At 42.9% G+C, this 144,179-nt stretch overlaps 1 protein-coding gene and 1 pseudogene across 1 annotated transcript; both read left to right on the top strand.

Moving 5' to 3' along the window:
* The first annotated feature begins 34,696 nt into the window (after positions 1-34,696).
* Positions 34,697-57,611, top strand: LOC149444129 (proton channel OTOP2-like; annotated as a pseudogene).
* LOC149444128 (proton channel OTOP2-like) lies at positions 57,430-113,108 on the top strand. Its single transcript, XM_089654885.1, has 8 exons — positions 57,430-57,735; positions 71,718-71,788; positions 83,861-84,230; positions 98,984-99,120; positions 102,073-102,131; positions 103,990-104,111; positions 108,945-109,795; positions 112,593-113,108. The coding sequence occupies exons 2-8, from the start codon at positions 71,741-71,743 to the stop codon at positions 112,761-112,763; spliced, it is 1,758 nt and encodes a 585-aa protein (XP_089511011.1). The 5' UTR covers positions 57,430-57,735; positions 71,718-71,740; the 3' UTR covers positions 112,764-113,108.
* Positions 113,109-144,179: the final 31,071 nt, after the last annotated feature.

The raw sequence follows: 144,179 nt of genomic DNA, 5'->3' as shown, positions 1-144,179 counted from the left end.
ACAGATGCATTTTAAATAAAAGGTTGGGGTATCTGCCGTCTTTTCCTCCGTTCACACACATGTAAGACATACAAACAAATAGAAAAAGGAAAATGACACCCCTCATTCTCTGGTGTAGCTGAAAAGCTTCTTGCAGTGGCTTGTGTGCACCCAGTTGTCTCGTCCCTCGAGCTTGAGTGAGGTAGGTGTCGTCAGCTGGACTTGGTATGGTCCGGTGAACCGTGGCTCGAGTCCAGTTCTTTGATGTTTCTTTAGGACGACCCAATCACCTGGCTCAATAGAAAGAACACCCGTTATTGCATTTGGATCCGGGAGCGATTTGCGAACCGTTGCAGAGATTGCACATAACCTGTAAGCTGTGAATGCAAAGTCGACAACTGTTGAGGAAAGTACAACCTTGTTTTGGGAGGTCCTCCAAACAACACCTTGTAGGGTGGCAGCCCATGTGGTTGCCGAGGGCAATGGGGAGACACTCAGGCCAAGGTTTTTGGGTATCAGCCATGATTTTGGAGATCCTGTTTTTAAGGATTCCGTTGAGACGTTCAACCTTACCGCTACTCTCGGGGTGATACGGGGTGTGTAGCCCTTGGTTGATGTGAAGGGCTTTACATACCTCTACAAAGATCTGTCCAGTGAAGTGTGACCCCCTATCGGACTCGATGGTTTCAGGTAGACCCCAGTGGCACGCAACCTCAGACAGGATTTTCTTTGCCGTGTTACTAGCGTTGGCACACTTCATGCAACTCACATGCCCTGGCCAGTGCCCACAGCTCAGCTTCCGGAGCTGACATATGTGCGTTCAAAGAGCAACCAGTGTGTGGCTTACCGTCTTGGGTGTAGTACCTGGACCCATCGACAAAAAGATTTTTCGCTTCCGGTAGTGGCGTTTCCTTCACTTGGCTGATCGCCGCTGACTCCAGTTCCATCAGAGAAATGCAGTCGTGTCCTTTGGAAGAGAGGTTAGTAGTGGAAAAAGAAGACATGTTAGCAGAAGAGGTGTTAGTATTGTTAGTCAGGTTGCAAGATTCAGCACTGTCATTGCTGTCCTCCCCCCCCTTCTCATCTTCCAACACAGGAAGAAGAGAAGCTGGGTTAAGAATAGTGCATCGTTTGATAGTGAGGTTAGTAGGGGTTAGGAGGGCTTTCCCCTGAGAGGGGAAACCTTGCCTTGGATGTCCTGTTTTCGCGAGACCGTTCTTGCTGCACTGGTGTTGGTGAGGCAAGGGAGGGAATATTTTAATTCCTCAAGAAAAAGATGGACCTGGGCCAACACCGATTTGTCAACTTCCTATGAGGATTCATAGGAGATACTTACCATGGTGGTGACAGGGGCGGAGGACTCATCAGGAATGAACTGCCACCGACCTTTAGGTAATTGGGGACAGCTCCTCCTCATGTGCCCCGTTTGGTGGCACTGGAAGCACCTGGGAGGGGGCCTATCCTTCCTGTGACCCAGATCCCTTGGTTTTTCGTGTGGGGTCTGGGACATAAGAACTTTGGCCTTGTCCTGTTTTCTCCTATCCATTTCCCTCTCTATTGCCGCAAGAGTGGAAAGGATAGCAGGGATAGACATCTCATTATATTCGGGTCAGGCCAGAACCAGCCTTTCCCAAATTTTAGTATCGATGCCTTCCAAAAATTTGGCCCGCAACAGAATGTGCGTCGCGGTTACCTTTACCCCTTCAGTTGGAGCATCAGGTCCAACTTCCAGATCCGCATCCAGTGCCGTCTGCTTGAGACGGTGCCAGAAGCAGGCACTTTCCTCATTAGAACCCTGGGTGAGCTTCATCATGTCCGTAGTAGAGGTAGCACCATACATTTCTGGAAGTTTTGCCTTTAGCTGTGCACAAAACTCTTTGCCCCCTGAAGTCATCTCCTCATGAGTGGTTATAGAGCACCCTGCAATCACTGCACTGGCCACTTCCATGCCCACCTTTGCCCGCAGGATCCGACCCGCTCATACCATAGCTGAACTGGTTTTGTCCAAACATTCGAGCAAATCCTCTCGGATTGACCTGATAGTCCGGGAGCTCAGCCAGAATAGTGCAGATCTCTGCTGGGGTGAAGGGGACATGCCAAACTACATGTTCCCCTAAAGTCCGTTCCCCCTGTGCATTGGGAGGACCTTCAAATTGCTGCACCCTGACTGGATAGGCCTCGGTCCGGGAGGAGTGCAACTGCTGACCCAGCTTCATGGGTGGGCTTAGATTAACCACCTCGCTTATTGCACCTTCAGGTTTGAGGTCCCTCAGATCAGGGTATAGCTGGGGGGCAGGGGTCTGATCAGTGGCTCGTAGCGCTTTGATGCAATCCGCCCTGTTTCTTAACCGGGTGTCTATTCCCCTTGATTTGCAGATAGTCTGCAAATCGGTTGTTGAGAAGACTTCGTAGTTGGAAACAGAAGGAGCTGGGGTGAAGCAGGCAGGAGGGAGAGGTAGAGGTAGAGGCTGAGGCATAGATATAGAAGACACGAAAGGTACGTCAAGAGTGACGTCACTAGCAGAAGAGACAGGTGCAGTTATACTTATCTCAGCCACTGTTGGTTGTTCGGGAACCCCAGCAGACCCTGATCCTGCCTGCCTTAGTAGAGTCAGCCCTGAAAGAGCTTCCTCCACCTCTGACACTGGATCCTCCTGTTTTATTCCCTCTGGAGGCCAGGTATACATCACCTGGTTCTTCCGGACAGACACCAGTTTATGTATGCCCTGCTTCCCTAATTGGATTGACCTGTGAAGCCATAGCTGTGCGATCTCTAGTTCTGACGCCTGCATCCGTGGTTCAAATTCAGAGATGAATTTTTCCCACCTCCATGCGTCAAATGTACCTTCCCGGGGAATTTCCCATCTGGTACCCTTCGACCATTTATTCCATCTTTTGAGGGGTTCTGTAGACTTCCCCCCCAAACTCACCTTCATCAGTTGTGCAGCTGTCCTTACCCTGAAGAGGGTTGGTTCCCCCTCTCTCTTCATGGACTGACTACTGCCCATCGTGACTAGTCACTGGTATATATCCCGTGTCCGGGTACCTGTTTACCCCCTGGAGCACTCGGTGGGATCCTACCAAGAGACCTGATTCCACCACCTTCCCAGCACAGTGTAATTTATGTGATTCTTATCGATCGCCCGAAGCGCATCAAGTGGCGGTCAGACTGAGAGCACACCTCCCACTCCCACAGCGCAATTTATGTGATCCTGACCACCCGAAGTGTTTGTGGTAACCAGGCTAAGTGTTACACTTCCCTGGACCACCCACTCGCACAGCACAATTTATGTGGTTCTCATCACCCACTGTGTTTGGCAGGCCACACCGCACAATGATGAAAGTGGCTTTTCTCTCCCTGCACACAGTAGCTAACACAAGTCAAAACAAAAAGAGGGGTTCTTGGATGTTACTTATGGGTCACTGGTTGCCCGAAAACCTGCTAACTGACCTTTAGGAAAAATCGTGTAAAGAAAAAACTTTCCTAATACACACAGAAAAACCCCTTTTCAACTAGAAAAAACGTTAAAAAGGACAAAGTGGAGCCTTATGGAAAACACGGGACGTTTCGCAATAAAACAATTACACAGAGGTGAACCGAAAAACTGCGCCAAAAATAACCCCTGTTGCTGACGCGAAAATCACTCCTACCACCGCCGCTAAACGATCCGCATTACACACGCGATCTTCGCTGCAACCACCTAAAACCATTTACACAAAAAGTCTGCTGGACGCGAAACACGCAACGCAGCAGCTTTAAAACAAACCCGCTTTACAATAAGGAACTACTTTTAACAAGAAAAACACAAGAAAAACATAATCACTATACAAGAAATCTATGTGCAAAAACCCAAACTTCACCGCGCTCACTAAATGTGGAACATGTGAGGGAAAAACTCAGTTAACACACTTTAAATTGGCTGGCAATACGCAAATTTAAAGCTAAAAGCAAACAACTGTAAAAATTTGGATTAAAACACAATGTGGGTCAAATGCATATAGAAAACTGCATACACATTGCATAGAGATTACTGCACATGTGGTAGTCAACAAAATGGCCACCACCAGAGAAAGCACATGGCAGACACTAAAATGGCCACCACCAGAGAAAGCACATGGCAGTCAGTAAAATGGCCACCACCAGAGAAAACACATGGCAGACAATAAAATGGCCACCACCAGAGAAAACACATGGCAGACACTAGCCTCAAAATTGCCTCTAACCTCTTACATAAAACAGACTTTTGGACAAAACATACACTGGACAATTACACAACAATATACAGTACACATACAACACAAATTTGGCACAATCACAGAAAATACATAGAAAAACCAACATATCACACTAACATGCCCATGTAACAGAAAGGACCCACTGCTGCATGCTTGCTGGAAGCAGTAGTACCGACAAAACACTGCACAGACTATATACACACAAAGGTCTTACAACAGTTAACAATTAACCTAAACCTTTCAGCACTGTAATAATTACCTCACGTGGAGGGGGGTAAAGCAATCACCACAGTACCTACAACCCGCAAATACCTAAACTATGCAAAAATTTTTAACGTGCTAAAACATATACCCGTTTAATTTTTGCTTGAAAGATTTTTAAACTTGACCAAATCCAGCCAACCAAACCCACCCCTCTGCTGCTCTTAGCAGAGAAAAACCCTTGTCTTTCACCCACAAATCAAGATTTCAGGACAACTAGGTCCTTGCTAAGCGGAATTCACGTTAGCTAACAGAGAGCGAAATTAGCCACACGAACGCGCAAAAAGCGATCCTCTTAACGGTAGAGAGACCTGAAATGTGCCGGCATACTTTTTGCTAGTTCATGATAGCTCATTCCCCCCTCGTACTCGGTTAGCTATCCCAGAATTCGCGTTAGGATCCACTGGCTCGCCAAACTGTCTTGGAAATTCGCTTTTAACGAATTTCTCCTTACCGTGAGTACTTGCAGTTGGATGCGCAGAAATCCCCCATAAAGCTCTGTGAATCTCGCTTACCGCGACTGCAGCTAAACTCCACGATTCCTGTGCCTCCAACTGGTTTAGCTATCTCGAGATGTGGGGAAAATGGAGCTCCAGTTACCTAGGAATGATCACACGACACTCTCAGGTTGCTGTTGGAATTCACATAGAGACTGTCTCTGTCCCCAGCCTTTTGTTTTATTCCAAGTACACACACGCCGGGGGGGGGGGTCAGGTCAATCCCCTCCCACAGAACAATGCAATGCGGAGTGTCTATACACAGAATGTACATCCTGATTTCCTTTTATCTATACTGGAAACCAGTTCTCCCCTCCCCCTTTCCCATGGTGAGCTCTCTGTGGAGAGCAGGCTTCCCATCCTATCAGCTCCTAGTAGTATGTCCACTATCTGTACAAGCATCCCCTAGATTAAACAGTGTCAGTCTGTATCTGAATGGGCCGGATACGATCTTTATTAAAACACATCCATCCAGATACAGTTCAGGTTGGTAATGGCTTGTAAGATATACATGAGCCTACACGCGGAGTTCGCACCGCTTGGCGCCTGGCGATACAAAGTCCATGTGGTACTATGCTGCTGATATGTGGATACAGGCCCGCGGCCTACCGCCGGCGGCATTCGCATCGAATGCCGTGGTGGTATACACGCCGGTCTATAAGCGCAGATCTGCCATCTCATCCATTACCGAGCTGAGTACTGTAATACATACATTGTACATGCGCATAGCCCAATTGCAGCCTTCAGAGCTTTAATTAAGCCACACGAGAGACATATGAATAACACTAATATATGACACATTTAAAGTTCAACCTGTAAATACAAAATTTCCATGACAGGGGGTCCTGTGTAATGATGGGGGTATTATAGGGGAGGAGTCCTGTGTAATGAAAGGGGTAGAATGAGGGAAGAGGGTCCTGTGTAATGGTGGTAGTATGGAGGAGGAGTCCTATGTAATGATGGAGTAGTATGAGGGAAGGGGTCCTGTGTATTGATGGTGGTAGTATGAGAGAGGAGTCCTGTGTAATTATGGGGCTAGTATGAGGGAAGAGGGTCCTGTGTAATGATGGGGGTAGAATGAGGGAAGGGGGTCCTGTATAATGATGGTGGTAGTATGAGGGAGGAGTTCTGTGTAATGAAAGAGGTAGTATGAAGGAAGAGGGTCCTGTGTAATGATGGTGGTAGTATGGGGGAGGAGTGTTCTGTAATGATGGGGGTAGTATGAGGGAAGTGGTCCTGTGTAATGTTGGTGGTAGTATGGGGGAGGAGTCCTGTGTGATGATGGGGTAGTATAGGGGAGGGGGGTCCTGTGTGACGAAGGGGGTAGTATAGGGGAGGGGAGGTCCTGTGTAATGATGGTGGTAGTATGGGAAAGAGGTCCTGTGTAATGATGGTGGTAGTATGGGGTAGGAGTCCTGTGTGATGATGGGGTAGTATAAGGGAGGGGGTCCTGTGTAATGATGGGGGTAGTATAGGAGAGGGGGGTCCTGTGTAATGATGGTGGTAGTATGGGGGAGGAGTCCTGTGTAATGATGGAGGTAGTATGAGGGAAGAGGGTCCTGTGTAGTGATGGTGGTAGTATGGGGTAGGAGTCCTGTGTAATGATGAGGGTAGTATGAGGGAAGGTGTCCTGTGTAATGATGGTGGTAGTATGGAGGAGAGGTCCTGAGTAATGATGGGGGTAGTATGAGGGAAGGGGGTCCTGTGTAATTATGGGGGTAGTATAGGAGAGGGGGGTCCTGCGTCTCGGATCACCATGCTCCCAGCAGTCCAGAATGTTTTAACAGGAGAAGCCCTTATGTGACATGTGCGCTAAAGACCTCTTTTGTGAGTTGCCCTATGTTTTAATAATAATTTTGGTTTTACAAACTACTGCACTCAGAAAGCGCTGCTGTTTTTCCACGTTTATACTCTTTGCAGAGGAGCTTCATCTCTAACAGCCGGCTGCTTCATTCTTAGTGACATTTTGTGATCTTAGCCTACATTAACTTTTTGGCATGCTAAGGACTATGGACAACATCTCTACTATCTAAACATTTCATGTTCCTTTTGTGATATTGCCCCTTCAGTCGCATGCCCCTGCCTTTCTGACTTTCCCAGCACCACTATCCACTATGCCAAGAAAATGTTTGGCCAGGGCCCAATCAATATTAAAGATGGCCCTGCCTCAGGGTAGTCACTTGTAATGCTGAGTAGGTGTGAAGTTAAACTGCAGGTCTCATTAATATTCAAATAGTTGATAATTGTATATCAGAACTACCCTGACAACGCAGAGCAATGGTGTATAGTAAAATATTACTTAGTGACCCATCTGCTATTACAAGCAAAAACTACCCACTTGGGTGCTTAAAGTGGTGTTGAAGCATGGTATAGGCATGGCAGAGTCCTCTTCTGAAACATCCAGAAAGAAAACTAGTATAGTAAAAGGTCCATTAGAATCTTCCATTGTTAAAGTCTATAAAACCCATTTAAAATAAGTGTCATGCCGCACCAGTATGAATATTGCTCTAGAGAACCCAATATCCCCTGTAGGAAGACCATGTGGAGCTCTGGGGATCCCCTTATATTCCTCAGACTTCTGATTGGGGTTAGCTCTGGAACAATACTCTTACAGAGAGGACACTTATTTTATGCGGGCTTCGTAGACTTTAAATTAAAAGCTCTATTGGAATCGCCCATTGTTAAAGCACCGGAGTGGAAATTTTGCTTATAATAGCAGTTGGGTCATCAGGTAGCATTTGTGTATAAACCGTATAATTTATCAAGCATATTTTTGTAACAGAATATCATACTTAAGAGTTGCTGAATTATTTTTGGGCTCCCTGTGGCTCTGGACCCCTCTCTGAAAGCCCAACCCCTGCTGACACCACAGTACACTCTTAGCTGGAAAAAATCACCATAAGAACATAAACTCATACACTGATTTAGGTAAACTAATAAGAGGTTTATAGCAGACTTCAGTATAGCTTGGTTACACAGCATAAACAGAATTGGCATGTGTAAATGGTTACTTGTGTCAGTATGAACTAAGATAACACTTATCACAGAATCTCAGTTAGTGTTGGCAGGCCTGCTTTTCAGAAACTAACCCAGCACCTTCAACCTGAGGCAGTCTTACAGTCCCCAGTGAGCAGCGAGAACTATAAAATGGGTAGACTAGCTCACTGTGGGCCCTCAGGACCTGATGGCAAGGAGATAGCCTGAAATAATGAAAAGAGCCCTTTACCCCAAAACAACCAATGTTCTTTAAAGGCAGTAAAGAGTCTTCTGCATGCGTGATGGGGCCCAGTTGGTGCACAGTGGGAAGAAATGTGGATTATAATTCTCTGAGGAACAATACAATAGAGGGAAGAACAGCAATTTACTGGTGTAATGTTCCTTTAAGGCACTAGTCACTAATGAATCTAAGGCAACAAGTGGATAAGCTCGTATAAGGAAAGTATAGATATGACTTTGAATATTTATAATTAGCTGAGCAGTAGTTTAATTCAGGGTGGATTTAAAGGTATTGTGAAATCTCTGCTAAATTTAAGTCAAGAAAATTGGATTAAACCATATTATTGCTCTTATGGGATTTGGACATTTAAAGAGATAAATTATTTTTGTTTGGCACCCTAAAATTCCATCTAATTGGTTCGCTACATAAATGTTCTAAGAGGGGATGTGGTGCCTTGATTAGAGATGAGCGAATCGAAGTAGGCGAAGAGGAATTCGTTTCGAATATTAGGAAAATTTCGATTCGCGCCGAATCCGAAAATTAGCAGAATCGAAATTTTTCCTAAAATGGCGGCGACATGTGCGGCGACGGAGCGGGGATGTCTGGGAAGGCGCGCAGACAAGGCGCGCTGACCCATAATGCATTCATTCATGACATGTGATCGCATTAGCCAATCAGCAGCCAGCCAGCCAGCACTGTGTAATGGTCGAGCTATAAATGGCGGCCATTTTAGAATTCTCCATTTGCCTCCAGTCATTCAACAGAGGCAGAGCTGTCTGTATTGAGGGAGAGAGTTAGGGACACAGAAACGTTACTTAGGGACACAGAAACGTTAGTTAGGGACACAGAAACGTTACTTAGGGCCTCAGAAACGTTACTTAGGGCCACAGAAACTTTACTTAGGGACACAGAAACTTTACTTAGGGCCACAGAATCGTTACTTAGGGCCACAGAAACGTTACTTAGGGCCACAGAATCGTTACTTAGGGCCACAGAAACGTTACTTAGGGCCACAGAAACGTTACTTAGGGCCACAGAATTGTTACTCAGGGACAGACACAGAATTGTTACTGAGGGACACAGAATTGTTACTGAGGGCCACAGAACCGTTACTTAGGGCCACAGAAACGTTACTTAGGGACACAGAATTGTTACTCAGGGACAGACACAGAATTGTTACTGAGGGATACAGAATTGTTACTGAGGGACACAGAACCGTTACTTAGGGCCACAGAAACGTTACTAGGGCCACAGAAACGTTACTTAGGGCTACAGAAACGTTACTTAGGGCCACAGAAACGTTACTTAGGGCAACAGAAACGTTACTTAGTGCCACAGAATTGTTACTTAGGGACAGACACAGAATTGTTACTGAGGGACACAGATTTGTTACTGAGGGCCACAGAACCGTTACTTAGGGCCACAGAAACGTTACTTAGGGACACAGAATTGTTACTCAGGGACAGACACAGAATTGTTACTGAGGGACACAGAATTGTTACTGAGGGCCACAGAACTGTTACTTAGGGCCACAGAAACGTTACTTAGGGCCACAGAATCGTTACTTAGGGCCACAGAAACGTTACTTAGGGCCACAGAATTGTTACTTAGGGACAGACACAGAATTGTTACTGAGGGACACAGATTTGTTACTGAGGGCCACAGAACCGTTACTTAGGGCCACAGAAACGTTACTTAGGGACACAGAATTGTTACTCAGGGACAGACACAGAATTGTTACTGAGGGACACAGAATTGTTACTGAGGGCCACAGAACTGTTACTGAGGGCCACAGAACTGTTACTTAGGGCCACAGAAACGTTACTTAGGGCCACAGAAACGTTACTTAGGGCTACAGAAACGTTACTTAGGGCCACAGAATCGTTACTTAGGGCCACAGAATCGTTACTTAGGGCCACAGAAACGTTACTTAGGGCCACAGAATTGTTACTTAGGGACAGACACAGAATTGTTACTGAGGGACACAGATTTGTTACTTAGGGCCACAGAACCGTTACTTAGGGCCACAGAAACGTTACTTAGGGCCACAGAAACGTTACTTAGGGCCACAGAATTGTTACTTAGGGACAGACACAGAATTGTTACTGAGGGACACAGATTTGTTACTGAGGGCCACAGAACCGTTACTTAGGGCCACAGAAACGTTACTTAGGGACACAGAATTGTTACTCAGGGACAGACACAGAATTGTTACTTAGGGACACAGAATTGTTACTCAGGGACAGACACAGAATTGTTACTGAGGGATACAGAATTGTTACTGAGGGACACAGAACCGTTACTTAGGGCCACAGAAACGTTACTTAGGGCCAGAGAAACGTTACTTAGGGCTACAGAAACGTTACTTAGGGCCACAGAATCGTTACTTAGGGCCACAGAAACGTTACTTAGTGCCACAGAATTGTTACTTAGGGACAGACACAGAATTGTTACTGAGGGACACAGATTTGTTATTGAGGGCCACAGAATTGTTACTTAGGGCCACAGAAACGTTACTTAGGGCCACAGAATTGTTACTTAGGGACAGACACAGAATTGTTACTGAGGGACACAGATGTGTTACTGAGGGCCACAGAACCGTTACTTAGGGCCACAGAAACATTACTTAGGGACACAGAATTGTTACTCAGGGACAGACACAGAATTGTTACTTAGGGACACAGAATTGTTACTCAGGGACAGACACAGAATTGTTACTGAGGGATACAGAATTGTTACTGAGGGACACAGAACCGTTACTTAGGGCCACAGAAACGTTACTTAGGGCCACAGAAACGTTACTTAGGGCCAGAGAAACGTTACTTAGGGCTACAGAAACGTTACTTAGGGCCACAGAATCGTTACTTAGGGCCACAGAAACGTTACTTAGGGCCACAGAATTGTTACTTAGGGACAGACACAGAATTGTTACTGAGGGACACAGATTTGTTACTGAGGGCCACAGAACCGTTACTTAGGGCCACAGAAATGTTACTTAGGGACACAGAATTGTTACTCAGGGACAGACACAGAATTGTTACTGAGGGACACAGAATTGTTACTCAGGGACACAGAATTGTTACTGAGGGACACAGAATTGTTACTGAGGGACACAGAATTGTTACTCAGGGACAGACACAGAATTGTTACTCAGGGACAGACACAGAATTGTTACTGAGGGACACAGAATTGTTACTGAGGGACACAGAATTGTTACTCAGCGACAGACACAGAATTGTTACTCAGGGACAGACACAGAATTGTTACTGAGGGATACAGAATTGTTACTGAGGGACACAGAACCGTTACTTAGGGCCACAGAAACGTTACTTAGGGCCACAGAAACGTTACTTAGGGCCACAGAAACGTTACTTAGGGCCACAGAATCGTTACTTAGGGCCACAGAAACGTTACTTAGGGCCACAGGAACGTTACTTAGTGCCACAGAATTGTTACTTAGGGACAGACACAGAATTGTTACTGAGGGACACAGATTTGTTACTGAGGGCCACAGAACCGTTACTTAGGGCCACAGAAACGTTACTTAGGGACACAGAATTGTTACTCAGGGACAGACACAGAATTGTTACTCAGGGACAGACACAGAATTGTTACTGAGGGACACAGAATTGTTACTGAGGGACACAGAATTGTTACTCAAGGACACAGAATTGTTACTGAGGGACACAGAATTGTTACTGAGGGACACAGAATTGTTACTCAGGGACAGACACAGAATTGTTACTCAGGGACAGACACAGAATTGTTACTGAGGGACACAGAATTGTTATTGAGGGACACATAATTGTTACTCAGCGACAGACACAGAATTGTTACTCAGGGACAGACACAGAATTGTTACTGAGGGATACAGAATTGTTACTGAGGGACACAGAACCGTTACTTAGGGCCACAGAAACGTTACTTAGGGCCACAGAAACGTTACTTAGGGACACAGAAACGTTACTTAGGGCCACAGAACCGTTACTTAGGGCTACAGAAACGTTACTTAGGGCCACAGAATCGTTACTTAGGGCCACAGAAACGTTACTTAGGGCCACAGAAACGTTACTTAGTGCCACAGAATTGTTACTTAGGGACAGACACAGAATTGTTACTGAGGGACACAGATTTGTTACTGAGGGCCACAGAACCGTTACTTAGGGCCACAGAAACGTTACTTAGGGACACAGAATTGTTACTCAGGGACAGACACAGAATTGTTACTCAGGGACAGACACAGAATTGTTACTGAGGGACACAGAATTGTTACTGAGGGACACAGAATTGTTACTGAGGGACACAGAATTGTTACTCAGGGACACAGAATTGTTACTGAGGGACACAGAATTGTTACTGAGGGACACAGAATATTTACTCAGGGACAGACACAGAATTGTTACTCAGGGAAAGACACAGAATTGTTACTGAGGGACACAGAATTGTTACTGAGGGACACAGAATTGTTACTCAGGGACACAGAATTGTTACTGAGGGACACAGAATTGTTACTGAGGGACACAGAATTGTTACTCAGGGACACAGAATTGTTACTGAGGGACACAGAATTGTTACTCAGGGACAGACACAGAATTGTTACTCAGGGACATAAACAGAATTGTTACTCAGGGACAGACACAGAATTGTTACTGAGGGACACAGAATTGTTACTGAGGGACACAGAATTGTTACTCAGCGACAGACACAGAATTGTTACTTAGGGACAGACACAGAATTGTTACTGAGGGACACAGAATTGTTACTGAGGGACACAGAATTGTTACTCAGGGACACAGAATTGTTACTCAGGGACACAGAATTGTTACTGAGGGACACAGAATTGTTACTGAGGGACACAGAATTGTTACTCAGGGACACAGAATTGTTACTCAGGGACAGACACAGAATTGTTACTCAGGGACACAGAATCGTTTAATTAAAGAGTATGTCAGACAACATGCAGAGGAGTGGCAGAGGAGGCAATGTTTTAGGAGCGAGCAGACGTGGCAGCAGAGAAAGGGGTGGAGGCAGCACTAGTCGCAGCCAGAGGCCAGTGCTCCCGGTGTCATCCAGCGGTCGTGTCTCCACCGACAACCCTGCCGTCATCGATTGGTTGGCTCGGTCGTCTTCCTCTTCCCAGGTCACCTCTGACACCTACAGCCAACGGTCGGTGGGTACGTCAGACACAACCGTTAGTTGGCATGGCCCGGGAGCAAGCCCACTGAAATCACGTGTCCTCTACCTGCCCCTGTCCTTTGGTGTTCCCTCACCAAGCGAAGTATCGCATGCTGTGGGCTCAGCCCCACTGTACAGTGAGGAAGAGCTAACAGAGGGCGGTCAGGAACGGGGGGAGACATCCGCCTCTTCAGCAGCCAGGCGAAGAAGTAGTGGCGAGGAGAGTGGCTCGGTAGCCGGTCTAGAGACAGGTCTGTCTCCTGACCCACACGCAGCCGAGGGGGCTAGTAGTGAGGCGGAGACCCTAATTGATGATGATGAGGCTGATCGCACTTGGCAGCCTCGTCGTCATCAGGCTATTGCTTCCGCATCATCAGGAGAAGAGGGTGGCAGCTTGGCAGCGAGCAAAACAGTCGGTGGGTTGCCCAGGAGGCAGCAGGGTCGCAGCAGTGTCAGTGGAGGCAAACGGCCACGGAGTACAGCACCAGCTCCACTGCAGCCTACCACCACGGCCAGTAGTGGTGCCGGTGTGCACGGAGGAAGCAGCAGTCAGCCAGTGAGGAGTATCGGGGACAAAGTTTCCTACTCGGTGGTGTGGCAATTTTTTGTCAAGCCGCCCGAGGAAGTAAACGTATCCGTATGTCGACTATGTGGCCAGAAAGTCAAGCGTGGCCAGGGGGCCCATGTTGGGACCACAGCGTTGCGTCAGCATATGCAGCGTCGCCATTTGGTGGCCTGGGAAAACCGTGATAAAGATACGGCGGTTCTGCCTGCCCCAGCCCCCGCTCCATCACCCGCTCCGTTACTTGCTCCGTCACCCGACGTCAATCGCCCTCTATCAGCCAGTCAAGGCTCCAACACCTCTGCTGAGGGGAGTTGTCGCTCGTTGGCATCTTCCGCTCGTTCAGATGCTCCTTCTCCTGCTACTCCTCTTCACGGATTCCGTCAGCAGTCTTTCTTGGAATCCGTTTCCAAGAGACAACAGTTTGCGAGCACGCACCCGACGGTGCAAAAGCTGAACGTCCTCCTGTCCAAGTTGCTGGTGCTGCAGTCCCTCCCTTTCCAAGTGGTGGACTCAGCACCTTTCCGAGAAATGATGGCTTGTGCCGCGCCGCGGTGGAGAGTGCCAAGCCGTCATTTCTTCGCCAAAAAGGCAGTGCCAGCCCTGCATTCACATGTAGAAGAGATGGTGGGCCAGTCTTTGAGCATGTCGGTCTCTGCCAAAGTGCACGGCAGCGCCGACGTGTGGAGCTGTAACTACGGTCAGGGACAGTACATGTCATTTACGGCCCACTGGGTGAATGTGGTGCCGTCACAGCCGCACCAGCAACTTGGACAGGTCACGCTGCTTTTGCCTCCACGTTTGCACATCCTTGGTCCGGCAAAGATGTCCGCCTCTACCACCTCTTCTTCCGCCGTGTCCTCAGCCGCCACCCCTGTGCCAAGTCCCATTACCCGACCGGCATATCACATGTGCAGGGCGCAACGGTGTCACGCTGTGCTGCACCTGGTATGCCTTGGCGAACATAGTCACACGGGGAGGAACTTCTCAGTGTAATGAACAGAGAAATCGACAGATGGCTGTCTCCGCGCAAACTGAAAATCGGAACCATGTTGACCGACAACGGAAAGAACATGGTGTCTGCTCTGCGTCAAGGAAGGTTGTGCCATGCGCCATGCATGGCTCACGTGTTCAATCTGGTTGTCAAGCGGTTCCTAAAATCCACCATCCCACTGCAAGACATCCTTAAAATGTCACGTAAACTTTGCATGCATTTCAGCCATTCCTACACCGCAAAGCACACCCTCCTTGAGCTGCAGCGGCAGAACGGAATTCCACAGCATCGCCTGATCTGCGACATTGCAACAAGGTGGAATTCAACCCTACACATGTTAGACCGCCTTTACGAACAGCGAAAGGCCATCACCGATTTCCTGATGTTACAAGCGGATAAAGGTACTCCCCTGTGTAACTTAGATGTCAGCCATTGGCAGCTCATGCGTGACACCTGCCGCTTGCTCAGGCCCTTTGAGGAGGCCACGCTATTCGTGAGTCGGCAGGACTATGGGATGAACGACGTCATTCCTCTGTTGCACGTCCTGGAACAAATGCTGTTAACAATGGCTGGTCAGGGTGCGGTAGACGTGGCGCACACATCTCAACGCCACATGACCCCTGTGGGGGCAGGACAGGAAGAAGAGGAGGAGGTAGAGGAGGACATTTGTGCTCAGGAATTATTGAGTGAAATGGGTGGTTTTTCCACTCAGCGGACAGGAGTGGAGGAGCAGGAGCATCTGGTAGAGGAGGAGGAGGAGACAGAGGACCCAGACGCACCGTGGCAGTATGCTGTGGAGATGGAGGCAGGGAGTCCCTCGCATTCCTTGGCACAAATGGCCAATAGCATGCTCGGTTGCTTGCGTAGCGACAGCCGAATAATAACCATCAGACAGAGGGATGACTTTTGGCTGTCCACCTTGTTGGACCCTCGCTACCGTTCAAAAATGGTGGCCTTTTTCACACCTGCTGAGAGGGAGGCCAAAATAACGTACTATAAAAACCACCTATGTAGTCAGTTGGTCTCTGCCTTTGTGCGCCAACGTCCATCCTCAGACACTGTGGGCCCTGTGCGCTCGCGTTCCCCTGCCATGGCAGCAGGGGAGGGGTGGGGTGGTAGGAGCAGTGGCAGCTCCACCAGCAGCGGCTGCCTCAGTCTGCAGTCAATGATGAGTAGCTTTCTTCACCAGCGCAGTGAGGAAACTACTAACCAGCCGCAGCAGCATCAGGTGGACCTGGAGCAGGACCTCAAACAACAGGCTTGGGCCTACTTGGACAGCACCCTGCCAACCGAGGTAGACAATCCCCTTGACTACTGGGCAACGAAACTTGACCTTTGGCCCCAACTAGCTGAATTTCCCCTTGAAAGGCTGTCATGCCCGGCCAGTAGCGTGGCATCGGAGCGCGTGTTTAGTGCGGCAGGAGGTATTGTAACTCCGCGGAGGACACGACTGTCCACCCAAAGTGTGGAGAGACTGACGTTTGTGAAAATGAATCAGGCATGGATTAGTCTGGATTTCAAACCACCAGTTCCTGACACAACTGACTAAATCCACCATGAATCATGCCCCAAACATGTGCCACTTTCAGGTCTCCTCACACTGCTGGTGTGTTCCATTTTTTGTCATAGGGTGCTGGCAGATTACGGGCCTCCCATAGCTGCTGCCAGGCCCCTAATCTGCCATGGGCCCCTGTACCGCCTCCTCATGCTGCTGCCAGGTCCACAGTGTCTCATGCCATGTGCCACTTTCAGGTCTCCTCACACTGCTGGTGTGTTCCATTTTTTGTCATAGGGTGCTGGCAGATTACGGGCCTGCCATTGCTGCTGCCAGGCCCCTAATCTGCCATGGGCCCCTATACTGCCTCCTCATGCTGCTGCCAGGTCCAGAGTGTCTCATGGGTCCCTGTACGGCCTCCCATTGCTGCTGTCTCCATCGCCACACTCTGCCATGTGCCACTTTCAGGTCTCCTCACACACTGCTGGTGTGTTCCATTTTTTGTCATAGGGTGCTGGCAGATTACGGGCCTCCCATAGCTGCTGCCAGGCCCCTAATCTGCCATGGGCCCCTGTACCGCCTCCTCATGCTGCTGCCAGGTCCACAGTGTCTCATGCCATGTGCCACTTTCAGGTCTCCTCACACTGCTGTTGTGTTCCATTTTTTGTCATAGGGTGCTGGCAGATTACGGGCCTCCCATTGCTGCTGCCAGGCCCGTAATCTGCCATGGGCCCCTGTACCGCCTCCTCATGCTGCTGCCAGGTCCAGAGTCTCTCATGGGTCCCTGTACGGCCTCCCATTGCTGCTGTCTCCATCGCCACACTCTGCCATGTGCCACTTTCAGGTCTCCTCACACACTGCTGGTGTGTTCCATTTTTTGTCATAGGGTGCTGGCAGATTACGGGCCTCCCATAGCTGCTGCCAGGCCCCTAATCTGCCATGGGCCCCTGTACCGCCTCCTCATGCTGCTGCCAGGTCCACAGTGTCTCATGCCATGTGCCACTTTCAGGTCTCCTCACACTGCTGGTGTGTTCAATTTTTTGTCATAGGGTGCTGGCAGATTACGGGCCTCCCATTGCTGCTGCCAGGCCCGTAATCTGCCATGGGCCCCTTTACCGCCTCCTCATGCTGCTGCCAGGTCCAGAGTCTCTCATGGGTCCCTGTACGGCCTCCCATTGCTGCTGTCTCCATCGCCACACTCTGCCATGTGCCACTTTCAGGTCTCCTCACACACTGCTGGTGTGTTCCATTTTTTGTCATAGGGTGCTGGCAGATTACGGGCCTCCCATAGCTGCTGCCAGGCTCCTAATCTGCCATGGGCCCCCCGTACCGACTCCTCATGCTGCTGCCAGGCCCGTAATCTGTCATGGGCCCCTGTTGTCGCTTGTTGGCATATTCCGCTCGTTCAGATGCTCCTTCTCCTGCTACTCCTCTTCACGGATTCCGTCAGCAGTCTTTTTTGGAATCCGTTTCCAAGAGACAACAGTTTGCGAGCACGCACCCGACGGTGCAGAAGCTGAACGTCCTCCTGTCCAAGTTGCTGCTGCCAGGCTCGTAATCTGTCATGCGCCCCTGTACCGCCTCCTCATGCTGCTGCCAGGTCCAGAGTGTGTCATGGGCCCCCGTACCGACTCCTCATGCTGCTGCCAGGCCCGTAATCTGTCATGGGCCCCTGTACCACCTCCTCATGCTGCTGCCAGGTCCAGAGTGTGTCATGGGTCCCTGTACGGCCTCCCATTGCTGCTGCCAGGCCCGTAATCTGCCATGGGCCCCCGTACCTACTCCTCATGCTGCTGCCAGGCCCGTAATCTGTCATGGGCCCCTGTACCGCCTCCTCATGCTGCTGCCAGGTCCAGAGTGTGTCATGGGTCCCTGTACGGCCTCCCATTGCTGCTGTCTCCATCGCCACACTCTGCCATGTGCCACTTTCAGGTCTCCTCACACTGCTGGTGGTTTCCATTTTTGTCATAGGGTGCTGTATGGCCTCCCATTGCTGCTGCCTCCACCGCCACACTGTGGCTCCACACTCTGGTTTTGGCCCCGTGACTGCCCAAATGAGTGAAGTGTGCGGTGATTCTAAGATCGACGGCACTCATCTGCATGTCATACTGTCAGTATTATTTCTCTTCCCCAGCAGACTCCAAGGGCATTTAAATTAAAGGTACAGTGTTATGCACTAATATAAAGGCTCTCTGAAGCCTAGAAACACCCTTTTATAAGTTAAATTCGCAGCGAATATATTCGACTCGAATCAAAATTTTTTCACGAATTCGCCGAATCAGTTGAATCGAATTTTTGAATAATTCGCTCATCTCTAGCCTTGATTGTCCACCAGTCCAACAATTTGGGGATTTGCTTTTAGAGTGTGCAGGAATCATCTCCAGTGATAACACAATCCTTTCTCCCAGGCATCGGTCTGCAGATAAGACCACTGCTCTATGTGAGATCAGAGGTCTCTCTTTGGCGGTCTGACATACCACCCAACTGAGTCACATTTGGAGCTCTGCAATCTGCAAAGCTCACACTCCCTTCTTATTGATGAGGGATTTTAAATTTTAGCAGAGTGGAGTGGAGTGTATTTAAATTTGTAGAGCAGGTAGCTTGAATTCGGTTGGCCCAACACAGGTATTAATCCCCCTTTCCAACTGCCCCAGCCATATACCTTGCCCTCCACTGTCCCACCTGCAGACCCAGGACTGGCTTGACAAGTGTCAGTGGGTGGAATGGAGGAAGACCAGTGAAAGTCCAGTGTACCTAGTTGGCAGAAGAAAGCATATGTATTTCAGCTCCAAGTTTAGTTCCTTCTATACCCACAACAAGCAGTCACAGGACAAGGCTGTAAAGTCCTTGTCCTCAAGAGATTTAAGAAAGTTGTCCCACTGTTTTACTCCCCATTTTTAATTTCCATTGTTTGCATATCAATTCTGGGTTGGTATTTTAAGCAGGGATGAGCTTACCTGCCCTGAGTTCAGTCCCAGCAAGGTTCAGCAAACTTCAAAGAATCTGTCAAATAAAAAATTCCCATTTTTTGGGCTAATAGGTAAAGAGTTGTCAAAAAGTAGCATCTTTGGAGGGGTCTGTGTTTTTAAAAACAAAGGCAACAATGAAATGTCATTTGCTGCCAATTTAATCTGTATAATTTTGTTTTTCTTCTAAATGTTGCAGCACATTTTAAAAAAAATTTGTAGCATCCCCTGAAAATTCATGCCAGACTTTTTGAGTCTGGAGTGGATTTTAAATGGGTCCTCTAAAAATCCATACCTGATCCCTAATCCCAGCATGCAGCCTGGCTGGCCAGGAAACAGGAACAAGCACTTGGGCCCTCCTTCTGAATCATACCAAGCCACATGCCCTCAATATGCGGGGGATGAATACCTTGCCAGGGATAACCCCTCTGGCAAAGCACCTTGATCCCATGTTGATGAGGACAAGAGCCTCTTCCCCACAATCCTCACAGGTGATTGTGGGGGTCTGCAGGCAGGGGACTTATCGGAATCTGCAAACCCTCTGGAAAAGCACTTACCTGATTGGAGGGGCAGAGGCTCAGGTAAGGGGTGGTCCTTGTTGAAGAGAGGGGCGGATCTTGTTGGAGGATCAGCCAGAACTTTTCCATCACTAATACAGGTTCCTGCTTGTTTATTTTATATATCTCCCGGCTTCATTCTTTACAGTTCATTTTATATCCCCTGTTCCACACAGGCTCATTCTGTATGATGTACTGTACATTTTATGCTCCTTTCTAAACACTGTGCTGTACCCACAACTGTGCATGAAAAAAATGCCCTTTCTTGCATTGATGTCAGCGAGACTCCCAACAAAACCAATGCAGCTTATTTTCTTAGTGCTACTGACACCAATGCAGGAAGAGGATTTGTTCTCAGGAATGAAAGCCTACACCCCCAAAGCAACCCTGGGCTAGCTTCTTATGATGGCTCTGTATCATCCTCCTACTTACACTAGGTGGAGCTAGACCATGATGGCTACAGAGGAGCTGATTAGCAGCTTAGGTGAGATAGTCAGAGGGGTTGGGCTACAGGTCAGCCAATCCCCAACATGGGGCTTGGAAAGGGGCTGGACTCCCTTAAAAGTGTTAGAGTCTGTTTTGTACAGGAGGAGAGGAGGGGAGTTGGAGAGGAGTGAGTCAGGAAAATGTGAGGCTGGAGGAATAAGGCTGTCAGGAAGCTTGCTGGGATGGGTCCTACCTGCGACCCTAGAGTCAGAGAGGTGGAAATATCAGGACTCACTGGTCCACTGAGAGAGTACCACCAGTGTGGCAAGAAAGGAGCCACTCAGCTGATAAGCATGGTAGCAGCAGCCATTCCACAAGCTGTGCAGGAGAGGATCTGAGTGAGTACACCTACACCCCCTGAGTGGATAGGGGAATGAGCACTCTGGTGAGAAACCAGATTAGCCCCCTGCTAGTTACTCTATACCTTATTTAAAGGAACAGGAGCCAGATCCCCTGCTCAGTAAGGAAAACCTACAGATTGCAAGGTGAAGAGGAGTTTATCTAGGGTCTGGGGTACTACAACTGGAGCTGCTGGCTAGCACTCCAGCAGAGACTGTGTGTCAGAGAGAATAAGCTGTGAATAGTTCAGGAAGTTTGTCATCAGATTTCAGTTCTCTTGGGCATCCTATACACCCCTTTCCCCATCTAAGTTTAATCCCCTCAATAAAAAGATGAAAAATGCAGATTGACTGGCTGTGTAGGACTATATGGGGACCCAAATTTAACAGCAACCCCCAAGGAGGTAGTTCCACAACTCTAAGGCATCCTTGGCAAAAAGATAGGAGGCCTGGAACATTGCTTTATTGAAGCTCTCCAGCTGCCGCTGACATCTAACATTTCTGGTTGTCCCACACCTGACCCCATCAGAAGCATTAATTGTTGCCTTTTTTGCTCCTTAACCTTCCTCATCTTGCCCAGACATGAGACATTGTTCAAATGTGTTGCCTTCCATTAAGACTGCATGACAAACACAAACAGCTGTTTGGGTCCCTGTCTCCTCTGACAGATGACTCCTGGAAAGATTATTGGACCATGCAGTCTCAATTTGAGATGACTTGTTTGGATATGTGAAAACTTGCAAACATCATTTGAATTGTTCTGACACATCACTTAAGTGTAACCAAAAACTGCCCTTGCAACCACCAGTGTTTGGATCAGAAGGAGATAGAGCTTTGGATCAGGTTTGTGGGGACCCTGGGTCTGTGGGGCATGCCCATTCCTCTCTTCCAGTCACTCACCTCTTTCTCTTTTGGTCCTCATTTCTCCACTGACCATTCAAAGGACTCAGTTACTTGGAAATTAACAAACTGAACTTATCAAGAGTTGAGAAAGCTTCCTTGAAATGTGTCCTAAGTAATTAAAATGAGTGAGTGCATCACTTTTGAACCCTTCACATAAAGTTTTACTACACTATACCAGGGCACTGCTTTGTATATTTTATGTTTTTTTCTTTACAGAGAGCTCCTATGGTGGACACTTGCAATATACAGGTAACAGTTCTATTAAAAAAAAGTGATTTAGTTGCACTTTAGCCAACATATATGTGATACAAATAAATAAAATACAAAAACCAACACAATTCTAATTAAAGTCCATGTGTATGTGTTAAATTACAGTCTAATCTTCCATTATCCAAATGCTCTGTGGTGAAAAGAAATGCCTTGTGCTGTGTATCCCTTCACCACTAGCAGCCCACCTCAAATTTTTTTACCTATGTACAACAAGTCATGTACGCAGGGATAAGTTGGATATGTCAAAACTAATTGGAAACTTCTCTTCATGTAATCCACTCAAGGATAAACTCCAGGAAGCACAGAAACGATGCCCATAAATCCAAGCATAAAAGAAATCATAGTGTTTTCCATAAAATGTTACTATTTATTAAATAAAAAGCTAAAAATACACTCACATTAATAAGTGCATTACCACTGGTACACTACAGATAAACCGCATAAATACACTTAAGACCGCCACTGGGGGCAATATACTGTATATGAAGGCTGCAGCTTGTGGAACAATTGCAGTATATAAAATGATCTCTAACAGTATCCCCTTAACCTCTTGCCGACCGCGCATAGCCGAATGACGGTTTCACCGCGGCCGGCCAGTTCTGAGTGGACGTCATATGACGTCCTCCCAGAACGCGCTCTCCTGCGCGCCCCAGGGGGCGCGCACCCGGCGATCTCCGTGATCGCTGTGTCCTACGGACACAGCTGATCACGTGATGTGGTGAAAGGCCGATCCCACCGGCCTTTTACCACGTGATCAGCGGTGTCCAATGACACGCTGATCACAGGGAAAGGCAAGTGCCGGTTCTCGGCTGCACTTTCCTCACGCTGTCAGATCGTGAGGAAAGTACTGCCGAGAACCGGCAGTTGTCAGAGCGGGGATCGGCACCGATCATCAGGGCACTGATGATCAGTGCCCTGATGATCGGTGCCCAGCAGTGACACCCGCAAGTTCCGCCCAGCAGTGCGCCCACTAGCCCCGCCCACCCGTTCCCAGCAGTGCCCCCACCTGTGCCCAGCAGTGCCCCCACCTGTGCCCAGCAGTGCACCCACCTGTGCCACTCTGCAGTGCCACCTACCTGTGCCCAGAAGTGCCACCTACATGTGCCCAGCAGTGCCACCCACCTGTGCCCACCCATCTGTGCCCACCAGTGCCACCCACCTGTGCCCACCAGTGCCACCCACCTGTGCCCATCCACCAGTGCTGCCCACCAGTGCCACCCACCAGTGCAGCCCAGCAGTGCTGCCAGTCAGTGCCACCAGTCAGTGCCCAGGGGTTGTGCCAGTCAGTGCCGCCAGTCAGTGCCCAGAAGTGATGCCAGTCAGTGCCGTCTATCAGTACCCATCATCAGTGTCACCTATCAGTGCCGCCTATCAGTGCTGCATATTAGTGCCGCCTATCCGTGACACCTCATTAGTGCTGTCTATCAGTGCCGCCTATCCGTGACCCCTAATTAGTGCTGTCTATCAGTGCCGCCTATCCGTGCCACCTCATTAGTACTGCCTATCAGTGCCCTTTAGTGCTGCCTATCAGTGCCCATCAGTGCCGCCTATCAGTGCCCATCAGTGCCGCCTCATCAACGCAAATCAGTGAAGGAGAAAAAATACCTGTTTGAAAAATTTTATAAAAGAAACAAACTTTTTTTTTTTTCAAATTTTTTGCACTTTTTTAATTTATAGCGCAAAAAGTAAAGCGCCCAGTGGCGATTAAATACCACCAAAAGAAATCTCTATTTGTGAGAAAAAAATGATCAAAATTTCATATGGGTACAATGTTGCATGACCGCGCAATTGTCAATCAAAGTGCGGCAGCGCTGAAAGCTGAAAATTGGCTTGGTAAGGAAGGGGGTATAAGTGCCTGGTAGGCAAGTGGTTAAAGGGTAAGTTCACCTGCTGCCCCCCCTTCCCTCTGACAGATAATATGGGTAAAAGTCTCCCCGTACTATCTGTCAAATTTGAAAACAGCGCAGCCGTGCAGGGCTCCACCCACGCAGCCACGTCATTTATTCACAGACTTCCGTAAATGAATGAACTGCAAGTCCCGATAGCCTTTGCGGCTGTAGGCTTGTAGTTATTGAAGCTTCCTGTCAGTATATTAGCTTGACCGTACATCCGCTATGGCAAGCAGATATTCTGACAGGTCGCTGGTGCAATGCTTTCCAGGCTCCTTTGGACAAAAATAATAAATGTAAATTTTTTTACCTGGAAAAAAATGTGCATTTATTATTTTTGTTCAAAAGGTGAACTTATCCTTAAAGTGCTGAGTTCACTTACACAACTACTTGGCATTTTCTTCTGCCCTACTCCCCAGAGATAATGTCCTATGTCATCGGCTCCATTTTTTCCGCGCTATGCCACAGGGCATAGCTTCATCAGAGGGATCAATTTTTTTGATTGGATTTTCGAGTAGTCAGAAATAACATTGTAAATATAAACAAAGTCTCTCAGATATTCAAAATACTAAGGAACATGAGTCATCCATAACAAGTATAGTGGAGATCAAGCATTAGATAAAAGTTAAATAACATGTACACCAATAATGTGAGAATGTTTGAGCAATGATCATGAAACAGTGAATGAATTTGTTGTAGTAGTGGTAGATGAACTAAGAGCACAACAAGCCATAACATCTATACTGGTGGCACAAACAATAAAGATTACAAGGGGAAAAAAGGGGGAAGGTAGGGGGGGATAGAAGCCAAACAGGCCCAGTCTGGACGCACTTGAGAGCACAACCTAATCACCCCAGGACTCCCTAGTCAATGGACAAATACTTGATCCATGGATCTCATATCTTTTCAAACTTCGTGGTCTTGTTTTGGAGAGTGCAGGTGAACCTATCATTACCATGATCCAATTCAGTTTGCGCTTAACATAAACGAGAAGTATCATAGGCTACTTCCAATGTTTTGCAATGGTGATCTTAGATGCTAAAGTCATATGCAGAATCAATCTTGTGGATTTCTTTGGGACCTCTGGAGGTCGTTTCTGAAATAAAGCTTGTTCAGGAGTTCTACGAATATTCACTTCTGTCACCGAATGTATGAGATTAAACATTCTAATCCAGAATATGGATAATTTAGGACATTGCCACATGATACATGGTCCCCAGTTCATCAAAAGATGCAGAGGAATGTATTTTCTTAATCCTTGTGTGTACCAGGTACCATCTCATTAGTGTTTTAGAATTAGATTCTATCAATATTGTATTGTTAGATATTTTGGATAACGCATGAGCAGTGTCCTGACATTCATTTAATCTAAGAGAGATAGTCATATCTTTTCCCCAAAGAGTCCTATAGGGGAGATTGCAATTCGGGTCGGTAAGTGAAGCATAGTCTCTAGATTGACAGTCTAGATAGATTGGATAACTCAAAGGTTGTAAGGGTTAGCAGTCCCACAACTGATTTAAGTTTAGTTTGCACAAAGGATATGATTTGGTTACACAAAAAGGTTTCAGTGGAAGGCAATTGCAATTTCTCACAATAGTGTTGCAGCATGTATGGTTTATCATTATTAAAGATGTCTCCTGTTTGTAGAAGGACTTTATTAATCTACCACCTGCACTATTTCAGTAAAAGTCTGGCAGTAAACTCCGGGTTGCAAAAGACTAGGGCTAGAGGGGTGTGGGGTGAGGAAAGAGGTTTGTAGGCCCATTGATTGGGAAGACTTATTAGAAATAAAATTGCATAGAGATGGCAGGAAAGGAATTTAATAGATAACCACAGGGATGTGGAGCCTCTGGCCGTAGTATAAACTAGATGGATTATTTAAGCAGCATGAAAATAGGCCTGACCCTGCACTGTCACAAGGCTGCTAAAGTCTTTTCATTCATCTACTCCAAGAGAGTAAAAAGAAAATGTCAAGTTGTTCAGTTTCTAACTATCAAAAGGGATACATGTGAAAGAGGCAGTGAGTGCACGCAAAATTCCCCAGGGCCCAGCCCTTCCGTCTTGGAAAGGGGACCATGGCTACAGATTTTGTAGAGGCCGCACAGGTACTTCATCCAAGCATAGACAAGAATGTTGTTGGGGTTGTAGATATAAAATTGTATCTGATCTTTACTGACATTGTTACATTTAGAGAAGTCTCTCTGTGTATAACTGTGCTATATATCTTCTCAGGTGTTTTCTGATGGTGCTGCTGGCAGTAAATCTGACTATCTGATTTATCACTGACTGAAGAATCCAGACATCACACAAACTACAGGACTACTTGTACAGAAACAATTCCAAAACAAATATTTAAGGTTTTAAATTACATTTTTTTCATTTTAATTTTAAGCATTTTAAAAAATGCACTGTACATTATTTTCTTTCTTCTACCGCAATGCTAAAATCATGAAAATTCTATTTCCACATGAGCACTTTCACCAGAGCAGGAATAAAGAGGGAAGTCTTCCAGTAAGGACAACTTTTTCAAAGATAACTGTCTATCAGACAACTTTTTTAGAGATTTTCTTTCACTTTCCGTTGTTTGTGTGTGGTACCAAGTGAAACAAAATCTCTGCAATGGTATACAGATAGCAACATAAAAAATAAAAGAAGGAACCATTACTTACTCAGTCCAAAACTAAAAAAAAGATTTGGCTTTAGATAAACAGTACTTTAGATGAGGCTTTGATTTTTGGCTAAATTACTGATTTATGTGTTCTGGGAATTTAATTGAGTATTTTAACCATGCAGTTTTGCTGTTTGCCATGACAATGCTGATATGTTGGCCACATGACTTTGTGTATAAGCAAATGTTAGGGTTTTGGTTATCAGTAGGATTAGGATCAGTATTAGTGTTATTCCAAAGTTTAGGGGTGCCATTATAGTTACCATTAGTTTACAGTTAGTATTTTTTGGTATGAGACAACCTTAAAAACCCACCAAAATATAAATCATATTGACTGGGGTATTTCATCTAATGGTGAAATGTTCAATAAAACAGTCCTGATTTTGCTAAAAATTTTGTAAAATGAACGTTCACAATGTTGGCCATCCCTTTCATTCACCTATCTTTCACATCAACAGTAGAAATAGTTATTTTCTAATAAAGTTACTTACATGTTATCACAATATGCTAAGCCAGGTGAGGAGCAGGAAAAAAATTAAATGTTCTGTATGAAGCATTTATAATTTTGACATCAAAGGCCAACTATCTTGTGGGCTCCCTTTTTTCACCCAGGTCAACTGACTAGTAGGAATGGACAAATCTGCCTGGGTTAGATTTCTAGAGGGTTGGATATCAGAGATTCTGATTAGAAATCTCAAAACCCAGTGAATCCCATTGACGTTGAAAAGGACTTGAATCTTGATACTAAACAAGAATAAGTTATGAAGTGCTCTGTAGAGACAAGGAGGGGGTTTTAGAGACGCCGGATTTTAAGAGATATTATCACTCAGTATTATTATCACGTATTTTTGATTGGACACATAATGCACTTGGGAAAAGTTGGGAAAATATAGAAAATACACTAAGAAGGACACAATTGAATAGGATGGTGTGGTTACCACATCAATATCGTAGATTAGCAGAGAGCACGAGCACTTATACACAAAATGTATTAAGAATTTGGGATGTACTTCACAAGCAAATGGGATGGGAGTTCAATTCCATGTTGATGCTGTTGGTGGGTACAGATTTTTCCCCACCAGGGAAAGAAAATATTTTGGGTAATTGGATAAGAAGAGGGGATGCACAGTTAAAAGATATAATGAGTGGTGAAGAAATCTGCTCCCTTCAGGAGCTGAAAAACAAGAAGGAGTTGTTTTCTAGATTAGATGAATGGTGATATTTTCAAATAAGACACTTTGTGGCAATGCTTCCTAAGCCCTTAAGGACAACAGAGGAATTGAACCCATTTGAACAGTAGTTTAGCACATGCAGGGAAAGGAAGCACAGTATTTCTCGAATTCATAAAATTCTTCCTGTAATAACAGAAGTCACTCCCCTCCTGTATATGGAGAAATAGGAAAGGGAACTAGGAATATCACTTGATGAGCAACAAAAAAAAGAAAATCTTAAGATTAGCACATGGGGCTGTAGATATGAAGGTGGTGGAAACTAGGTGGCAGAAACTAATTAAAAATGCTTAGCTAGTAGAAAAATATAAAAATTCGGTAATATTTCACCTTATAAGCGCAGCAAATGAATTGATACCCAAATTTTGGCAGGAACAAGAGGTACCGAAAATAAGAGACTGGATAAGTAAGGTACACTATATATATAAAATGGAGGAAGATAAAATGGAGAGATTTCGAGGAAGGTGGGAAAAATGGGATGAGTTTAAGAGATCAAATAAATATTCTGAAATGGGAAAATTAGAGTAAGAGGAGACGAGAGGATATGTGTAGTTAAAAAGGGAAAAGTAAGATAGGAAGAAGGAGAAGGATATCCTGAGGAGACTCAGGTGTGATGAGGAACGGGGAGCTAAGGGAAAAGAAAAGGGTGGTAGGTGGTGGTAAAGGGGAGATGGGGGAGATGTCACTGCAAATTAATTTCAGATATTTCAGTCTCAACTAATGACCTATAAAAAGGTGTCTCATTACCAAGGCATCACACAAGAAACATCTCATGATGGGTAAAAACAGAGAGCTCTCTCAAGACCCTCGCAACCTTATTGTTGCAAAACAAACTGATGTCATTGGTTTCAGAAGGACTTCTAAACTTCTGAATGTTCCAGTGAGCACTGGAAGGGCCATAATCTTGAAGTGGAAAGAACAGCATTTCACCATAAACCAGCCACGACCAGGTGCTCCTCACAAAGTTTCGGACAGAGGAGTAAAAAGAGTTGTCCAAGAGTCAAGGACAACTTGTGGAGAGCTTCAGAAAGACCTGGAATTAGCAGGTACAATTGTTTCAAAGAAAACTAAGTAATGCACTCAACCACCATAAGCTGTATGCGCGCTCACCAGCAAGATCCATGCTGAAGATAAAGCATGTCAAAGCTTGTTTAAAGTTCGCTGCACAAAATTTAGACAAGCCTTTGAAATACTGAGAGAATATAGTCTGGTCAGATGAGACCAAAATTGAACTCTTTTGATGCCATAAAACACAGCATGTTTGGAAGTAAAAAATCTAAAAATCTAAATAATGTCGCGCTCCACAATTATCTACGTGTATATCCCAAAATATTTTCTCATAATTTTCTACTAAATATTTATAAAAAAAATAATCTGCGCTTGGTGCCAAAATATAAAATAATAATACACATTAATATTTCAATCTATATAAAATTCACACATAATATTTATCTGTGCCTTCTATTGCCACTCAAAATGTGATACTGATAAAAATTATATTGTAAAATAATAAATTAGAAATGTAACATAAGTCTATATTTGTGAGATAAAGGTCCCTAATATAAATCCTTAATGTGATCCAAATCAATATTTGTGAATTCCTGTGTGTTCTTATTGCAATTTTGCTATGCGCTCACCTCCTTATAAGCCTAATGATTAGTTACTTGGCCCCAATTAGTTACTTGGCCCCAAAAAAGATGGCCGCGACCAGGAATACCACAAGAAAATGGCGGAAAGCACATATATAAATCAGTATGGGTGAAGTGAACGTCCAATCGCATCACCCTGATGAAGCCACGTGGACCTGTGGCGTAATGCGTACAGGAGGAGCTCTGACGTCACCACACACCCGGGACGGCGAGTATAGGCTGTGTGCGGTGCACACAGAGAGGAATTATCTGTATATACAAAGCGCATGTTGTTTTTAAATTATGTGAGTGCAATATTGGGCACATATTAAAGTGTTTTAAAAGGATAAGGCACTATGTCTTTTTTTCTTTACACACTGACACGGAGGAGAATCCAGGACAGATCGGGGAGATGGAGGAGAAAGTCAGCAGCAGGAAAGGGGGGAGAGATCCCAACAGGGATTCCTACACAGGAGGAGAGGATTACCAAGGAGCTCCCAGGGGATATCCACTATCCATTAAACAGCATACTAAGAAATTACACCAGGTTCCAATTGTGAACACAAAGTGAAGTAAGCCTAATCATTAGGCTTATAAGGAGGTGAGCGCATAGCAAAATTGCAATAAGAACACACAGGAATTCACAAATATTGATTTGGATCACATTAAGTATTTATATTTGGGACTTATATCTCATGAATATAGACTTATGTTACATTTCTAATTTTATAATTTTTATCAGTATCACATTTTGAGTGGCAATAGAAGGCACAGATAAATATTATGTGTGAATTTTATATAGAATGAAATATTAATATGTATTATTATTTTATATTTTGGCACCAAGCACAGATTATGTTTTATAAATATTTAGTAGAAAATTATGAGAAAATATTTTGGGATATACACGTAGATAATTGTGGAGCACGACATAATTTTGATTTTTGAATACGTTTAAATACACATATAATTGAGGATGTGATTTATGTCAGCGAACCATAGCATCAATTTTTTTAAATTTAGTGACTCACAAGTATTAAATAGCACATTTTATGTTTGGAAGTCAAATGGTGCTGCACATCACCCCAAAAACACCCTACCAACAGTAAAGCTTGGAGGTGGGAACATCATGGTGCGGGGCTGGTTTTCAGCATACAGTACTGGCAAACTTCATATCATTGAAGGAAGGATGAATGGAAAAATGTACCAAGACATTCTAGATAAAAATCTGCTTTCATGTACTAGGATGTTGAAGATGAAATGGGGGTGGACATTTCAGCAAGACAATGATCCCAAACACAAAGCCAAGGAAACTCTCAATTGGTTTCAAAGAAAGAAAATTAAGCTGCTATAATGGCCCAGCCAATCACCTGACTTGAATCCAATAGAAAATCTATGGAAAGAATTAAAGATCAGTGTTCATAGGAGAGGCCCAAGGAACCTTCAAGACTGTTTGCGTGGAAGAATGGGCCAAAATGACACCTGAGCAATGCATGCAACTAGTTTTTCCATACAGGAGGTATCTTGAAGCTGACATTACCAACAAAGGATTTTGTACGAAGCATTAAATACATTTCAGTTAGAGCGTTCGATACTTTTCCTCTGTGTCATTCCATTTTATTACACATTTACACATAACTTAATTTCTGAACTTATTTGTTTTGGCTTTTTTGTATGTATGGATTGCATAGGTTGTTACTGACATGTGGTGAACATTTCATTACAATAGCACCTTTAGAAATATATTTACTGGGGGGGGGGGTGCTAGCCATGGATGCCTGTGACCGAGCTCCTGGATACCTGGGCTCTCTCGACAACTCTTTCAGGCTCCCACCAGATGCCCACTAGGAGGAAGTCCTGCAGCCTCCCATGGTGCAATCCAGCAGGAGATTTGCCCCGATTCTTCACTGCACAGCCTCCTACATCCCCCAGCAGCTCTGAGGATCATTCCGCTCCCTGCCGCTCTGCAGAGCAACATCTACCATCCTCCAGCGGTGGCTCTCCTGGCTCTTCTGAACACCTAGCCAAGGTAAGAGACCTATCACCAATCCCTATGCAAGCAATATGCTGGTTTCCTTCCCCCGCCAGATCTGAGGACTTGGTGGCGACTTCGCAGATGGGGCAAATCCTGCTGGCAGCCCTCACCCAGATACAAAAAAGCCTTGCCTCATTGCCCACTAACCTAGAGCTAAATATTTTGGCCCAAAGGATAGAATCTTTCTTGAAAAGCTCAGTGGATGATTTGAGAGAGCGCCTAGCAGCTACTGACAACTGGGTTTCTACTATAGCCTCTGCCCACTCACCCTTAGACACCAGGGTCACTGCACTAGAGTCCATGGTGTCACAACACCAGTCTCAACTTATCCAATTGCACCTCAGCACAGAGGACATAGAAAACAGGAGCAGGAAGGGATCCCTGAGGCTACCGTGCCAGCGGATTTGCAGGCCACAGGTTTGTCAATCTTCAATAAGTACCTGGATCGTGCCCCCGAGACAGAAATCGAACTTGACAGGGTGCATAGGGTTCCTTACAATAGAACCCCTAATCATGAACAACCAAGGGATGTACTGTGCAGAGTTTACTATTTCAGAGAAAAGGAACTTATCCTCAGGAAGGCCTGGCAACTTGGCCCGTGGAATTTGATGGCGCCTCCATCCATCTTCTACCTGATCTATCCCGGGCTACCCTAAGTATGTGCAGGGTGGTGCACCCACTATTATCGGCCATAGAACCTGCAGGTGCCCATTAGAAATGGGGCTTCCCGTTTCATGTTTTTATAACTAAGGAGAATTATCAATTTACTTTGCACTCTCCTGACCAACTTCCAGATCTTTTCGCTTTCTTGGGAATTGAGCCGGCTGAGGTTCTGAACTGGTTGGAGATCCTGTTGAACGGAAATGCACTGGCCCTTGCTGCACCACCCCTACCACAGCAATGTAGGTGACTCCGCTCTAGAAAGTTGGCCACCTCAGCCTCCCATTCTAGGCCATTGGATCCTGAATCATGACTGATGCCGCTATGCTTCTATACCACAGTCCCTGGTTCTCCTTAGGAGTCGTCATGAACTCCATATATTTTCCTGTTACAACAACTATATTAAGCCTAGGTTACTTTGAATTTTTCTATATGGTAACAACCTTCTATATGGTTTGGTAGGCTGATTTTATGCTGGCATATGGTTGCTGTTTCTGGGCAGGCGCCTGGGGTGTTTCTTACAGGTGGCATGGAAGCAAAGTTATGTTCATCACCTGTGATCTTCCCTATTTTGGTGTGTTAGGTTAATCTGGCCTCTTGACGTGTAGAAGGGGACTCGTCTCTAAATGCCATGGGGGCAGTCTATACTCAGTCACCTCTCTCTCCAGGTCACCTGTCCGGGAACAGGGAACTTTACAGGATCTTTATGAAATCTCCTATCCTATTGATATATGGATGTTAAGTTTTACCCATCCCCTGTGCTCTTCTCTGACCCAGTGTTTTTGCCCTCTGTAGTCTACTGCACGTCGAGAGGGGTGTGACTACCAGCATTATTGGAGTACGTGGTACTTAGTTTCCTCTCATTTCCCGTCACCTACTCGGGGGCGGGGAATTGCGCAGGGGCTCTTTGATTCCTCCTATTAATATGTTGTATACAGTACGGTAGACTGTTTGTTATATACGTTTATAGTTGTCGAGACCACATAGGGTTACTGGGTCTCCCCATGACTTTCACTGTACCCCCAAATAGGCTTTGCTCCCCCTTCTGTGGAACAGTGGGGATGAGTTAATATAAGTTACATTGTGGCAAATATTTTGACTTTTTGTTAGGGCCCTCTGGTCTCACACCTCTTCCTCTCTGCTTGGGAACTTCTCAGCAAAGGGCACCCTCTAAACCTGTTCTGCTCATTTTCGAATTCCTCTCCTCCTTGCAAGTCCTTCTATCACTCATTTTTCTGGACTTCTGAATCCCCCCTCCCCCCCCCCTTTTTTCCCTTCTCTCTCTCTTTCAGTTGGGACTCCCAGGATCGCACCGCTGACATGATGCCGAGGGTTACCCTCCTATCTTTGAACGTACTGCAAAAGAGGACACAGGTGATGGGTGAGGTGTGGAAGAATCGTGCCCAAGTGGTGTTTCTTCAAGAGATGCACTTCAAACAATCCAAACTCCCACAGCTTGGGACTTCCAGGTACCCATCTGTTTATCACAGCACTTCTCCTGACTCTAAATCCAGAGGAGTTAGCATTCGAAACATGTAGCATGGTCCCTCTCTGACATCCTAAGGGATGATATGGGTAGATTCATGTTTGTAAAAGTTTTCAAATTTGGTCATTGCGTTACGCTAGCAAATATATACCGGCCAAATTGCTTTCATAGGACAGACTTTGGAGAAGCTCTCTGATTTTCAAGAGGGTACTTGCACCGTAGGGGGTGATCTCAATGTAGAGTTAGATCCTATGCTTTATATCTCCTGAGGTGCCTGTCACCTTTCCTATGCTGCATTACGCAGACTTAAGAAAACTTTGGCGGGTGAACAATTGGTAGATGTGTGGAGAATTATGCACAGTGATGAAAGAGATTATATGTTCTTTTCGGCCCCTCATAACTCCTACTCTAGACTGGATTATTCCTTTGTACAGCAATCCACTCTTCCATTGGTGCACTCTAGCAGCAAAGGCACTCGTACAATTGCAGACCACACCCTTGCTCTCCCTAGTTTTAGGGTACACATCTCGCCCAACTGGCAAATGGAGCCTGAATGAAAGCCAAATCCAACAGCTTCAACACGCTACAGTCATTGCAAAGGCCATTACGGAATACTTTGCCACTAACATGACCAAAAATTCTTCCCCATGCATTATTTGGGAAGCTCATAAGTGTGTGTTGCAGGGCATGCTTATCCAGTTGGGAGCTCAGGTTAAAAAGGAAAAGCTGCAGGAAATGTTACGGTCCTTACTTAATCATATTCATGCCCTAGAAATAACCCACAGTCTCTTGCAAGAGACATTGCTATAGAACTAAAGAATCTTGGTGACTCCCTTAACTCCATTCTGCTTACTAAAGCGAAGTGAGATTATTGTATTTCAGACGACACTTCTATGAACTGGTGGCAAGCCAAGTCGACCCCTGGCTAGAGCATTGAAGGAGGTGCAATCTCGTTCTTATATTCCATCCATAACTACCCCACAGGGTAACAAACATTTTAGGTCTCAGGAGACTGCAAACTGCTTCAAGACCTACTACAAAAAAACTTTATAATCTTTCCAAGCAGGGCTGCCCCTGCGAGTTGCAGGACTGCACGTCTTCCATAGATGACTTTCCTATGCGTGTCTCTGGCATACCTCAGCTTTCTAGGCAGGAGAGGGAGGCCATGGAGCACCCAATTATGACAGAGGAGGTTTTAGCAGGAATGCAGACAATGAACAAGAGCAAGGCCCTAGGACCTGATGATTTCCTGTTGACATATGATCGAACATTCGCGGACCAGCTTACCCTACACTTGGTCGCCTATTGTAACACCTTCTTGGAGGGGGCATGCTTGCCAGTTGACTCTCTACATGCCCACATTGCCTTGATACCGAAAGCGGGCAAGCATGGATTGGACTGTGCGAATTATCACCCCGTTTTGTCACTGAATGTTGACCTTAAGATATTCATGAAGATTCTAGCTTTACATCTAATATCAGTCATTCAAGCATTGATTCATTGTGACCAGGTGGGCTTTATATCTAACAGAGAAACCAGGGATGACACATGCCGTGCCCTAAACCTGATCCGCAGAGCCCGGTCAGAAGCCATTCCCTTGATGCTGATTTCGGCAGACTTGGAAAAAGTGGGAATACCCATCACAAAGTTGTGGCCTATGACAATGATTTATTGTTTTTTTGTAACCAACCCCGAAATTACTATTCCTAATCTGTTAAACTCCCCAAACACGTATGCAGCCTTGTCCAATCACAAGATAAATGTGCAAAATACAGAGGCGATTAATGTGAATTTATCCCCTGCAAGGTTCCTGAATATTAGGCAAAACCTTTCATTTAAATGGGCCAACCAAAGACTACAATACCTAGGTATCTATCTTACTCCATTATTATCCAATATATCCAATAAAACTTACTTTCATGGTTGACCGAGACCAAGGGTGAACCTCAAAGATTGGCAACAGCTATCATTTACCTGGTTTAGGAGAAATAGTACTTTAAGATGACTGTTCTCTCGAGACTGCTCTATCAGCTCCAGACGCTCCCAGTCCAGGGACCGCGCACCTCCTTAGAGTTGTAAGGGGGGAATTTCTACACTTTCTTTGGGGTAATAAAACCAAAAAGATTGCTCATCGTCTTTTAACCCTACCAAAGAAACACGGTGGCAATGGCTTCCTGGACCCCACTAAATGCTACTATGCGGTACAAATGGCAAGGATGCTTGATTGGATCAAACATTCCCAAGAGAAGGGGTGGGTAGGGTTGGAACTGGACTCTTCTCCAGTGCTATTACAGACCATTCCATAGCAAAAGGCACTGCTGCCGACATTGGTCAGCTATGCTCCTGATCCTCAATAAGGCTGGATGCCTATCTAGAACTCCGTCCTCTGTTTTTACATCTTTATCCCCATTTGTTGGAATGTTAAACTTTATACCAGGTCTGGATGATCCTAAATTCAAAACTTTTCTTCAGACTAACCAAATTAGGGCCTGTCATTTTACTCGGGAAACACAATAGAGTTCCATAGAGGATATCAGGAATATGGTGTCACCACCATTAGACCAATTCGACATTACTTGTTGTCCTCCTCACAAGGAGGACCCCCAGGAGGTCTAACTACTGCCTTTGAGGACTACTGCCTAGACCCAACCCCTGTACACCATGCTCTCTCTAAAACCTATGCTATTTTTTCTACTCCACCTGAAAGCTATGTGCCTCCATATATAAGCTAATGGGAACTGGACCTAGGTCTGACATTTACTGATAAGCAGCGAGAACGTATCCAATACTTTGCCCACCCCTCCTCTTTAGCCAGTAGACTGCAGGAATTAGGGTATAAAGAACTGACGCGTTGGTACAGGGTATCTTCCATTTTGCACAGTATCTACTGTACCCTAAACTTACATTGCTTTGTTGGTGCTGCCAAAAAGAGGAGGGTAATAAGATACAGATTTTCTGGACTTTTCCAAATATTCGCTCCTTTTGGGACTCGATTCAAGAAGTGATCTATAAGTTGACTGATATATGCTTGGACTACAAGCCAGAAACATGTTTATTCCATCTAACCCCTCTTTCTCGACGTAGATAGAATCACTTTTAATACTGTGATACATATGTGACATGAGTGTATAGGATGTATGGATGAGGAGTGGTTGACACTCAACTGTCATAATGCTAACGATTATAACCATTAGATAGGTAACTGGAGTTCAAAACAGCAAGTTGGAAGTATACATTAAACTGGATAAAACCAGTTAAAACCAATCGAAACCAGAGATATGGCTGATATTCACCAGATGTGCATTCTATCAAAATGTGTAACTACGCATGACGGCACAAGCCGATCACACGTTGACTCTAACTACTACGCAGAATCATACATGATGTTATATAATCAGGAGATACTGCGCATGGCAGTAGATAAGGACATTCCAAATATGTATATAAAAGAAGAAGGATTCTAGGGGAATTTGGGACTTATTGAAGATGCGGCAGACGTGCCTTGCGGTGATTTCCCGGATTTCCCTTGCTGATTGCTGGAGTCCCCCAATCGGTGGGCAACAGGTGATGCTACAATATCCGGTGATGTATTGATGCTTTATTCTTGCTATAATATAATCTAAATATGATTTGCAATTCTGACAATTCTTATGTTATTATACTAACAGAACCTATTCAATAAATCATGTTTTGCTTTAATACTTATTAAGCCTAATCCGTGTATTAGTGAGCGATTGTAGTAGTGTTAAAAACACTTTGTTTTGAGGCAAAACAAATACATTTACTAAATGTAGCAAAAATCTGCATCCCACAAAAATGGAAATGCACAGCAGACCCCCCCTCCCCCCCAATGGTGGGCCAGTGGATTGCTGTGGTGAACGAGATTGCCGATATTGAAGGTCTAACAGCTGCTATGAGAATGAAGAAGGAACAACACCGCAAAACATGGTACTTTTGGCACGACTTCCAATACTCCAGCGACTACAACACCTATATGTCCTCTTCTGTCTCTTAGAGAAATCCAATAAAGATGGATTATAAGTAGCGTTACTGGAGGAATGATATTAATATGGCTGTGCCAATCTGTCCCTCAAATTCCCAGCAGAATTGTTATTATGTTCCTTTACTCTACCACCCCCTAGCCCCCCACCTCCCCTCATACTCTCTTGTCAAGGGTACTCCCTGCAACCCCATTCCCACCCCCTCTCCCTTTTTTTATCCCCAAGCCCTCTTTCTCTTTTCCTTTTCTTTCCCCTTCTTTCTCTTTCTTTCTTACAGTCTGCTCTTCCCTGACTAAGAGCTCTCCATATTCTCTATGGCATAGGTTAAATGACCCATAGCCAGCTGAAGGACTGGTGTCTCATAGTTGGGCTGCCGAATGATGATTTTATTCGGGATTCCTCTCTTTCTAAGTCTTATTCTAGAAAATTATAAATATGATAGTAAGACTATACTGGATAAGTGTTGTACTTATATGTTTACATAACGCATAGCAATATTGGTTCTTTAAGTCCGGAGGTATCAACCAGATGGACAGCAAACTTTTACCACTACTTTCTTACATGCTCTATAAATGTTATCTTTATTTACTGTTCCATATCTGTTAATATTCCGGAATATTGTTGTGTTTGACTAGTGAAACTGGTTGTTCTTCCTTGTTTGGATATATTGCACCTTTTTGTTTCCTGTAAGATGTTTTGTCTTGCTGAAGTATGCAATAAAACATTTTTCTACAAAAAAAAAAAGAAATATCTTTCCAAGAAAACTGGTGAAGTGTTCATTACTTATTTTACCTGCTGTAAATACCAGTTCCAAGCATGCAATGTGGTCAAAATGTCAATGGACACAGACAGGGTTGCTTGGGAGTGAGCCCGCATGGGTGCCCCCATGGAAAGCACCTTTCCATGGGGGCACCCGCCAAAGAGGAGGGGCCTGGAGCGCATGTGGGGGACCACAGAAGAGGAGGATTGGGGCTGCTCTGTGCAAAAGCATTGCACAGAACAGGTAAGTATAGACATGTTTGTTATTTTAATTTAAGAAAAGACAAAGGTTTAATATCAATTTATTAATATAGTTTGTGAGCTTCTGTTTGCACAATATCACAGGGCATCGTTGTCCGATATATTATTAAAATGCACAAAAACACTTCAAAACCACAACCCCACATCACACAAACCCCTATTTTCACTTACTATCAAAATATTAAATATCTAGACTTTAGGTAAGTGTTTGGTAGGAATTAATTACAACCAAGACAGTATATGTGTGCTAAATTTTGCAGTAAATAGAAAAAAGAAGGTAGGTTTTATCTTGAAATGGAAATTACTGTGTATTATCTGAGAGACAAACATACGAAAAGGATAGGTTCACCTTTTGTAACATTTTATATGTTACACCATATTCAGGATGTAACATGTTACTGTAGGACACGCCTCGCAACCCCCTGATCCCCCGTTGTGACAACTAGTGGGGGATCTTCTCCCCCTGCTAGCTGTCACAATTAAAAAAGTCAACATTTGAAAAAATATTTTCTCCGAATGGGAAAATACAAGTACCAACAGCCTTTCCAGCTGTCATCTTGTAGGTCTCAATGAACTACTATGGCGTTTTTGAGTGCTGTGATACTTCATTGATTGTTCCAGTGAAAAGCTGCCTGCTGGGGGAAGACATTTTGCAGTGACAGTCTTCAGGAGACCTGCATGGCACCAACGATCTTCTAATTGCTGGTGCAATGCTCTCTAGGCTCCTAGAACACCTTTTGTTAAAAGGTGAACTTATCCTTTAGGTGCCACAGCACTGGAATAGGCAGCAAATTTTGAGTCACGATGCAGGGAAAAACATTAGAAGTTGAAGTCAAGCTGTGGAAACAGTGCCCAGGCACTGGAAAATACCATGAACTTTGAGAAACAAAACAGTGTTTACCATGCAGCAATCATCAGAAATTTGGGAGCTGAGATGTACAGTATATAGAATAAGCTGCAAATAGGGGTGAGTTTGGGTTTGGACCAAGCCCACGTTCAGTTCTGGTTTTGCATTGTCAGAGTTTGGAGAGTGGCTAAATTAAAGAGGGGGGTTCATCCGAGCTGAACCTTTGGCTGCATGCCAATGGTGTAAAGTTCCCCCCAAAATTCATACTTGACCCTTTGAAAACAGCATTGGGTTTCCCCTAAACGCCATATCAGATCTTTATTCAGGAATGTAGTCTGTCTGGTCCCCCTCCTGAACCATACCAGGCTACATACCTTCAATATGGGGAGGGTACCTTAGCTCCCTAGATAAGTATCTTGTCCCCATGTTGATGAGGTGAAGGGCCTCTTCCTCACAATCCTGGCTTGGTGATTGTGGGGGTTTGCAGGTGAACGTTTATCAGAATTTGGAAGCCCCCTTTTAAAATATGGGGTTTCCCAGTTACCGAATCCCCCACATGAATAAGTAAGGCTTACATAGTACTCATTCACTCATTTGGTGCACTCCTTAGTGGATCAGGACAGGTTTCTATTTAGTGAAGTGCAGCTTTTGTTTGAAATTTGCTCTAAACTTGTTTTTTGTGGTATTTCTCAAGATAATGATGATTTGTCTTCTCCTCTTAGTATGTCTCAAATTGAGTCTCTAGTGTGGATGCTGGAGGATGACAAATCTTACTTTCTTAAGCACTATTCAGTTTATTCACAAAGGGCTCTGTTAGATTATATTACAGCAGTGAAATCTCTAGTCAGACAAGGGAAATTCAAACAGAACTTTGTTCAACCTCTACTCCAAACCTGGTCAGAGATACTGGGGACAATTCATTAAAGGTTATTGCATGTGTTATGTCGGTCATGTGACCACATACCGCATGCAATACTGAAAATTTCAGTTCACTACTGCTAGTATGCGGTATTTACCGCAAATAGCAAAAACCCTTGTTAAATATCGCATAAAAAGACATTAAAGTCAATTCACAGAAGGAAATAATTAAATGCATGCAGTAATTAACCATGTCAATACCGGGCACTTTTACCCCGTTCCTGCCCAGGCCAATTTGCAGCTTTCGGCATTGTTGCACTTTGAAAGACACCTGCACGATCATGCACCACTGTATCCATAAAAAATATTATAATTTTTTTTACACAAATAGAGCTTTCTTTTGTTGGCATTTAATCACCACTGAGTTTTTTATTTTTTGCTAAATAACAGAAAAAGACCAAAACTTTTGAAAAAAGGTTTTTCTTCGTTTTTGTTATAACATTTCACAAATAAATAGCCTTTCTTCATAAATTTAGGTCAAAGTATATTCTGCTACATTTCTTTGGTGAAAATAACCCAAATCAATGTATATGATTTAGTCTGTCGGACAGTTATAGAGTCCACAACCTATGGTATATTTATCTAATTGATCAATCCTGATGTACTGATGGCCAATCTCATAAGGCCTGAAAATGCCAGCACAGCACAGAAAATAGACAGTCGTAATAGAAATTGTATTTTTTGACACAATTTTTTGGAAAATGAACAAAATTAAAAATTAAAACAATTCACAATTCACAATTCCAGTTCACAATTTCATCAGTCCAGTACAGCGTTATCATATAATTGGTGTGGCAGGGATGAGGGACACTGACAGTATGTAAAAAAAACCCCATTAATTAATATTTTTTCTATAATTTTTTTCTTTTTTAATATACAGTATTTTATCTTTTTTTTACAATTTTTTACAATTTTTTTTTTTCAACACACTGTGTTGATCCCTGGATCAACTTTACATATAAATGTTAGTAACCAGTTATATTCTGTGTATCTAAGAAAGAATCCAGGCCTTTTTTAAAGCAATCCACTGAGCTGACCAGAACCAACTCTTGAGGGAGTCTATTCCACATTTTCACAGCTCTTACTGTGAAGAAACCTTTCTGTGTTTGGAGATTAAATTTCTTTTCCTCCAGACATAAAGAGTGCCCCCTTGTCCTCTGTGATGACCTCAGGGTGAATAACACCGAGTTCATTATATGAACCACTGATGTATTTATACATTTTGATCATATCCCCCCTTATTCTCCTCTTCTCAAGAGAAAATAAATTCAGTTCCTCTAATCTTTCCTCTTGTAGAAGACTGTACCTGGTTAACATATGTAAACATTGCTTTCCATTTGATTTTATCACCTAGTCTACATATGTTCCAAGACAACAAATTCATACTTTGTGTAACAACACTCGAAATAAGGCAAGACAGGTATTAAAGGGGAACCCCTTCTAAGACAAAATGATAACAACTATTGCCTGTAGTGCTTCACCAGGTAGCATAAAGAAGTAAGGGGATCTATTTACCCCAGCAGCTAGAGTAAAGTCCAGGAAGTCCAGAAAATCGGTCAATGACGTAAAGGTCGAGGGTCAAAAAGTGAGCAGTGCAAAAGAGTCCCACCTGACATAGAAAAACATAGAAAAATGCAACAACTATAAAAGACTGGACCAACCAGGTCTGAATATGGACTGGGTACACTATCAATAAAAAATGGTGGGGTCTGCACAGGACCATGATGTGGGGGGAAACATTAAAGGCACATGAACATGTGCATAGTGACAAGTCAGTAGTTAAAGAAGTTGTATCCAGCAACAAATAGTACTCAAAAGATTGGGGGCATATAATTCGTACCAGCTAAACACTTTCCACCATTCAAGATGAAAACCCGTGCACTATACATATAGAAAGCTCCCCGGTGGAGAACAGCGTGCCAGGTTACACTTCTCTCTGTCCAGCCAGTTTACAGCCCCCGAAGGATTGTTATAGAACTGGGCAGTGCCATTAGCAATGACCCCTGAGCTTATCAGGGTACAATATGAATTATTGAGCATTGAGATTGCAAAGCCTCTTTTTAAAATACAGGAATGTTGCCCTTTGTTGCTGGATCTCAGCAGAAAAATCAGGAAACATTGTCCACAGACAAATCCGCCGTTGTTCTGACTTTGGTCAGAATGGCATACAGGCCTGTAACAAACACCACCTTCTGCCGCTATCACCATCTCCTGTCACATTTACAACATCTTGCCACCATTAATGAGAACAAGAGAAAATGTGCTAGGACTCTGTTGGATGTCAAAAAGCAAAGCAGCTAGCCCGATACCATAATATATAGTATAATAAACATCACAAAACAATAGTGCCTAGATAAATTAAAATGTGTGTGCAATACAGTAGTGCAATGCAAATATATTAAACTCTTATGTGTCACCACAATCTGAAAGAATAAAGGAATCCAAATGTGAAGCCAAAAACTGTGAATTCATTAGTTCTTCGATTATGAAGGAAATGACAGATGTGGATGTCAAATGCCACAAAAACTTCTTAATGATGAACCACACAGCCAGGGGCGGACTGACAACTCATGGGGCCCCCGGGCAATAGGGGATCATGGTGCCCCTGTGTCCTTACCCAAACTCAAAAAAGCCTATGAAAAGGTACCAGGGGCATCTCATGGGGCCCCCTACTGACCCCGGGCCCTCGGGCAGTGCCTGAGTTTCTAAATGGTCAGTCCGCCCCGGCACACAGTACCTCGGTGTACACCAAGGGAGGTTTACCAGAATCATATGACCCCCAATAAAGAGTGGTCAACCGGCACTTGTGTATCAATCCAAGATATCCAGCTTTCCTCAAAACCACATGTCAAACGATGGTACTGCTGCGTTATATCAGTTATAAAAAACAATAATACTATAAATTTAAAAATAAATTAAAAATCACTCAAAAAGCAGTTCAAGTCGAATTCCTTGTTTAAACCACAGGGTGCTAAAGTTTTTAAGCTCATGAATTCAGAAGGATTCCCTTTTGCTCACTTCCCTGATTTTATTCCCTACCCTCCAATTGCTTTAAAAAGTTTCAATCCCCCAAAATAGGAGTCATGTGAAATCCTTATTATGTACTTCTAAAAAATGCTTTTACAGATAATATTTGTGGTCCCCAATACCAATGTTATATACATGTTCTTTTATACGATCTTTAAGTGTTCTTCCCTATATACTTCCCTGTATGCAGAACACAAACACTATTTGATCCCTTGCAGAAGTCATGTGTGAGGGGACGAAACACGTAGTGGTGGGACCTTGGATGATGTCCTGCCGCTCATTTGGAGCCTGGAGTATGGTAACTTTTAGCATTTGGAGGCGGTATGGCACAGGATACCAAATCCTAGATACCTATGCTGTACGTATATATCTAGTGTGATTTAGCACCCATTTAATGTGAGTGAATATACATTTGTTTTATAGAGATTAAAGTTTTAAAATCATTATTTTAGTGTTTTATTTGCATGTCGTGGAGTGGAGGTGAGCAGTAAGTTGTGGAGACTAAAATCGGCTGCACCAAGGAACCTGTCATGGTCCATTAAAGGGACAAAAGTACATTATGACCGAGCATACCCTGTGAGATCATATAGTGGAGGTGAGTGTACACCTGGTGATGGTGTATTCACTCAATATTATTGGATTATTGGATTAAAGCACAGGTGGTGGCATATAAAGTATTTAAAGGAACAAGACATAGATACCACAGTCAATTGTGGAGGACTCTATTTTATTGTTGTTTATTTTTATTGTAATATTGCATACACTATTTTTACTGATGTAGGTGACGCTGCACTAATTACCGTATTTACATTTTGCCAAATAATATGAGAGTTGCATCAAGTGTGTAGCACATGTTTCATGCACTTTATAACTATATAATTTTAGAGATATAGCACTTTATATTTTAGGTATTATTATATATACAGGGGTTGGAAAAAATAATGGAAACACCAGGTAAAAGAACAAAACTGTTTCCTAATATGGCATTGGATTTCCTTTGGCATCCAAGACGGCCTGAATTCTCCTGGGAATTGGCAAATCTTGGATGATGGATAATGGAATCTGATACCACTCTTCATGCAAAAATTGTTTCAGATCTTGCAGAGATCCTGGAGGCGGAAAACTAGCTCAAACCTTGTTCTCCTAAATTGACCATAATGGCTCTATGATATTGAGATCCGGTGACTGAGGCTCCCAGGGAAGGTGCGAGACTGCGTCTGCATGCTCATCAAACCATGATTTGACAACACCAGCTGTGTGAATCAGAGCATTATCATCTTGGTAAATGGAGCTGTCTTTGGGAAATAGTGTCTGCACCATGGGGTGCACATGGTTGGCCAAACTTTGTACAAAGTCGCTGGCAGTGACCTTTCAAGGCGAGGATGGGGCTTTCAGAATACCAATATATGGCTGTCCAAACCGTAATTACACTACCACCATGATTTACTGTTGGCACAAGACAGTCTTAGTCCTAGCTTGGGATGGTGTTCGCCACACGTAAACACATCCACATCTAGCAGTCTTCCATTGACCAATAGTCCATGATTTATGGGTGTTGCACCACTCTCTCCTCTTCTGAGCATTAATATTGATCACTAGTGGTTTGGCAATTCCAATTGGGCTGTGAATGTTTTGCTTATGGAGTTCCCTGTGCACAGTTTTTGTGGACATTGGCTTTGGAAGACTGGGATTAAGCTTAGCAGTCACTTTTGCAGCAATTGTTTTCTTATTCTGGGTCACAATCCTGCACAATGTCCTTTTGTCTCTTTAGGTCAGTTGACCATGTCAGCTGTGCTTATGCTTATTAGACAACATTTTCCAAGAAACCTTTGACACTGTACCCTGCAACACCACAAATAAATTGGCAACTTCAGTCACAGAAGCACAAGCTAAGCCAGCACCAACAATTTGCCCTCTTTGGAACTCAGTAAGCTCTAAAATGACTCTGTATTACTGGCAGCTCATGCAGTCAATGACAAAAATGAAGCTTCCCACCTGTTACCTATCACACAGCAGAAGCAAAAGTCTATTACCTCACTTCTGCTTTCAACGTGAAATGTGTCATCACTTTCATACCTGCAAATCATGTCGTGTTTCCTTATTTTTGTCCTGTATATATTATTAATATTATTATTATACAATATTTATATAGCGCCAACAGTTTACGCAGCACCTTACAAGATAAGGGCAGACAGTACAATTACATACAAATTAATACAAGAGGGATCAGAGGGCCCTGATCGTTAGAGTTTACAATCTAAGAGGGAAAGAACTCAGCCTCAGCCACCAAGCTTTCGGTTTACAGTCGAAACAGTATATATACTTTATTTCTATCGCATTTTGGTGTAGTGATATAACCTATTATAGCAGCTTGCAAGTTTATTGGCCTGCATTCACAGCGTCAAAAAGTGAGGTGAACTCACTAGGTGTTAAGAATTTAGTCTAATTTTGCAAACTATATTTACTATATGAAACCAGACATTTTCTTACAAATCCATGTTATTTTTCTCAACAGATGTGGAGGAATATGTGAACAAATGTGGATGCTCATACAAATGCGTAGTTGACCAAACAGTTTTTAGTTACTTGTACTCTTTTATTATTGAGTATAGCCTCTTTGTTGCAGCAATGATCTACACCGTGTTCCAAATTATTATGCAAATGATATTTTTCTCATTTACCTAAATAATTGATGTAAATAACAGTCAGCAGAATTCTCATGTTATCAATAATTAATAGTACAATTAAAATTTTATTGAAAAAACCTCCTAATGATAACAGTATTTTTTTAAAAACTTACAATGCACTGTTCCAAATTATTATTACGCACAGTAAGTTTCAAAACACTTTATAGGTTGTAAAGAACTGAAAATTGTCATTTGTTGTGTTTGCAGCATATTTACTGAAATCAAAAGCTATTTCAATTAAACTTTTAACAACATTTTAACTTTTTAAACATTTTAACAGGTCACGTTACATTGTAACATAGGACCCCTTATTTGATAGCAGCTTCACAAGTCTTGCATCCATTGAACTTGTGCGTTTTTGGACAGTTTCTGCTTGAATTTGTTTGCAAGATGTCAGAATAGCCTCCCAGAGATGCTGTTTGGATGTAAACTGCCTCCCACCCTCATAGATCTTTTGCTTGAGGATGCTCCAAAGGTTCTCAATAGGATTGAGGTAAGGGTAGGATGGGGGCCACACCATGACTTTCTCTCCTTTTATCCCCATAGCAGCCATTGATGCAGAGGTATTCTTTGCAGCATGAGATAGTGCATTGTCATGCATGAAGATGATTTTATTACGGAAAGCATAGTTCTTCCTTCTGTACCAGGGAAGAAAGTGGTCAGTCATAAACTCCACATACTTTGCAGAGGTCATCTTTACACCTTTGGGGACTCTAAAGGGGCCGACCAGCTCTGTTCCCATGATTTCGGCCCAAAACATGGCTCCACCACCGCCTTGCTGACGTCGCAGCCTTGTTGGAACAGGGTGGCCGTCCACCAACCATCCACTACTTCATCCATCTGGACCATCCAGGGTTGCACGGCACTCATCAGTGAACAGGACTGTTTGAAAATTAGTCTTCATGTATTTTTCTGCCCAATGCTTGTGAGCATTGGTTAGTAGTGGCTGAATAGAAGGTTTATGCACAGTTGCAAGACTCTGGAGGACTCTACACCTTGATGTCCATAGGACTCCAGAGGCACCAGCAGCTTCAAATATCTGTTTGCTGCTATGTAATGGTATTTTATCAGCTGCTCTCTTAATCCGATGCATGGATCTGGTAGAAATCTTCCTCAATGTGACTTTATCTGCATGAACCCGTCTGTGCTCTGAATCAGCCACAAATCTCTTAATAGTGCGATGATCACGCTTAAGTTTTCGTGAAATATCTAATGTTTTTCTACCTCGTCCAAGGCATTGAACTATTTCACTCTTTTCGGCAGCAGAGAGATCCTTTTTCTTCCCCATATTGCTTGAAAATGGTGCTCTGCTTAATAATGTGGAACACCGTCCTTTAGTAGTTTTTCCTTAAATTGGGCTCCCCTGTCAATCTAATTATCACAGGTGTCTGAGATTGTTTTCAGTGATCAAAAGAGCCCTGACACACAATGCCATCCATGAGTTAAACTGAAAAACAAAATATTTAATCTTTGTGACACTTAAATAGAATTTGCATAATAATTTGGAACAGGGTGTATATCATGTGAAAGAATGTTGAATGCAAGATTGATGAAAAAGCTTTATTCCACCATAGACTGGGGCCAGGTGTTCATAAACACATTGCACTGCTGGGCCTTTTTTCTGGTTTGGGTGTTCCTATTACAGGTCTAGTAATGTTTGTCTTGTATGAAGTGAGAAAGAACAATTCTCAAAAACACTGGCTATCTTTGACTTCTTTCTACTGCTTCCAATTGTTCAGCCTTTTTGTCATGTGTTTGGCCAATCTGGTTGGGATTATTATTTTCAGGCTGGATAAGAGAAACATGGACAATCAGAAGAACCCAAGTTGGAGCTTAGATACGGCTCTACTCATGTTAGCAACATTAGGCCAATAAGGAATTTTTTATTATTCTATTATAGCCATGGTATTCACAGTTCCCTTCAGCCTCATGTGTGGTTTAACCCTTACCTATTCTGTACTGATGTTTATTCAATACGCTCTTCAAAATTCTTTTATAATAGAAGGCCTGCACCGTCTGCCTCCTGCCAACTTACTTAATACTCATCAGGGAACAAGTCACTCCAGTCCTGCGTAACGACATGCTTGTCCCTAACAAGCTCTCCAAGACAGCCTAGAATGTCAAGAAGAGAAACCCTGACTCAGCACATTAAGACCCATCTGAAGAAAAGAAAAACAATGAAGGACGTTTACTTGTTCTCTTCCTCCGTAACCTTATTGTAAGTAATTAATGTCTTTGATTCTAGCCATAAACAAGCTCATTTTGTTAAATAGTACACATATGATTTAAAATAATTGGCTGCTGAAACCACAGAAGCTGATATACTAAAGGAATAGAAAACGTCCACTTTGCAAAGAGAACTTTCACTTAGCTTGGTGCCTAAAGTGAAGCTTTATTAATTCAATCACGTGCAATGCAATTATCCTGCTTTCTTAAATACCGTATTCTCCGGCGTATAAGACGACCCCCTACTTTTCCTATTAAATAATAGGGTTTGGGCTATACTCACCGTATAAGACTACCCCTCTTCCAACGCACACCAAATAAAAATTAAAAAATATCAGATTTGATTTCAATATGGTATGGTATTTCAGTATGTTATTCCAATGATGGGGTGCTATTCCTCCCACTGACACCAATGATGTTGCACGATTCCTCGATCTGACACCAATGATGGGGCACTATTCCTCCCACTGACACCAATGATGGGACACTATTCCTCCCACTGACACCAATGATGGTGCCCTATCATTAGTGTCAGTGTGTGAGGAATAGTGTCCCATCATTAGTGTCAGTGGGAGGAATAGTACTCCATCAGTGTCAGTGGGAGAAATAGTGCCCCATCATTGGTGTCAGTGGGAAGAATCGTGCCCCATCATTGGTGTCAGTGGGAGGAATAGTGCCCCAACATTGGTATCAGTGGGAGGAATAGTACCCCATCATTGGTGTCAGTGGGGGAAGGAATAGTGTTCCATCACTGGTGTCAGTGAGGGGTGGAATAGTGCCCCATCGTTGGTGTCAGTGGGGGGGGAATAGTGCCCCATCGTTGGTGTCAGTGGGGAGGAGGAATAGTGTCCCATCGTTGGTGTCAGTGGGGGGGAGGAATAGTGCCCCATCATTGGTGTCAGTGGGGGGAGGAATAGTGCCCCATCGTTGGTGTCAGTGGGAGGAATAATGCTCCATCATTAGTATCAGTGACACCAATGATGGGGCACTATTCCTCGCACTGACACCAATGACACTTGCTGACCCCTGTTCCAGTATGGTGCTGCTGCAGCCAGCATATGTGGTTGCAGCAGCACCTCTGCACGGCACACTTACCGGCCACTCCCTCACTCGATTTTCGCGGGGCCGCTCGGCTCCGCCTCCTCACCGATGATTGGCCACCCGTGTGCCTTTCCTGAGCTACAGTTCTGGCGGCCAATTACCGGTGAGGAGGCGGAGCCGAGCCGTCGCTTGAACATCGAGCGGCCGAACTGAATGAAGGAGCAGCCGCGCTTCCTGGACTGGATCGTCGTGGGACTGGGACCAGAGCCAGGTAAGAAACAGCAGCCCCCTGCTCACCCCTGTACTTAGTGTCCTTTCCGTTGGAAGGGGAGGCGGTGGCGGCACCGCGCCGCCTCCCTAAAAAGTGTCGCCCTGACACCAAGTGTCAGCATGCCGTATACCGGCGTATAAGACGACCCCCGACTTTTGAGAAGATTTTCATGGGTTAAAAAGTCGTCTTATACGCCGGAAAATAGGGTAGTTGAATAATTAGTGTGAACTTTACTAAGTGAACATCTTCTACTCCTTTGGGAAAAGTCAGATTTACAGTATATTTCATGCAGTCCAACAAGATTTTGCTGCCACACTCTTGCCAAAGTCCCCAAACTAGCCCTAAAATGACACTAACAAGATGTCATGGTCACACAAAATACACTTAGGCGAGCGACAGAGACAATGAAAAAACAAGTTGTCCACTCTATACACTCTTTACTGTATCACTGCATCTTGGGCTGACCAATGGAAGAGCAGGGTAAATCTCACCCTACTCTTCAAGTAGTCTGACTTTTACTGTGGGGTGATGGATAAATATAGATGACGCCACAGAAAAACAAGAATAAATATATAATATACACACTAAATTAAATACAATAAATAATGAAAAATATATATATATAAATATACTACCAGCTGCAAAATCCACCCTATGACCATAAAGTGTGCAAATATTAAAACAAACAATTTGCGCTAGTAAATAAAAAGAAAAATATATTTGTGAAAAAAAGTTATGAGTCCCATAGATCATATAAAGTCACATAAAGCAATTCTAAATTACTGTGGTTGATGAAAAAAATATATTTGCAAACAAAAATCCACCAAATACGCACCAGAGGTATATGCTGATAACATTATAAATCAGCATAAAGCGCTTTTTGCTCTGGGAGCGATGAACAGCAGACAGATGAGACAATACTTGGCTTTAAACACGATATCCAGGGAGCAATACTCTGCAATCGCCAATACTTGGCTTAAGAATCGATATCCAGGAAGCAATACTCTATGCTGGTGTCTGTCAGGACACCGTTTCTTGTAAGTGCAATGTGTTTGTATTAAAGGAGATGATTTTAAAGGGTACTGCACCATGAGCTTTTCTTCTTTTTCCCGAGTGTTTCTAAACACCCTATGGATATGGTGGTGTCTATAAGAAGTGGATCTATTTAGTGACACATCCTACTGCAGAGTATTGCTTCCTGGACATGTATATGGTACATTCACATCATCCCCTGCCCTCAAGGAGTTTAAAATCTAAGGTCCTTAACTCACATTCATACATACTAGGGCCAATTTAGGCAGGAGCTAATTAACCTACCAGCATGTCCTTAGAGTGTGGGTGGAAACCAGAGTACTCAGAGGAAACCCACACAGCCACAGGGAGAAAATGCAATCTCCAGGCAGATAGTGCCATGGTTAGGATTCAATCCAATGACCATAGTGTTGCTATATGGAAGTATGCTGCCCTCTATGTTTAAATTAAATTACCATATGTAAAGTTTGGGAACCTCTATTTTATAGCAATAAAAGCAACTAGTGTTTTGTATCAGTAGAGGAATTGCCTTTTGAGATGGAGATTATTGAGATGAGGGCACTCAAGCACCAAGGAAGATTAGGCCCACAGTACTCTCACACACTTCACACATCTGATTATGGTTCAGTCCATCCTGAGCTGCAGCTACACCTGTCACTTGCAGCTGCAGCTTAAAAAGAGGACGATCCATTCACTTTAAGCCAGCTCTGCACCTGTCCTCTGCAGGGGGTGGGTGCCAATGATACAGTAATTCCAGACAGCGGTACAACTAATCAATGAAGGAGCGACTGTCTGTGGCTCACCACCACTACTGTACATATACCATCCCCCTGAGAAATAGTTCCACTTATGCAGGCCATAGACGGGTCATTTATCGGCCAAATTTTCGTCCGAAAGAATAATCGGCCGATATTCACATCGTTAGTGGGCAATGTCATCGGCCGGTTCCTTCTCGTTTCTTTTATCGGTCATGCTGGAAAATCTATGAAAAACGGCCGATTTTCGTAAGCATTGGTGGCAACAGAACGTCCGACAATTCGGCCGATAAACTACCGTCTATGGCCTGCATTAGTGCCAATAAGTGCAGGGGATACAGAGGTTGTCAGGAAGAGTGGGTACTTCCCCCCCTAGCCCTGGCTTGTGTGGAGCTGAATGGGACTTTATTAAGGTTGCTGGCTATAGATGGATGCCAGTTGGTTTTTTCCCAAAAAATTGTTTTAAAGGAAGCGCTGCCATTGCACAAATTCTGTTACCTGCAATTATGTTATTGCTATCTAAAAAGATGCCGTTGTGGGCAAGTATAACTGGTGGTGAATTTCACCACCAAAGGTATACATATCCACATAAGGCATGTTTCCTAAGGCAGCAATAAACGATGGCATGTATGTGTTTAGTAAGCCTTTCAATAAGTACCACTAGAATTCTTAGTACATGAGCCGCTCACCACCAGTTATACATGCCCACAATAGGCATGTTTACCTGAGCAGCAATAAAATATTAAATATGAATGTATCTGTATGATGCCTTAACACAATTGGTTTGACACAAACTCTCCAATAGAACACAGTGACAAAAATACACCTTTGGATAAAATAAAATAAATAATATCCGCGCTGACTGAGAGTGTAAAGCAGCTAACACCAATAGGTAGTATACAAACCTAAATAATAATTGAAAACATAAAGTGTAGCACCAAACATATAATAATGAAACTGAAGTTTGGCAAAACAAATACATGTCCGTGATATAAAAAAACAGTAGTGCAAAAAAAATGTTTTTTAAAATATTTAAAAAATATTTTTAAAATATTTAAAAAATATTTTTAAAATATTTAAAAAATATTTTTTAAATAATGTCCTACACCACCATAAAGTGCTCTTGCTTGCAGCAAAACAACACCAATCAAAATTGCCATCACCATCTCTCAATGAATTGAAATCTCACCAGAAATGATGGCTGCCACTACAACAGCATAAATGCCCATGTGTTTAAGCAGAAGCACATGTATCTTGACATGAGACTTTGTTGGTAGGTGTCATTCTGTCTAGCCAGGCTGCTCAGCTCTGCTCTCCCCAGTGGCCATTATCCCAGCAGCGGACCATTTCTCTCCTCTTCCGGGACTATCAGCTTCCCCCTCTCCTCCAGGCTCAACCTCCTACACATAATATACAGTCAGGTCCATAAATATTGGGACATCGACACAATTCTAAAATGTTTGGCTCTATACACCACCACAATGGATTTGAAATGGAATGAACAAGATGTGCTTTAACTGCAGACTGTCAGCTTTAATTTGAGGGTAATTTACATCCAAGTCAGGTGAACGGTGTAGGAATTACAACAGTTTTCATATGTGCCTCCCACTTGTTAAGGGACCAAAAGTAATTGGACAATTGGCTTCTCAGCTGTTCCATGGCCAGGTGTGTCTTATTCTCTCATTATCCCAATTACAATGAGCAGATAAAAGGTCCAGAGTTCATTTCAAGTGTGCTATTTGCATTTGGAATCTGTTGCTGTCAACTCCCAAGATGAGATCCAAAGAGCTGTCACTATCAGTGAAGCAAGCCATCATTAGGCTGAAAAAAAAAAAAAAAAACATCAGAGAGATAGCAAAAACATTAGGCGTGGCCAAAATAACTGTTTGGAACATTCTTAAAAAGAAGGAATGCACTGGTGAGCTCAGCAACACCAAAAGACCCGGAAGATCACGGAAAACAAGTGCGGTGGATGACCGAAGAATTCTTTCCCTGGTGAAGAAAACACCCTTCACAACAGTTGGCCAGATCAAGAACACTCTCCAGGAGGTAGGTGTATGTGTGTCAAAGTCAACAATCAAGAGAAGACTTCACCAGAGTGAATACAGAGGATTCACCACAAGATGTAAACCATTGGTGAGCCTCAAAAACAGGAAGGCTAGATTAGAGTTTGCCAAACAACATCTAAAAAAGCCTTCACAGTTCTGGAACAACATCCTATGGACAGATGAGACCAAGATCAACTTGTACCAGAGTGATGGGAAGAGAAGAGTATGGAGAAGGAAAGGAACTGCTCATGATCCTAAGCATACCACCTCATCAGTGAAGCATGGTGGTGGTAGTGTCATGGTGTGGGCATGTATGGCTGCCAATGGAACTGGTTCTCTTGTATTTATTGATGATGTGACTGCTGACAAAAGCAGCAGGATGAATTCTGAAGTGTTTCGGGCAATATTATCTGCTCATATTCAGCCAAATGCTTCAGAACTCATTGGATGCCGCTTCACAGTGCAGATGGATAATGACACAAAGCATACTGCAAAAGCAACCAAAGAGTTTTTTAAGGGAAAGAAGTGGAATGTTATGCAATGGCCAAGTCAATCACCTGACCTGAATCCGATTGAGCATGCATTTCACTTGCTGAAGACAAAACTGAAGGGAAAATGCCCCAAGAACAAGCAGGAACTGAAGACAGTTGCAGTAGAGGCCTGGCAGAGCATCACCAGGGATGAAACCCAGCGTCTGGTGATGTCTATGCGTTCCAGACTTCAGGCTGTAATTGACTGCAAAGGATTTGCAACCAAGTATTAAAAAGTGAAAGTTTGATTTATGATTATTATTCTGTCCCATTACTTTTGGTCTCTTAACAAGTAGGAGGCACATATGCAAACTGTTGTAATTCCTACACCGTTCACCTGATTTGGATGTAAATACCCTCAAATTAAAGCTGACAGTGTGCAGTTAAAGCACATCTTGTTCGTTTCATTTCAAATCCATTGTGGTGGTGTATAGAGCCAAAAATGGTAGAATTGTGTTGATGTCCCAATATTTATGGACCTGACTGTAGGAAAATATGACCGCCGGAAGCTGCTCAGGTTTAATTTTATTTTTAAAAAAAGCCAAAAAATGGTTCCATCATTGTAATCCATTGTCAATCATAGCGTCCAGCATTGTCACAACTCCCGAAATTAAAAAAAACTTAGCACCCACTGACCCGTCCGCATCCATTGAGCACTCTGACAGGTCTGATAGTTGCAGGTCTGATGTAAACAATTGGGCGGAGATAGCGGTGACATCACCTCTAGCTCCGCCCAATTGTGCTGTGATTGACCAAAGCATTGCACCTGACCTGTGGTCAGGTGCATTGCTTTGGCCAACCACAATGCACTGTTAGAGCGCACTGCATTGTGGGGCACAGCTGGTGAACAGCCTGCCGAACGCCCTTACCATTCGTGTGTTTGCTGAACACACGAATGGCCGATGTTCGAGTTGGACTTACGTTCAATTTGAACAGTAAGGACATCACTACTCCTGTATTGCTGCCAGGACACAGCACCACATATTGTGATGATGCTAGAACAGTATGATACAGTGCTGAATCGTAATGTAATGAAAATTACATTTGGGCCAGCTTGGCTCAAACTAACTATTTAAAGTGACAGGAAACCTGGGATTCTTCTTTAACTACTTGAGCTCCAGAGGATTTACCCCCCTTAATGACTAGGCCTCTTTTTGCTACTCGGCGCTGCACTAATTCAACTGATAATTGCGCGGTCATGCAATGCTGCACCCAAACAAAATTTACGTCCTTTTTTTCACACAAATAGAGCTTTCTTTCGGTGGTATTTGATCATCTGTGCTCTTTTTATTTTTCACGCTATAAACAAAAAAAGGCCAAAAATTTTGAAGAAAAACAATATTTTTTACTTTCAGCTATAAAAAATATATAGTAAACTCAAAGTTGGTTATAAATTTAGGCCAAAATGTATTCTGCTACATGTTTTTGGTAAAAAAAATCCCAATAAGTGTATATTGTATGCTTTTTGTGAACGTTATAGCGTCTACAAACTATGGTATAGATACTGCAATTTACGCCATTTTTTTGCTATACAGCGCTGTGCTAGTTTAACGGGCAATTGCGCGGTCATGCAATTCAGAACATAAATGAAATTTACATCCTTTTTTTCCCCACAAATTGAGCTTTCTTTCGGTGGTATTTGATCGTCTGTGCGGTTTTTATTTTTTGCGCTATAAAAAAAAAGGCTGACAATTTTGAGGAAAAAAAAACAATATTTTGGACTTTTTGCTATAAAACATGTCCAGTAAAAAAAAATTTAAAAATCAAATTTAGTCAGAAATTTCTGCCAAAATGCATTCTGCGACATGTCTTTGGTAAAAAAAAAACCCAATACGTGTAAATTAATTGGTTTACGTGAAAGTTATAGCGTTTACAAATGGCGGGAAAGATACTGGGATTTTTAGGTTTTCTTTATACTAATAATGGCGGCGATCAGCGACTTATGGTGGCGATCAGGGACTTATGGCAGCGATCAGCAACGTATGGTGGGACTGCGGGACTGCGGCAGACATTGTGACATTGGGGGGTACTGACTTGGGGTCACTGACATCCCCAGAGACACCAATACAGTGATCAGTGCAAAAAGAAAAAAACACTGACACTGTACTAATGGCACTGGGGAGGAAGGGGTTAACTTTATTTTGCAGGGAAGGGTTATCTGAGTGAGGGGGAGTGTTTTACTAGGCGGCGGGGGTGTGTACTGAAGGGAACACTGCTGATCGGGAGAGGGAAACTCTTCTGCCCGGTCAGCGTGTTCTCGAACTGTCAGGGAAGTGACAGAAAGCACAGCTACTGCAGCTGTGCTCTCTGTCACTGATTGCCGCCGATCGCCGGGTCATAGCCGGTAAGGACCGGCTGTGACCCGGCGACTGACATCCGTGGCTGTGATCGGCGGGACAAGCAGGGCGGCGGCACGCCTCTCGTGCGCCCCCTACCTGTTTACAAAACACACGTTTTAAAATGTGGTTTTGCCTGCCCGTGCCGCCCTGCCGCTGTATTTCTACAGTGGCAGGGCGGCAAGTGGTTAATAGGGTTACAAACAGAAAAAAGCCTGACAATTTCTAACTCATCCCTACTCTAGCTAAAAAACGTATTTGGGCTGAGACTTTAAATCCAAAAGGTAATGGGCCTAGACCATGAGTGAATGGCTTTAAATGTGTCTCCAAACAAAGCCAAAACTGTTAACACATGTTTATGTAAATATGGTAAAACATATACTGTAGTTTATTATAATTAAAGCCTTAAAAAAAAACAATTCTGTAGTTGTGTCGAGGAGTTTCATGGTGTAATGGTAAGAACTCTGGACTCTGAATTCAGCAATTTGACACAACAGTTTTTTAAAGCTTTATTTCTATAATAAACTATTTGTTTTATCATATCTAATTAAGCATGTGTTAATTAGTTCTTTACTCATGATGTAGGCCCATTACCTTTTGCAATCTCCATGGGATGGTAGCCTCAGACAAACAATAGATAGAGAATATTGCTTGCTAATATGGGATACCACTACCTTTGTACCGTTTATAAATATATTATAGGCTTTAAATCCACATTACAGTGAAGAAAACAGCACCATAACCAAAGCATTCAAGAAAAGTTTTCATAAGTAGTCCAACTAACTGCCCCACTATCATCGCCCCCATCACAAAAGATGGAAGACAATTCCCAGCAAAAGAGGAATGTTAATAAAGGATATATTATTAATAGAAAAGTCTTTATATTTTTATTCATCCAATTTTCTATGAGGAAGAAATGTTCTTTGAGAACAAACTAGCTCACTTGCCATCATGCTAATATTGTAATATATGACTTATTATCATATATGACTTTTTATAGCAGTCATTGCCTATAGAGCTGAGTTATTTATTGACCTACCTGTCATATTTCCACAGTGCCGGATTATGCCAGCCTTTGGAGCTCAGATCAGGTTTAACTCAGGACTGGAAGTGAATTTTTATTGATTTTCTATGTAGGCTACAACCACCAATATTTGCCTTCCTCTTCAAATTTTTTACCAGATGTATGCTGCTGCCAGTTTGCTGGAACTATATAGCATAGCCCAGGAGGTCTACAATATTTTCTTGTGTCTGAAATACAAGTCTTTTTGTACAATAACTTGCATGACTAACATGGCAAAAGACACTGGAGGTTCAAAGGAGAAAAGCCTGCTCAGATGAAAAGAGCCGGTAAAAATATAGACCTTGTTTGAAGTATTTTAGAGTCACTGGTTGAGCTGTCACTGGTCTAGAGCAAACGTTTTTCGGTCTTGTCAACTAGCAATTCTTCTAACGGGTCTTCCTGGTGAGTTCTTTCGGTGGGTTTGATTTAAAGAGGCATGTTTAAAAAGCTATACAATGCAAATTATATTTTGCTTAACTATTCTGTATTAACTAACTACTCCATATTGTACCCATAAACACTGTAAACATATTTAATATTGTCCTACTAAATTAAGACTTTTTGTTGTAATGTATTGAAAGGTCTAATGATTGATCGCTAGAAGAAGCTAGCTTTAACAACACCTTCACAGTTTAGAATGTTTAAGTGCATAGTGGAATATCGCTAAATTGTATTTTCCATAATTTATACAACCAAAATAACTTCATTGTGAAGGTAATATTAATAAAGTAAGTGATAATGTATACTGAAGTTATTTTAGGTGTATATATATTCAGAACTTTTTTTAATTTGTTTGGAGGAGGTTTAAAACATTTGAGTTTTTTTACCATTTGCCTTTACCGTTGTCACTAGGACAGAAATTGATAGAAGCTGTGTGGGGATCTTTCAGTGGGAACATCTGTTGTAGTGACAACTGTCCAACGGGATAGCACCTCACTTTGGAGAGATTTTCTTTCACTTCCTGTTTTTTCTCTTGGACAGGAATCAAAGGAAATTTTTCCTTAAGGGACAAAGATAGCAAAATAAATATGACACGAGATTAACCAATGAGATCTAGACCCAAAACAAAAAAAAATTTTTTTTGAGCTTGATACACATTAAGTCAGAAGAAGAAGACTCACGTTGGAGTGTTTAACTATAATAAATAATTTTTATATTTATCTGCAAACCTCATTCGACATAGCACCATCCATCAGTATCTGTGTATTCAGAACATTTTGTAAATTTGGGTAAATATCTGAAGTCATTAAATACAGTAAATAGGTGCTTTGAAAAAATTAACAGAAAAGTAATCTCTCATTTTTCTTTTTCTTATGTGACTTAGACCATAAATTCACTTATTAAAATTTTAAATAATAAACATAATATGATTTTAAAAGTACATATTCAGTCTTTTTAAATCTATAATTTTCATTAAAATAACACTCAGTGATATTGCTACGAAAGCCCTTGTACTCTTTATAGATCTGTCCTGTCTCCCAATTACTGCCCATGTCACATGCACTTCCAGTGGAGTCTCTAATTGTCACGCTTTGAGAGGGTATGGCCCATCATTTTCACCAGCCTGTCCTGAGCAATAACTTACATCTGATGCTGGTACACATGAATTAAAATGGATAAGATGCTGCAGTTGCACTCTGCAAGGGCATTTGCTCCAGAGCGTAGTAAATGAGATAAAGCTTCACTTTGCAAAGAATCCCCAATAAAAGCAATGAAAGGAAAGTAAAAAAAACAGCATTTTTGCATACACGTGATTGGACGATAGAAGTTAGCAGAACTTCATCTCATTTACTCAGCTTGGGAGTCTATTTGCCTTTAGAAAATTCACCCCACTGTAGAATATGCAAAATTCTTGGCCAAATGTTTTAAAATAATTTATAACAGATTTACAGATACAATTTTTAAACACAGAAACATCTTTACCAATAACTTAGGGCATATTTATAAAGAAGTTATTAGAATTTTAAACACATGCACCCAGAAGATGCTCTTGTACTGAATGTCAGATTCTCTGCTTTATAAATATGCCCTTTAGTGTTGGGTAAAGTCACACATTTCAAAAAAGACACCTCTCTACTAACTGCATAGAAAAATGATTTGGGATTTAAGTTACTTATTTGCTTTACTGCCCCACAAACCTAACAATGCCCCAACACTGTGGGCTGAATTATTAAAGAAGGTGAAATTCTTCACTCAATCAAATGTGTTAAAATTCACCTAAATTATCCAATCATGTGAAAATCAAATTCCTGTTTATTTATTTCACTGGCACATGATTGTGTATTCAGGAATTTACTTTTCATAGGATTAGAGTTTTCTTTTCATGTAATTGGATAAATGAAGTGAATGTGAACACAACATTTTAATAAAGTTTATAGAATTTTTGCAAAACATATAAGCCAAAGCACCAGTACAGCTCTATGATAGGGTCACATACTCTAAAACAGTAGGATCTAAAGGAGGGGGTTGGCAGGAAATATGCCTCTTTAAGTTGAGCATGACCAATATACAGAATATCGATATCCCGACAGAATAAAGAGACATAGATGGGGTCATTACCTACCAAGAGGGTCACAGTTAGCCCAGGGGAATCTGCACCAAACTTAGACAGGTAAATCAGCGAACACATAGGAATACACCGAAACCTAATAACCTAGAACCAAGGAGAACACAGACTAGTACTGGGTGGCCTGCCATAACTCATGGTAGACAAAATGCACACACCTTTTTAGTGAAGATTCCAAGCTGCCTAAGTAAATCATTCTCAATATGTTGCTTCATAATTTGCTGATAAATTTCACATCTATTTAACTAAATGGCAGGGGTGTGACACAAAAAGAAATATGGCAGGGAGTGTAGCAGTAACCACAACAAAATACAATCAATAATCCTTGCCACCCTAAGTAGAAGTGGATATGGCAAGGGGAAAGTTAATGCCAACAGCACATGGTGCATTGGTGCAGGAAGCAGCAGGAGTCAGTTGATAAACATCATTCTAAAAACAAAAAGCCAAGTGAGTCAAGAGTTTTTATGAGTTTTTCCTCTGAGACAGCAAGGCCATAAGTCCTAGGACTCCTAGCCAAGGTGGTATTACCAGCTAGTAAGTTCTTTCCTCTTCCCAATTGCAGATCACCCAATGCAGTCACTCAACCCAGATGATGATCACTTAAGAAGCTGATCACTCAAGCTGTAATAGATATTATGAGCCTACAATCATTTTTACCTTCATGGACATTATTGTGAACTATTGATAGGTATCTAAGTGTTCCATGAACTGAACATTTGAGAACTGCTGTAAGAAAAAACACATTTGTAAGCCAGCCTTGGAATTCTCTGGCCACCTGGTAGTGTAATCGAACTGTCATGTTAAATAGCACTAAAGGGGTATGTGACAAATAACTCTGTGGGGGATGCCACTTCAAAAGACTCTATTGAGGTGAGAGGGAAGGGAGGCATCTGGGACTTTGTCTTTTATAACATCTGGTGATCTAATCTGGCCAGTGTCTTGAGCACCACCCATTGACTGAGAGTGGCAAGGTCTTAAGATATGTGGAAGGGTGTGACTTTACCTGGGTGGGTGAGTCTAGGGGTGGTCTTTGCAAGAGCATATAACACAAAAGCAAGACCCCCACATTCTCTTCTTTGAATCTCTTGATCACTGAGCACAATGAGAACGTAAGGCTGTCTGCATAACGTATCATCATTATTCTTTGTTCCTTTTTTCTGTAACTTCCTTTCCTGTAGTTGTCTTTATGTACTGGTACCATTCTGTATTTACATGTAACATCACTACTTTTAAAGTTTTTACAAGCTACTTTATACTTTGTTATATTCAATTAATATCAAGCTTCTTTTCTGTGTAAATAAACTAGATCTTTATTTTTTGCACAGTTATTATCATTTGGTATTAACTTTATTGGTAATAGCCATGTCAGGACTGGCTAGATTCTTACATAGACAAAAGGTTGTAATCACATTATATTTATTATCAAGCGCATAAGTGAGGTGGCATATTCGCCAAAACAAAGCCCAAGATGATGGTCATTCTCCTTTAAAGATCTCTCATTGTCCTTCTGGATGGAAATAAGTTGCACCTGCCTATCCTATAGAGCTCTGAAGAAGATGGAAATGTCGTCAATAGATCTGGTCTAAGATACTTATTGTTTAATGTATAATATGGAGTTTAAAAAGAGACATGCTTTTGAGGAGGAGAAGGTGAAAAGTGGAACTATTGCTGTTTCCTGTGCTAATAGTGGCAACAGGAGTGAAGGAAGATGTGTGTCCATGGCAGATGTAGACTTAGGAAAACTCAGGGTAAGCAGGAAGCATTTGTAGGTGATATTGTCCTGGTCTGGAAATAACCAGCATGCAATCTAGTGTTGAATAGGTAGCAATAGAGCTGAAGCACAGGCACTTTAAGGTGCTGCCAGCACCTGCTCTCATTATTGAAATAGAACCATGTATCCCTGTTGTGCCCCCTTGGATTTTGGGCTCAGTATGATCACACGCTTTGATGTCCATCCAAAATTTGCAGTTTCTCAGGAGCTTAGTAAATGTGGAAAAGCTTCACTTCGCAAAGAATGACCAATCACGTGCAAGCAAAATTTTTAAAAAATGCATTTTTGCTTGCACATGATTGGATGATAAAAGTCAGCAGAGCCCCTGCTCATTTGTTAAGCTCTGGAAGCAACTGCTCTTGCAGAGTACATCTGCACATTGCAAAAATGCACAACCCATTTGTCTTTAGTAAATCAACCCCTATTGTCTAAACAATTTATATCAGTTCGATTAGGAGCACTGATCCATGCAAGTGGCTAATATATGTTATGCTTTTGTAAAACTTTTATGGTTTTACATTATGTGGCATTTTTCTGCTTGGTATGTTCTATGAATGGAGTCCAGATGGGAATATGTTTTAAGCATTGTAGAAGCCCCCCTACTTCAAAGTGATTTATGTTCAGGAAAGAAACACGCCAGAGAGTGGATGTTAATCTCATGAGGTGTTCCAAGACCTTCTTGATACAAAGGGATCATTGTTTTCTGGTGTGTACCCTGTGTGCACATAGGTGGTGAAATCAATGGATATTGTGGTGGAATCTCTGGGTGGTGTTTTTCAATGAAATTGGTAATCAACATACGGTGTGATACAAATTAATAGAAGGATTCATGTAAGGAAGATAAGATTTGAATAACACTGAAGATATTGTGACAAATGATTGAAAATGGATTTAAACTATTGTGCTTTGAAATAAGTTTTTTTACTTTTTTGTCATATTTTTAGAGCTGATTTACAGTTTAATGTATCACGCTGTGTTGTTGATTCAAGAATTTGCTACGTATTTACTTCTCAACTATGTTATAGGGAACATCTAGAAAGTTTAATTGGAACAGTACCCTGATAAGTCTACCCTTTAACTAGATTGCTTCTGAAAAATAGCAGTGAACCTACTTTCTGTGTGTTCATTTACAGTGCATTAATAAATTATTCACACCCCCTTCCCTTTTTTCAATGTTGTTATATTGCAGCCTGTTACTACAGATGTTTAAATTACCATTTTTCTCAGAAATCTACATTCAGTTTGGGATTTATAGTTCCCCTCTCATATTCCTTATGGAAAGTAATTCCTAGGCGTAGAGGTCATTCCTGATATAGACACTTAAAGCCCCTTGATTCAGTTATCTTTCCAGTTAAATTGGCATGACAAAGGCTTTATAAGGGGTTGTTCCTTCAAGGGACTACCCCTGCAATGTTCCTTTCTGAATCTCTGGATTTGCGCACATCAACTCATTTTACCTGTTTCATTGAATTATACGCTATTTTTACTGCCTTGATTATTATTGTTATGTACTTTACATGTATCACTGATTTATTCTGGGTGATTTGATTGCTCTTTGTCTTTTCTGATCTGTTTTGATTGTTGTATTTTGAACTAACTTGTTAATTCTAAAATTCTTAATTAAAGAATACATAAATACACAAAACATTTCCCCTAGCCAAGATAATCACTACTAGAGCTGTGAAAATGTGGAATAAACTCCCTCAAGAGCTGGTTCTCGCCAGCTCAGTAGATTATTTAAAAAGAAGGGTGGATTATTTCCTAAATGCACATAGCATAACTGGATACTATTATTTATAGGTAAAGTTGACCTAGGGAATATCCGATTGCCTCTTGGAGGATCAGGAAGGATTTTCTTCCCCAGCTGGAGCAAAATGGATTATGTTTTATTGGGGTATGTTTGCCTTCAGCTGAATCAACTGTGGGTATAGGAGAGTGTATAAGGAGGTTTTCAATTTGTGTGTGTTTTTTTCTGTTGGTTGAACTGAATGGACTTGTGTCTTTTTTAGACCAGATTAACTATGTTACTAAGCACTATCTAACTATGTACTATCTAATCTGACTGGCAGCCCTAGTAGACAGTATCATTTCAAAAAATTTTAATGGGTTAAGGTCTTTGAAACAAGAGATGACAGAAAATCTAATACTAATAATATCTAACAATGCACAAGCAATCCCTCTAATGCCTCTAGACATTTTTTAAACAGCATAGGGGGGATTTTCTATTTCTTATAATATTGATAGAGTGTCTAGAACAGGGAGTCTGTTCATACTAGGGCAGACTGGATCACCAAGACTTAGTAGTAGCAGCTGGGTCTAGATAAAGGTATGGGCTACAGAACAGACACAGATGATTCAGAGTCATAGAGAGGCAATAGATACTATAGAGACTGGATACCTGATAGCACCAAAGGGGTTGGACTCAGCATGCACCTCGTTCAGCAAAGGTCAGAACTTTTAGAAGTGTCAAGACACAGGGTCAATGGAGCTGCCTGATCTTCACCAAAGTGCCCTGCACAGGGTGATGGGGTTTGCTGCTGATGACTCCCAATTTGTGGCCCTCTTAGTCATCTTAACAAACAGTTACCAGGAAGAGAGTACAGATATGCTGGAAAGAGTATCTTGCAGGAATTAGAGTCTTAGCTTTACTGGGTTGCTTGGAGTTACTCATGAAAACAGGATGCAGGCTGGAACTCATGGATTTGCATGAGCACAAGGTGCAGGCTAGAGCAGGGGCGGACTGACCATTTGGAAACTCGGGCGCTGCCGAGGGCCCGGGGTCAGTAGGGGGCCCCATGAGATGCCCCTGATACCTTTTTCATAGGCTTTTTTGAGTTTGGGCAAGGACACAGGGGCCCCATGATCCCCAATTGCCCGGGGGCCCCATGAGTTTTCAGTCCGCCCCTGGGCTGGAGTGCACAGGTCAAAGGAGCACAGGATGCTGGAGACATAGGGAATCACAGGAGATGCAGAACAACTAGAAGCTCAATAGTCCCATTGGGTCAGGAACGCTGGTAAAGGCTGGAGTGCAACAATCAGAAGAGACAAGCAGTACAGGGGAATGAAGGGATCATGGTGGTAAAGCTTGGAGTTATTGGGGGACTAGAGGAGAATACACTAGGAAATACAGGGTGTTCTGCTGTTAGTGTGTGGATGCAGAGCAGCACGCCAGACCTGTAAAATTGCAGCTCTCCTCTAACCCAAAAGTCGTGGCCACACACAGAGGAAAGACCTGGTGCTGGCTCATGGAAAGGGTGAGCATGACATAAAATAGTTATTGGTTTAAGAGAAAGCCAGCCTTTTGTCTAAGAAAACTTTTTGGATTTATTACCTACAGTAGGTATTAATTGTCTGGAGGCAATACTTATCACTGGGACATTCACAAGATATTACAGGAAAATATTGTATGTAAATTTCCATTGTATATGCATTTCATTGACAAGAAGTTACTCCTTTAATATGCTGATGGTTAATACTCAAGAAATTTGTTTCTATGGTGTTACTCCTTACTATAGGTTCCAAGCAGTAAAGCATTAATGGGTGTGGTGCAGTTCTTATTTAAGATCTACCTACTGAAACTTATGTGAATAAGACCTTGTTAGGTCGAAACATGTCTTTTACTTTAGACTGGTTGTTTTCTACACTTCTTGCCAAGTAAAGTGAAGTTTCAAACTACGAAGTTGGATGTACCGATCCAACTTTTTCTGGACTTATGCATTCCTGTGTCTATAGTCTCCTATCTGTATGGCTGCAGTGTGAGTCATTGCTGTGTCTAACGGCTAGTCCCAGGAGATTTGGAACAAGGATGACGATGTTACTACTATGCTGCTCACTAAAGAGAAATCTACATGCATCACCATGCTACCACTTCATTCTTCCTGAGGATTATTGCTTTGTGAACTGCTACTAATGCTTCTTGAATAGTCCCTCATCAGTCCTGACATCACCAGTCATCAGAGGAGTCAGACCAGGATATGAGGAAGACAAGCCTTGCCTATATTAAGATGAGCACTTCCACATAGAAACACAGAGTTTTAGTTACTAAAACTGGAGAGTGCAAAATTAAGCTCACTAGAACCTCAGCTTGCTCAATTAAGCTTTGGCAATAAAACCTGGAGGTGGATTGGTTTCTATGCAGGAGTGAGCCTGATTTTGCGCTCTCCAGCTTTAGTAAATGAACCCCATATTATGGGCCAAGGCACGGTACGTTGGTAATAGGGAAAAAATAGCTGCAGGTAAGCAATGATGGTAACTAGTCCTTTGGCCTTTGCTTGTCTTTTTTGGGTATAGCTTCCAGAGTTTGTGTCTTCTTTCTTCAATTACAGCAGTGACTAATTCCCCCATTCTTCCATTCTCTTCTAAGGGTTCACATCAATTACTCATAGAAAGTCATTGAATTCTGTCAATAAGACACAGGGTTGATTTTTGCTAGGAGAGTGCAAAATCTGGTGCAACTCTGCATAGAAACCAATCAACTTCCAGGTTTTAATGTCAAAACATAATAAAACAAGCTGAAGTTAGAAGCTGGTTTGCTACCATGCACAGCTGCTCCAGATTTTGCACTTTTCAGTTTTAGTAAATCAACCCCACTATGTCTGAAAAGGCAACAATATCTGCTGTATTCACTTTAGATTTCTCCTAGTGCTCACCGAATCCCTGGTCATTTATTATAGGCAAAAACGCAAGAGTGTGTTTGTGTGTGTGTAGTAAAAACAATATAAACTTAAGGGTAAAAGAACCCTAAAACCATAATAGTTTTCCTTTATATATAGATGAACCCTAACACCTATTGCTAATTATAAAGTAGTCAGCAGACCCTACGACTTAATTGTTAATGGCACTCCAAATGCATCTTGCAAATGCAGTATGTTTGCTGCTCACAGATTGCATGGTACTAAAGTAAGTGTAAAAAAGGTGCAGCGCTAATCATAAGAATCAGTATGCTAAACGTATCCAAGAATTATGTGAATATGAATGATGAACATACAACGGAGTGACTTATTAGTGAAATAAGCAAAATAAATGCAATCACAGTGAAGTGCTCTGATTGGCGCTATAGTGACATATACATATATGCAATTATCGCACTATAGTGCTCTAATAATATAATCAAAATATGGTGAATAAAGTGATGCACTGGAGGAATAGTGCAATGGTGGAAATAAATAGTGACTGTAGTGAAATAGATATACAAATAATCAATGGAGGCAAATATAGAGTCCAAATAATGAATAAATCCAAATGCAGATCATGACTTCCAGTGATCAATGAATCCGTGAAAATGACTCTTTGTATGCACTCACCAGAAGCAAATATAAAATGCGCATTTGTGCAAATATAGCATACTCCTTTGCAGGCATATCAGGCTATGTTCCCATCAATCACAGACATATGGAAGCTATGATGTATCAGATTGGGGGATATATCCAGCACAGTAATCGATCCTCAAGATGAGTGATGGCACAGATCCTGAAGAAATCAGCTCACAGAAAGAGCCCAGAGAAATAACGGCTAATAGGATTTTTATTGCAAAATAAAGATATCCACATGGAGTAGAACAAATGATAGTATAAAACCACTCACAAAGATGGCCGCTGGACCATCATGCGGACACGGTGGCGTGATGTCAGTACACAGGCTCCTCTCTGACACGTTTCGTGCGCATGCACGTTTTCAAACGGATCCGCCTGATGGTACTGCTAATGAATGGGCTGTCCAAACAGGACCACACTGGCCCTAAGTTTTTCACAAAGTTATGTGATTTGTAAAAACACATCACTCATAGGCAGTCTAGAAAAGAGCCAGTTGTCGTGATTTTTTTTTCTGGTCGGTACAGTCAGCATTTGTGCACTAACAATGTGCTTTTCTCCCATGTCATTATGTAATGGTGAGTCAGTCTTACTTATCTTAGTGCTTTATTTCTCAATTTAAAATATATTTAAAAACAAAACTTTTGTTTTAGTTTTCAAAAGAGGAGGAAAGGGTTAAAAACAATGTTATTTTTAATGTCAATAGGAAGTGAGGGAAAGCCAGTTGTCACTTAAAGGTGTTCACGCTGTAAGATTTTTCCTGTTCTGGATACAACCATAAAATTTTGGATTTTTCCATTACTTTCTATGCCGGTAATAATGGTCACCAAAAGAAAGAGGAAAGATACACTTCCCTAGAGGAAATGCAGACGGCAATAAAAAATCTAGTAGGGCTTTTTATCACTTCTACTGTCTATCCTAAACTAGAAAAAAAGAAATTGAGTTTTAAAAACTCATATTAAAATATTACAAAGGTCTAATAACTCATGTTAAGTTAGTAGTGTATTAGTGTTCAGAACACCTGGTCTGAAAATATGCAATATAGGAGAAAATTCCATGTTACAGGCTGTATATAACTAAGGTTTTTAAATAGCTTGCTTGCCTAGAGATATAAACGTTTATATACTAACGGTGTTAGCAGACGTTCTAATGTAGCACTACCCTCTTAGGAGTCGCTGAGTTTTGGGTCACCCTAAAGCTCTGCACAGCCAGCCAACACGCATTTTTCCACACTTTGCACACTGATGTAGGGGTATATGGGTTGCCCGAGGAACTGCAGAAACTCAAGACAAACTCCTTAGCAACTATATACAAAAATGTAGACAGCAACAGTTTCTCTTTAACCTTGTCTACCAGGCACTTCTACCCCCTTTCTGCCCAGGCCAATTTTCAGCTTTCAGCACTGTCGCACTTTGAATGACAATTGCGCATTCATGCAACGTTGTACCCATTGTTTTATTTTTTGCGCTATAAACAAAAAAAGAGGAAAAGTTTTTCTTTGTTTCTATTATAAAATTTTGCAAACAGGTAATTTTTCTCCACTGATGTGCGTTGATGAGGCTGCACTGAAAGGCGGCACTGATGAGGTGGCAAGGATAGGCAGCACTGATGGGCACTGATAGGCAGCACTGATGAGCTGGCACTGATATGCAACAATGATGGGCACTGATAGGAGGCACTGATGGGCACTGATAGGCAGCACTGATGGGAAGCACCGATGGGTGGCACTGACTGGCAGCACTGCTGGGCACTGACTGGCAGCACTGATGGGCACTGATGGGTGGCACTGCTGGGCAGCACTGATAGGTGGCACTGATGGAGGCACTGCAGGGCACTGGTGGGTGGCACTAATGGGCACTGGTGGGTGGCACTACTAGGCACTGCTGGGCACAGGTGGGTGGCACTGCTGGGCACAGGTGGGTGGCACTGCTGGGCACTTGTGGGCGGCACTGCTGGGCACTGATCATCATATGACACCCTCCCAGAACTGGACAACTGCGATGTAGCCATCATTCAGCTACAGAGTGGTTGGCAAGTGGTTAAGGGGTGCTAAAGCCCCTTTAGTGTACCTCCTCAGACCTTGGATGATTCCTCCTCTTCACCCAGCTGCCTCGAGGGTATCCCTGGACAAAGGAACCCAAGAGCTGTTAGTTTATAAACAATCCCAGATGAGAAGCTAGTTGGGTCTTGCACCTGACTGCCCTCTCCCCTTATCTGGCCCAGGTGGTGTAAGAGTGCTCACACTGTCCTTCCTGTCAGCTTTGTGGTTTGGTGGCTGCCTTCCAGGCCTTTCAATGGGCTGGCTGCTTCCCTGCTGCTCAGGATGTCCTCCCTAGGAGACGGTGGTACAATGGATATCCTCTTTTCCATCAAGCTTCCTGTAGGTAGGCTCCTTCCCTGGGACCCCCCTCCCAGGCTCAACACTCCAGCCTTCCCCGCTCCATCTTCCACCCGATACTTTTGAGGGTTGCCCTAGTCACCATGCCCAGCCTCCTGCAAGGGGATTGACCATGGTCCCTCAAACATGCAGATCTAGGCATCCTCCCCTCCTCCACCCCTCCTTCAGAAATGGAGAGATGGGGGAGCTCCAGAAGCTCTGACCTTCAGAACCTCCCTAGCCTGTCCTGAGGTGAACTCCTGCCTCACTCACAGGCTGACTCATCCCAGGCTGCTACTCTGACTAAAAAAGAAAGAAAAACACCCCAGCATATCTGGCTAACCTGGAGGGTGTTACACTAAGAAGGAAGAACTCTGTAACACAATTATACAGCTAGAATGTGAAACTGTTTACTAACAAAATCACTTTCGATTTATTTCTGAAAGATGAATATACAAATTAGCACAATGGAATCCATGAGGAAGCAAAGTCATAACACTAAATCCACATAATTTTAAATTCTATGACATCAGTGATGTTAATAAAAAAATAATCATGATATTTTTAACTAAATTGCATTACTAAATGTTTATATGCTAATGGTAGATTCTTTATATAATAACATGTTCGCGTGTCAGAATTACTTTGCAAAAATATATTATTAGAACAAGAGACCATTAGTCTTCTTCTGTTACAGTAAGGTATTTGGGAGCAGGGGTGTAACTATAAATCATTGGGCCCCACAGCAAAATTTTGATAGGACCCCCTGGCTTTCTCTTTCTGTAGCAGCTGGCAGTGTCAACTGTGACAGTACACATCTTTGATGTTAATATAATGTGCCTGAATCAAGGACAGGCAGCAGGAAAGCTGTCAGCATAGCCAGTATACCACTAGTGCTTTGGATAAAAGTTATAGTTGTAGTAATAATAATTATAAAAAAATATTTTGCATAATGACAAAATCATTTAAAATCTTGTACACAATTACCCTATAATCCTGGTAATAAAAGCATCTTTAAATTATAGCTTCAATTGCTTGCGATCAATACAATACTACGCCAGCTAAGCAAATACTTCTGTAGCAGTACTTCCAAAGCAGTCACTGATTTTTCTGGGTTCTTCTCTCCTCTGGAGTATGTCTCGCTTTAGTAGCTTGGACTCTCGCTGACACACCCTAGGCTGTTTAACAATTTACTGGGCAAAACTATCCAGGAAAAAAACAGAGGTAACTGCAATTATATATACACCAGTCAGCAGTAACTTCATAACCACCACCTTTTGCAGCCAAAACAGCCTTGACCCATCAAGGTATGGATGCCACTACAAGGCTGAAGGTATGCTGTGGTATCTGGCACTAAGTCATCAGTTGCAAATCCTTTAAGTCCTGTAAGTTGCGCAGTGAGGCCTCCACAAATTTGACTTTTTTTCCCAGCACATCCCACAGTTGCTCGATCGGATTGAGATCTAGAGAATTTGGAGGCCAGGTCAACATCCCAAACTCATTGTTGTCTTCCTAAAACCATTCTTGAACAATTTTTGCAGTGTGGCAGGGTACATTATCCTGCTGATAAAGGCCACTGCGATCAGGAAATACTGTTTCCATGAAGGGGTGTACTTGGTCAGCAACAATGTTTAGGTAGGTGGTACAAGTCAAGTAACATCCACATAAATGGCAGGACCCAAGGTTTCCCAGCATAACATTGCCCAAATAATCACACTGCCTTCACCGGCTTGCCTTCTTCCCATAGTGCATCCTGGTGCCATCTCTCCCCCAGGTGAGCAATACACATGCACCTGCCCAACCACATCATGTAAAAGAAAATTGTGATTCATCAGACCAGACCACATTTTTCCATTGCTCTGTGGTCTAGTTCTGATGCTCACATGCCCATTGTATGTGCTGATGCTGAACACAAGTCAGCATGGGCACCCTGACCAGTCTGCGGTCACACAGCCTTATACAAAAAAATTGTGATGCCCATTTTTCTGCTTTTAACAAATCAAATTCAGGGACAAAATATTAACTTGTTGCCTAGCATGTGCCATCGACTTTCAGGACTCAGAAGCTAGTAAACAGCCTAGGGGAAGGGGGGGGATGCAGTTCTCACAATAAACCATAGTTTATTGTTTCATTCTACTGGAAGTCCTTGTCATTATTGTGCAGCCTTCTTCGTATGGCTAATCAGGAACCCTTGTGATTACATTTAAGTGGAGCATGGGAATCTCCCATGACACATGTCTTACTACAGTGATTCATTCTTAGAATTAGTCCAAGTGAAACTAAATTGTAATAAAATACAACCATGAAGAATCGCGTTGCTCCCCCAAATGTAATGTCTAAAGATTTTTTTTTTCTTCACAGAAGAAGAGACATAGCCTGCAAAAATGAAAGTGGAGGACTCTGTTGATATACTACCTATTTTAAAAAAATTGGTAAGGATTTATATTTAAATAGTTTTTAAAAAACAGAAGTTAGTCTTTTTTTCTCTACTCTTGTGCTGTTGGGAACAAAGTACAATGCTCTTGTATTGCTTGATGGTGCCCATCAGCCGGACTGAAGAACATACCATTTGTTATCTGTGCAGCAGCTCTGACTGAGGGGCCATGTGCTTATATCTTAATTACTGTATAAGAAAACGCCAAAGGAAGAGTACATTAAATTAGTGGAATTCCATGGAAAATGTAAATATTGGCAGACTGCATATTATTAGTGAATTTCTGCTGGCTGCAAATCAGTCCCATGCATTTCAAATTGTCTACTATGTGGATATATTCTTCATATCTATTTATTAGTATTAATATAATTAATATAACAAGACAGTTTGTACAAAATACACCTGTTATCTAAGTTTACTTATGTCAATTGCTTGTCATGGCTATTTATGTTAATAATAATAAATGTTTTTTTTATGACTTCGAAGCAGATAGTCCAGGCACTGCATTGGTAACATAAGGTAGCATCATTGATTAAATAAAATAAAAAATATAGCATTAAATGATAATGAGCTGTTGGGTAGAGAATTTATAGCTAGATACACATAGCTGTCCTCTGCTTCTTTCCACTTATGACGTTTTGTGCCAAAGAACAGGTTAGGAAAATGACAGATAACAGAGTAGGACAGTAAAGAAAAATGTGTAGAAAAGACATATTTGCTGCACCCACTGAACCTGTCAGTAACAATTATCTTAAAAATTTCAAATTATGATGTATGTTTAGCTCATTTGTGTGACTGCTAATGACAGGATCAGCGTATACTGCTAATGTTTTACATAGTTTCCTACTATGCTAGCCATCCTTCCATTGTTCACCCCTGGTTTTTGCAAATGTATTTGAATAAAATACTTTTTGAGTAAAAATCTATCTAAAGATAATTTTCTATTTAGGATATATTAATCATTTAATTTATTCAGCATGCAATGCTTAGTTATGTAGCACGAGGCTGTATATTCTGCAATATTTACAATTTTGGTAAACTCATTCAATGAATCCAAGCTCTGCAAGCTGAGATAACATGCACTGCATTGATGCATTCACACAATTTCACAGGAACCATGAGAAGAAACATGAAATAAAAGAATTTGAGTAGTTTTCCAGATATGCGTGATTAACTTATTAACCTAAAATTGGTTCTGATATCGCTGTTGTACTAACCTGACAGCTTATTATTCTAAAAAGGAAACCTTCATCATCATGATCAATGACCATCTTACCTGTATTCTACACAACAATACGACTATATTTGACAAAATGTGGGACCCATAGATTCAATACATCGCTGTACCTTGATCCTTCCCGCGGTGACCCTCTTCTTCTTCTTCTTCTTCTTCTTCTTCTTCTTCTTCTGTTTCTTCTTTCTCTTCTCTTATTTCTCTTTCTTTCTTTTCTTGCTTTATTAGGTCTTTTCTCACTCCTCTGTGTATCGAGGTTGGGTGAGGCCATTTGTATTGGTTCTACAACATTTGTCATGTTTCTCTTAATGCTTATTTAAGGTGCTTCATGTGACTACAAATATTGAGTCATATTTTTGTGATAGGTCATGGCATTTGTCTTTGACGTTATTTGAATTTTGAAAACTTTTCAATAGAAACCATTGGAAAATAAAAAGGAAACCTTCATTTGGTTTGCAAATATTAAAGATTCTAACTACCAGCAAGAATGAGTCAAAGTCCTTACATATAAAGAGCACCTGTCATTTTAGATCCATCATGGTTGCTCCTGTTAGCGGGCATCCACTCACCTGCAGCCGCCATGTCCCTCACCTTATTGTGGCACTGCCGCACCACCAGCTGTCCCATTAAAGCGAATGAAGGGGAGTCAACAGCGAGTCGGAGGAGGAGCCACTGTGGGCCAGAGATGACAGTTGCTCTTTAAAAATCATAATGTAAATTGAGCCTTTTCACTAGCGATTTAAATCATGATTTAAATCGTGATTTAACATAGTAACTGAGCTGCAGAAAAATTACAGCAGGTACTCTGGACTAAGTCAAAATTTGAATTATTTGGCTGTAGAAAAAGACAGTTTATTCTCAAAAGGGCTGGAGCATTGGAGATAAGAAAAAGATTGCCTAGATATATAGTTGTCTTTTGTGGCCTCAGCTCATCAAAAGACGAGATGGGTTAATTAGATGGTGTAATTGAAATATGATGCATTTGAGTGTAAGAGAGACTATCTGGTATTTCTAGGTTATATAGCACATTTGTTAAAGGAAAACAAAAGAAAAATTAGCATGAATTTACGTTTACATGTCCTCTAGACTTGAAAAGTAATTGCCATGGGTGCTAAGAGTGCATGAGTAAGGGACCGTAGGGCTTTGTCAGTAGTGGTCCATATAAGGAAACATAGATGTATAAGGTAAACTTAGCTTGATTGTATTTCAGACTGGTAGGTGATATCACCGACCACAAAGTCATTTGTCAAAGGTGGGCCATGTAGTAATATTTAATGACATCTGGGGCACCTAAATCCCCATAGGCTTAGATGTCAGAAGTACTGACCTAGAGATTCTATGGGATTTATACTCAACATATACTCAAAAATAAAGAGGTGATTACAAACTGATTACAAAGGAGAACAACTACATTGTTAGTTGGTATGGATGATTTGTAGTTGTTCTCCTATGTAACCAGTTTGCAAGCACCTGTTTATTTTTGAGTATATGTTGACCCCATAACATCGGGACAGCCTGAGGAGCCTCGGGTGGTGCACGTGATCCGATCTGAGCCTGGACAGGATTATATATTGGACGTGTATTGAACCCCTATAATTAAGGGGTCAAAGGATCTGGTAAGCCTCCAATTTGATATCACGGTGGTGCAAATTCACGTTGGTGGTTATATTGGAATGAAGATTTTTCATCATTCATCACAGAAAAAAGGGGACTGTTCTATACACTTTTTAAGGACTGTTTATTTAATTTATTCATTTTGTGGCCATGGTTCACTTTTGAGCACTTTTTTGTTTATCCTTTATTGGACATACATCATTTCTATATTATTTATGAATTTTTTGGGGATTTTTTTTATTTCACTTAGCGCAACCCAAGTTTTTTAATTTGTGATTTAGAGGGGATATCCTCTTGGTTTGTTTGCTGCTTTGTACATGATTAGGGTGGGGTATTTGCACAGTTTAATTATTTCACACCATGCAATTTGGAGGTACACACTGAGCCTATGTCCACTTCCACCCGTCCCACGTTCTCCACTACCTCTTTCCCAGTAGCAGAATTAAACCACACCGTGCACCTAAAGTGGGTCCCATACGTGCACTTTACTTAACTCTTGACCTCCTGTACCTCTGAACAGGGTAGTCTGTGGCACGGGTCTTCTCCCATTGCTATGGAGATGGACCGCTGGCAGAAGGAGTGCCAACAACATCTCCCTTGCTCTTAGAGGCTGCCCCACCTGCCATAGGTCAACACTTAGCGACAGGCTGCTTGACTGACTGTTTGCTTCCGTGACCCCGAGTAACCACTTGCTGTCTTCATACCCCAACATGCTATTTACCCAAACGGGAGACTATGTGTGGTTCCGGATACTTGCATTACACTCCTTTAATAGGCCAGGCAGAAGGCAAAGTTTAAAAGCTTTATTGAATGGATTCTTCACATCACAGCATTCAAAATGCAAAACAGTTCTTTCCCTATGTCCCAAAACCCTTGGCAGTGTCCATAGGTATCAGCAAAGTACATGGGTATCGGCAGAGTCCAGCAGCTGGTGTCTTCAGGGAGCACCACAGGTCCAAGCGGTCCCCCCTTTCATGATGGCAGATTCCTTCTGCAGGTCTATGGGTGACACTCTCCTCTTCCACACACCCAAGAGCCCTGGCCCTGGACCACTATCCTTTTTTATAGGCACAGGACCAATGAAATGGACCCAAAAAGCCTGCCAAGCAAAAGACCCAGGAAATACAGTTAGCCCTTAACCTTCCCTTCCCGGGGCAGCACCTAACTAGGCTAAATTGCAACCCACTTACATACTTAAGTAAGGTCAAAAGATAGATACATATAGCATGATATGGCCTGCATGAAAGCCAAAAGGTTTTCCAAACTGAGAACACATATATTCTTCCAGAGCACAGAATGTTACCTACCAAAAAATGTCCATTCTATGCATTTGTGAAACAGTTGCAGAAAAATTTGGTTTAGGGTATTAGTGGTAAAATATCATAACCCTACAGAAATACTTTTGCTGAACATGCTTTCAATGTTACGTGGCCAAATAATGTTAATTCTTCGCAACTGTCAAACAGCTGTAGAAAATTGGATTTGGGGTGTTAGCAGAGCCAAAACATTGTAGCTTGACAGAAATATTTGTGCACAGCACAAGATGTTACCTGGCCATAAAATTTAAATTCTTTACAACTATGAAACAGCTGCAGAAAAAAATAATTTTAGGTGTTAGAAGTGCTAAAACACTGTAACCCTACAGAAACATTTGTGAAGAACACGTAATATTACCTACTAAAATATTACATTATTTGCAATGGTGGAAAATGTGAGTGTGCAAAAGTAAAAGTGCTATTGCAACAAACAAGATAATGGATCCTGTTGGTAATAGAATCATGCCTATAGAGATATCAAGAGATGTTAACTGTGTTAGGCCAGAGTAATAGAAGGGGTTATTAATGGTGGCTGGGTGTGCTAATGGGGGAACAAAAATTATGATGCTGATACTTGTATTGTCACAGTTCACCATTCTGATTGCCTACTCAAACAGTGATAATACAGTGTATGCATCCTGTAACAGGAGCAACTGACATAGGGAAAAGAACCCCAGCACCCTTCAGCCTGTCCTTGTGCCATACCCACACAGGTGCTCATCTATGGTCTTCTGATAGATGTGCAGCCACTGCAGAATAGCCAAGGTAGAGTTCCACCAAGTGGGCATTTATATGGCAATATATGGCATTTATCAGGCAATTTGTAGGCAGACAGAATTCCTGCTGAATTTCACCCAGCTGCACACTGTCTGGGTAAAGCTCTTCTAGCCTGCCTCAGAAGATCCTGTAAGCTAGGGTATCTATGCAGGAAGTGCTGCACCACCAGGTTGAGGATGTGTGCCAGACAAGGCATGTGTGTGAATTTTCCCTGCTGAAGGGCAAACAACATGTTTGTGCCATTGTCACATACAAACTATTACGTACTACTTGGTAGCAGAGCCTGATATGATGGGGATGGCCTCTCTTACACCTCTGACTCGGGGCCCCTGGTAGTGTAGACAGGAGACGCAAGAGTACAGAGTGGCACGGGTGCCTGTAAGTCCTGCTAGCAGCAGAGTAGGTGTCCATGCTGGGCAGGTGATGTCGTCAGAAGGCTCCAGTTAGCAGGTGGCTGGTAGGCAGCAGACTAAGGCAGGCTGGTACTGGTGACATCGGGAATCTGAGATGGTTGCTGGTAGCAGACTGTAGGTTAGCTGGAACAGCAGGATGGTAGACAAGTACTGGTGACAGCAGGCAGAGTAGCAGACTCAGGCAAGTCAGATCATGCACAAACAGGACGGATCAGGCAGGAGTGTGGTCAGGGTACAAACTGGGTCTGGAACCGATAGGTGAAGCAGAAGCCAATGGACTAGACAGAAGTGGAGGTCGGAGGACAAGCCAAGATCAGTGCAGGCGGAGTTCAGAGAGTAGTCAAGACAAGCCGGATCAGCAACTAAAATCAGGATACAGAATCACAGAATCACAGAATCACAGGATCACAGGATACATAGGAGTCTGAAGATAAATTGGCACTGATCCAAATAGCCCTCTTGGCACCAACATTCCAATTCCTGTGAGCACAAGAGGGAGCATGTTTTAGTCTGTGCATAGAAGTCTGTCCAGAAGAGTCATCTTGTCTATTGATGTGCCCTTCCTGACACAACCTTTCCTGGCACAATATAGGTGCACTAGTAACTGTGGTGCTTTTTCACTGCAATAATATGAGATGTTCCATTACAAACAAAGTGCAGCTTTTGTGTTGTCAACAACAACAACAACTTCACACTGCTCTTGTGAAATATTGTTATTATTTGGCTGGTTTCCATTGTTGTGTTTTTTTTTAATTGGTGTGGAAGCAGTAGGAGTGAGGTGTAGGTCTGCTTTTAATTTCTGAATAATAAAATACATTTGCAAGAAGAGGTATTTTTGTTCTAGAACCCATCTGTGTAGTTGGATGTAAGATGTGCAGCGTGGAGTTACCCGCTAAATTGATAATTAACAGGTTCTCAAAAACATCATTAGTGAGCTCTTTACTAGCCTATTGACTATTTACTGTATTTCTGGCTGTCTTCCTCATGTGTTCCATGTGAATGCAATACCTTGAAACTACTGGGAAAATAGTTTGCATTATAATTTCTGACGTGCTCTACGTTAATGTGCTGTTTTACTGTACAACACGATGTGTTTTTGCAAAATTCTGCTTGCCACATCTTTAGTGCGGTTCTTAAAAAAATGCATATTTCATTACTGTCAATGGTAACATGTTATAGAATGCAATAGATGAGCTTTGAGTCACATATCTATTATTTCATGTGTTAGAGGGGAAAAATAAAGGAAAATTCATGTAAAGTGTGTATAAAATTAATTTAAATTTTTTCTAACAAAAGTAAATTTATTTTTAAATACATCAGTGTGAGTAGACCCTTATGGGGAACACAAGGCAATCTTTGTTTTATCAGCAGAGAATTCCCACCCACGGGAACAATAGCTATTTCATTAGCGGACAAATAGTTGTGTGTATATGTTATACATAGAGTGGTTATTAAAAGAATGGCTGTACATTACATGCAAAAAACTTTGGCCTTAAATGCCCACCTTAAGTGGTGTGATAAATAGATATTCAAGTGTCCCTAACATTGCATCATTTTAGGTTTTTAAGCATATAGCAAAACTTATTAAAAATACATACAACGGTACAGTACACGTTTAGTAAATAATTAATTGTCTACCGTGGGAGCAGATGTTCTTATCCTTTTATCTTAAGGCAGCAAAGTAGTTTCTGTATTAATCTAGTCCTTGGTATATAAGCAACTCTAAATCATCTAATTCACAAGTTCAGAGTGAAAAGTTTATAACATCATATTATCATAATGTATAAATCAGTCACAAAACACAGAATAAATCTTCAAAAAGAGGAACCTCATCTCTGTAAATGGACCCAGAGATAACAAGCTTTACAGAGTGACTCTGTATAAATAGGTATTCTGATACACACATTTAAGTTATACGTCTTGGGTAGGTAATCAATATAGAGAAAAGGGTTGTCACTGGAATTGCAAAATCCACATCAACAAGGATTACAACCACCGGACAGAAAAGCAAGTTTGGAATGCAAGGTCTTCAAATGCAAAATAATAAAACTGGTAAACCTAAGAATTTGGATACCAGATGACAGCAAACAATAAATTCTCCTTGATCAATTACAAATATTGCACAGATTAAGCAGAAGCAGGATTAATAAAGTGCATGCAGAGGAAATCCAGACCCTGAAGAATCTAGACTTTTAAATTCTACACAACAACCAGAAATCACAGCTCAAAATTATAGACTGCGGAACTGATCTTAAGAACTGAATAGAGGACGGTTCAAGAGACTATAAAACCATATATACTTCTAAGGGAAGTCCAACTGAAGTAACAGGTAAGATGAAAAACTACTAATCGTTGCAAAGCTGTCCCTACTAAGAGTGAGTCTAGTCATACACTAGCAGATCTCATAGCATATTTTTCTGGGGACACCAGGGGGTTTATTTACTAAAGCTGGAGAGTCCAAAATCAGACTCCCTTCTGCATAGAAACCAATCAGCTTCTAACCTCAGCTTGTTCAATGAAGCTTTGGCAATGAAACCTGGAAGCTGATTGGTTTCTATGCAGAAGGGAGTCTGATTTTGGACTCTCCAGCTTTAGTAAATAAACCCCCAGCTGTCCAGTACTGGAGCTAAACAATCATCAACTCGAGCACAACAAAAGCCATTTAAGTTGCACTCATAAATGAAAAGATCTACTTTTACACTCTCATTCTGGCTACCCAGTGTTCATTCATTGCCACTTGCATATTAATCAAAATTTCAATACTAGATGACTTTTATGAAGGAAACATTTTTGGCCAATTAAAACTAGAATCTCCTAACTGACCACCTTACTTCTTAACCAGGCTTTTACAACGTGCAAAGTTAGCTTCGAAAAGCAACCAATTTATAATATTTTACCTTGATAAGAAATATTAGAGGTCAAGAGTATAACAGACATATAAAATTAATTTAAAATTATTTCTGAGATGAGCTTGTATGTCTTTTTTTAGTTGAACATCATAATTCACTGGATCACATAGGCACTTAAAGTCCTTTCATTGAATCATGAGCTCTCTCACCTGTTTTTTTATTGCCCTAGTACAGTGGTCTCCAAGCTGCAGCCCCCATTGCCTGTCTATCTGAACCATGGGGCAATACTCCTACCACTACAATGGCAAGGCATAATTCCTCCCACTGACACCAACAATCAGGCACCATTCCCTCCACTGATACTAACACTCACTGACACCATGAATGGGGCATTTTTTTTTTTACTTCCATTGACACTAATGATGGGGCACTATTCCCATCACTGACTCCAACAATGGGGCATTATTCCTCCCACCGATATAAACAATTGGGCAATATTCCTTTAACTGACAGCAACGATAAGGCAGTAATCCTCTAACTAATAACAATGATGGGACACTACTCCTCTTTTTACTGACCACAGGCATTATTTAATTTTTTTTTACTCTACTGACCACCAAGTCTAAGACATTGTCTACTCCCATTGACACTGGGGCATTTTCTACTTTCACTGGCCCATAGTTCGACCCTCTTAAATTCTGAGGGACAGTAAACTGGCCCCTTGTTTAGAAAGTTTGGAGATCCCTTCCCTAGTACATTCAAATGTTATTTTATTGGTGGGCCATTGTTTTTGCACCTATATAAACTGTGACATGATATGAGATCATACAATATTTCTGAGTATACTAGATATCACAGGTCAAGAGTGTAACGACTGCACAAAATTAATATAAAATTCTTCTCAAGGAGACCTTGTATGTCTTTTTTAATTGGGCTTCAGAATTCACTGAAACACAGAGATTCTCAAAGTCACATCATTGTGAGATGAGCTCTTCCATTTTGATTTTTTAAAACAAGTATTATTTCAATTTTATTTTTTATTGGGTCGCCGTTGTTACTGTACTCATATACTCTGTGACATGATATGAGGTTATATGATATTGCTGTTCAAAGAATGGATTTCAGACCACTTAAAATAACTATTAGTGAGTAGAAAAACTGTATGTTCATATATTAACTCTTGCAACCCATGTAGCACCCACACGATGCACATATGTGTCCATGAATGGCCAAGGTTTTTGTGCTGAGGGTGTGCTCACTGCACACTTCCAGCACTGTGACCAAGTTGTCAAAAACAGCTCTTGGTCTCTAGCCATAATTAGGGGTCAACAGGACAATGGTCACATAATCTGGCAGTCTCTCTCGGCCCCCAGATGTAAAGACCCACTTACGTGGATACTGGGGCTGGGTAAACTAGGCAATAGCATGTTCTTAAACTATAGTGTATGCTTCTAATTTTTTCAGCTTTTGCCACAAAGAACACTGTTTTTTTTTCTTCAAATTCTGTCTCAAGACACAGTAGTACAAGGAGATCCTCCAAAGTAAGAGAGATCCTTTCCTAAACTGTTATCACCAGAATAAGTGTTCCTCTCTATTCCTGTTCGGGTGTCAGTTGAGAAATTTTGATTTGCCCATCATTTTCAGTTCCCATCTCAATGGTCACCTAGACAAACAGAGAGGATGCATCTACTTAGCGGGTGATGCAAAGAAAGCCCAACACTCCATAAATATGACTTGAAGCTCATTTTGCTGTACCAAAAAGAAAAACTTGTTGGAACACAAAAAGCAATACCAACCTGACCCTCTAACTCTTCCCTTCTCTTCCCATTAAAAAATGGGTTTTAGGTACACTTTAAGAATAGTTGGTGAATGAAAACCAGAAAAAGTCCTAAAGTTCTTTACAGTACATGCATTCAGGGACAGAAAAAAAACAAGACAATTATGCTTTAAAAAAATGTGATCCTTCACAAGTTGCAGCTAGTTCCCTAAGTTCTTACTATCAATCTTATCTAAGATAGATACTACAAGATAATATTTTGTTATTGGTTGCTTATTCTAACAATGACACCAAGAACTTTCAACTTTGTCATAAACTCAGCCACAGAACTGAGCAATTTGAATTGCATTTACACTATACAGGAGCCATAATGTTTATTTGTTTCGCGTGACTTGACAATTTGTTTTAGCTTTTTATGCAAACCTGCAAAATTTGATTACTTATAAAACCCATGTAATAGTCCTGTTTAAACTATTCAATCCTTGACCCAAAGATAGCTTATGTAAATACAGCTACCTTACACAAAGTCAATATTGTATATCTTGAAAAATTAATATCCAGCTACACATTTACTTTCTGTAGCTTGTGTATGCATTTATATATTTATGCCATTAGGTACATATGTACACTGTACACTGTGTAGGTTCACAATTCCTAAGACAGTCTTTAAAAAAAAATAACACTAATCTTTTAGTAATTTAACACAATTGGGTTGATTTACTAAAGTCAAATAAGCTGTTCTCTTTGCAAGGACATTTGCCCCAGATCTTAGTGAATGTGGTGAAATTTTACTTTACAAAGACTACCCAATGACGTGCAAGGAAAATAGAAAAAAAAAGGGAATTTTTGCTTGCACATGATTGGATGATGGAAGTCAGAGCTTTCCTCATTTACTAAGCTCTTGGGAAAATTCCCTTGCAAAGTCATGCAGCCTATTTTTCTTTTTTAAATCAAACCTTATGTCATGGAATTTGAATATAATAAAAGCCCAGCCCCATCCAAACTTTTTTTTTTTGCAGTGAGGGAGAGGGTTTTTTATTGATATAGTTTACTAGTCCCCAATGTGTTACTGGCTGCAGTGACACAATAAGAAAACAGGATGTTTATCTCCATGAAGTCTATGCCATTTATTTTCATAAATTATTCTAAGCCTTGATGAAGAGTGACTGTGTTACCCCCTGAAACATGCTGGCTGTAATAAGGTGTCATCTTGAATTTAAAATAATACATGCATTTTTTGCATTTAACAATTATTGGTTTGGTGTTCTCATCACTCTTTTACACTTTAGGTTTTTATTGCTGTTTGTGTTCCCTTTGGAAAGATTTCCTTACTTGACTTACATTGGCAAGGTGTCAAAATGACTGGAAGTGATGGGATATTTCTTTTATGGGTACAGGGCAGCAACAAAAGCACATGTATTTGGAAGTAAATCCCAGTTTGAACATCTGTCTGATTTTGTTTAAATTGGAATAGAACACCCTTTTCTCCAAAGGTAGTCCATACACATCCACTACTTAATGGCCCTGTAATCTACTTTTCATTAAATTGTTTCCATCTATATTTTTCTGTCTCCTTGTAACGTCCTCTGTGGGACCCTCACTTTAGTTTGTTTGGTATGAGCAGTGTACGTTAGTTGCATTCATGTGCACTGCTCTGTGTAAACTAAAGATCCCACTGACATAGTCCATGGTCCCTCTCTGGAGACAGCAAGAGAGGGTGACTACATTCCTATATACAGTGGGACCATGGAAGATGAATGTAGACACCCTCTAACAAGAAGTTAGAATGGATTTTTTTTTTTTTAACCAAATCCATTTGCTCTAAAACTGAATGTTAAAAGCGAACATTTTTTTGATGTATGTTCAGATGACAGTTGTCAAGTCATTGAATACAGTGATGAGATCTTTCTCGCGAAGTGGTTATAAAGGATGTAAATTTAGCAATCTAGTATCAACGATGCAATTCATCTTCTGTAATATTGCCATAACTGAAAAATGTAATTAACATATAAAGATAAAAAAGAATAACACATAGAAGACAGTGGGCCTTGTGAACTCAGAAACAATTTGTTTTTTAAATTCTTTTCCAGGTCCTAAATATGGGTGACATTGATGACATTTCCACAGCCAAACCCACATCCTCAGAAACAGATGCTAAGTTTGAGAAAGAACCTATCGATCATGATATTCCGACTGAAGTAGAACCCCTTGCTTTGCAGAAAAAAGGGGGGCGACTGTTCTCAGGACTTCTAGGGCTAAACTTATTGCTCCTAGCTTGTGTTTTTATCAGTAGCTCTGCCTTCAGTGATGTAGCAGTGGTTGAGCGGGAGGTGCTCTCTTTCCTTTGTGTCCTTATGGGCCTTACTGCTTGCTGGATGATTGTGTATCTTACTTGGACAGCGAAGAAGAAGAACTACAGACACCTGAAGGACTCACATGCTGGTCCCATCTGGCTAAGAGGTAAGAAGTAAAACATATTTCAGCATATTTCAGCATCTAGTTTTGTCATACATGTCAGCTAAGCCTAAGAAGACTTGACAGGTAAGGTATATTATAAGAGCCAATTTGTACAATTGTATCAGGTATTATAGGAGAGGCATGTATCCTTGTAGACATGATTGTTTTTGATATATGGTGCCCTTAACAAGAGGTGGGTGCTTCCTCCTTTTAGAGGACCAAACGTCCGTGATTTGTGTCATTATGCTGCAACAGTGTGTTGTAATGCAGAGATGCCAACATATCTTTATTTGACGCAAGATACACTTTTGTGATATCTGCAGTTTCCAATTAGAAGTGGTAAAGGTGTTTTTTGAGGTTTATATAGTTCTTGTGGTGAGCGACAGATTAAAAGGGTAGTTAAGGTAGGAAAAGGAAAGAAAAAAGCAAGATGTAGGTAAGCAAGGCATGGGTAGGGGTGCCAAGTGTAAAGGGGAGGAGGTCAGGAAGTGAATCCTTGCCGGCAGGTAGTACCATAGGTTCTAGTCATAGGGATGATCCACTTCAAAGCACCAATAGAGACCAATCAAAGTCTTTAGGGAAGTAGTGTCCTACCCATGGGGTCCAAATTGGCTCAAATGTATGTACCATGTCTTTAAACATTGTGGCCATTTTCTAATGGATCAAGAAAAACAGGAAATGAGGTGGGGGGTCTACCTCACTTGTGGCAGCACTAGGAAAAGTTCTTAGTGTACAGTGATATCAGAGTTAGCAATCTCAGTACAGGAGAGGAGTCTTTACAACTGAGCAAGACTGAAGAGAAGGTTGGAGTTCAGCTTTAAATATAATAGTTTATAGGCAGACAACATGTAGAGTCCAGTATGCTGCAAATGAGGTGATTGATAAATAACAACATGAAGACATGCTATCAGCAATATATTCACATGAATTATCAGAATAGATTAGAAATTGTACAACGCCCAAGGATTGCAAATGATGTCTGCCTACACTCTATTCACCTGTCACAAACTGTCTTCAGGAAATGTGGCTGGGGTGAATCTGTACAAGTCTGTACTCCAACCTCCAGTCCCTATTCTGAAGCCCACTAGTGGGATCTATGTTGCTCCTTTGAAAATATAGATAGCATTGTTTCCTGCCTATGCTTTACCACAGCTGCAGGCTCCTTCCATGCTAGTTCCAGTTGTTAGGCAACGGGGTAGTTAGTAGGCCACTCCCGATGAAGGTAGAAGATTGGATGTTACACCATTTGGCAGGAAGCTTCAGATGTGAGTATCCTTTCCCATGTTGTACCGCTACCACACCATCCCACCATATTCATTCCAGTTGCCAGGCCGCTCAGCACTCTGCAGATACCTTCAGCCAAAAGGAGAAGACTAAATGTGGAACCAATTTCTAGCTAGCTGTTTCAAAATCTGATCCTACATGTAGGGATTCAATGACTGTACTAACCCATCCTTTAATATGGCTTTTATGAATCAGGATTGTCTTTATAGTTGGCTCTTTGTGACCAAATCTAGAAGGGTGCTTTTGTTTGGCCATGATCCATCTTATCTGGCAGTACAATTTGTATCTTATCTTTTATCACAGCAGCTATTCGCGTGCCTTTAAATTGTGTACAATATATTTAAAAACGTCATAAAGGCTTTATCAGATGTACAATGTTTGTATGGTTGCTACTATTCCCTTGTGCTGCTATGGAGGTTTATGAAACTATTATCTTATAGGCACTGATAATTTTGTGCTTTGTTACGATGGGATACATTACATCACTGAGATTCCATACTGATAACTCATGTTAATATGTATTAATTTATTTTTATACATATTTCCTGTACATTAATTTTGTCCTAACACAAAAGTGAAATATTATATTCTATACGTACATATCCCAACATCATAGTGTGTAATATATATATATATATATATATATATATATATATATATATATATATACACATAGTGGGGAAAATAATTATTTTAACCCTTGCAGATATTGTATGTTTGCCCACTTACAAACAAATTAAGGGTCTATATTTTTTATTATAGGTGTATTTTAAATGATAGAGACCGAACTGCATATTCACTAAACTACAACTTAATTTATAATATTTGTATCGTGTTTTTTCTGGATTTTTGGTTAATATTTTGTCTCTATCATTTAAAATATACCTATGATAAAAATTATAGACCCTCCATTTCTTTCTGGGAAAACTTACAAAATCTGCAGGGGATCAAATAATTATTTTCCCCACTGTACACATACACACACACGCACATAGTGGTAAAAAAGTATGTGAACCTCTTGGCATTAGCTGCAGTAATTTGCCATAAAATGTAATCTGGTCTTCATCCATGTCTTAATAATAGACAATTACAATGTGCTTAAGCTGATAACACACAAGCAATTCTAATTTCTTGTGTCTTTACTGAACACCATTAAATATTCACAGTGCTAGAGGAAAAAGTAATTGAACTCTTAAACTAATTACTTCAACAAATGCTAATTTGAGTCAGTAGTGTGCACACCTGTAGTCCACTTACTGAAAAGAGTTTGGAGGTGTGGTTTAGAGCTACTTTGATTGATAAAAGACACTCACACATTTTAAGATTGCTGTCCATAAGAAACATCAGCTGGTGTGAACCATACCTCACAAAAAAGAGTGCTCTGAAGAAAAAAGCATAATGCAAAGAAGAAAGCAATCTCAACTTGTTTAGGAAGTCATCAGTCGACATACAAATTGTCTAGAAAGCACAGAGAGATAAGTGAGCGCTGCAGTCAAATGAGCTGCTGAAACACCAAAAGGTACCAAAAAACCTCCAAAGTATCAATTAAAAAGGGGTGCAGCGCTAAAATCCTGAAATTATCAAGTATCAAAATTTCATATCCAAATATGCAATAAATATCGATTATATATAAAAAAGAGAGAACATTCAGTAAAGTGACCGGTGATAAGGTGCTCATGTATCAACAAAATAAAGTGACTTAGTGATAACGTACAACTCTGTCACTGTACAGTGACCAGCAGTGCTTGATAAAGTGCTGAAAAACTGATTATAATGTCCAAAGATGAATGTGTAGAAGATCTGATAGTAATCCTCAATTATTGGTGATCTATCTGGTAATATGGTGATGTGACCAATGGTGTAAAGACTGCGCACTCACCAGATGCGCAATCGATTAGCGCATTTAAAGATAACACTCTCAGTAGATCAGCTGGAGGCCCCTTTAAAGGTGAGTATGGTCTGGTCTGATGTCCCCTCACTGCTTCCTCTGCTGTCAGCAATGGCTCTACCACTCCTCGTGCAGCTTTCTTGTTGCACTCTTTTTATGACTGTCCAGAAACCAAGATGTATATATGACTATAACCAGTTCATGGGGGGTGTATATGAATGGCCAGATGTTACAGCCGTACTTAGCCACCAGGACCTCACTGTATTGGTATAAAAAGGTTGCCATCTACTTGTTTCAGTTAGTCCTGTACAATTTGTATGTTATCTTTTCTAAGTGCACACAAAGATCCCTAACCTACCTGAAGAATCAAGAGGATATTGTTACAGCCCTTCTCTATCCACATGGCCATACCCCTGAACAAATTCACTCTGATTCATTGAGCAGACTCCATGAGAGGCATTTCCCCAATATTCTCCCTCTTATCCAAACAGGCCGCAAACCCCCCATAAAATGTTGTGTATGTTTCAGTAACCAAATTTGGCGTGACATCAGACACTACTGTCCCCAATGTCCTTCCCAGCCAGGACTCTGTATTGGAGAGCACTTCCAGATCTATCACACATCTCTATACTATTAGTCGAGATATTTTTCCAGTGTCCACTATCTGCTATTTCCCTGAATGACCTGGACTGTTTATCAGCAATGCCTCTGCTTGCTGCCTGAACTGACCTTGGACTGTTTATTGACGATGCCTCTGCCTCCCGCTTGAACTATCAACCACGTTTCTGCCTTCCATGTTATTGACCATGCTTTTTTCCTGCCTCCTGAACTGATCTTATGCCCTGCAATTCTATTAGTTGGATTCAAGACAACACAGGGGTCTCATGTATGTGAGGGACTCCAGAATAGATTTTCCAAGTGGAGAAAACAAAGTTTTTTGGTTTTCTTTGGGTTTTATAATTCCCGGAAAAGGGTCTGTTAGTCTGGAGGCTTCGCAGAGATTGGGTGGGACGAAGCCTCTACAACTCTGCCCAGGTCTTACCTGACCAAGGCCCTAAGCCTGATATTTCTGCCTGCTGCTGACTTACTGCCATCATGCCTCTGCCTGCCGCATGAACTGACCACACCTCTGCCTGCTACCTGTACTATGGACCGTGTTCCTGCCTACTACCAGGACTGATATTTTGACTGCGCTGACAATACCTTGGAATGCCTACTTTTCAAAAAGGGGTCATTTGGGGGGTATTTGTACTGTCCTGGCTTGTTAGTGTCTCAAGAAATGGTTCATCAGGTTTTATCAGGTGTGTTCAATTTTCAATGATTGGTATTATAGGCTCTACAACTTCCACTCAGACCAAATGATACACACCGATTGGGATTATTTTTACCAAAGCAATATAGCAGTATACATTTTGGCCCAAATTTATGAAGAAAAATTACTTATATGCAAAATTTTATAACAGAAACAAAGGAAAATGTGTTTTTTTCACATTTTTTGGTCTCTTTTATTAATTTACAGCACAAAAAATAAAAAAGCTCTATTTGTGTGAAAAAAGGACAAAAATTTAATTTGGGTACAACATTGCATGGCTGAATAATTATCATTCAAAGTGTGAGAGCGCTGAAAGCTGAAAATTGGTCTGGGCAGGAAGTACCCTGTATTGAGGTGGTTATTGAGTCTATCATACATAAGTCTTTGAACAGGCAGGGTATCCGTGGTAGAATGCCACAGAGGAAGCCCTTGCTTTCCAAAAAAATATTGTTGAATGCCTGAAGTTTGTCAATGAGCACCTTGGCAAACTGTAATCCCGAGTTTTGTGTACTGATGAAACAAAAGTAGAATTGTGCAGGAAGGATACTTAGCACAGCTTACCAGCATCAAAACATCATCCCAGCAGTTAAATACGGTGAAGGGAACATCATGATTTGGACTTGCTATACAGCCTCAGGGCTTGGACAACTTGCCATCATCATGGAGAAAATTAAGTTTACCAAAATATCCTACAGCTTGATGTCAGGGTGGCTGTCCACCAGCTGCAGCTTAGTAGAAGTTGGGTGATACAGCAGGACAATTTCCCTAAGCATCTAAGTAAACACGCCACAGATTGGCTTCAGAAAAAGAAAATATGCCTTTTGGAGTGGCTGTGTCAGAGCCCAGACCTTAACCCCTTGACACCGATGTCACACAAATATGCAGCCTTACAGAATTGAGCTTTTTCTCGTGGGGCCGTATATTTGTGTACCTGTCTTTGTGCTGGGAGTGCGCCGCACAGCGCGCTCCTAGCACAAAAACCTGGGTGTCGCTGAGAGCCCCAGGTCCCGTTCTAATGATCGGGACCCCGGACTCCTGATTCCAGGTCATATGATCACTGTGATAGCCTCTGATTGACTATCACATTGATCAGTCACTGTGAAGCCCACCCCCCTATTTTTTTTCCCTCTGAATGGAGGAGAGAGACACATTGTATCTCTCTCTCTCTCCTTGCATGGAAAAAAAAACCCAACTGTTTGTAAAAAAAAAAAAAAAAAGATAAATAAATATTAAAAAATAAAATAAAAAATAAAGAAAAAATACCTAGATCACGGTCTGATCTAGTTCAGTGCCAGAGTTAGTGTTTGGGTCAAGGTCAGGGTCAAAGGTCAGGTTTTTTTTTTTTAAATTGGTATTAATGTCAGTTAGTGGCAGTGTCAGTGTGTTTTAGGTAAAAAAAAAACAAAAAAAACAAAATGAGCACTATTGATTCTGGGCTGTACTGTGGGTACAAACAACAAATAACATATACATATATGGTATCACTGTGATCGTCAAGAGCTGTAAAATTTATATTGGGTTGTTTTTTGGTGGTAGGTTATGGTAGTAACAAGAAACACAGCTAAATTAAAAAATATATATTGTTTTACTATTTTGGGCTTTCCTTTGATAATAAAAAAAATTAGGAGATATCCATTACCATTTACCACCAAATGAAAGCCCAATTTGTCCTGAAAAAAACCCAAAGTATAATCTACCTGGATGTACAAAGTGGTTGTGATGTACGGTTTTACTACTAACACATGTAAACGTTGTAAAATTTTACTTAGGCTTTAAGATTTGTTTTATCCTTAGGCGTAAAGGGGTTAAACTTATAGAGATGCTGTGGAATAAACTCAAAATAGGCGTTCACACCAGACATCCTACAAATGTGTCTAAGATGAAGCAGTTTTGCAAAGAGGAATGGTCTAAAATTCCTCCTGAACACTGTGCAGGTCTAATCCAGAGCTACTGAAAGCTCTTGTTTGAAGTCATTGCTGCCAAGGAATGTTTGGCCAGCTTTTAATGCCAAGGGTTCACTTACTTTTTCCTCCAGTGCTGTGAATGTTTAATGAGTGTGTTTAATAAAGACAAGAGAAATTAGAATTGATTTTGTGTTCTCAGCTTAAGCACATTGTGTTTCCCTATTGTTGTGATTTAGATCAATATCAGATAACATTTAATGACAAATGCAGAAAACCAGTTAATGTCAAAGGGTTCACATACATTTTCTTACAACTGTATATATACGCAAACGCTATTAATCAGGAAATTATATTCCACTTGAATATTTTGTATTTTATATCCAGCCAGCAGATTGAGTTCCAGGCAACTTTTCTCAAGGTTTCCAGGCAAACTTTTATGTACTTTTTTTACTATTTACTATATACTTTTTACTATAAGTCCTCATGCACAATGGACATTTTTACAGCGGATGTTTTTGGCTTTTGACGTTTTAACAGCTAGTAAACCCCCCAGCATGTTATCCTATGTGTCCATGCACACATTGATTGTAATCAATGTTTTTTGGCTGGGACGTTCTTTGGCTGGAAAAAAAAACCCCAGGACTAGTGGGTTTCTATAGGAGTTTTTAGCTGTTAAAAATGCTTTAATGCTGAAAAACGCGGTAAAACGCCAGAAAGAGGCACTTTTGGACTTTTTTTGACCAAAAACACATTTTTTTATAAAAAAAAAGCACAAACGCGCAAAAAGCTAAAAAAACTCCCATTTTTAACTTGACTTTACATAGTCTGGCTGAAAATAGACAAAAGTCCATCCAGTTAAACCATAGAAAAAAAATAAGTTATAATCCATCCTATACCCACAGTTGATCCAAAGGAAGGCAAAAAGAAAAACCCATTACCCAAAACGTCCAGTGTGCATGAGGACTAACACTTGGTCCCATTCTGATTGGTGGCCCAGTTTATCTGTAAGCAGTGTATACATGAATTTGACTACGTATCAGCCTTTTGCAATGCCCTGTACAGCAGAACTAAAATTTGGAGAAGGCAAAACACCAGAAGGAGCCAGACAGTTGTGCCGCAGTGCTCATGTGCTAACAAGGATCATGTTGATGGAAGGAGAGAACACAGCGACAGAAAATTGAGATAATAAATCTGCTGCTTTTCCTTTCACTCTCAAGTCACAGGACGGGGGGCTCTGTAAGTCAGGCTTTCCACTGATAGAGTTACTGAACAAACATTTATACAAAAAAATAAAATCTCGTCTGTACATTCAATAATTCCAACTTCATAAATGTTGTTAGAAAGTAATTCAAAATGTTAAGTTAAACATTTAATTTTGCTATGAGTTGAATTTCTGAACAGAACAAAAATGTTGCGCTACCCCCAAAGGAGCCACTTGGATGTTTTCCACGGGCTCCCTTTGCTTTCCCTAGCAGCCAGGCACAGTGTATTTCTGCAGCCAAATACACTCACGCACACTTCCCCTCGTCTTCAATGACAAGTCTAGAGGATGTTGTTTTTGGAGTTTATTGTAAAACTGGGGAATTGTAGTAGGATACTCCAGATCAGAACTACCGTATTTTCCGGCGTATAAGACGACTGGGCGTATAAGACGACCCCCTACTTTTCCTGTTTAAAATGTAGTGTTTGGGCCATACTCGCCGTATAAGACTACCCCTCTTCCAGTGCACACCAGTGGGAAGAATCGTGCCCCATCATTGGTGTCAGTGGGAGGAATAGTGCCCCATCATTGGTATTAGTGGGAGGAATAGTGCCCCATCATTGGTATCAGTGGGAGGAATAGTGCCCCATCATTGGTGTCAGTGGGAGGAATAGTGCCCCATCATTGGTATCAGTGGCAGGAATAGTGCCCCATCATTGGTATCAGTGGCAGGAATAGTGCCCCATCATTGGTGTCAGTGGGAGGAATAGTGCCCCATCATTAGTATCAGTGGCAGGAATAGTGCCCCATCATTGGTGTCAGTGGAAGGAATAGTGTCCCATCATTGGTATCAGTGGGAGGAATAGTGTCCCATCATTGGTGTCAGTGGGAGGAATAGTGCCCCATCATTAGTATCATTGGGGGGAATAGCACCCCATCATTGGTGTCAGTGGAATAGTGCCCCATCTTTGGTGTCAGTGGGAGGAATAGTATCCCATCATTGGTGTCAGTGGGGGGGGGAGGAATAGTGCCCCATCGTTGGTGTCAGTGGGGGGGGGGATAGTATCCCATCATTGGTGTCAGTGGGGGTGGAATAGTGCCCCATCATTGGTGTCAGTGGGGGGTGTCAGCATGCCGTTACCGGCGTATAAGACGACCCCCGACTTTTGAGAAGATTTTCAAGGGGTAAAAAGTCATCTTATACGCCGGAAAATATGGTATTCACACTGAGCACATTTAGGTGATCTCTTAGTTGAGAACTGCACAAGTCTTAGTTGAAGCAGATAGCAGACTTCCCTTTACTTTGTAGCAACAAGTAGTTTAGGAGTGAGCAAAGTCCTTTTTTGCCGTAGTAGTAATTACAGGGCTGAGATCCTCAGGTACGAGGTTGTTACAACAGACGGTGACAGCCCGAAGGTAAGGTAGCTGAGCAAAGTCCTTTGAAGTTGCAACAATTGGACAAGCTCTTCAGAACAATAGCCAGTGTTTTCTTTTTCCAGACCCACGCTGACTATCAAGCACTGGGGAGTGTAGCAAGCACACAGTGTCCCCATGATCTCTCAATTTCTGTACTCACACGTCCAAGGACAGAATGGCAGCCTCCCTCCAATCTTCTAAGCGACTCTCTCCAATGATACCAGACAGATCTTTGGCAGACAGTTCCCCACAGACAGCTTACTGATGAACCAGGGTCATTCTTTCAAACGGCAGGCCCTCAAGTTGACCCACCTGAGGCCACATGGCAGAAAGTGCCAGGCGTGGCAAGCCTGCCTCCAGCTTGGCTTGGTGCAATCCACTCCCGGGAAAAGACACTTAACCTATGTATTCTCAGAATATAAATACCACTCCCAGCATTTAGTGGGGCAACACTCCCCTGCAACTGGCCAGAGCTGTATCCATATTCATGCTGTTCATTTGCCTAGACCAGGGGTTGGCAACCTGAGGCTCTCTAGCTGTTGTGGAACTACATTTCCCATGAGACATTGCAACATTACAAAATTGACAGTTACAGCTATGACTTGCAGAGGCATGATGGAACGCGTAGTCCTGCAACAGCTGGAGAGCCGTAGGTTGCCTATCCCTGGCCTAGACCCTTACCCATGTTCTGAAAGGCTCTCATAGCTTCCTGAAGGCAGGCAGAACTCAGACAAACTCCAACAGCACCAGAGCATCATGAGCAGACCTAACTAATCAATCACAGCACTCTGTTGACCACTTGCCTCCCTTAGGATTTACCCTCTTCATCACCAGGCCATTTTTTGTGTTACAGCACTGCGTTAATTTAACTGACAATTGCGTAGTCATACAACGTTCCACACAAATGAAGTTTACGTCATTTTTTCACACAAATTGAGCTTTGTTTCAGTGGTATTTGATTGACTCTGTATTTTTTATTTTTTCGCTATAAGCAAGAAAAGACCGACAATTTTGGGAAAAAAATGATATTTTGGACTTTTTGCTATTAAACATGTCCAGTTAACAAATGTAAAAAATCAAATTTCTTCATAAATTTTGGCCAAAATGTATTCTGCTACATGTCTTTGCAGAAAAAATCCCAATATGTGTAAATTAATTGGTTTATAAGTTATAGCGTTTACAAATGGTGGTATAGATAATGGGATTTGTTTTTCTCTACTAGTAATGGCGGCCATCATCGACTTTTAGCAGCACTGCGGGACTGCGGCGGACATTCTGAAACTGGGGGGGAACTAATTGGTGCCAGTGACACCCCAGTGACACCAATACAGTGATCAGTGCTAAAAAAAAAGCACTGACATTGTACTAATGACGCTGGGCAGGAAGCAGTTAATTTGAGGGGCGATCAAAGGGTTAACTGTGTGGTGGGAGTGTTTTACTAGGGGGCGGGGGGTGTTCTTCACTGTAAGCACACTGATCGGGATGGCTGTACTTTGCACAGCCATCCCAAGCAGTGTGTTTGAGCTGACAGGGAGGAAGATTGTTTGTAAACAAAACAATCTTCCTCCCCATTGGAGATTATTATTATTATTATACAGTATTTATAAAGAGCCAACAGTTCGCTCAGCGCTGAACATTACAAAGGGAGACAGAACATGCGACAGTACGAAAACAATACAATGTGATACACGAGGGGTTCGAGGGCCCTGCTCTTTCGAGCTTATAATCTAGGAGGGAGGGGATAGTGGTACAGGAGGAGATAGCTGTGGGGAATGGAGTGGTAGGAAGAGTGATGCTCGGTAATCACCGGGTAATTACCATCCGGGACCCGGTGATTGACATCTGCGGCCACAAATGGCGCGCGGGTAAGGCGCTCGCACACTCCCCCTACCCAGGAACTGCAGAATGACGTATATATACATGATCCTGCACACAGGTGCCGCCCTGTAATAGAATATCTGCTATAGGGCGGTTCTTAAGTGGTTAAGCAGAATACCACACTGAATTTACTTGATAGCCTCTCTGGTAAGCAGAGAAACACAGCTATGCTTAGCCTAACTATATAAATCCTAGCACCTAACTAGGAGGGTGCTGCGTATATACATATACTATATATATTTACACGCACGCACACACTCATATGTGTTTGAGGTGTGGTATGCACACCCTAATGCCATAGGCTGTGCACACCTATACTACAAAGATATGTCAACTTGATACCACTAACCAAGTAAAAAATAACAAAAAAACATTTTGAAAACTAACATTTTCAAATTACATTTAATGTATGGCCAGCAAGTATCAGAACTGGATGGAAAGAAATACAAATTATTTGGAAAGTAAAACGACTTCTATTTAACCTGGGGTAAAGCTTTAATTGCTGAACATTAAATTCACATACATAACTGACTGAGCCAAAGGAGTAACATCTTCCCCTTATTCTCTCTCCTGCTCAGCCTGTTTGCTCTATTCAGAAAGGCAGTGAAGTTATTCAGAGAGAGAGAGAGAGTCTGAAAGCAAATAACTTCTGCTGTGTTGTTTCTTTAACAAAATGTTTTGTGACACTAGAGCAAATAACCTTGTAATAAATGTGTTTTGTAAAACAGGGATGTCTTTATAAAAAAGATAAAAAACGTAAAAGAAAAAATTAAATACTAAATTAATCTGTGACCCATGATAAATGCTTAGTGGCCCCTGCTCAGGCTAACAAGGTCTGATGAATTGGATGCTGCTGACTACTGAGGTTGCTGGCTGGGTAAAGGCACGTCCAGACCCAAAGCACACTATAGAAATAGGAAGAGATAGCCCGGCCACTGCACACCTCTCCTGAACAAAGTAGATGGTAGATGAAAGCAGACTCAGATTGTTTCATCCAAGCCATGCTCCCAGCACGTTTCGGCCTGCTCCCGGGGCTTAATCATGACTTAATGGCTTAATCTGAATCAAAACCATTAAAATTACCCCAGATGACAAATACCACCAAGATGTCAAAACAGACACATGCTGTAATAGGCTTCAAGCATCACACTCTTTGATGTCGCCAATCGCAAGATCCGTACATTTTTATGAAGCACCCTCCTAGTTAGCAAGGGGGAGCTAGACCTCAATTGATAGCTATGAAGGCTGAGTAGCAGCCTGGGTGGGATAGCTAGCAGGAGTCAAACTTTGGGCAGAGCTGAGAGGCTCAGCAGACCAGCCATGTGGAATTTTCCTCTGTTCTGGAACTTTGGAGGAAGGCCTAGAAGCAGTGGGTGGATCTGAGGAGTGGCTGATCTGCACTTTTGAGGGTGCCTGGTCAATCCCCAACAGGAGGCTTGGCAAGGGGCCAGGACAACCCTTAAAAGTGATTGAGCCAGCTCAGTTGAAGGAGAGTTTGGGTGGAGGATAGAGAGAGAATGAGAGGCTGAAGGCAGGAGCCTGGGAGAGGGCCCAGGTGGAGAGATGGTCTCACCTACAGGCAAAGGAGCTGGTAAAGATGAAAACTCAGATCCTCAGCAGCTCTCAGAGCGAAAACCACCTGTGTAGCAGTGAAGGAGCGGCCCAGCTAGAAGGCCTGGTAGCAGCCACCAACCCACCAGCCGCACAGGAGTAGGACTGAGTGACTTGCACCTCATGGGGCCAAATAGGGGAGGGAGCACTCTGGTGAGAAACCAGATTCGCCACCTACTGAGACTGTCTAATCTCTTAAAGTGACAGGCACCAGATCCTCTGATACACTAGAAGATGCTGGCTAGCTCTCCCACAGAGACTGTGTTGCAGTGAAGGCTTGTAAATAGTTCCAGGAAGTTGTCTTCAGTTCATCAGTTCCATTGGGCATCCTGTACACCCCTAACCCCATCCCAGTTCAAATCCCCAAAATAAAACAACATAACTAAGGCTCAATGACTGATCTCGGACTCCTGGATGCAAGTCTTCATAGAAATGCATGTTGCCTGGCTGTGCAGGGCTATAGGGGGACCTGAAATCTTTGCAACGCCTAATGGGGTAGTGCTACATTTAGAAACATAGAACCCATAGAGAGTCTGTTTTAAGCTGTTGAAACACAATGAGGCAGAATAGGGACACTTCTCTGCATACAGCAATATAGTTTTCTATAAGGTACAACTGGTTCTGAAGTGCCAGTCATCATGCAGATGTCAGAGGCGTAAAAGTGCATCTAAACCCAAAAATTTAATGTTTTGCAGCTACCCAGTCTTTAGATATGGTGGACAGATCAGTATTAAATAAAAACCCTCCACGCATATACATAAAGCACAACAGCACTGGTAAAATTGCACCATCGCCAGTGCATGTCAACACATTTCACTGCACTATGCTGTGTACCTTGTACTAGGTAATGTGCAATCATTATAGTGTTGTCAATGGTTATTTCTAAGACATATGCCTTATGTGCCTAAATATAGGAAAAGAGAACACTTTGAAAATCTGTGCTAAAAGGTCCATTAGATACAACCAGCTCGGCATCCTTGGAAATATCTTGTCCTTAAAAGTATTGCCAACCATCCAGATTACATACAGCTTCCCCAAGTCAGTAGAAGATCTAGAGCAGTTAAATCTCTCATCATCATCTTGTTCTACTTGAATCTGTTCATGCGCATTCACTTACAAACAAGTAAAGTAGTTGCACAAAGTACAAAAAAGTAAAAGAGTTGAACTCACATGTGTCCAGTAGATAGGGTGCTTTGTACACAGCCACACAAGAGGGAGCAGTCTCTATCACCTGTGTTGTGGGTCTGTGATGTAGAGGAACAGCAATTCCAAGGTAGAGAGTTAATATCCTACTACTGGCCCCAGTGACAGTTTATTCTCCTGGTGTAGCCATATACAAAGCACCATATCTAGTGGACACGTGAGTTCAACTCTTTTACTTTATTGTACTTTGTGGAACTGCTTTAATTGTTTGTACGTGAATGCGCATGAACAGATTCAAGTAGAACAAGTAAATGATGAGGTACATAGATGCTATGCTTGCTTTACTGGGATATTGTCACTTCATCTATTCAGGACAAAGGGACAGTGACAATGATTCTTACTTTCCCTCCCTCTGCCACTAATTCTATGCTCCCCACCCCACCCTGACACTGATTCATACCTTTTCAGCGATCCCCCATCCTTTTGCAGTTGGCACCAAAATATTGGGTTCTAGACCCAAGCACAGTCAAATGGTAACAGGTCACATGTTCCCCCATATTTGGAAGCACTGGTTAGTTTTAGGTAGCACTGGGGGGGCTTTGAACAGACACAGTCACTTTGCCTAGAATGTCCATAGCATCAGATATCTGTCCATATTATAAGCAGATGCAACTGTACAGAAGGAGAAACTGACAGACTATCCCTCAAGGGGAGGATAAAATTCCTCCAAAAATGACTCCTTTAACTCATTCAGCTGAGTGTGCTTGTTAATCTGAGGTTAATCTATTGGACTTTGTTAACAAAACATTTTTTCAGCAATGCGGTTACAATTAGCCTGATAAAATGTGAAAAGTCAAGAGTTGCATTTGTTGCCTTGAAGTAAGTAAATTTTAAATTATGTTGTATTATAGACAATATTTTAGAGATGAATAAAATGGAAATGGTGTTTTAAAAAATAAAATAGTCCTAAACACGAAACATAAAATACATTCAAAAACTCTGTAGATTCCTTTTAAACACAGTACTATACAATATACACAATAAACTTCGATGTTGCAATTATACCCAGCCAAAGAAAATTTCAAATGTTCACTAAGTGTCTCTTTTTTTGTCCATTAGTGGGTGTGGCTGCCTTTGGAGTCTGCTCTTTGGTCCTGGTTGTGTTAAAGATTGGTAAATCTGCCAATTTGTTACACTGTGAATCTCCAATCAAAATTGTTCACCCGGTCTTCCAGGGATTGTTTATTGTCTTACAGGTCAGATGTAGCAATTAAATCTTGCAATCTTTTTTACTAACCAATTTGATATGTTAAGTAACTTATGTAACTTTAGCTTTCATGTTCAACATGCTAATTTGATGTGGGTGTGGTCATAGAAAGAGCGTTTCCATTATAATACATTTTTGCAGAGAGTGCTATACAGTTTAAGGAGAAGAAGTCATATGGCACTGGGGCCCTATTTATTCTTCAAGTGGAATGAATCCAATTGATTTAAAAAAAATTGTTACATTACCGGCATGCCAGGAATGCTAACTGTCATACTTGCTTCTGCTCTCAACCGAACTGTCAAACCCTTAAATTGCTGGATTCATAACTGATCACGTGGAAAATGCCTTCCATAGACTTCATTGCAGAAACTCCTGTCAAAAGCAATCCTATGTGAACACTTATCTTCGCATGTCACTCTACTCTATCACTTGCGAGTGTGGAATGCACCACCACAAGCTCGAACAGGACTCTTTGCATACTGGCACTCAAAACACCATGTGTGTGGATCGCATCTGTGTGAACCACCTCAATAGGAACACAATATCTAACCTGTCATGCAAATCTGTGAGTTTCAAAACGAATCCAGAATTGCAAATGTGTGAACCAGGGAGGTTCCATTCATACCTGGGCATTTTGGGATGGCTGCAAAATCACTGTGATCAAAAAGTACAGGTTCAGGTGCCATTATTTTTCAATCGTGCCTAAAACATCGTGCATTTTTGCCGTGATTGCCGCGTGGCAACCCACGCTACAGTAAAAAAAACTGTCTCCTAACTTTTTTTTATCTGAATCGTAGATTTTAAAAAATTTGTCCTGGTACCAAAATTTTAATCCAGCAGTGAGCTTTTTTGTAGTAGTGATCCTAGTGGCTCTACAGCTGTCTGATCACTTTTACAGGGTGTGGAAGGGGCCTCATCTTATCGTCGCTGCCTATTGCTTTTACCAGGCTCTCCCAAGCAATTGGGGAGCCCAGTACTATCTCTACTCTGTGTGTTTGTGGAGTGAGAGGAGTGAGAGGGGAAGAAAAAACATAGGTATGGGCTCAGAACTGTAGAATGTAGTGATGAAACAAACACCCCCCTGTTTGGTTCACGGTCGAACATTCGAACTTAACGAAAGTTCGACCGTGAACTTCGAACAGAGGGGATAATTTACTAAGCGATATCTCACCACATCTGAGTATGTGGTAAGATACTGCACAGCTACTAAAAACATCCTTTAATGTTTCTGCTGTCAGGGGGTTCCCCGCTGACAGCTGAATGTAAAAAGAATTGCTGGCATTGCTCGGCAATTTAAAAAAAAATGTGCTGCCCCCCCTCCCATCCATACTAAGCCCTTCGAGTCTGGTACAGATTTTGAGGGGAACCCCCACACCAATTTTTTTTTTAAAAATGGCATGGGGGTCCCCCAAAATCCATACCATACTTATCCAAGCATGCAGCCCTGCAGGTCAGGAAAGGGGGGTATAAGCGAGCACCCCACCCTGAACCATACCTTGGCCACGTGCCCTCAACATGGGGGAGGGCATTTTGGGGCTGGGAGCCCCCAAAGCACCTTGCCCCATGTTGATGGGGACAAGGGCCTCTTCCCCACAACCATACCCAGTGGTTATGGGGGTCTGTGGGTGGGGGGCTTATCATAATCTTGAAGACCCATTTAACAAGGGGCCCCTAGATCCCAACATCCCCCCCTATGCGAATGAGTAAGGGGAACATGATACCGCTACCCATTCACAAAAAAAAACAGTGTAGTATAAAAAATGACAGGGGACAGTCTTTGACAAGTCCTTTATTAAAAATAAAAGTTAAAAAATGTTCCCCGAAAAAAGACCAACATCAATCACGATGCCCACTGCCACCGCCAACGCTCCACTCTTGATGCTGAATCCCAGCCATCTGACAGCTGTGCCACGATGCCAGTTCTTAAATACAGTGATGATGTCACAATGGGTGGGGTCACTTCACCCCCTTGTGACGTCATCATACGCTGTGATTGGCCAACGCAATGCAAGTAACCTGTGGCCAGGTGCATTGCTTTGGCCAATCACAATGCACAGTCAGGGAACAGTGCACTGTGGAGCACGGCAGGCGAATAGCCTGCTGGACGCCCTTACCGTTCGTGTGTTCGATGAACACATGAACGGGCAATGTTCAAGTGAAACTTACGTTCGATTCGAACATCCAGCCCAACACTAGTAGGAAGAGCCTGTGGGAGCCTGGCATTGCACCTGTGATCCACTGATCGCTGGTACAATTCTCTGCAGGCTCCTGTGAAAAAAAAAAAAATACACATATTTTTCTTGCAAAAATATGGGCATTTATTATATTTTTCCACGAAAGTGAACCTTAAATGAAAGTGTAGCCAGAACTTTTTCTCATGTTTGGATAGTGTAGGAAAGAATAATAAGCACTGAGCAAGCTGTTGGCGCTATATAAATCCTGTATAATAATAATAATCACCCCTGTCAGTTTATTGTTTTCTTCCTGAGTCCATTCTGGAGGTTATTCCTCTATTTCCTGTTCTGGAGGTGTAACAGGAAGTGAGAGAAAATCTTTATAAGTTCAAGGGGTTCTGTTTGTCACCAGAACAGGTGTCAGTATTGGAAGATTTGCCCTCACTTCTTGTTCAGGTAATAGCTCTAAAATGTTGGATTCCTCAGTATTTTCTGTTCCAGTTTCTATGGTCAGAAGGACAAAAAAGATAGAGAGATTCTATCCAGCAGAGACAGCGAAGACACTGACAGGGGTTCTAATCTTCCCCTATTCTATCAAAAACAAGAAATATGGGTATCTATTTACTTTACAGTGCTACCTTCAAATCACAGGTCCAGTTTTTCTTTGTGCTCTGGCTAAGTGGAATACACATCTCTGCAGATCTTGTGGTCTTTCACCTTAAGTATTTACTGTTGCCAATATGTATATTTCTTTTCTCCATTTACAGACATACTTTCTCTGGGTAGCCTGTAAAGACTGTGTTCAGATTCACATGAATTTAACCAGGTAAGACAAAGATGAGGACAAGAATATTGGTTGCTATTTGTTAATTCCATAGTTTTTATCAAAGTTGCAATAAAGAAATATACAGAAACACACCACCAGGTACAAAACATTTCTAGTTAGTATGTCCAATGAAGATCATGTTGTAGCCCTGGAGGGCTATGAGAAATAGTCCTCCCAAAAGGGATATTGCACTAAATCTGTAGGTAAATAAGAGAAAACATTCCCTAAGTGGAAGAGTGGGTTTGATAAGTTGGCAGTGCCTCCACCCAGGACAGGACATGGCCCAATATTGGCCCAATATTGCCAAAAGTATTGCGTTTACACACATGAACTTTAAAGGCATCCCAGTCTTAGTCTGTAGGGTTCGATATTGAGTTGGCCCACCCTTTGCAGCTATAACAGCTTCAACTCTTCTGGGAAGGCTGTCCACAAGATTTAGGAGTGTGTCTATGGGAATGTTTGACCATTCTTCCAGATGCGCATTTGTGAGGTCAGGCACTGATGTCAAGACAAGAAGGCCTGTCCTGAAGCTAATGGAAATCACTGCAGTAGCAGTGCCCAAGTGAATTCTAGCTTCCACATGGATCCCACAGATATGGCACATACATACTGTACATTGGTCCAGGCTGGACTGATGTAACTATGTAAAAATGTCCATTCCTTGAATTTTTCTTTATTTATCTTTGTCAACCTGATCTTCTGAGGACAAATACATAGTATCAGATATCTGTGTATCTTGATCTCAAAGAAAATATAAAGTTTAAGACTGTTCAAATAAAAGGCACAGTATTTTTAAATACTTCAGGACCTATTTTTTGTTTGTGTCCAAAATAGATCACATTTAGGCTCTGTTCACACTGCCGTGACTTGGGATCCGACTTGTGAGACCCCAAGTCACATGACATGTGAAATCCCATGTTAGTCAATGAGAGTTGTCCTGTACTACTTCAAGGCGACTTCTATTCGACTTGTGCCCATAGACTTTTAAAGACGTTGTCTCCAAGTCGGATCCTCATCTATATTGATGTGATTTGGATCCGACATTATAGGAAGATTTCCTAGGAATTCCCTGGAAGTTACTTCAGAGTTTCTTCAAAGTAGTACTCAAGTTGCCTGGCAAAGTCCCACTGTAAGTCGTGCGACTTTCAGGTCGTAGTAGTGTGAACAAGACACACTGATGAATCCTGGTCACCTACACAGAAAATAACAAAGGAAAGTGGAAGTGTTGTCTATACTAAGCAGATTATTTACAATGGTACTTTTTCCAGTTCAGGTCATTCACTGGAAATGTGCATCTGACACTTTTTCCTTTCTTCTAGTTTCTGTGTATATGTTGTACATATATTGGAGGATATTTATTATAAACATTAGTGACGTAATTCATCACAAATCACACTGCATCTCCTTTTGTTTATTTTTATTAGATTTATTTATAAGGATAAGACAGATTTTAAGGCCCAACCCCAGCCAAGTTTTTTTATTTTTTATTTTTGAATAGAGTGGAATTGGGGCTTAGAACCCATGTCAGTTTTTTCATTGTGGTCTCCATTTTTTCTTACTTCTTCTTGGGACAGAAAGTGGTGGAAACCTTTCTAATGGCCACGCAAGATGGAAAAAATCTAAAATTTCTGCCAAGTTAATATTGCTTTCTGTGACTTCCTGACCCAGTATACCTACTCCCCTCATTGGTGTGCTGATGTCACAGGTGAAATGTGTTCAACGGGTCACCCACAGCAATAAAACCTGATAGAAAACTAAGAATAAACATTGAAGCTGGTGTTGGGCTTTAAGTGTTTTTTTAATAACACCTTCTTTTTTGGATTTCTTGAGTGTTTTTTCATGAATTCCTGTGTTTTAGGTGTGGTCTTGTGCTGACTCTAATTACCAACCTATCAATATGGATGGCAGCTGTGACTGATGAATCTCTTCATCAGACTCCAAGTGATGGTAGCTCATCTGGTGGGCACAGAATAATGAGAGGTAAGATAGTATGAAAAGAGCATATATTACCCAGATAAAGAGAAAGTACGTGGAGCTAAAGTAATGGCTCACGTACACAGGCAATGGAAGTGGAGACAAATTCAGTGTTTCAATGGTTTTGTGTACCTATTCCACCCAACTAGATATATTTTCAAAAAGAGAGCTCCCGCAACACAACATGTGTGGATGACTGCTTGGTGTCAAACCTATTTCTTTATATGTGTGTAGGGAGTGCCAACAAAGATAGTTTGAGAAGATTTAGTTTTAAAAAAATGTCCACTTTTTTTTTTTTTTAAATTAACCAAATGCCAAAGTATCATGGGCAGGGTCTTGAGAGATAAAGGGATGAGAGAGAGCCTGGACTATGTGTGAAGTATTACTATCCATCATGTTTCCTTGGAACAAAGTCTATACATAGAGATGTCACGGGCACACAGTTAGCAGAGGTTATAAGCGAACCTTTTGTTCACTACCAAAGCAACATTTTGGTCCATTGAAGACCCCATCCTCAGGTAGGTTGTCACTATCTGCCTGAGGAATGGGTCATCAGTGGATGTCACTTTGTCCTTTGGTACTTAGTAAACTGTTTGCTTATAACCTCTGCTAATTGTGTGCTGGTGATATCTTAATATAATTGCAGCAATCAGGAATTCTTGATCTAATGAGGATTGCTATGGATCATATAAATATTTTGACTTGGTACCCAGTCTGTAATGGATGTGGGGTACCGAGTGGGCAAAGGAGGCCTGAAAATGCATGAGGAGTCACAGTCTGTTGTGTGTCCTTAGAAATCGGCCAACGTGCTGATCTAATATCACAAGAACCCCAAAGTTACCCATTCTTGACACTGATAGCAACCATAAAAACAAATGTACCTTAATATCCAAGCAGCTGCTACCCTCAAATTACAGACTTGAGACAAACCTTGCTCCTGACACTCCTAGTTAGTACACTCCGTGCCTAAGCAGACTAGCTCATTGGCTTTTGCATACCCACACTGCTCTCACTAGCAGTTACAATTTGATTGTAGATGTCTCTCTTGATACCTAGAGATCAAAGTGAGTTGCCATCTATTCAGTTGGATGGAAGGGGCTGTTTGCTGCATATTACCTAATTTGCACAGGTAGGTTTGGCAATAACAATCTTCAAAAAGTCATAACTGTTTTCAGCTATGAATGATGGACTCAAAAGTAGGAGTAATGGTTTTAACTGTTGGTTTGTTGCATATAGACAACAAATCCTGATGATTTATGCCTCACAAAACCAAAACCAATGTAAAAAAGAACCAATTAACAGCTGGCCCATATTTTACTATAAAGCTAGCATTTGTTACGTCCATTCTCTGCATGGGATGAGAGTTTTGGGTTATTACATTTTCAGAATTGTAAAGATTGGCAAACACATTTGTTTCTAGGTGAGATAACAACAGGTTGCTGGAAGGAAAATAACTTGATTTCCCCATCGACACAGCCACTGTTGATGGGGGAATCCTCCCACAGTGTTATTGTGTTCTGCTGGCAGGGAGACTGCCAGGGATTACTGCTATCGGCATTAGCCTCCGCTACTGATCACCAGTCTCTGCTGAACCAGCCGAGATTCAAACCATCTATGGACAGCTTTACTGTGCTAATTGGAATGCTGACTCTCAGTCTAGAGCAGCAATGGGCAAACTACGGCCTGCGGGCCGTATACGGCCCGGCGGACCTTATACGGCCCGGCGGACCTTTTAATCCAGCCCGAGGAGCGTGATAAAAAAAAACACAGCCAGGGCAGGCAAACATTGGCTGTCAGGATGTGTGTAGGCGGGGCAGCGTGACGAACGTGAGGGGAGCTAGGCTCCTCTCACAGTCCGCCCTGAAGACCGGAACGGCGCGGAAACACGGCGAGAGGAATGCGCGGAGCAAAGGTAAGTGAATTGACACAGGGGGGACTTGGCTTACTACTTGGGGGGGAATAGTACTGTGGGGGATGAAATACTATATGAGGGATGAATTAATATGGGGGATGAATTAATAAGGGGAATGAATTACTATAGGGGGGATGAATTACTATAGGGGGGATGAATTACTATGGGGGGTGAATTACTATGGGGGATGAATTACTATATGGGGGATGAATTACTATGGGGGATGAATTACTATGGGGGATGAATTACTATATGGGGGATTAATTACTATGGGGGATGAATTACTATGGGGGATGAATTACTATATGGGGGATGAATTACTATATGGGGGATGAATTACTATGGAGGATGAATTACTATGTGGGATGAATTACTATATGGGGGATGAATTACTATATGGGGGATGAATTAATAGGGGGGATGAATTAATATGGGGAATGAATTACTATAGGGGGGATGAATTACTATATGGGGGATGAATTACTATGGGGGATGAATTACTATGGGGGATGGTACATTCATCTACTCTTGGTCCGGCCCCCGGGTCCAATATATGAACCCATTGCGGCCCTCAAGTCAAAAAGTTTGCCCACCCCTGGTCTAGAGCTTCTCCAAACTTTCTAAACAAGGGCCCAGTTTACAGTCCTTCAGATTTTAGGGGGCTGCACTGTGGCCAGTGAGGGTAGAAAATGTCCTGGTATCAGTAGGAGTAAACAATGCCACATCTAGTGGGAGGAATAAAGCCCCATCACTGGTGTCAGTGAGAAGAATAATGACCCCATTGTTGGTGTAAGTGGTAGAAATTACTGTATGTCCCTTTTGTTGGTGTCAGTGGGCGGAATAGTGCCCAGTCATTGGTGTCAATGGGAGGAAGAGTGCTCATCATTGGTATCAGTGGGAGGAAGAGTCCCCATCATTGGTATCAGTGGGAGGAATAGTACCCCATTGTTGGTGTCATTGGCAAGAATTATGCCGCCATTGTTGGTGTCTGTAGGAGGAATAGTGCTGCAACGACCAGATAAAGGCAAGCAAAAGGGCCGTATTCATCCCCCAGGCCGCAGTTTGGAGACCACTGGTCTAGAAGGTCCAGTGAGAACCTATGTTAACTGAAATGGAGACACATAGACTTGTGTCTATATGACTCCAGTGAAGGCACACAAATTAAACATTTGGTCTTCCTTCCATACAGTATTGTTAAAGGATAAGTTCACCTTTTGACAAAAAATAATTGCACATTTTTTTAAGGTACTTTTTGTTTTAGGAGCCTGGAAAGCAATGCACCAGCAATCAGCAGATGCATACCTCTTATGAGCAGACAGTTTTAAATTGACAGGAAGAATCAATAAACTAGCACAGTGCTCAACAGCAACGTGGTAGTTCATTGAGGACTACAAGCCGACAGCCGCAAAGGGCCCCGCACAGCTGCATTTTAAAAAAAAAAATTGTCACAGCTAAGGGGGGGGGGGGGGGGAGTTCGATAACATGTTACACCCTGAATATGTGTGTAACATGTAACATATTATAAAAGGTGAACTTATCCTCTAACGCGCTATGCATATTCTACATTAAATTTTCCTGGGATCACATGACTAGTGTTTAAAATGTTAATAAAAATATGGCCTAAGTCCTCCAACGAGATCACGATACAAAAGCATTTAAAAAAAAAAACAATTGTTGCACAAATGTCCGAAGCATTAATGCAAACTAAATGCAAGCTATTAGCAGATTAATCCCTGAATCATCAGCTGCATCCAGTGGCCAAAGTGCTGTATTGTTTTCTCATTGAGATATATCAGAAAACTATACCGCCTCTTGGCCACTAGATGAAGCTAATGATTCAGTTTATCATGCAGCTTAGTTTAAAGGATAGCTCCACTTTGACTGAAAACAAATACAGCAAATAAAAAAAAACTATAATATAGCACATACAATTGCCACACAAGCCGTATTATTATTTATTGCTATTAAAATTAGCTTTCCTTTTCAATCTGCAGCCTTTGCAATTTAATTTTTAATTCAATGCAATATGACAACCCAGAGGTGTTCTGTAAAGTGCTGGGGTATAGAATACCCCCAGAAATGTCATTTCCTGCCTCTGTGACTGGTTTGCCAATTTTCTCAGAAGTGTGCACTAAGATAATAGTCAGTTTTTAGGCATCCTTTGAAATATGACTTTCAGTTTTGATGAGATACTCTATAAGGGGTACATTCTTCTAAAGGGACGCAGACCCTGTAGCTTTTCTCATTAGAATACTGAGAGCAGGGGCGGACTGACCATTTGGAAACTCAGGCACTGCCCGAGGGTCCGGGGTCAGTAGGGTCCCCATGAAATGCCTCTGGTATCTTTTTCATAGCCTTTTTTGAGTTTGGGCAAGGACACAGGGGCCCCATGATCCCCTAATGCCCGGGGGCCCCATTAGTTGTCAGTCCGCCTCTGACTGAGAGTGTACCAAGTGATTGTAATGAAACAGACCCTTCCATTCAGAATCATTCTGCAAAGCACATGGCCAAACACACAGCTATTTCTTAAGAACTGAAAAAGGCAGGAATCTGTTTCAAAGTATGTTAAAATGCATGCAATGTGTATTGATCACCTAGAGGGGATTGCTTTTTTCTCAACCAAAGTGTAGTTACAGTTTAAGTGCATCTATAGTGAAAACCTTTTTCTATAAAGTGATTAAGAATTAGGCGGTGGCTATATTGGGCTATATTGTTTTATGACACAACAGGATGTAACAGGAAATTCCCTCAAAATTTCCATTAGCTGTCACCATGGGTTTAGCACAATGTAAAATGTGGCAGTTTGTGTGTACTTAGTTTTGTATATGTGTTTCTTTATGCTGTCAGTTATCTAGTTTAGGATAATGATAATTTTCCCATTCCATATGCTTACGTGTGCCTAACACAATCTTTCCAATTTGTTACAGCTGGATCTCCTGGATGTGACTGTGATAACACTGTTTGTAAAACTTTTCAGACTGGATATTACTATTTATACCCATTCAATATCGAGTACAGCCTATTTGCTTCAGCCCTGTCCTACGTGATGTGGAAGAATGTAGGTCGTACAATGGAAGAAGACTCTCACTCCACACGTCATCCTTTACATCTACCTAGACTCTTTGTGGGCATTGTCTGCGGAGTAGGGATCCTTATAGCTGGTCTGGCTATCTTTATCATTTATGAAATTGATATAGGCTCAGTTGAGAACAAGGGGAAAGTTATGACAATGTTTTATATTTTCAACATTGTGGCTCTCGGTCTCATGTCTCTTGGCTCTCTTGCTGGGACTATAGTCTTTAGGCTTGACAAAAGGGATGCGGACAGCCACAAGAACCCTACACGTAGCCTCGATGTTGGCCTGCTCATAATAGCAGCTCTGGGCAAATACATTATATCATATTTCTCAGTTATAGCAGTTGTTGCCACATCTGCAAAAGAACTCAAGGATATTCTCAACCTGGTGTACTCAATACTCATGATAATTCAGCACACAATTCAAAATATCTTTATCATTGAGGGACTTCATAGACAGCCAGTTCACGATGCAGATGGAGATCATCACGACACAGTGGAGAATAATGCTGGACATGAAGTTTATGTCAATGCAGTGGCTACAGCTTCTCACGGCAATCATTTGGGAGCTGTACATGGGAATGAAACTGATGCAAACCATAATGGAGCACTTCCACACTCCAGTTCAAGGAGAACTCACATTGACTGGAAGAGGAGGATTGTAAAGGAGCTCTCGTTGTTCTTGCTTTTTTCCAACATTATTGTAAGTTAAATCTCTTTGTGAAAAGGAAACAAAAAAGTATTCTGCAGAAAGCAATCTTTTATTACAAGTCTCAGCATATCTTTTCTCAATGTCCTGAAATCACCCCATCAATTAACAAAGCCACTTGAGATAATTTATAGTATACACTTATCTTATTTGCATCAAAAAGTTCCATTAATGAAAATAAATATCACATTGGTATAGAATAATATTTAATCATGTTAGAATACTCTCTTCCTTGTGAACTGGTATATTATCTTCACCTGGAATGGGTCCTTTCTCTTCAATAGAGATCCTATGGAAAGTCACTGTTAAAGCTTCATACTAGGTTAACCCTCCTTCCTAGTTCCTACCCAAACCCACTTAAGGTATCCTTCTGCTTCAATTTTTTTGTTTATGTATTTTTATGTATACATCTTTCTGGAGTCTTCTGACAACTCATGTGATATCATGGGTCCCCTTCTTTCTCTTCTTCCTTTAGCAGCATGCAGGTCCTGAATGCTGCAGTGAAGCAAGCAGAAAAATGATATGGCACCACTCTCTAGACATGTGCATGCTGGAAATTTTTGTTTAGTTTCGGATGCATTTGTTAATTGTAGAATTTCGTATTGTCATATTCATTATGTTGTTTTTGGAATTCATTTAGTTTCTTTGGCATTCAGTTTGTATATTTATACAATTTGGGTGCATTCAAAAAAGTGTGCAGTTTTTCTGAGGATTTCTATATGTTCGATATAATATTGAGTCAGGTGGATTTGATATCTTAGGATGCTAGTCCAACCCACCAAGAAAATTAGCATGAGTTGATTGGACAATATTGACTGGTGTCATGTGCATCTAAATTGACGAATGGAACGAAATTTAGAGTCATTCGTTGTCCAAATCCGAATTATCAAACAAATGTAAAAAATTGTATTCATTTTCCCATGGGCCTGAACTACTATCGCATTATGTGATGTAGTCCGAATGAAACAAATGCATTCATTAATTTTATCATACCTCTTTTTTCTGATTCTTCTGATCATTAGTTTCTACAGTATGTCTATTTGGAGATTCGGATACATCAGATTCGGATACATTCAAATCTACAAAAATCTAAGTTTTGAAGAATGGATCAAAACTAAATGAATCGCACGTGTCTGCCACTCTCTACAGAGTTTCCTTGTGAGTCCAGGACTGCTTAATAAGGTGCCTCCTGAGAGCATGTCCTTGATGACCTGGGCTCAGAGGAATACAAGGGGATAAGGGTGTGAAAAACCTGACATAGGAGCTGAGCTTTAAAACAAGCCAGATAGAATTAGCTCAGATCATTTACACATGGTAAATGTGGGATAAAACTTTTAGCGGTTTGAGTACAAAATGTAGTACCTCAGTCCCCTTTTGGCTTGGCTCTGCATCCTTCCAGATGCCTCATTTTTGTTATTATGATGTGTGCATAGATGTGCTGAAGCACATCCCCCAAATGTGCAAACACAGCAAGGCTTTGGATCTTTGATAATATGCATGGGAAAGATGTGCCAAAAGTCTCATTCGGGAACTGCAGTCCAGCAGCACATCTGGGCACACATGCAATTCAGAAGGGGGTACAGGGAAACAAAAATGCTATTCTTGCCTAGGCAAGAAATATGAAAGTGCTGCTTTGCAGCACAAATAACATGTTAAATAAAGACTATGATAAAAAACAATATCCAAATTTGAGGAAGGTAGGAGGCAGGGCACCATTAAAGTTACTTAGGGTGAAAGTCCGCTTTCAAGTAGTTGTAAAGGCTCAAGTTTTTTTGCCTTCATGCATTCTATGCATGAAGGTAAAAAACCTTTTATGTGCAGCATCCCCCTCAGCCCCCCAATACTAACCTAAGCCCCCTCTCGATCCAGCGATGTGCACTGGAGTCTCGTACCAGACCTCCTGTATAAATCTAAAGTAGTAACCTGTACCGCCTATGGATAGTAAAATGTACGCCATTTATGCCGTTGCACAGGCGTGCGCAATTTTAAAGCGTGACATATTTGGCATCCATGTACAACATCATCTCTTATATTTTACAAAAAAATTGGGCATTATATTGTGTTTTTGTGCATTAAAATGCAAAAAAGCGTATTTGTTCCCAAATGCGTTTGAAAAACCCCTGCGCAAATACCATGTGACATATAGAATTGCAACCCCAACCAATTTATTCTCTAGGGCCTCTGCTTTAATAAAATATATAATGTTTGGGGGTTCTAAGAAATTTTCTAGCATAAAATACAGATTGTTACATGTACACAAAAAATACCAGAACAGGCCTGGTCTTAAAGTGGATATGAATGTTTCTTGATCTCTTAGTTTTGGATCATACCATACGTTGTCTCTAATATGAATGTTTCCTTATCTCTCAGATTTAGATCAAACCATAAGTTGTCTCTAATATGAATATTTCCGTATCTCTTAGTTCTGGATCATACAATAACGTGTATCTAATATTAATGTTTTCATATCTCTTAGTTCTGGACTATACAAAAAGTAGTCTCCAATATGAATATTTTTTATCTCTTAGTTCTGGATCATACCATAAGTTGTCTCCAATATGAATGTTTCCTCATCTCTTAGTTCTGGATCAAACCATAACTTGTCTCTAATATGAATGTTTCCTCATCTCTTAGTTCTGAATCAAACCTTAAGTTGTCTCTAATATGAATGTTTCCTCATCTCTTAGTTCTGAATCAAACCATAAGTTGTCTCTAGTATGACTGTTTCCTCATCTCTTAGTTCTGGATCATACCATACGTTGCCTCTAATATGAATGTTTTCTTATCACAGTTTTGGATCATACCTGCCTTTGGAGCTCGTCCTGAGTTTGATAATGACCTGGAGCTGAATTTCTATAAGAGCTCAATGTGGACCGCTATTGTCAACATCGGCCTTCCTTTTGGGATCTTCTACAGAATGCATGCTGTCGCCAGCCTTCTGGAAGTCTATGTTATATCGTGACCACACTGCTATATATTTATATCATTTTCCTAATGACCCTTATGTTCGTTTTTCACAATCATTATGGAAAAGGAAACGGATGACAGTTTCATAACATGTACCTGGAAAATAGGAAGCTTGACTAAACCGCCCATGATTATTTCTACCTCTGATGCTGTGTTTAAAGACTGTCTAGTCAATCATGCTACGCCTCATGTAAAACAATTAGTGTATTTGAGGGCTATAGACAAAATGACCACCTTATATGTATATATGTCATAATCTTTCCTGCTCATTTGTAAATAAAGCGCTGAGCAAACTGTTGGCGCTATATAAATCCTGTATAATAGTAAAATTAAAAACTAATACTTTTTCTGTGTGTTAATATTTAGATTTAGATATATTATAAATCAATGGTATAACACATTTCATGAAGAAAGGAGAGGAGATCTGGAAAGCACCTCTTCACACCGTATCATCATTGCCCCTATATTAGATCCACTCTGTATATTATGGTCTTTTTCTTAAGGTATTTTTTGTAGGACTTAAAGTGTATGTATTGCCAAAACTTTTCCTTTTCTATTTGAAAAGAGTAGAGAAGGGATAAACCACTATCATTTTTTTTTTTGCTGTCTGCAGTCCATTTGTTACATTTCAATTCACTTCCTTTTGCAGAAGCACAAAAGGAAGTGAAAGAAAATCTCTACATAATGAGGAAAATTCCCCTCTTAGACATTTTTGCACATTAGAAGATCCCCCTTAGCTTTTGTTTTGGTGACATTTCTGCTTCAGATGCCTACACATCTCACCCACTAGATATTCAAATATAATTTTAATTTATTAATATTTAACCTTTCTAACTCTTGGCAGTCTTTTTCTAAAACATTCGTTGGACCAATGCCACACATTTTCATGCATGGAATGTAATGTAAGTGGGTCTGCACTAGCACATTTAAGATCAGTAATGACAGCCTGTTGAAATACAAAGATGACAGGAAGGTATAACCTATAGTTTGCCTAGGAAATGTGCACATGCACACCCTCCGCCCAGAAAAACAGAGTCACACACATTCTGTATATATACATATATATATATATATATATGATCCTGCAGAGAGCGGCCACCCTGTGTCAGTAAAGCTACTATAGGGTGGATGGAAACTGGCTATACCTCACTATTTATCACTCTCACATACACTCTATGCTTGATGTCATTACATTGTTGAATTAGCTCCATAAAGATTATTAAAGGGATAAATAAAATATACATGACATGATACTGGAATTTATTATTTCAGATTTTTTTTAATTTTATAATGTTGTTATCTTTGTCTTACAGATAACATTAAATTTTTTTTCTCTCTTCTGATTTATATTCAGAACTATACGGGAAGTTCATGTTTTCTTTTTTCCCGCTTTGTTTATTGTGCCTTGATATTGTACTCACTTATTGTATCTTTGTGAACTGTTTTTAAAAATGTAATCAAATTATTGAAAACAGAAAAATTACTACATATTAATACTAATAAAAATAAACTATTTCCAAATAATTTAAATAAATAAATAAAAGACACAGAACACGTTATAAATGTAGTCATTTAATTAAGTTTATGAATTGTGTTTTTTTGTTTGTTTGTTTTTATTTATTCATTTATTTGATATTAACACTGTTTAGTTTTTAGTATTGCTTGCTCAGTAATAAGCAAGGGGTTTGGTAGACCAAATGTTTCTGTTTTCTATTGTTTTTAATTCATACTTTGTTTTAGAAATCGATATTAGTAAAAAATAAATCAGGATAATCACTGATTTACTAAATATTTTATTTAACCATGTTCTGGCATGTAGATCTGCCTGATCTGCAGAGAATCACACAGTTCTGTAGTACCAGCAGAAAGCATATAGTTCTCTGCACATTGAGCATATCTGCATGTACTGTCTATACTGTATACTGAAATAAAGAATTCTGATATAACATGAAAAAAAATTAAAATTCATCGATCTGCTGATCTCCAAACTAGCTCCCTTATCATTACTTGCTTTAAATGCAAAGTATAGTATGTGTAACATATTTGGTGCCAGCTCTTAGTTTTAGCTTTCACATCCATAATAATAATAATATTGATCTGACCCAGATGGCAAGGGATGCCCAGGCATTAAACCACTAATAGGCAGTACATAATAAAATGTGGGTGACCAGCCACACAGTTTTAGGCAACACATTAAAGGATTAGTTCACCCTTATTGACATCTGCAAAAACCTCCCTATGTGTTACAACATCTTCAGTACATTACGATGCAGTGCTCTATTTTTGTTCTGGTTCAATAACTTTTTATTATCGTTGCAACAACAATACAACACAGTCCAATTTACCCACGCAGGGGAGACAGACAATCCAGTCAAACATACATGGGTAGGAAAATGTGCAACGACCATTTTAACAAAGTGGAAGCTAAAGAACGATCACACGGGTGAGACCAGAGGCGGACTGACCATTTGAGCACTCAGGCACTGCCCGAGGGGCCGTGGTCAGTAAGGGGCCCCATGAAATGCCCTTGGTACATTTTATAGGCTTTTTTTGGGTGCGCTTTGAGTGTGGCGAAGGACTCAGGGGCCCCATGATCCCCTTTTGCTCGGGGGCCCCATGAGTTGTCAGTCCACCCCTGGGTGAGACCATTGGTCTGTATGTACTTTCTGGGCCCGCAGACCCGAATGGATACCTCACATGAATAACTAAACAAGGAGTGTAAAAAGGGGATCAACATATGATCCCAGAAGAAGATAGAGAGAAAAAAGAAGGTAGAGAAAGAAGAGAGATCAGAGAAGGGTGGAAAGGGGTAGGTCCTTCAGACTAACGAAGAGTTTCATCCAGTATAGGGGCCCAGGCTTGTTGGATACATCGTAGGGAAGGCGTACGACCACCAGGGCATCCAAATTTTCAAAAATTTAGCATGATTGTCCTGCAAGATGCTAGACATCTTTTCGTTAACCATCAAGATGGTCAGCACGCTCTGAACTGCCACAAAGGACACAGACAGTGACTTCCAAGCTCGAGCTATGACCCGCTTCGCAGCAATGAATAGATAGGTGGCAAGTTTCTGTTGAGGAGAAGATAAGCCTGGGATAGGGCAATGCAACATAGCCAGTGACGTGTCTTTGCGTATTGAAACAAGAAATAGTGTGTGAAGGAGGCCAAACACCCGAGACCAGAACCCAATCAACCGTGGGCACCATCACCAGGTATGAAGCACATCCCCCCGTTGGCCACAGCCTCTGAAACACATGTCACCACAAGAGGGGTTCAAACCTGCAATATGAGCTGGAACCCAGTACCATCTCAGGAGGACCTTGTAGGCTGCCCCCAGAGTGGTAGTATTGAATGAACATTTGGCTGTGGATTACCAGGCCCTACTCCAATCCTCAGGATCAATGAAGTATCCCAAGTCTCGCTCCCAACTAAATTTATAAGAGGTTTTAGGGTGAGCTAGTGACCACATTCAAGGAGGAATAGATCAAAGAAATAATGCCTGAAGCCCTAGGGGAGTGCCTGCAGATGAGTTCAAAGACCATAGAGCGATATCGTAAGGTAATGTTAGGCCTCAGGGAGATCACCCAGTGCCGAAGCTGTACAGAGCGAAAAAATTCTGCAGAAGGGGCGTTATAAGTCTCTTGGATAGAGGGTCATGAGGGGAATACTCGGGAGATAAGGAAATTGCGGACATGAGATAAACCGTGGGCATACCACCGTTCTAGACCTGGAGGAAAGAAGCAATTGTTAAGGAGAGGGAGGAGAGGCAAACAAGGAGACATGAGATTACCTGAGTTATGAACGGAGTCCTAGATGCGCAGGCTGTGGAGGGCTAAGAGGGGCGGGACAAAGTTTATGGGGGAGCCAAAGGAGCACCGCCATAGCAACCGGGGGCAGTTGGGGAGCTCTAGAAGTACCCAAAACGGGATGTCCGTTGAAGCGTGAATAAGAGAGAGTTGGGAAATGTGTGCTGCCATGTAATATTTAGAAACATTAGAAACACCCAAACCTCCGCTAAGTCTATGGGTGTACAAAGTGTGTCGCGACACCCTGGGGCGTTTATAGGCCCAAATAAAGGAGAGAAGTCTAATCTGAAGCAAGCGTAAGGAGAAAGAGGGTACTCAAATCGGTAGGGTTCTGAAACAGAATAATAATTTAGAGAGTTGGGTCATTTTAACTGTGTGAATGCACCCGATCCAGGTTAGGGAAAGGAATTGCCAAGAGTGCAAAAGAGAGGTGACGTGTCTCAGTAATGGGTAGTAATTGATCGCAAAAAGAGTGTCATAGGAAGGAGTCAGTTTGACACCCAGATAATCTAGCAAGGAGACCGCCCAATGATAGGGGTAGCTTACCTGAATGTGTTGCACCATAGAATGAGAAAGTGAGACATTCAAGGCTGTAGCTTTTTGATGGGTAAAGTCACACTTTTGCTTCTTATCTACCCCAAAACCTTTTTTCATCTCCCCCAGACTTAAGGATTTCTAACTTAGATGTCCTTAAACAGGTTTTTTTCTCCTAATGTGAGGTTACTAGATGTCATAAACACGTTTCATTCCATAAACAAGTTTTTATCTTGTTCTTAGCAGAATATCTTGTGACTTTGATCCTTTGACCTAGAGAAATGATACATCAGTCACCTCTCATACCCCTGGCATCAGGGCAACAATGCTTTATTGTAAACATTACCCTGGAAACAAAGGGTCCAAGGCCAACACATTTCATAAGCATTACAGCCAGTTGCTGGGAAAGTTCCTGATACCTTTATTCTCTCATACGCTTCCGTTTGGAATCCAGCTGAATTAGGTGGCCTTGAATTGTGGCCTTGTGAGCTTCCCAGAGGGTGACCGCCAAGGATACCAAGCTGACGTTATCAGAGAAAAAAGATTTAGGATGGGACTGGACCTTTAGAAAGGAGTCTTCGGAGGTGAGAAGGGACTTGTTGAGTCTCCATTGGAAGGCCAGAGAGGAAAAGGGAAAGGATTATAGGGTCATGGTCCGACCATGGGGAAGATGGAATGGAGATCGAGTCAACCTGAGAAACAGCATGTATGTACATAAAGATATGATCGATCCTACAGAAACTATGGTGGTGGTTGGAATAAAAAGTGTACTCAGGTCCTCTAGGATGGAGCTTTCTCCAAACATCTAGTAAGCCCCACGATTGAAGGAGATTCCGCATCCAGGTTTCCAGAGGGGAATCATGGGTCGCGGTCACTCTGGGAGCATAGCATCTATCAATCGTGGAGTCAAGGGCAATGTTTGAGTCCCCCATGAAGATAAGGGTGCCTACAGTGTATTGCACTACCACCTGTAGAAGATGAGAGAAAAATCTAGGTTGAAACCTGTTGGGGGCATAATAGGACATGAGTGTGGTTTCCTGACCATTGGGCACTCCCTGAAGTAGCAAATATCTGCCTGTGGGATCCGCTATTTCTTTTTTGCAAGAGAACAGGAGACTACGATGGAACGCTATCAGCACTCCCCGGTGCTTCTCCGTGGGCAGAAGCTAAATAAAAGTTGGGGTAGTGTGGGGAGAGGAACCTAGGGGAGGACATGGACGAAAACCTGGTCTCCTGCAAACAAACTATGTCAACCCGGCTAGTCTTAAGATGATGAAAAACTTTCAACCGCTTAACAGGTTAGTTAAACCCTTGTATGTTTTTGGAGTAGAGCTTCAGAGGTCTAGTGGCCATAATGATAGGGGGAGACACAGCTTTGATCGCCCATAGACAGGGGGGAAATGGTCTGGTTTGAAGAACACACCAGTGTCAGGGCCTGGACTTAAACCTGGGACTTCTACTGTGTCAGGCAGTAACTCTTCTCACTGAGCTACCTGGAATGCTGGACAGCTCCCTTGACAATCGTTTGGATGATCCTGCCTTGTCCCTGTTTGTCTTGAACCTTGAACTCCTTGCTCCTCCCATGAACTTCCTATAAAAGCCATGTCCAGGCACTTTCTCCTTGCCAGATTATTGTGCCTTCCAGCCAATATCCCGCTCATCCGTACTGCTGCCGTCTATATCGTTTGTGACCGACCTTTTGCTTGTGACTGACTCCGCTTTCGTCTTATCCCTAACTGTTTGATCCGCTCTTGGTTTCCAGCCTGCCCTCTCCCTGGTGGGGTGATCCTGAGACTGCGACCTGGTATTCACACGCAGCCAAAGCCATCTCCACCATTAGGAGCTCTGGTGAAGACCGATGGTGAGCCTGCGTCATTCCCAGGGTGACCTGCTGGTGTACCAATCCTGCAGGTTTCAGGTAAGCCTTACAACTGCTGTAGCAATTGGCCTCTGAACCTGACCTTATACCATGACAGAATAATCTGGCTCAAACATGGAGGCCACTATAGCAAATGCCATGGTTCCTGTCAGGCAGCAAATTTCAGAGTTGCAAGAGTTTGGGGTTACCTACCAAAATAAATTTTCCGAACTGCAAAGTGTAGTAGAGGGGCAACATGAAGAGATCCATTTTATGCAGAGACGATTGCTGGACTTAAGTTCACACGATGTTGCTAATACACGCATGCCTCTGCCACTCAGGTTCAATGGAGAACTATGTTTGTCATAAACCTCCTGACTGAGGAAGCTCTAGCTTGGGCCTCTCCTTATATAGAGCAAGACAATGCAATGTTAAACAGTATTGAGACTTTTGTGACTGCAATGAACCAGGTCTTTGATGATCCCAACCGCTGCGCTACCGCTGAAGCAAAGCTGCATAGTTTGTGGCAGGGTAGACGCCCAGTTGTGGAGTATACAACTGAATTTCGACGATGGATCTCAGATACCACCTGGAACCCAGCAGCGCAAAAGAGTCAGTTCCGGTAGGGGCTCTCTGAACAGGTGAAGGATGAGCTCGCCAGAGTAGAGACTCCTAATGATCTTGAGGAGTTCATCCAATTATGCATTCAAATTGACCAGAGACTTACAGAAAGGAGAAAGGAGAGATTGGGAATGTTTGGAAGTAATGGTGGCATGCGTTTCTCTGCTAATCAGTTCAGTCAGAAGGATCTAAATATTTCTTCAGATTCTAACACACCTGAACCTATGCAGGTAGATGCTATTAAAAGATCCATTTCTACTCAAGAGAAAGAGAAGACGTTTGTAGAATTTATGTTTATATTGTGGGGACTCTGGGCATTATGCAGTTAATTGTCCCAATAAAGTCAAAAGAACAATTGCTGCGACTGATGTTATCCTGCCTGAATGCATAAATTCAATTACCCAGTCTATCTCCCCATTGATCCATGAAGAAAATAAACTTGGTCCTAAACAGTCTCATTTTGTTGTCCCTATCAAACTTTTCACTGAGAGCCATGAAATTCCTTGTTCTGCTATACTGGACTCTGGGGCTGGGGGAAAATTTACGGACATAGAGTTTGCCCACAATAATAATATTCTCAGAAGAAACAAATCTGCCCCTATTGATATGGAGACGGTTGATGGTTCACCTTTATCCTCAGGACCAGTTACTCATGAAACAGTTCCTCTAGTACTCCAATTTCAGGCTGACCATTTTGAGACCATCAGCTTTCAGCTGATTACATCACCTAAATATCCTGTCAGCCTGGGCATCCCTTGGTTTTCTACCCATAATCCCTCCATCAACTGGGGAGCACGGACCATAAATTTTACATCCCCCCATTGCGAGGAACATTGTAGGAAACCATGTGCTACAAGTTGTCTACCAATCAGGGATTCACAGTCTAATAAGGTAACTACACAGTCATATGACAACCTGCCTCCACAATACCATGAGTTTCGAGATGTCTGTGATAAAAAGAATGCGGATCAATTACCTCCTCAACGTCCATACGATTGTCCCATTGAACTGCTTCCAGAAGCAAAAATACCATTCACCCGCATTTTCAATTTATCGGAACCTGAAATAAAGGTGCTAAGGGAGTGGCTTGATGAGAATTTGGAGAAGGGCTTTATCTGACCCTCAACATCTCCTGCAGGGGCAGGCCTGTTCTTTGTTGAGTAAAAGGACTCCACTTTGCGTCCATGCATTGATTTTAGGGGCTTGAATTAAATCACTGTTAAAAAACGTTACCCACTCCCTTTAATCGCAGAAAGGTTAGAAGGACTCCGCTCTGCCAAAGTCTTTACAAAACTTGACTTACGGGGGGCATATAACCTGGTACACATGCATCAAGGAGACGAATGGAAAACTGCCTTTGGAACCAGATATGGACACTTCGAGTCCCTAGTTATGCCTTTCGGCCTATGTAATGCTCCCGCGACTTTTCAGCACTTCATCAATGATGTTTTTCGAGATCTGTTGGACCAGTTTGTTATTGCTTATCTGGACGATATTCTCATCTTTTCGGACAACCTGGAGGAGCATCGCAAGCATGTCTGCACGGTATTCAAAAGGTTAAGGATGAACCGACTTTACATCAAACTGGAGAAGTGTGAGTTTGAACAAAACCCAGATCCAGTTCTTGGGATATATCGTTTCTTCAGAGGGAGTGAGCATGGATCCCGAAAAGATCAAGGCAGTGGTGGATTGGACTGCCCCTGGAAACGTTAAGGAAATACAACGATTTATTGGATTTGCCAACTTTTATAGGAAATTCATAAGAAGCTTCTCTAAAGTAATAGCACCAACTACACAGCTAACAAAGAAAGGAGTGCCCTTTGCATGGTCAAATGAGGCGCAAACTGCTTTTAGTAAGCTAAAGACTCTTTTCACTTCTGCACCAATATTGGTATATCCAGATCCTGAGCTACCTTTTATTGTGGAAGTGGATGCCTCAGACTCTGCTGTGGGAGCTATCATTTCTCAGCAACGAGGAGAAAAGATGCAGCTTCATCCCTGTGCATATTTTTCTCGTTTGATGTCATCAGCTGAAAAGAATTATGACATTGGGAATAAGGAGTTGCTGGCAATTAAGGAAGCTTTTTCCGAATGGAGGCATCTGTTGAAAGGGGCTAAGCATCCTGTGACTGTCTTCACTGATCACAAAAATCTAGAATTCATCAGTTCTGCCAAGAGATTGTCTTCTAGACAAGCACGTTGGTCACTGTTCTTTTCCAGGTTCAATTTTATTATCTCGCATCGACCTGGGTCAAGAAACGGTAAGGCTGATGCCTTATCACGGATGTCATCTGGGCCTCTCCAGGAGAACAACTCTGAATGCACAATCCTGCCTCAAAAAAACTTTCTAGGGGATACAAGTTCTAAGGCATTCTGGAATCTTCTTAAAGAGGGGTATGAGAATGACCCACTTCTCAATCATCCACCTAAGGACATTAACCTGACTTACAAGAATGGCTTTTGGAGTAAAGGACATCATCTTTATGTACCCAAGTCTGTTCGGGTGGAAGCTCTCAAGTTGGTTCATGATTCCAAACTTGCTGGGCATTTTGGAGTTGCTAAGACCGAAGAACTGTTATCACATTCCTTTTGGTGGCCGGGGTACAAGAAAGATGTCAAACGCTATGTGGCCTCATGCTTGACCTGTGCACGCAATAAAATTCCCAGAGCCTCTCCTTTGGGGTTGCTTCAGCCGCTCCCTGTTCCATCAAGACCATGGAGGACTATTTTGTGGTTGATTTACCTCCCTCAAAAGGAATGACCACCATTTTGGTGGTTGTTGACAGTCTCACAAAAATGGCCCATTTTGTTCCAGTTAAGGAGGTGCCCACTGCTGAAGAGACTGCAGAACTGATGGTTCGAGAAGTCTTTAAACTGCATGGAATCCCTGATGATGTGGTGTCTGACAGAGGTGTGCAGTTTACTTCAAAATTCTGGAAAAGCTTTTGCTCAGCCTTGGGTGTTACAATCAATCTGTCCTCTGACTTTCATCCCCAGTCTAATGGTCAGACTGAGAGAACTAATCAAACAATGGAACAGTATCTGCGATGATTTGTCACTTATCTTCAGGATGACTGGGTGGACTGTCTTCCCACTGCAGAGTTTGCATACAACAATTCTAAACATAGTTCTCCTTCTCAAAGCCCTTTTACTTAAACACTGGTTATCATCCAGTTTTTATTCCTGATCTCGCTATCACAACTCCAATTCCTGCTGTTACCAACAGACTAACTACATGCAGGAGATTCAGGAGAAATTGATTGAGACTTTGAGGGAAGCTCAGGAATATTATAAAAAGACTGCTGACAGACCCCGGAGAGCACTTCCTACGTTTCATGTGGGTGACAAAGTTTGGTTATCAACAAAGAATTTGAAGGTGCATGTGCCATCTGTTAAGTTAGGTCAAAGGTTTGTGGGTCCTTTTCAGATTTCTGCCCAAATCAACCCAGTCACCTTTCGTTTAAAGCTTCCAGACAGTATGAGGATTCACCCTGTTTTTCACATTTCACTATTCAAACCGTTTCAGGAAAATCCTTTCCCTGGAAGAATTTTTCCACCTCCTCCACCTGTTGAGGTACAGGGTGAAGAAGAATTTGTGGTGGAGAAAATTCTTGATTCCAGGATCTTTAGGAACAAATTACAATATCTGGTTCAATGGGAAGGATATGGGCCAGAAGAAAATTCTTGGGAGCCTGAGGAGAATGCTCACGTCTCTAGATTAACAAGAGAATTCCACCAGAGGTTTTCTCACAAACCTGGCCCTAAGACGTCTAGAGGACGTCCTGGGAGGAGGGGAATACAGTCAGGGCCTGGACTTAAACCTGGGACTTCTACTGTGTCAGGCAGTAACTCTTCTCACTGAGCTACCTGGAATGCTGGACAGCTCCCTTGACAATCGTTTGGATGATCCTGCCTTGGCCCTGTTAAAAGCCATGTCCAGGCACTTCCTCCTTGCCAGATTATTGTGCCTTCCAACCAATATCCCGCTCATCCATACTGCTGCCGTCTATTTCGTTTGTGACCGACCTTTTGCTTGTGACTGACTCTGCTTTCGTCTTATCCCTAACTGTTTGATCCGCTCTTGGTTTCCAGCCTGCCCTCTCCCTGGTGGGGTGATCCTGAGACTGCGACCTGGTATTCACACGCAGCCAAATCCATCTCCACCATTAGGAGCTCTGGTGAAGACAGGTGGATACTTAGACCCCGCACCTCAGGTGAGCCTCCGTCATTCCCAGGGTGACCCGCTGGTGTACCAATCCTGCTGGTTTCAGGTAAACCTTACAAATGCTGTAGCAATTGGCCTCTGAACCTGACCTTATACCGTGACACCCGGATTGGTTTGTGACCAAAGCCTGCAGGACTGGCCAGAAAGATAGAAAAAGGGAGAATAAGAAGGGGTGAAGACTGGAGAGAGGGGAGAAAGAAGAGGAAAGATAAAGAGATGGAAAAAAGAAGAAGAATGCAAAGCAAAATTTTGTCACCAGTACAATAGTGTACCACACCCTTAACAAGGATGTCAGTTGTGAGGAGCTCCAACGCCGGACACTCGGCTTAGGTAGCATTAAATTATACCTGGAAGGGAACTACAGGGGAGAGGAGGGGGAGAACACCCCCGTCTCCCCCAGAGCTCCCCCCACCACATCCCGCCGAGGGACCCCCGGCGGGCACAAAACAGAAGGTGATTGTTTTCTACGCATATGAAATTTAGTGTAAATAGACAAAAACAACATTATCTACAACATAAACAAATCAAAGTGAGAAACCTGGAAGGGAGCCATGCTGGAAGATGTCCAGTCAGGCACCCCCCGGCCCATGACAGGGTCCCGAGCGGCCTGACCCAGCCAGGCAGATCCCTGGAGACCAGCCCCCTTCCCCCCCCCCCGCACCAGATGGAGGCGGACAGGGGCCCGGAGGAAAAGCGGCAAACAACAACTGTGGCATATTTAGGTAAGGGATTCACAACCATCAGCTCACATGCCCCAAACAAAGTGGAAGTCCAAGGCAATGAGGAAGGGTTGAAGGGCCTGTGGGATTGAAGGTATGAGGGGAAGGGGACTGGGAGTTGAGGAGGGGGTGGGTGAGAAGGGGAAGGGGAAGAGAAAAAAAAGAGGGGAAGGGAAAAAAGGGGGGAGGGAAACAATGGAAATTAGAGAGGGATCACTGAAAAATAGCTGTACATGTGTGCCCCCTAGGGAACACACCACAGAGTCCGCCCGGCACAAGGCTCTGCACTTTGATGGAGAAGTTCACAGTTGAATGTTACAGTAGATGGCAATGCGCTTCGTGGTGCTCCGGGGTGGCCCAAACTGTGGTGAACAAGGTGGGGCATGCTGAGTGTGAGGGGGACAGGCCAGATCCCCCAGGTGATCTTGCTCCCACAACAGTGTTGCAAAGCGACAGGCCTGTCATGTAAATGTTCAAGGGCCTATCAGTGACAAAAAGTCAGTTCAAGTCCCGAAGTCCAGCTGGGGGGGGCCGTGAGACAGGCCTACAGGCTCAGCAGAGCCCCATTTGGGGTAAAGCTGAAGCAAAACAGGAGGTAGTGGGAGAACAAACTCCCAGTCACAACCAGTGAGTGACCAGCAGCAAAGGGAAGTTTGGTATAATTTCAAAGAAAAAGTTTACAGCTCACAGTTAGGTGCCTCAGCCCGGGTCACTTCTCTGGGATCCAGATAGAGATGGTGCAGTTGGAAGAGCATGTTTGTGGCTCCCAGACACGGCCCGGCAGGTTGGAAGGTGGTCAGGGCAGAAAGGACCCCGTTGGGGAGTGGATTGGCTCATTAGAAGGCAAAAGGTGGAGGGACTCCAAGATGGCTTGGGCTATATCTGGGGAGCGGAGGACATGAGTGTGGCAATTTAAAAGGGAAGCCCCATTGATAGCAGATTTGATGAACAATAAGAGCAGAGGTATACAGTTTCATTTGCTTTTGCTTCAGGATGGTAGATGGAGCAAGGTCGGCAAAGAGTTGGTACAGGTAGCCTTGAAAGGTGAGGTCCTTTTTTTCTCTGGCTGCCTGGAGAAGAGTCTCTTTGGTGCAGTAGAAAGTAGATTTGATAAAAATATCACATGGGGGGCTATCCGATTTCTTGGGGCCCAATGCCCGGTGGATGTAGTCAAACTCTAATCGGTCAATAGCTATAGCCGGTACCAGTTCTTGGAAAAGAGGCTGTGGAGGTGAGGTCAGTGATGGTCTTCGGAACACCCCAAAGGCACAGATTTCCTCTGCAGGAGTTATTTTCATAATCCTCCAGGCACAGGAGGGCCGCTTCTAGTTCCTTACGTAGGTCACTTAAGTCTTTTTGATGATTTTCCATAATGGAGGCCACAGCATCCATCCTCTTCTCTAGATTGCATGCGGAAGCTCAGATCTCTGATCTCTTTAGTAAGCTGCATTGCCAGTTGTAGTGGCAGAGAGCTCCGTTTGCAGCAGAGCTTTAAAGTGGAGTAACAGGTCCACATCCCGTAGGGTGGGTTGTGGGGGATCCAGTGTCTCCTCTAGGCCAAGACTCAAGGCAGGATGTTGGTCTGAAGCTCCTGAAAGTGTGAATGGGTTTGGGCTCGAGGCCGGAGCATCAAAGATGGCATCCGGCGGGAAGAGATTGTTGGTCCGATATGCTTTATGAGCACAGGAAGCCTTGTTAGCGACCGTCTTCTTCCCCATCAGGTGCTCTGGTGGTTTATCGAGCTGTGTCTGGAGAAAGGGGGTAATTGGTGCCCTCCAGGAAAGTAAGCTGATAGCGCATGTGTCCACTCGGCTTTTATTATTTATTATATAAGCAAGAAAAATAAAAAAAAAACCCAATTGTTTCTACTTTCTGTTATTAAACATATCCAATTAAAAAATAGATAAATAAATACAAATTCTTCATAAATTGATGCCACAATGTATTCTGCTACACGTCTTTAGTAAAAAAAAAATCCAATAAATATATATTAATTGCTTTGTGTGAAAGTCATAGCATCTACATGTCTACATGTGGGCAGCACAGTGGCTTACTGGTTAGCACTTCCATCTGACAGTATTAGGGTGTCTGGTTCAAATCCTGACCATGGCACCACCTGCATGGAGTTTGCATGGTCTCCCTGTGCTTGCATGGGTTTCCTGCAGGTACTCTGGTTTCCTCCCACACTCCAAAGACATGCTAGTAGGATAATTGGCCCTAGTATGTGTATGTATGAATGTGAGTTAGGGACCTTATATTGTACACCCCTTGAGGGTTATGGACAGATGTGAATGCACAATATATGTATGTAAAGCACTGTATAAGTTGACAGCACTGTGTAAGTACCTGAAATAAATAAATACAATCTATGGTATTTATACCAGAATTTACTCAGCTATAGATACTACAGTATACCAGCTATGGCAGTGATAGGAGACATATAGTAGGACTGTGATAATGTGGTGGGCAATCTGGTGCTAGCTGACACTGACATCGCTGGTGTCACTAATACAGTGATCAGATATAACATTGTACACTATACTGACACTGGCTGGGAAGGGGTTAGCACGAGGGGTTAACTGTGTACCTAACAAGTGTATAGTGTGTAATGTATGCTGCATTTATTCACTGATGTTTGTAAGCACAGAACTCTGTGCTGTGATTGGACACAGTCGATCAGCAGCTTTCAGACAAAGGCAGTTAACCTCCTTAGCGGTAATCCCGAGTGTAGCTCGGGGTAAAATTTCTATACCAAAAGCGGTAACCCCAAGCTACACTCGGGCTTACCATGCGGCGTTGCTCTGGGGGTCCCTGCAGCACTTACCTTGTCCTTCGCTCCCGCGATGTGTCCCCTGCAGCGTCCCCAGGCATCTCCTCCGGCCGATGCCGGCATCTGGCTTCTGTGTTCCGGTCCCTGTGACGTCGGGACGTACAGGCGCCGGAACCGGCGGGAAATTAGAAATTTTTAAAAAATTTCATTTTTGCTGTCATTGCTGTTTCAATGCATTTCACATATATTTTGTCCCTACTGTTTTGTCCTGTGCCCTGCCTACATTTTGAATGTTCTTTCTGCCTGGAAACTGAGAAAAGTCCATGGCGTTCAAAAAGCGTCCCTTTACGTCAAAAGCGGTTTTAGAGCAGCGATAGTAAATCAGAACCACTTGCAGAATTGAATGATAATGATTCGTGGGGGAAATTCGTCATCAGACACTGAAAACGATTTTGCGACTTTGCTCAGCGACGTGCGAATTTGCCTCTGTATTTCAAATTTCAGTGTTTTTGGTTTGATTATATTATTGAATCAAATTTATTATTATTATATTATTATTTTTTATGATTATTTATTAAATTATAATTTATGATTTCGTGTTTCAAATTTTATCATATCCGGAATGTTTAATAGACTCTTGTTCGGACAGATTTCAGTGAGTTATTCCTAAAAATTACAGGCCTACAATAAAAAACTACATATTTCCATGCAAAAAAATGGTACTGCTTTCAGCACAAAAAATCGGAAAGAATCATACCGCCAAGGAGGTTAAATAATGCCTATTTTTTCAGCTGCTCACTTAATTGCCCTTCCCTCTGTGTCCTGCAGATGGCAGGACATACTGAGCATTGTATGAACAGCCCTGAAAATTCAAGAATGCTGAGCAAAACAAAATGACTGCTCATGTGCAGGTAGAAAGTGTGACCGAATGCTCATTCGTGAGTTTCCAGGGCTGCCTGTCTCCAATGTTCATTAATTCCTGCCATCTACAGGCCAGAGAGCGTAGGGCAATGAAATGAGCAGCTAGAAATAAGCATTGTTTTAAGAAATGGAGCACGCTATAAGCATGCATTGAAGATAACGTATTGAATGCATGTATTGTATATAACCCTTTAAACTTCTAAAAATGCAAACAAAAATGGGAAAAACTAAATAAATAAACATAGGGTCCTGTTTAACCACTTGTCCTCCAGAAGATTTACCCCCCCCCCTTCCTGTCCTGGCCATTTTTTGCGTTATGGCGCTGTGTTACTTTAACTGACAATTGCCCTGCCATGCAACGCTGTACATAAATGAAATTTATGTACATTTTTTTCACACAAATAGAGCTTTCTTTTTTTTTTTATTATTTTTATTCAGATCTCAATTTTTCTTTTCACTAGATAACAAAACAAAAACAACAAACGAATAGCAGATCAACCGAATATTTAAATGGAGTGTTCTCTTCAAGACAGATATGCAGAGGAGAGCTTGTCATTCACAAGTGAGACACATTATATATATATATAGAGAGAGAGAGAGAGAGAGAGAGAGAGAGAGTCGAGCCCAAAACTAGAGAGCTTGACTCCATCCCGGAGTGGCACATATCTGTTCATATTCACAGAAAGGAGATTGCACATGGGTAGGAGTACATTTACAGAAAACAGATTCCCAAGGGTAAGAACTAGAGATGAGCGAATTATTCAAAAATTCGATTCGGCTGGTTCGCCGAATTCGCGGAATAAATTCGATTCGAGGCGAATATATTCGCTGCGAATTTAACTTATAAAAAGGGTGTTTCTAGGCTTCAGAGAGCCTTTATATTAGTGCAGAACACTGTACCTTTAATTTAAATGCCCTTGGAGTCTGCTGGGGAAGAGAAATAATACTGTCAGTCAGTATGACATGCAGATGAGTGCCGTCGATCTTAGAATCACCGCACACTTCACTCATTTGGGCAGTCACGGGGCCAAAAACAGAGTGTGGAGCCACAGTGTGGCGGTGGAGGCAGCAGCAATGGGAGGCCATACAGCACCCTATGACAAAATGGAACCCACCAGCAGTGTGAGGAGACCTGAAAGTGGCACATGGCAGAGTGTGGCGATGGAGACAGCAGCAATGGACCTGGCAGCAGCATTAGGAGGCGGTACAGGGGCCCATGACAGATTACGGGCCTGGCAGCAGCATGAGGAGTCGGTACGGGGGCCCATGGCAGATTACGGGCCTGGCAGCAGCATGAGGAGGCGGTACAGGGGCCCATGGCAGAGTGGCGGAGCGTAAGCAGCTAAAATTGAAGGCCATACAGAGGCCTAGGTTAAAAAGTCCCCCCAGCAGCAGCGTGGGGAGACGACTATCAAGAGTCCAATGGCAGAGTGGCGGAGCAGAAGCAGCTTCAATTGAAGGCCATACACAGGCCTAGGTTAAAAAGCGGAAGCCGTCAGCAGCGTGAGCAGACGACAGAGACACATGGCGCAGGGTGGCGGTGGATGCAGCAGTATTCGGAAGCCAAACACAGGCCTCGGTTAAAAAGCAGCAGCCGTCAGCAGCGTGAGCAGACGACAGAGGCACATGGCGCAGGGTGGCGGTGGAGGCAGCAGCAATGGAAGGCCATACAGCACCCTATCACAAAATGGAACCCACCAACAGTGTAAGGAGACCTGAAAGTGGCACATGGCGCAGGGTGGCGGTGGAGGCAGCAGTATTCGGAAGACATACACAGGACTAGTTTAAAGAGTGGAAGCCGTCAGCAGCGTGAGCAGACGACAGAGGCACATGTCGCAGGGTGGCGGTGGATGCAGCAGTATTCGGAAGCCAAACACAGGCCTCAGGTTAAAAAGCGGAAGCCGTCAGCAGCGTGAGCAGACGACAGAGGCACATGGTGCAGGGTGGCGGTAGAGGCAGCAGCAATGGAAGGCCATACAGCACCCTATCACAAAATGGAACCCACCAACAGTGTAAGGAGACCTGAAAGTGGCACATGGCGCAGGACGGCGGTGGAGGCAGCAGTATTCGGAAGACATACACAGGACTAGTTTAAAGAGTGGAAGCCGTCAGCAGCGTGAGCAGACGACAGAGGCACATGGCGCAGGGTGGCGGTGGATGCAGCAGTATTCGGAAGCCAAACACAGGCCTAGGTTAAAAAGCGGAAGCCGTCAGCAGCATGAGCAGACGACAGAGGCACATGGCGCAGGGTGGCGGTGGAGGCAGCAGTATTCGGAAGCCATACACAGGCCTCGGTTAAAAAGCAGAAGCCGTCAGCAGCGTGAGCAGATGACAGAGGCACATGGCGCAGGGTGGCGGTGGAGGCAGCAGTATTCGGAAGCCAAACACAGGCCTCGGTTAAAAAGCGGAAGCCGTCAGCAGCATGAGCAGACGACAGAGGCACATGACGAAGGGTGGCGGTGGAGGCAGCAGCAATGGAAGGCCATACAGCACCCTATCACAAAATGGAACCCACCAACAGTGTAAGGAGACCTGAAAGTGGCACATGGCGCAGGGTGGCGGTGGATGCAGCAGTATTCGGAAGCCAAACACAGGCCTCGATTAAAAAGCGGAAGCCGTCAGCAGCGTGAGCAGACGACAGAGACACATGGCGCAGGGTGGCGGTGGATGCAGCAGTATTCAGAAGCCAAACACAGGCCTAGGTTAAAAAGCGGAAGCCGTCAGCAGCGTGAGCAGACGACAGAGACACATAGCGCAGGGTGGCGGTGGAGGCAGCAGTATTCGGAAGCCATACACAGGCCTCGGTTAAAAAGCGGAAGCCGTCAGCAGCGTGAGCAGACGACAGAGACACATGGCACAGGGTGGCGGTGGATGCAGCAGTATTCGGAAGCCAAACACAGGCCTCGGTTAAAAAGCGGAAGCCGTCAGCAGCGTGAGCAGACGACAGAGGCACATGGCGCAGGGTGGCGGTGGAGGCAGCAGCAATGGAAGGCCATACAGCACCCTATCACAAAATGGAACCCACAAACAGTGTAAGGAGACCTGAAAGTGGCACATGGCGCAGGGTAGCGGTGGAGGCAGCAGTATTCGGAAGACATACACAGGACTAGTTTAAAGAGTGGAAGCCGTCAGCAGCGTGAGCAGACGACAGAGGCACATGGCGCAGGGTGGCGGTGGAGGCAGCAGTATTCGGAAGCCATACACAGGCCTAGGTTTAAAACTGGAACCCAGCAGCGTGAGCAGACGACAAAGACGCACATGGCAGAGGATGAATCTGGCAGCAGTATGAGAAGGCGGTACAGGGGCCCGTGGCACAGTGTGGTGATGGGGGCTACAGCAACTGGATGCCAGAAAGTGGCTGACAGGGCTATATACTGCATGGAATTATAAAGTTGTAAAGACAGCAGCCTATTTGTCCCTAATAATATGTTTGGGGCATGATTCATGGCGGATTTAGTCAGTTGTGTCAGGAACTGGTGGTTTGAAATCCAGACTAATCCACGCCTGATTCATTTTCACAAACGTGAGTCTCTCCACACTTTGGGTGGACAGTCGTGTCCTCCGCGGAGTTACAATACCTCCTGCCGCACTAAACACGCGCTCCGATGCCACGCTACTGGCCGGGCATGACAGCCTTTCAAGGGCAAATTCAGCTAGTTGGGGCCAAAGGTCAAGTTTCGTTGCCCAGTAGTCAAGGGGATTGTCTACCTCGGTTGGCAGGGTGCTCTCCAAGTAGGCCCAAGCCTGTTGTTTGAGGTCCTGCTCCAGGTCCACCTGATGCTGCTGCTGCTGCGGCTGGTTAGTAGTTTCCTCACTGCGCTGGTGAAGAAAGCTACTCATCATCGACTGCAGACTGAGGCAGCCGCTGCTGGTGGAGCTGCCACTGCTCCTACCACCCCACCCCTCCCCTGCTGCCATGGCAGCGGAACGCGAGCGCACAGGGCCCACAGTGTCTGAGGATGGACGTTGGCGCAGAAAGGCAGAGACCAACTGACTACATAGGTGGTTTTTATAGTACTTTATTTTGGCCTCCCTCTCAGCAGGTGTGAAAAAGGCCACCATTTTTGAACGGTAGCGAGGGTCCAACAAGGTGGACAGCCAAAAGTCATCCCTCTGTCTGATGGTTATTATTCGGCTGTCGCTACGCAAGCAACCGAGCATGCTATGGGCCATTTGTGCCAAGGAATGCGAGGGACTCCCTGCCTCCATCTCCACAGCATACTGCCACGGTGCGTCTGGGTCCTCTGTCTCCTCCTCCTCCTCTACCAGATGCTCCTGCTCCTCCACTCCTGTCCGCTGAGTGGAAAAACCACCCATTTCACTCAATAATTCCTGAGCACCAATGTCCTCCTCTACCTCCTCCACTTCTTCCTGTCCGGCCCCCACAGGGGTCATGTGGCGTTGAGATCTGTGCGCCACGTCTACCGCACCCTGACCAGCCATTGTTAACAGCATTTGTTCCAGGACGTGCAACAGAGGAATGACGTCGTTCATCCCATAGTCCTGCCGACTCACGAATAGCGTAGCCTCCTCAAAGGGCCTGAGCAAGCGGCAGGTGTCACGCATGAGCTGCCAATGGCTGACATCTAAGTTACACAGGGGAGTACCTTTATCCGCTTGTAACATCAGGAAATCGGTGATGGCCTTTCGCTGTTCGTAAAGGTGGTCTAACATATGTAGGGTTGAATTCCACCTTGTTGCAACGTCGCAGATCAGGCAATGCTGTGGAATTCCGTTCTGCCGCTGCAGCTCAAGGAGGGTGTGCTTTGCGGTGTAGGAATGGCTGAAATGCATGCAAAGTTTACGTGACATTTTAAGGATGTCTTGCAGTGGGATGGTGGAGTTTAGGAACCGCTTGACAACCAGATTGAACACGTGAGCCATGCATGGCGCATGGCACAACCTTCCTTGACGCAGAGCAGACACCATGTTCTTTCCGTTGTCGGTCAACATGGTTCCGATTTTCAGTTTGCGCGGAGACAGCCATCTGTCGATTTCTCTGTTCATTACACTCAGAAGTTCCTCCCCTGTGTGACTACGTTCGCCAAGGCATACCAGGTGCAGCACAGCGTGACTGCACATGTGATATGCCGGTCGGGTAATGGGACTTGGCACGGGGGTGGCGGCTGAGGACACGGCGGAAGAAGAGGTGGTAGAGGCGGACATCTTTGCTGGACCAAGGACGTGCAAACGTGGAGGCAAAAGCGGCGTGACCTGTCCAAGTTGCTGGTGCGGCTGTGCCGGCACCACGTTCACCCAGTGGGCCGTAAATGACATGTACTGTCCCTGACCGTAGTGTGGGATCTCGCTTCAAGTGGTAGAGCTCTTCTTGTTAAACACACAGCAACTCGCTTTCTTTTCAGAGCTTTTTTACCCACTTTTATTTAAGAAAATTCAAGAAAACACAAATGCTTCCCACGCAGGGGTATCCACCATCAAACACAACAATATTCAGCCTCCTGGCTTGCATGCAGTTTTAAGTCTGCCTCCTGCAGACTCTTCCCAAAGTATGGCACTAGCACACAGCTAGTCCGGCTTCCACCTGACTCCAAGGCAGAGACCTCCCGTCTGCCGGGGTGGAGCCCTCCTGACTCCGTTTGCCGGGGTGGAGCCCAGAATCATGGCCTGGCCTCCACTAAAAGGCCTGCACACACCTGTGCAATCAGCACGCTGGCTGCTCCCAAAATATGGGCCCAGGATTGGAGATTTCATCCCTCCCAAATCTCTAAGAAATCTCCAGGCTACAGGTCCCAAAACAGGCTTTACAAACCAAAGAGGAAACTTATAAATCAGTTTCCTCTGCATTGTGAGAACTGCCTGGAGCCCCTCAACCTGTTTAGTTGAGAATCCTGTGTCTCCATCATGATTTCCACCATGGCAGGATACCGCACTGCCACAGTAGTTACAGCTCCACACGTCGGCGCTGCCGTGCACTTTGGCAGAGACCGACATGCTCAAAGACTGGCCCACCATCTCTTCTACATGTGAATGCAGGGCTGGCACTGCCTTTTTGGCGAAGAAATGCCGGCTTGGCACTCTCCACCGCGGCTCGGCACAAGCCATCATTTCTCGGAAAGGTGCTGAGTCCACCACTTGGAAAGGGAGGGACTGCAGCACCAGCAACTTGGACAGGAGGACGTTCAGCTTCTGCACCGTCGGGTGCGTGCTCGCAAACTGTTGTCTCTTGGAAACGGATTCCAAGAAAGACTGCTGACGGAATCCGTGAAGAGGAGTAGCAGGAGAAGGAGCATCTGAATGAGCGGAAGATGCCAACGAGCGACAACTCTCCTCAGCAGAGGTGTTGGAGCCTTGACTGGCTGATAGAGGGCGATTGACGTCGGGTGACGGAGCAAGTAACGGAGCGGGTGATGGAGCGGGGGCTGGGGCAGGCAGAACCGCCGTATCTTTATCACGGTTTTCCCAGGCCACCGAATGGCGACGCTGCATATGCTGACGCAACGCTGTAGTCCCAACATGGGCCCCCTGGCCACGCTTGACTTTCTGGCCACATAGTCGACATACGGCTACGTTTACTTCCTCGGGCGGCTTGACGAAAAATTGTCACACCGCCGAGTAGGAAACTTTGCCCCCGCTACTCCTCACTGGCTGACTGCTACTTCCTCCGTGCACACCGGCACCACTACTGGCCGTGGTGGTAGGCTGCAGTGGAGCTGGTGCTCTACTCCGTGGCCGTTTGCCTCCACTGACACTGCTGCGACCCTGCTGCCTCCTGGGCAACCCACCGACTGTTTTGCTCGCTGGCAAGCTGGCACCCTCTTCTCCTGATGATGCGGAAGCAATAGCCTGATGACGACGAGGCTGCCAAGTGCGATCAGCCTCATCATCATCAATTAGGGTCTCCGCGTCACTACTAGCCCCCTCGGCTGCGTGTGGGTCAGGAGACAGACCTGTCTCTAGACCGGCTACCGAGCCACTCTCCTCGCCAGTACTTCTTCGCCTGGCTGCTGAAGAGGCGGATGTCTCCCCCCGTTCCTGACCGCCCTCTGTTAGCTCTTCCTCACTGTACAGTGGGGCTGAGCCCACAGCATGCGATACTTCGCTTGGTGAGGGAACACCAAAGGACAGGGGCAGGTAGAGGACACGTGATTTCAGTGGGCTTGCTCCCGGGCCATGCCAACTAACGGTTGTGTCTGACGTACCCACCGACCGTTGGCTGTAGGTGTCAGAGGTGACCTGGGAAGAGGAAGACGACCGAGTCAACCAATCGATGACGGCAGGGTTGTCGGTGGAGACACGACCGCTGGATGACACCGGGAGCACTGGCCTCTGGCTGCGACTAGTGCTGCCTCGACCCCTTCCTCTGCTGCCACGTCTGCTCGCTCCTGAAACATTGCCTCCTCTGCCACTCCTCTGCGTGTTGTCTGACATACTCTTTAATTCAATAGTGGTTGTGAAGCAGAAAGTAACGATTCTGTGTCCCTGAGTAACAATTCTGTGTCCCTGAGTAACGATTCTGTGTCCCTGAGTAACAATTCTGTGTCCCTGAGTAACGATTCTGTGTCCCTGAGTAACGATTCTGTGTCCCCGAGTAACGATTCTGTGTCCCCGAGTAACGATTCTGTGTCCCTGAGTAACAATTCTGTGTCCCTCAGTAACAATTCTGTGTCCCGGAGTAACGATTCTGTGTCCCTGAGTAACAATTCTGTGTCCCTGAGTAACGATTCTGTGTCCCTCAGTAACGATTCTGTGTCCCTGAGTAACAATTCTGTGTCCCTGAGTAACAATTCTGTGTCCCTCAGTAACGATTCTGTGTCCCTGAGTAATAATTCTGTGTCCCTGAGTAACAATTCTGTGTCCCTCAGTAACGATTCTGTGTCCCTGAGTAACAATTCTGTGTCCCTGAGTAACAATTCTGTGTCTGTCCCTGAGTAACGATTCTGTGTCCCTGAGTAACAATTCTGTGTCCCTGAGTAATGATTCTGTGTCCCTCAGTAACGATTCTGTGTCCCTGAGTAACAATTCTGTGTCCCTGAGTAACAATTCTGTGTCCCTGAGTAACGATTCTGTGTCCCTCAGTAACGATTCTGTGTCCCTGAGTAACAATTCTGTGTCCCTGAGTAACAATTCTGTGTCCCTCAGTAACGATTCTGTGTCCCTGAGTAACAATTCTGTGTCCCTGAGTAACAATTCTGTGTCTGTCCCTGAGTAACGATTCTGTGTCCCTGAGTAACAATTCTGTGTCCCTGAGTAACAATTCTGTGTCCCTGAGTAACGATTCTGTGTCCCTGAGTCACAATTCTGTGTCCCTCAGTAACGATTCTGTGTCCCTGAGTAACGATTCTGTGTCCCTGAGTAACAATTCTGTGTCCCTGAGTAACGATTCTGTGTCCCTCAGTAACGATTCTGTGTCCCTGAGTAACAATTCTGTGTCCCTGAGTAACAATTCTGTGTCCCTCAGTAACGATTCTGTGTCCCTGAGTAACAATTCTGTGTCCCTGAGTAACAATTCTGTGTCCCTCAGTAACGATTCTGTGTCCCTGAGTAACGATTCTGTGTCCCTGAGTAACAATTCTGTGTCCCTGAGTAACAATTCTGTGTCCCTCAGTAACGATTCTGTGTCCCTGAGTAACAATTCTGTGTCCCTGAGTAACAATTCTGTGTCTGTCCCTGAGTAACGATTCTGTGTCCCTGAGTAACGATTCTGTGTCCCTGAGTAACAATTCTGTGTCCCTGAGTAACAATTCTGTGTCCCTGAGTAACAATTCTGTGTCCCTCAGTAACAATTCTGTGTCCCTGAGTAACAATTCTGTGTCCCTCAGTAACGATTCTGTGTCCCTCAGTAACAATTCTGTGTCCCTGAGTAACAATTCTGTGTCCCTGAGTAACAATTCTGTATCTCTGAGTAACAATTCTGTGTCTGTCCCTGAGTAACGATTCTGTGTCCCTGAGTAACAATTCTGTGTCCCTGAGTAACAATTCTGTGTCCCTGAGTAACGATTCTGTGTCCCTGAGTAACGATTCTGTGGCCCTAAAGTCTCTGTGGCCCTAACTCTGTCCCTAATACAGACAGGTCTGTCTCTCTTGAATGACCGGAGGCTAATGGAGAATTCTAAGATGGCCGCGATTTATAGCTCCACCATTACACAGTGCTGGCTGGCTGGCTGCTGATTGGCTAATGCGATCACATGTCATGAATGAATGCATTATGGGTCAGCGCGCCTTGTCTGCGCGCCTTCCCAGAGATCCCCGCTCCGTCGCCACACATGTCGCCGCCATTTTTGGGAAAATTCGATTCGTGCATCCAAAGTTTGCTAATTTTCGGATTCGGCGCGAATCGAATTTTTCCTAATCTTCGAAACGAATTCCACTTCGTCATGTTCGATTCGCTCATCTCTAGTAAGAACAAAAATTCTTAATAATATTCCCTAAGGGATAGGGTCATAGGCCAACAACTCCTATTACGTTTGCCCTATGGGTGTAGGAGAAAGACCCCCAGGGTGAGGGGGGTCATTTCCCACAATGTGAGATGTAGGGTCCAAGACCTTCAAGCGGCCTAGGGTATTGGCCAGGTTAGTAGAGCTTTCTTAATGTGGTATTTCATCACCTCTGCATTTTTTTATTTTTTGTCCTATAAACAAAAAAACACTGACAATACTGAAAAAAATAAAACAATATTTTGTACTTTTTGCTATAAAACATATCCAATATTTTTTTTAATGAAATTTCTTCATAAATTTAGGGTAAAATGTATTTCCCTACATATCTTTGCTAAAAAAAATCCCAATAAGTGTATATAGTTTTTTTATACTAGTAATCGTGGAGATCAGCTACATATAGCTGGACTGCGGCGGGCATTCTGACATGGGGGGAACTGACTAACTGCCACTGACATCTTCAGTGACACTAATACAGTGATCAGTGCTAATAAAAAATACTGACACTGTACTAATGACACTGGGCAGGAAGGGGTTAACATCTGGGGCGATCAAAGGGTTAACTGTGTGTTAGGGAGTGATTTTATTGTGTACTATGTGCTGTTTTACTAAGGAGACCTGCTGCTTTCTATCTCTCGGCTGTGTTGTGCAGAGAGATACAAAGCAGCATGTCCTTGCTCACACAGATCTCTCCCCTCTCTGCTTTGCTGATGATCACTGAGTCTATCTATTTCAGGTACTTATATAGCACTGTCAATTTACATATATATTATACACTTCAGTCCCTAACCCTAAAGGGGCATACAATCTAAGGTCCCTAACTCACACTAATATCTTAGGGCCAATTTAGACAGGAGACAATTAACCTACAAGCATGTCTTTGGAGTGCAGGAGGAAACCAGAGTACCCAGAGGAAACCCACGCAGGAGCAAAGAGAACATGCACACTCCAAGCAGGTAATGCCGTGGTTGGGATTTGAACCAATGACCCTAGTACTGCCAGGCGGAAGTGCTAACCATTTAGCCACTGTGCTGCCCAGTTTCCTTAATTGACATCCTCAGGAGCCAATAGCAGCGCAGGTAGGGTGGTGCGTGCACGCATGTACGCACTCCCTACTTGGAGATGTAAAATCATGTATATTTACATGATTTTGCACAGCGAAGCCACCCTGTAGCAGTGCATCTCCTATGGGGGGGGGGGGGGGGCAACTGGTTAAAAGGTTTGAACTGGTTAAAATGGCTTCTTTTTTCTATTTCTGGTGTGACTTATTTACTAAACAGATTCTGACTTTTCTAGTTTTCTACAACCTCCGTCTTCCTTGCACATTTCTATTCTAAGATGAGTCAGCAGTGTTTTAGGCCAGGATTCAGGCATAGTGGCAGGGTTTTACATGTTTGCACATTATACCAAGAGTTTTTTTTGTACTGATAAATTATAAAAGAACTCCATGTTCCCAGCTATTTTAAATATAAAAAAACAGCTTTTGCTGCAGCAATTCCCTTTACTCTGTAACAAACCCTGCAGTAATGTCCTTTCTGTCACTAGATGTCACCAGTTTTCTGACTTAAATGGTGGCCGATCTCAGAGTTCTGCTTTAAAGCTTAGTTGAGGGCTGAGTTTGCTTCCTTAGCCTATCCTTCTTTTCAAGATTTTGTTAACATTCTCAGCTAGTTCTAAAAATGTACCTATATATAGTTTGCTGCTCTGAAAATAAATGCTTTATGAATACCAGGGGCGTCTCTAGGGTTGGTGTCACCCAGTGCGGTAACACTTGGTGAGACCTCCTCCGACGATCCCCGCAGAATGGATCGGATCTGCGGATTGAGCATAATGGATCGGACTCCGATCCATTATGCTCAATCTGCAGATCTGATCCATCCTGCAGGGTTCGCCGGCTTTCTTTACAACTTACCTTTTCATGGAGTGGGTCCGGTGTCACCCAGTGCGGTCGGTGTCACCCCCCCGCACCTGCCTCGGGACGCCACTGATGAATACACAATGGAAAAGTCAGTAAATTCTGTTCAAAACTATTGAACCACAAAGTTTCAGTCCTCATGCACACTGGACGTTTTTACAGCTGCTGTGTTGTGTTATACTATTTGATTTATTAAAATGTCTCTGTGACTATCATTTGTTTATTATTCTCTGTGTCTTTAAGCTGTCTCCTTCTGTCTAAGATGAGCTCTTTCTCTCAACGTACTGTGGCAGTGCGGTGTCCTGCCACGGTCAAAATAAAGCTGAAAACCCTGGATTCTCAACCAGGCAGGTTGAGGGGCTCCAGAGAGTTGATGGATTGCAGAGGAAACTGGCTTTTCAGTTTCCTCATTTACTCATTAAGTCTGTTTTGGGATCTGGAGCCTGGAGATTTCAAAGAGATCTGGGAGGGATGAAATCTCCAATCCGGGGTCCGTGTTTTGAGAACCCCCAGCACACTGATTGCACAGGTGTGTGCAGGCCTTTTTATAGAGTCCTAACCATAGTTCTGGGCTCCAACCCGGCAGATAGGAGTCAGGAGGGCTCCACCCCGGCAAACGGAGTCAGGAGGGCTCCACCCTGGCAGACGGGAGGACTCTGCCTTGGAGTCAGGCGGAAGCCAGACTAGCTGTGTGCTAGTGGCTATAATTTGGGAAGGGTCTGCAGGAGACAGACAGTGAACTGTGTACAAGCCAGGAGGCTGAATCTTTGTTGGTATTTCTTGATGGTGGATACCCCTGCGTGGGAAGCATTTTTGTTGAACTTTTTCTTTTAAATAAAATTGGGCAAAAAAGCCCTTAAAGAAGTGAGTTGCTGTGTGCGTTAACAAGAAGAGGTCTACCATTTGAAGCGAGTTCCCACATATGGTGGAGGATGCGGGCAGAACTAGAGATCCCAGCAAGGAAGTAAGTTCATGTGTTGAATTGTGTTTGGTGCATGACTCTACACTATCAGTGTGTGCAGGTGAGGATATCCTGCAGAGAAAAGGAACTTTCCTTAAAGAGACAGTGCTCCATTGTGTACCAGGACTGTGCAAAAGTGTTGTGGAGTGACTGCAATGATGGGGCGGTCAAAACTCAAAAAAGAAGCAAGATTTTCTGAAATGAGAGACAGAGCCCTGTGGCTGGAGGGGTTGTTACCACCAGAACAAGCCCCATACATGGCTGCACAAAGTTTGCCACAGTGGGAAGTGCATGCTGTTGTCCCTGGCAATGCTGCTGAAAGGAAACCAGTTTTCTGTGTGCAGAGTACTAAGCCTGAAAGAAGGTGCAGTGTTGGAAGTTCGGCTAAGATACTGCCGCAAGAGCGCTGTTTGCGGTGCAGTGAATGGGGGCACACTGTCTCCAAATGCCCTTTATCCCAGCTTCCAGTGCAAGGTGACAGAACCAGACAAAGGTCTGGGTATGCAATTGGGAAGCCTGCTTGGAGTTCCAGGAAGAAGCAGCAGGCTGCCCAAAAATTTCAGAAGAATGTGGTTGCCCATAGCAACACCTGTGACTTCAGGCCTGCGGACCCTGTGAGAGAAGTGTCGTCTGCAGAGGATTGTGGCAACGCAGAGATGAGAGTTCAGCGCATCTGGAGGAACCCACAAAGTTCAGCTGGGAGAGTGCCATCTCCCATAGCAACAGGAAAAAACCTGACAACCAGGAGAAAGGGCTACAAGGGAGATGTGGTTCCGTATCCCAAGAAGGTTATCTGTGGAACCATACCCTGCCTGGAATTTGGTCAGTTTGGGCATGGTATCTTTACCTGCCCCAGATTATGGAATACCACTGATGAGGGTGCTACTGGGCAAAATTCATCTGCAAGCCCAGATTCGTGTTTAAAAATGTTGGCAGCCACCTCTAGCAACAGTGAGGAAGTACCTGTTGTGCCAGCAGGGGGTGCCAAGGAGTCAGAAGTGCCTGCCACAGTATCATCCTGTAGCTGCATGGATGAACTGGCTGGCCAAAGCCAAGCAGAGGAGATGACCGAAAGGATCCAGATCCCACGAACTCAAGTGAAGGTGAAGCCTGTTACAGTGGTGGGTAAGACTGGTACTGTTGAGATAAATGTGAGAGATACTGATGCACTGATTGAGACTGACTTTGAGACTCTCTGCTATAAATTTGGGATACTCCCAGTTGGGAAACCCACTGCTGGTGATTGTGAGAAAGACTTGCCTCTGTATAATGCTTTTAGTGGTGAGGCAACGGTTAAAAATGTCAATGTGAAGAGTACTGATATTGGGGTTGCACCAATGTCATCTAAAGAGAATGCTGAATTAACTGTAGTAGGGGTGACCACTAAGCAGGATGTGTTATCTCCCCTAGCAACAGTGGTTAAGGTAACCCAGGATAACTATGGTGTTGATCTGGTGGACCAGAGTGTATCTGAATTGAGTGATGAGAGTTTGTTATTTCAGTGTGGCAATGGTGAATCTAAAAGGTATGAACATAATCATAATGATGATGGGTTAATGCAATCCACTAATGCAAAAGTTTTTGTAGTGAATGACACGCCACTAGGTCACGGTGGTGAGAGTAGGCAATTGCAACCTGCTGTGCCTAGAAAAGGAGTCTCACAGTGTGATATGGATAATGAAGATATAGGTAATGGGTCTGATACAGAGCCACTCTGTCCCTCTGTGTCTCCTTCAGCGGTTGGAGTGGTACTGCGTAGTACCACTGATGGGATCACAGGGAAAATGGACTGGGACAGATGGGCTGACAAACTGTTGGCTTTGTTGAAAGGGACCTCTGTTGCCAACAATGGAGTGGACACGACTTCTGCTGTGCTGAATAGAGGGACTGTGGAGCAGCTATTAGTCCAGGGCGCTCCTGTCGCTGCCAAAATTAACCCACCGCTGGTAAAAGGCACTGTTAAGGATAAACGCTCAGCAGAAGTTTTGCCCACAGCCCATAAAGTAGTTAATGGTGTAGTATACCAAATTGATATCCATAGAGAAGATGTGGAAGAGCTCATTGACACTGAGCCTCAGAGTATTTGGGTGAATCCCACACCTGGTTACGCTCTGGGAGAGCCCCAGGTTATTGTAATGGGTACCTCCAGCCGAGAGGAAGCCTCGTTAAGAAGCACCACCTCTGAGGCATCAGTAAATGAGTGTCTCCATGTCTCCAGGAAGGACATATGTGTGGAATCAGGCTGTCTTTTTATAATAGACCTGCTGAATGAAATGTTAGCCTTCTGGAGTGTACAACCGGTGTATACCTTGCGGTCTCTTCCGTGTTCAGGGGAGCTGGTACAGTGGAGTCCCGCTAATCGGAGCTGGGTATTACAGGCTATACAAAACAAAGATGGTCAATATAGGAATTCTGTGATACCATCCTTGTTGGTAATGGTGAAAATTGTCTTTCATTGCATTGCTGGGTTGCTTCATAGCAGTAATCTGTATGAGAGGCACACCAGAGTACTGCTGGACAGGACCGAGGTTTTGGCAGAAGTGCCGGAAGACACATGTATATGTGATGTGGTTGGGGTCGTCTACCCAAATGTAGAATTATGTAAGGATGGTTTGGCATCAGGACAGTTGCTGGCAGAGTCTTTTGTGACAGTGAAGTCGGTGGATAGTGACGTTTTCATGGGAGATACCCACTCCGCTGTGTGTAATTCCTCTCCAGAACTGCCCTGCCAACTACTAGTGAACTGAGTTCTGACAAGAGTATTTTGGCTAATGATAAAAAGGGAAATGTGTTGATGAATTTGGATTGTCTGATTACTATGTGTGATAACAAAAAGAATTGTAGACCTGGTGGTCAAGTTGACATGGTAGCTGGTCATCCTGAAAAAGGTAATGAGTGCTTAATAGACACAAGAGAGGTTAAGAGTCTAGCAATAGGCCCCCTACAGGATTGGGAAGGTAAACTTGGGAAAGATTTCCAAAGGTCCAGGAAACTCCCAAGTTTTAAGAATGAAAGGTCTAAGGGAACTGGCCCAAAGCTTAACAAGTGTTAAAAGTGTTTGATTCCCAAATAAAAGAGCCCACCTCTATTACTCAAGGGTCTAAAAATATAACCCCATCAAAATTAAATAAAGCAAAAAGGGATGGTCTAGAGGAATTTGAGGGAGCACGTTGTAATGTTACAGGTACCTGGCATTTAAAGCTTAGGAGTTAACCCCAGGTTACAAAGGGTACTAAGATTTGTAAACCCCCTAGTGGTAAAAGGACTAGCATAGTCTTAAGAAAATTAGAAAGACCGCGCTTTTGGAAGCGCACTCGTAAAAAGGCACGGGGATGTCGTAGAGCCCAAGTAAGGGGAGACAGGGGAAGTCACCTCTTGGGGCAGGGAGTAGTGTCTCCCTTTGATGAAAACGAAGTCAGCCAGGATTGGACCTCTACAGGTGATAGCCCGCACAGAAGGTCTAAAGCAAGGGTTTTAGGTTTGTGTGTTCCGCCCCCTACATGGTCAAAACAAAGGGGGGGGATATGTGGCAGTGCGGTGTCCTGCCACGGTCAAAATAAAGCTGAAAACCCTGGATTCTCAACCAGGCAGGTTGAGGGGCTCCAGAGAGTTGATGGATTGCAGAGGAAACTGGCTTTTCAGTTTCCTCATTTACTCATTAAGTCTGTTTTGGGATCTGGAGCCTG

This window comes from Staurois parvus, unplaced genomic scaffold (genome assembly GCF_062004578.1).
Source record: "Staurois parvus isolate SC_StPar_1 unplaced genomic scaffold, SC_StPar_1.0 ptg000813l, whole genome shotgun sequence".
Classification (NCBI taxonomy): domain Eukaryota; kingdom Metazoa; phylum Chordata; class Amphibia; order Anura; family Ranidae; genus Staurois; species Staurois parvus.
The sequence above is the reverse complement of the archived record's forward strand: the minus strand, read 5'-3'. Positions and strand labels throughout refer to the sequence as shown.

What these genes read in the sequence shown, in the direction of transcription:
- LOC149444128 (XM_089654885.1), top strand. Translation starts at nt 71,741, where the DNA reads ATGAAAGTGGAGGACTCTGTTGATATACTACCTATTTTAAAAAAATTG. An exon ending in GATTGTTTATTGTCTTACAG is followed by an intron (nt 99,121 to 102,072) that starts GTCAGATGTAGC and finishes CTCCATTTACAG; the next exon opens with ACATACTTTCTCTGGGTAGC. An exon ending in ATTCACATGAATTTAACCAG is followed by an intron (nt 102,132 to 103,989) that starts GTAAGACAAAGA and finishes CCTGTGTTTTAG; the next exon opens with GTGTGGTCTTGTGCTGACTC.